General features: G+C 42.5%; 5 protein-coding genes across 7 annotated transcripts; 2 read left to right on the top strand and 3 right to left on the bottom strand.

Moving 5' to 3' along the window:
- Window positions 1–53,931: 53,931 nt before the first annotated feature.
- Window positions 53,932–60,875, top strand: clec11a (C-type lectin domain containing 11A; the record flags this gene model as incomplete). The annotated part of the gene is made up of 5 exons (XM_079526066.1): window positions 53,932–54,092; window positions 56,324–56,438; window positions 57,212–57,319; window positions 59,634–59,717; window positions 60,463–60,875. The coding sequence occupies exons 1-5, from the start codon at window positions 54,000–54,002 to the stop codon at window positions 60,873–60,875; spliced, it is 813 nt and encodes a 270-aa protein (XP_079382192.1). The 5' UTR covers window positions 53,932–53,999.
- A 4,089-nt stretch (window positions 60,876–64,964) lies between these two features.
- On the bottom strand, window positions 64,965–83,229 carry selenol (selenoprotein L). 2 transcript variants are annotated; one of them, XM_079526127.1, is made up of 11 exons: window positions 83,128–83,229; window positions 80,285–80,850; window positions 79,620–79,698; window positions 76,652–76,705; window positions 75,049–75,094; window positions 71,523–71,656; window positions 71,282–71,396; window positions 70,486–70,608; window positions 69,618–69,755; window positions 67,071–67,169; window positions 64,965–66,878 (listed from the first exon to the last, which is right to left on the bottom strand). In XM_079526127.1, exons 2-11 carry the CDS (start codon window positions 80,394–80,396, stop codon window positions 66,834–66,836), a joined length of 945 nt encoding a protein of 314 aa, XP_079382253.1. In that variant the 5' UTR covers window positions 80,397–80,850; window positions 83,128–83,229; the 3' UTR covers window positions 64,965–66,833. The 2 variants fall into 2 exon arrangements, with proteins under 2 accessions (XP_079382253.1, XP_079382254.1); XM_079526128.1 differs by having other exon boundaries at window positions 64,965–67,169.
- Window positions 83,230–84,725: 1,496 nt separating this feature from the next.
- Window positions 84,726–91,207, bottom strand: plgrkt (plasminogen receptor, C-terminal lysine transmembrane protein). Its single transcript, XM_079527052.1, has 5 exons — window positions 91,066–91,207; window positions 90,642–90,751; window positions 87,715–87,845; window positions 87,040–87,149; window positions 84,726–86,277 (listed from the first exon to the last, which is right to left on the bottom strand). Exons 2-5 carry the CDS (start codon window positions 90,720–90,722, stop codon window positions 86,150–86,152), a joined length of 450 nt encoding a protein of 149 aa, XP_079383178.1. The 5' UTR covers window positions 90,723–90,751; window positions 91,066–91,207; the 3' UTR covers window positions 84,726–86,149.
- A 4,498-nt stretch (window positions 91,208–95,705) lies between these two features.
- Window positions 95,706–130,211, bottom strand: ttc13 (tetratricopeptide repeat domain 13). 2 transcript variants are annotated; one of them, XM_079526201.1, is made up of 23 exons: window positions 130,030–130,211; window positions 128,132–128,226; window positions 126,154–126,229; window positions 125,927–125,997; window positions 124,709–124,774; window positions 123,786–123,878; window positions 119,169–119,285; window positions 118,581–118,691; window positions 117,714–117,796; window positions 117,193–117,334; window positions 115,320–115,494; window positions 112,873–113,029; window positions 111,512–111,642; window positions 109,794–109,926; window positions 109,135–109,227; window positions 106,727–106,810; window positions 106,341–106,425; window positions 105,437–105,546; window positions 104,015–104,150; window positions 100,986–101,065; window positions 99,749–99,827; window positions 99,353–99,432; window positions 95,706–97,437 (listed from the first exon to the last, which is right to left on the bottom strand). In XM_079526201.1, the coding sequence occupies exons 1-23, from the start codon at window positions 130,208–130,210 to the stop codon at window positions 97,323–97,325; spliced, it is 2,493 nt and encodes an 830-aa protein (XP_079382327.1). In that variant the 5' UTR covers window position 130,211; the 3' UTR covers window positions 95,706–97,322. The 2 variants fall into 2 exon arrangements, with proteins under 2 accessions (XP_079382327.1, XP_079382328.1); XM_079526202.1 differs by having other exon boundaries at window positions 105,437–105,543.
- A 248-nt stretch (window positions 130,212–130,459) lies between these two features.
- Window positions 130,460–134,815, top strand: arv1 (ARV1 homolog, fatty acid homeostasis modulator). The gene is made up of 5 exons (XM_079526208.1): window positions 130,460–130,594; window positions 130,952–131,071; window positions 132,183–132,336; window positions 133,198–133,422; window positions 134,586–134,815. The coding sequence occupies exons 1-5, from the start codon at window positions 130,493–130,495 to the stop codon at window positions 134,708–134,710; spliced, it is 726 nt and encodes a 241-aa protein (XP_079382334.1). The 5' UTR covers window positions 130,460–130,492; the 3' UTR covers window positions 134,711–134,815.
- Window positions 134,816–144,179: the final 9,364 nt, after the last annotated feature.

Genomic DNA, 144,179 nt, shown 5'->3' with positions numbered 1-144,179 from the left:
TGGAAAAAAGACCATGGGCTATAGCCCATGGTCTCGGAGTGATTTTCGTCTTTTCTCAAATCCTCCTTTTTCATCATTTTTGACCATGGGCTGTAGCCCATCTCAGACGGCATACTATAGCATGCCGTTTTTCATCATTTTTGAGGATTTGAAAAAAAGACGAAAATCACTCGAGACAATGGACTATAGCCCATGGTCTCGGAGTGATTTTCGTCTTTTCTCAAATCCACGTTTTTCATCATTTTTGACCATGGGCTGTAGCCCATCTCAGACGGCATACTATAGCACGCCGTTTTCATAATTTTTGAGGATTTGGAAAAAAGGCAAAAATCACTCCGAGACCATGGGCTATAGCCCATGGTCTCGGAGTGATTTTCGTCTTTTCTCAAATCCTCGTTTTTCATCATTTTTGACCATGGGCTGTAGCCCATCTCAGACGGCATACTATAGCATGCCGTTTTTCATCATTTTTGAGGATTTGAAAAAAAGACGAAAATCACTCGAGACAATGGACTATAGCCCATGGTCTCGGAGTGATTTTCGTCTTTTCTCAAATCCTCGTTTTTCATCATTTTTGACCATGGGCTGTAGCCCATCTCAGACGGCATACTATAGCACGCCGTTTTCATCATTTTTGAGGATTTGGAAAAAAGGCAAAAATTACTCGAGACAATGGACTATAGCCCTTGGTCTGGGAGTGATTTTCGTCTTTTCTCAAATCCTCGTTTTTCATCATTATTGACCATGGGCTGTAGCCCATCTCAGACGGCATACTATAGCATGCCGTTTTTCATCATTTTTGAGGATTTGAAAAAAAGACGAAAATCACTCGAGACAATGGACTATAGCCCATGGTCTCGGAGTGATTTTCGTCTTTTCTCAAATCCTCGTTTTTCATCATTTTTGACCATGGGCTGTAGCCCATCTCAGACGGCATACTATAGCATGCCGTTTTTCATCATTTTTGAGGATTTGAAAAAAAGACGAAAATCACTCGAGACAATGGACTATAGCCCATGGTCTCGGAGTGATTTTCGTCTTTTCTCCAATCCTCGTTTTTCATAATTTTTAACCATGGGCTGTAGCCCATCTCAGACGGCATACTATAGCACGCCGTTTTCATCATTTTTGAGGATTTGGAAAAAAGGCAAAAATTACTCGAGACAATGGACTATAGCCCATGGTCTCGGAGTGATTTTCGTCTTTTCTCAAATCCTCGTTTTTCATCATTTTTGACCATGGGCTGTAGCCCATCTCAGACGGCATACTATAGCATGCCGTTTTTCATCATTTTTGAGGATTTGAAAAAAAGACGAAAATCACTCCAGACAATGGACTATAGCCCATGGTCTCGGAGTGATTTTCGTCTTTTCTCAAATCCTCGTTTTTCATCATTTTTGACCATGGGCTGTAGCCCATCTCAGACGGCATACTATAGCATGCCGTTTTTCATAATTTTTGAGGATTTGAAAAAAAGACGAAAATCACTCGAGACAATGGACTATAGCCCATGGTCTCGGAGTGATTTTCATCTTTTTCTCAAATCCTCGTTTTTCATCATGTTTGACCATGGGCTGTAGCCCATCTCAGATGGCATACTATAGCACGCCGTTTTTCATCATTTTTGAGGATTTGAAAAAAAGACGAAAATCACTCGAGACAATGGACTATAGCCCATGGTCTCGGAGTGATTTTCATCTTTTTTTCAAATCCTCGTTTTTCATCATTTTTGACCATGGGCTGTAGCCCATCTCAGACGGCATACTATAGCATGCCGTTTTTCATCATTTTTGAGGATTTGAAAAAAAGACGAAAATCACGCGAGACAATGGACTATAGCCCATAGTCTCGGAGTGATTTTCATCTTTTTTTCAAACCCTCGTTTTTCATCATTTTTGACCATGGGCTGTAGCCCATCTCAGACGGCATACTATATCATGCCGTTTTTCATCATTTTTGAGGATTTGAAAAAAAGACGAAAATCACTCGAGACAATGGACTATAGCCCATGGTCTCGGAGTGATTTTCGTCTTTTCTCAAATCCTTGTTTTTCATCATTTTTGACAATGGGCTGTAGCCCATCTCAGACGGCATACTATAGCATGCCGTTTTTCATCATTTTTGAGGATTTGAAAAAAAGACCAAAATCACTCGAGACAATGGACTATAGCCCATGGTCTCGGATTGATTTTCGTCTTTTCTCAAATCCTTGTTTTTCATCATTTTTGACCATGGGCTGTAGCCCATCTCAGACGGCATACTATAGCATGCCGTTTTTCATCATTTTTGAGGATTTGAAAAAAAGGCGAAAATCACTCGAGACAATGGACTATAGCCCATGGTCTCGGAGTGATTTTCGTCTTTTCTCAAATCCTCGTTTTTCATCATTTTTGACCATGGGCTGTAGCCCATCTCAGACGGCATACTATAGCATGCCGTTTTTCATCATTTTTGAGGATTTGAAAAAAAGACGAAAATCACTCGAGACAATGGACTATAGCCCATGGTCTCGGAGTGATTTTCGTCTTTTCTCCAATCCTCGTTTTTCATCATTTTTGACCATGGGCTGTAGCCCATCTCAGACGGCATACTATAGCACGCCGTTTTCATCATTTTTGAGGATTTGGAAAAAAGGCAAAAATTACTCGAGACAATGGACTATAGCCCATGGTCTCGGAGTGATTTTCGTCTTTTCTCAAATCCTCGTTTTTCATCATTTTTGACCATGGGCTGTAGCCCATCTCAGACGGCATACTATAGCATGCCGTTTTTCATCATTTTTGAGGATTTGAAAAAAAGACGAAAATCACTCGAGACAATGGACTATAGCCCATGGTCTCGGAGTGATTTTCGTCTTTTCTCAAATCCTCGTTTTTCATAATTTTTAACCATGGGCTGTAGCCCATCTCAGACGGCATACTATAGCACGCCGTTTTCATCATTTTTGAGGATTTGGAAAAAAGGCAAAAATTACTCGAGACAATGGACTATAGCCCATGGTCTCGGAGTGATTTTCGTCTTTTCTCCAATCCTCGTTTTTCATAATTTTTAACCATGGGCTGTAGCCCATCTCAGACGGCATACTATAGCACGCCGTTTTCATCATTTTTGAGGATTTGGAAAAAAGGCAAAAATTACTCGAAACAATGGACTATAGCCCATGGTCTCGGAGTGATTTTCGTCTTTTCTCAAATCCTCGTTTTTCATCATTTTTGACCATGGGCTGTAGCCCATCTCAGACGGCATACTATAGCATGCCGTTTTTCATAATTTTTGAGGATTTGAAAAAAAGACGAAAATCACTCGAGACAATGGACTATAGCCCATGGTCTCGGAGTGATTTTCATCTTTTTCTCAAATCCTCGTTTTTCATCATGTTTGACCATGGGCTGTAGCCCATCTCAGATGGCATACTATAGCACGCCGTTTTTCATCATTTTTGAGGATTTGAAAAAAAGACGAAAATCACTCGAGACAATGGACTATAGCCCATGGTCTCGGAGTGATTTTCATCTTTTTTTCAAATCCTCGTTTTTCATCATTTTTGACCATGGGCTGTAGCCCATCTCAGACGGCATACTATAGCATGCCGTTTTTCATCATTTTTGAGGATTTGAAAAAAAGACGAAAATCACGCGAGACAATGGACTATAGCCCATAGTCTCGGAGTAATTTTCATCTTTTTTTCAAACCCTCGTTTTTCATCATTTTTGACCATGGGCTGTAGCCCATCTCAGACGGCATACTATATCATGCCGTTTTTCATCATTTTTGAGGATTTGAAAAAAAGACCAAAATCATTCGAGACAATGGACTATAGCCCATGGTCTCGGAGTGATTTTCGTCATTTTTTCAAATCCTCGTTTTTCATAATTTTTGACCATGGGCTGTAGCCCATCTCAGACGGCATACTATAGCACGCCGTTTTTTATCATTTTTGAGGATTTGGAAAAAAGGCGAAAATCACTCGAGACAATGGACTATAGCCCATGGTCTCGGAGTGATTTTCATCTTTTTCTCAAATCCTCGTTTTTCATCATTTTTGACCATGGGCTGTAGCCCATCTCAGATGGCATACTATATCATGCCGTTTTTCATCATTTTTGAGGATTTGAAAAAAAGACGAAAATCACTCGAGACAATGGACTATAGCCCATGGTCTCGGAGTGATTTTCGTCTTTTCTCAAATCCTTGTTTTTCATCATTTTTGACAATGGGCTGTAGCCCATCTCAGACGGCATACTATAGCATGCCGTTTTTCATCATTTTTGAGGATTTGAAAAAAAGACCAAAATCACTCGAGACAATGGACTATAGCCCATGGTCTCGGAGTGATTTTCGTCTTTTCTCAAATCCTTGTTTTTCATCATTTTTGACCATGGGCTGTAGCCCATCTCAGACGGCATACTATAGCATGCCGTTTTTCATCATTTTTGAGGATTTGAAAAAAAGGCGAAAATCACTCGAGACAATGGACTATAGCCCATGGTCTCGGAGTGATTTTCGTCTTTTCTCAAATCCTCGTTTTTCATCATTTTTGACCATGGGCTGTAGCCCATCTCAGACGGCATACTATAGCATGCCGTTTTTCATCATTTTTGAGGATTTGAAAAAAAGACGAAAATCACTCGAGACAATGGACTATAGCCCATGGTCTCGGAGTGATTTTCGTCTTTTCTCCAATCCTCGTTTTTCATCATTTTTGACCATGGGCTGTAGCCCATCTCAGACGGCATACTATAGCACGCCGTTTTCATCATTTTTGAGGATTTGGAAAAAAGGCAAAAATTACTCGAGACAATGGACTATAGCCCATGGTCTCGGAGTGATTTTCGTCTTTTCTCAAATCCTCGTTTTTCATCATTTTTGACCATGGGCTGTAGCCCATCTCAGACGGCATACTATAGCATGCCGTTTTTCATCATTTTTGAGGATTTGAAAAAAAGACGAAAATCACTCGAGACAATGGACTATAGCCCATGGTCTCGGAGTGTTTTTCGTCTTTTCTCAAATCCTCGTTTTTCATCATTTTTGACCATGGGCTGTAGCCCATCTCAGACGGCATACTATAGCATGCCGTTTTTCATAATTTTTGAGGATTTGAAAAAAAGACGAAAATCACTCGAGACAATGGACTATAGCCCATGGTCTCGGAGTGATTTTCATCTTTTTCTCAAATCCTCGTTTTTCATCATGTTTGACCATGGGCTGTAACCCATCTCAGACGGCATACTATAGCACGCCGTTTTTCATCATTTTTGAGGATTTGAAAAAAAGACGAAAATCACTCGAGACAATGGACTATAGCCCATGGTCTCGGAGTGATTTTCATCTTTTTTTCAAATCCTCGTTTTTCATCATTTTTGACCATGGGCTGTAGCCCATCTCAGACGGCATACTATAGCACGCCGTTTTTTTATCATTTTTGAGGATTTGGAAAAAAGGCGAAAATCACTCGAGACAATGGACTATAGCCCATGGTCTCGGAGTGATTTTCGTCATTTTTTCAAATCCTCGTTTTTCATAATTTTTGACCATGGGCTGTAGCCCATCTCAGACGGCATACTATAGCACGCCGTTTTTTATCATTTTTGAGGATTTGGAAAAAAGGCGAAAATCACTCGAGACAATGGACTATAGCCCATGGTCTCGGAGTGATTTTCATCTTTTTCTCAAATCCTCGTTTTCCATCATGTTTGACCATGGGCTGTAGCCCATCTCAGATGGCATACTATATCATGCCGTTTTTCATCATTTTTGAGGATTTGAAAAAAAGACGAAAATCACTCGAGACAATGGACTATAGCCCATGGTCTCGGAGTGATTTTCGTCTTTTCTCAAATCCTCGTTTTTCATCATTTTTGACAATGGGCTGTAGCCCATCTCAGACGGCATACTATAGCATGCCGTTTTTCATCATTTTTGAGGATTTGAAAAAAAGACGAAAATCACTCGAGACAATGGACTATAGCCCATGGTCTCGGAGTGATTTTCATCTTTTTCTCAAATCCTCGTTTTCCATCATGTTTGACCATGGGCTGTAGCCCATCTCAGACGGCATACTATAGCACGCCGTTTTTCATCATTTTTGAGGATTTGAAAAAAAGACGAAAATCACTCGAGACAATGGACTATAGCCCATGGCCTCGGAGTGATTTTCATCTTTTTCTCAAATCCTCGTTTTTCATCATGTTTGACCATGGGCTGTAGCCCATCTCAGACGTCATACTATAGCATGCCGTTTTTCATCATTTTTGAGGATTTGAAAAAAAGACGAAAATCACTCGAGACAATGGACTATAGCCCATGGTCTCGGAGTGATTTTCATCTTTTTCTCAAATCCTCGTTTTTCATCATGTTTGACCATGGGCTGTAGCCCATCTCAGACGGCATACTATAGCACGCCGTTTTTCATCATTTTTGAGGATTTGAAAAAAAGACGAAAATCACTCGAGACAATGGACTATAGCCCATGGTCTCGGAGTGATTTTCATCTTTTTCTCAAATCCTCGTTTTTCATCATGTTTGACCATGGGCTGTAGCCCATCTCAGACGGCATACTATAGCACGCCGTTTTTCATCATTTTTGAGGATTTGGAAAAAAGGCCATGGGCCTTTTCCATTTTTGAGGATTTGGAAAAAAGACCATGGGCTATAGCCCATGGTCTCGGAGTGATTTTCGTCTTTTCTCAAATCCTCCTTTTTCATCATTTTTGACCATGGGCTGTAGCCCATCTCAGACGGCATACTATAGCATGCCGTTTTTCATCATTTTTGAGGATTTGAAAAAAAGACGAAAATCACTCGAGACAATGGACTATAGCCCATGGTCTCGGAGTGATTTTCGTCTTTTCTCAAATCCTCGTTTTTCATCATTTTTGACCATGGGCTGTAGCCCATCTCAGACGGCATACTATAGCACGCCGTTTTCATCATTTTTGAGGATTTGGAAAAAAGGCAAAAATCACTCCGAGACCATGGGCTATAGCCCATGGTCTCGGAGTGATTTTCGTCTTTTCTCAAATCCTCGTTTTTCATCATTTTTGACCATGGGCTGTAGCCCATCTCAGACGGCATACTATAGCATGCCGTTTTTCATCATTTTTGAGGATTTGAAAAAAAGACGAAAATCACTCGAGACAATGGACTATAGCCCATGGTCTCGGAGTGATTTTCGTCTTTTCTCAAATCCTCGTTTTTCATCATTTTTGACCATGGGCTGTAGCCCATCTCAGACGGCATACTATAGCACGCCGTTTTCATCATTTTTGAGGATTTGGAAAAAAGGCAAAAATTACTCGAGACAATGGACTATAGCCCATGGTCTCGGAGTGATTTTCGTCTTTTCTCAAATCCTCGTTTTTCATCATTTTTGACCATGGGCTGTAGCCCATCTCAGACGGCATACTATAGCATGCCGTTTTTCATCATTTTTGAGGATTTGAAAAAAAGACGAAAATCACTCGAGACAATGGACTATAGCCCATGGTCTCGGAGTGATTTTCGTCTTTTCTCAAATCCTCGTTTTTCATCATTTTTGACCATGGGCTGTAGCCCATCTCAGACGGCATACTATAGCACGCCGTTTTCATCATTTTTGAGGATTTGGAAAAAAGGCAAAAATTACTCGAGACAATGGACTATAGCCCATGGTCTCGGAGTGATTTTCGTCTTTTCTCAAATCCTCGTTTTTCATCATTTTTGACCATGGGCTGTAGCCCATCTCAGACGGCATACTATAGCATGCCGTTTTTCATCATTTTTGAGGATTTGAAAAAAGACGAAAATCACTCGAGACAATGGACTATAGCCCATGGTCTCGGAGTGATTTTCATCTTTTTCTCAAATCCTCGTTTTTCATCATTTTTGACCATGGGCTGTAGCCCATCTCAGACGGCATACTATAGCATGCCGTTTTTCATCATTTTTGAGGATTTGAAAAAAAGACGAAAATCACTCGAGACAATGGACTATAGCCCATGGTCTCGGAGTGATTTTCGTCTTTTCTCAAATCCTCGTTTTTCATCATTTTTGACCATGGGCTGTAGCCCATCTCAGACGGCATACTATAGCATGCCGTTTTTCATCATTTTTGAGGATTTGAAAAAAAGACGAAAATCACTCGAGACAATGGACTATAGCCCATGGTCTCGGAGTGATTTTCATCTTTTTCTCAAATCCTCGTTTTTCATCATGTTTGACCATGGGCTGTAGCCCATCTCAGACGGCATACTATAGCACGCCGTTTTCATCATTTTTGAGGATTTGGAAAAAAGGCAAAAATTACTCGAGACAATGGACTATAGCCCTTGGTCTCGGAGTGATTTTCGTCTTTTCTCAAATCCTCGTTTTTCATCATTATTGACCATGGGCTGTAGCCCATCTCAGACGGCATACTATAGCATGCCGTTTTTCATCATTTTTGAGGATTTGAAAAAAAGACGAAAATCACTCGAGACAATGGACTATAGCCCATGGTCTCGGAGTGATTTTCGTCTTTTCTCAAATCCTCGTTTTTCATCATTTTTGACCATGGGCTGTAGCCCATCTCAGACGGCATACTATAGCATGCCGTTTTTCATCATTTTTGAGGATTTGAAAAAAAGACGAAAATCACTCGAGACAATGGACTATAGCCCATGGTCTCGGAGTGATTTTCGTCTTTTCTCCAATCCTCGTTTTTCATCATTTTTAACCATGGGCTGTAGCCCATCTCAGACGGCATACTATAGCACGCCGTTTTCATCATTTTTGAGGATTTGGAAAAAAGGCAAAAATTACTCGAGACAATGGACTATAGCCCATGGTCTCGGAGTGATTTTCGTCTTTTCTCAAATCCTCGTTTTTCATCATTTTTGACCATGGGCTGTAGCCCATCTCAGACGGCATACTATAGCATGCCGTTTTTCATCATTTTTGAGGATTTGAAAAAAAGACGAAAATCACTCCAGACAATGGACTATAGCCCATGGTCTCGGAGTGATTTTCGTCTTTTCTCAAATCCTCGTTTTTCATCATTTTTGACCATGGGCTGTAGCCCATCTCAGACGGCATACTATAGCATGCCGTTTTTCATAATTTTTGAGGATTTGAAAAAAAGACGAAAATCACTCGAGACAATGGACTATAGCCCATGGTCTCGGAGTGATTTTCATCTTTTTCTCAAATCCTCGTTTTTCATCATGTTTGACCATGGGCTGTAGCCCATCTCAGATGGCATACTATAGCACGCCGTTTTTCATCATTTTTGAGGATTTGAAAAAAAGACGAAAATCACTCGAGACAATGGACTATAGCCCATGGTCTCGGAGTGATTTTCATCTTTTTTCAAATCCTCGTTTTTCATCATTTTTGACCATGGGCTGTAGCCCATCTCAGACGGCATACTATAGCATGCCGTTTTTCATCATTTTTGAGGATTTGAAAAAAAGACGAAAATCACGCGAGACAATGGACTATAGCCCATAGTCTCGGAGTGATTTTCATCTTTTTTTCAAACCCTCGTTTTTCATCATTTTTGACCATGGGCTGTAGCCCATCTCAGACGGCATACTATATCATGCCGTTTTTCATCATTTTTGAGGATTTGAAAAAAAGACGAAAATCACTCGAGACAATGGACTATAGCCCATGGTCTCGGAGTGATTTTCGTCATTTTTTCAAATCCTCGTTTTTCATAGTTTTTGACCATGGGCTGTAGCCCATCTCAGACGGCATACTATAGCACGCCGTTTTTTATCATTTTTGAGGATTTGGAAAAAAGGCGAAAATCACTCGAGACAATGGACTATAGCCCATGGTCTCGGAGTGATTTTCATCTTTTTCTCAAATCCTCGTTTTTCATCATTTTTGACCATGGGCTGTAGCCCATCTCAGATGGCATACTATATCATGCCGTTTTTCATCATTTTTGAGGATTTGAAAAAAAGACGAAAATCACTCGAGACAATGGACTATAGCCCATGGTCTCGGAGTGATTTTCGTCTTTTCTCAAATCCTTGTTTTTCATCATTTTTGACAATGGGCTGTAGCCCATCTCAGACGGCATACTATAGCATGCCGTTTTTCATCATTTTTGAGGATTTGAAAAAAAGACCAAAATCACTCGAGACAATGGACTATAGCCCATGGTCTCGGAGTGATTTTCGTCTTTTCTCAAATCCTCGTTTTTCATCATTTTTGACAATGGGCTGTAGCCCATCTCAGACGGCATACTATATCATGCCGTTTTTCATCATTTTTGAGGATTTGAAAAAAAGACGAAAATCACTCGAGACAATGGACTATAGCCCATGGTCTCGGAGTGATTTTCGTCTTTTCTCAAATCCTTGTTTTTCATCATTTTTGACAATGGGCTGTAGCCCATCTCAGACGGCATACTATAGCATGCCGTTTTTCATCATTTTTGAGGATTTGAAAAAAAGACCAAAATCACTCGAGACAATGGACTATAGCCCATGGTCTCGGAGTGATTTTCGTCTTTTCTCAAATCCTCGTTTTTCATCATTTTTGACAATGGGCTGTAGCCCATCTCAGACGGCATACTATAGCATGCCGTTTTTCATCATTTTTGAGGATTTGAAAAAAAGACCAAAATCACTCGAGACAATGGACTATAGCCCATGGTCTCGGAGTGATTTTCGTCTTTTCTCAAATCCTTGTTTTTCATCATTTTTGACCATGGGCTGTAGCCCATCTCAGACGGCATACTATAGCATGCCGTTTTTCATCATTTTTGAGGATTTGAAAAAAAGACCAAAATCACTCGAGACAATGGACTATAGCCCATGGTCTCGGAGTGATTTTCGTCTTTTCTCAAATCCTTGTTTTTCATCATTTTTGACCATGGGCTGTAGCCCATCTCAGACGGCATACTATAGCATGCCGTTTTTCATCATTTTTGAGGATTTGAAAAAAAGGCGAAAATCACTCGAGACAATGGACTATAGCCCATGGTCTCGGAGTGATTTTCGTCTTTTCTCAAATCCTAGTTTTTCATCATTTTTGACCATGGGCTGTAGCCCATCTCAGACGGCATACTATAGCACGCCGTTTTTCATCATTTTTGAGGATTTGAAAAAAAGACGAAAATCACGCGAGACAATGGACTATAGCCCATGGTCTCGGAGTGATTTTCGTCTTTTCTCAAATCCTCGTTTTTCATCATTTTTGACCATGGGCTGTAGCCCATCTCAGACGGCATACTATAGCACGCCGTTTTTCATCATTTTTGAGGATTTGAAAAAAAGACGAAAATCACTCGAGACAATGGACTATAGCCCATGGTCTCGGAGTGATTTTCATCTTTTTTTCAAATCCTCGTTTTTCATCATTTTTGACCATGGGCTGTAGCCCATCTCAGACGGCATACTATAGCATGCCGTTTTTCATCATTTTTGAGGATTTGAAAAAAAGACGAAAATCACGCGAGACAATGGACTATAGCCCATAGTCTCGGAGTGATTTTCATCTTTTTCTCAAATCCTTGTTTTTCATCATTTTTGACAATGGGCTGTAGCCCATCTCAGACGGCATACTATAGCATGCCGTTTTTCATCATTTTTGAGGATTTGAAAAAAATACCAAAATCACTCGAGACAATGGACTATAGCCCATGGTCTCGGAGTGATTTTCGTCTTTTCTCAAATCCTTGTTTTTCATCATTTTTGACCATGGGCTGTAGCCCATCTCAGACGGCATACTATAGCATGCCGTTTTTCATCATTTTTGAGGATTTGAAAAAAAGGCGAAAATCACTCGAGACAATGGACTATAGCCCATGGTCTCGGAGTGATTTTCGTCTTTTCTCAAATCCTCGTTTTTCATCATTTTTGACCATGGGCTGTAGCCCATCTCAGACGGCATACTATAGCATGCCATTTTTCATCATTTTTGAGGATTTGAAAAAAAGACGAAAATCACTCGAGACAATGGACTATAGCCCATGGTCTCGGAGTGATTTTCGTCTTTTCTCCAATCCTCGTTTTTCATCATTTTTGACCATGGGCTGTAGCCCATCTCAGACGGCATACTATAGCACGCCGTTTTCATCATTTTTGAGGATTTGGAAAAAAGGCAAAAATTACTCGAGACAATGGACTATAGCCCATGGTCTCGGAGTGATTTTCGTCTTTTCTCAAATCCTCGTTTTTCATCATTTTTGACCATGGGCTGTAGCCCATCTCAGACGGCATACTATAGCATGCCGTTTTTCATCATTTTTGAGGATTTGAAAAAAAGACGAAAATCACTCGAGACAATGGACTATAGCCCATGGTCTCGGAGTGATTTTCGTCTTTTCTCAAATCCTCGTTTTTCATCATTTTTGACCATGGGCTGTAGCCCATCTCAGACGGCATACTATAGCATGCCGTTTTTCATAATTTTTGAGGATTTGAAAAAAAGACGAAAATCACTCGAGACAATGGACTATAGCCCATGGTCTCGGAGTGATTTTCATCTTTTTCTCAAATCCTCGTTTTTCATCATTTTTGACCATGGGCTGTAGCCCATCTCAGACGGCATACTATAGCATGCCGTTTTTCATCATTTTTGAGGATTTGAAAAAAAGACGAAAATCACGCGAGACAATGGACTATAGCCCATAGTCTCGGAGTGATTTTCATCTTTTTTTCAAACCCTCGTTTTTCATCATTTTTGACCATGGGCTGTAGCCCATCTCAGACGGCATACTATATCATGCCGTTTTTCATCATTTTTGAGGATTTGAAAAAAAGACCAAAATCACTCGAGACAATGGACTATAGCCCATGGTCTCGGAGTGATTTTCCTCATTTTTTCAAATCCTCGTTTTTCATAATTTTTGACCATGGGCTGTAGCCCATCTCAGACGGCATACTATAGCACGCCGTTTTTTATCATTTTTGAGGATTTGGAAAAAAGGCGAAAATCACTCGAGACAATGGACTATAGCCCATGGTCTCGGAGTGATTTTCATCTTTTTCTCAAATCCTCGTTTTTCATCATTTTTGACCATGGGCTGTAGCCCATCTCAGATGGCATACTATATCATGCCGTTTTTCATCATTTTTGAGGATTTGAAAAAAAGACGAAAATCACTCGAGACAATGGACTATAGCCCATGGTCTCGGAGTGATTTTCGTCTTTTCTCAAATCCTCGTTTTTCATCATTTTTGACAATGGGCTGTAGCCCATCTCAGACGGCATACTATAGCATGCCGTTTTTCATCATTTTTGAGGATTTGAAAAAAAGACGAAAATCACTCGAGACAATGGACTATAGCCCATGGTCTCGGAGTGATTTTCGTCTTTTCTCAAATCCTTGTTTTTCATCATTTTTGACCATGGGCTGTAGCCCATCTCAGACGGCATACTATAGCATGCCGTTTTTCATCATTTTTGAGGATTTGAAAAAAAGGCGAAAATCACTCGAGACAATGGACTATAGCCCATGGTCTCGGAGTGATTTTCGTCTTTTCTCAAATCCTAGTTTTTCATCATTTTTGACCATGGGCTGTAGCCCATCTCAGACGGCATACTATAGCACGCCGTTTTTCATCATTTTTGAGGATTTGAAAAAAAGACGAAAATCACGCGAGACAATGGACTATAGCCCATGGTCTCGGAGTGATTTTCGTCTTTTCTCAAATCCTCGTTTTTCATCATTTTTGACCATGGGCTGTAGCCCATCTCAGACGGCATACTATAGCACGCCGTTTTTCATCATTTTTGAGGATTTGAAAAAAAGACGAAAATCACTCGAGACAATGGACTATAGCCCATGGTCTCGGAGTGATTTTCATCTTTTTTTCAAATCCTCGTTTTTCATCATTTTTGACCATGGGCTGTAGCCCATCTCAGACGGCATACTATAGCATGCCGTTTTTCATCATTTTTGAGGATTTGAAAAAAAGACGAAAATCACGCGAGACAATGGACTATAGCCCATAGTCTCGGAGTGATTTTCATCTTTTTTTCAAACCCTCGTTTTTCATCATTTTTGACCATGGGCTGTAGCCCATCTCAGACGGCATACTATATCATGCCGTTTTTCATCATTTTTGAGGATTTGAAAAAAAGACCAAAATCACTCGAGACAATGGACTATAGCCCATGGTCTCGGAGTGATTTTCGTCATTTTTTCAAATCCTCGTTTTTCATAATTTTTGACCATGGGCTGTAGCCCATCTCAGACGGCATACTATAGCACGCCGTTTTTTATCATTTTTGAGGATTTGGAAAAAAGGCGAAAATCACTCGAGACAATGGACTATAGCCCATGGTCTCGGAGTGATTTTCATCTTTTTCTCAAATCCTCGTTTTTCATCATTTTTGACCATGGGCTGTAGCCCATCTCAGACGGCATACTATAGCATGCCGTTTTTCATCATTTTTGAGGATTTGAAAAAAAGACCAAAATCACTCGAGACAATGGACTATAGCCCATGGTCTCGGAGTGATTTTCGTCTTTTCTCAAATCCTTGTTTTTCATCATTTTTGACCATGGGCTGTAGCCCATCTCAGACGGCATACTATAGCATGCCGTTTTTCATCATTTTTGAGGATTTGAAAAAAAGGCGAAAATCACTCGAGACAATGGACTATAGCCCATGGTCTCGGAGTGATTTTCGTCTTTTCTCAAATCCTAGTTTTTCATCATTTTTGACCATGGGCTGTAGCCCATCTCAGACGGCATACTATAGCACGCCGTTTTTCATCATTTTTGAGGATTTGAAAAAAAGACGAAAATCACGCGAGACAATGGACTATAGCCCATGGTCTCGGGGTGATTTTCATCTTTTTTTCAAATCCTCGTTTTTCATCATTTTTGACCATGGGCTGTAGCCCATCTCAGACGGCATACTATAGCACGCCGTTTTCATCATTTTTGAGGATTTGGAAAAAAGGCAAAAATTACTCGAGACAATGGACTATAGCCCATGGTCTCGGAGTGATTTTCGTCTTTTCTCAAATCCTCGTTTTTCATCATTTTTGACCATGGGCTGTAGCCCATCTCAGACGGCATACTATATCATGCCATTTTTCATCATTTTTGAGGATTTGAAAAAAAGACCAACATCACTCGAGACAATGGACTATAGCCCATGGTCTCGGAGTGATTTTCATCTTTTTTTCAAATCCTCGTTTTTCATCATTTTTGACCATGGGCTGTAGCCCATCTCAGACGGCATACTATAGCATGCCGTTTTTCATCATTTTTGAGGATTTGAAAAAAAGACCAAAATCACTCGAGACAATGGACTATAGCCCATGGTCTCGGAGTGATTTTCGTCATTTTTTCAAATCCTCGTTTTTCATAATTTTTTACCATGGGCTGTAGCCCATCTCAGACGGCATACTATAGCACGCCGTTTTTTATCATTTTTGAGGATTTGAAAAAAAGACGAAAATCACTCGAGACAATGGACTATAGCCCATGGTCTCGGAGTGATTTTCATCTTTTTTTCAAATCCTCGTTTTTCATCATTTTTGACCATGGGCTGTAGCCCATCTCAGACGGCATACTATAGCATGCCGTTTTTCATCATTTTTGAGGATTTGAAAAAAAGACGAAAATCACGCGAGACAATGGACTATAGCCCATAGTCTCGGAGTGATTTTCATCTTTTTTTCAAACCCTCGTTTTTCATCATTTTTGACCATGGGCTGTAGCCCATCTCAGACGGCATACTATATCATGCCGTTTTTCATCATTTTTGAGGATTTGAAAAAAAGACCAAAATCACTCGAGACAATGGACTATAGCCCATGGTCTCGGAGTGATTTTCGTCATTTTTTCAAATCCTCGTTTTTCATAATTTTTGACCATGGGCTGTAGCCCATCTCAGACGGCATACTATAGCACGCCGTTTTTTATCATTTTTGAGGATTTGGAAAAAAGGCGAAAATCACTCGAGACAATGGACTATAGCCCATGGTCTCGGAGTGATTTTCATCTTTTTCTCAAATCCTCGTTTTTCATCATTTTTGACCATGGGCTGTAGCCCATCTCAGATGGCATACTATATCATGCCGTTTTTCATCATTTTTGAGGATTTGAAAAAAAGACGAAAATCACTCGAGACAATGGACTATAGCCCATGGTCTCGGAGTGATTTTCGTCTTTTCTCAAATCCTCGTTTTTCATCATTTTTGACCATGGGCTGTAGCCCATCTCAGACGGCATACTATAGCATGCCGTTTTTCATCATTTTTGAGGATTTGAAAAAAAGACCAAAATCACTCGAGACAATGGACTATAGCCCATGGTCTCGGAGTGATTTTCGTCTTTTCTCAAATCCTTGTTTTTCATCATTTTTGACCATGGGCTGTAGCCCATCTCAGACGGCATACTATAGCATGCCGTTTTTCATCATTTTTGAGGATTTGAAAAAAAGGCGAAAATCACTCGAGACAATGGACTATAGCCCATGGTCTCGGAGTGATTTTCGTCTTTTCTCAAATCCTCGTTTTTCATCATTTTTGACCATGGGCTGTAGCCCATCTCAGACGGCATACTATATCATGCCATTTTTCATCATTTTTGAGGATTTGAAAAAAAGACCAACATCACTCGAGACAATGGACTATAGCCCATGGTCTCGGAGTGATTTTCATCTTTTTTTCAAATCCTCGTTTTTCATCATTTTTGACCATGGGCTGTAGCCCATCTCAGACGGCATACTATAGCACGCCGTTTTCATCATTTTTGAGGATTTGAAAAAAAGACGAAAATCACGCGAGACAATGGACTATAGCCCATGGTCTCGGAGTGATTTTCATCTTTTTTTCAAATCCTCGTTTTTCATCATTTTTGACCATGGGCTGTAGCCCATCTCAGACGGCATACTATAGCACGCCGTTTTCATCATTTTTGAGGATTTGGAAAAAAGGCAAAAATTACTCGAGACAATGGACTATAGCCCATGGTCTCGGAGTGATTTTCGTCTTTTCTCAAATCCTCGTTTTTCATCATTTTTGACCATGGGCTGTAGCCCATCTCAGACGGCATACTATATCATGCCATTTTTCATCATTTTTGAGGATTTGAAAAAAAGACCAACATCACTCGAGACAATGGACTATAGCCCATGGTCTCGGAGTGATTTTCATCTTTTTTTCAAATCCTCGTTTTTCATCATTTTTGACCATGGGCTGTAGCCCATCTCAGACGGCATACTATAGCACGCCGTTTTCATCATTTTTGAGGATTTGGAAAAAAGGCGAAAATCACTCGAGACAATGGACTATAGCCCATGGTCTCGGAGTGATTTTCGTCTTTTCTCAAATCCTCGTTTTTCATCATTTTTGACCATGGGCTGTAGCCCATCTCAGACGGCATACTATAGCATGCCGTTTTTCATCATTTTTGAGGATTTGAAAAAAAGACCAAAATCACTCGAGACAATGGACTATAGCCCATGGTCTCGGAGTGATTTTCATCTTTTTTTCAAATCCTCGTTTTTCATAATTTTTGACCATGGGCTGTAGCCCATCTCAGACGGCATACTATAGCACGCCGTTTTTCATCATTTTTGAGGATTTGGAAAAAAGGCGAAAATCACTCGAGACAATGGACTATAGCCCATGGTCTCGGAGTGATTTTCGTCTTTTCTCAAATCCTCGTTTTTCATCATTTTTGACCATGGGCTGTAGCCCATCTCAGACGGCATACTATAGCACGCCGTTTTCATCATTTTTGAGGATTTGGAAAAAAGGCAAAAATTACTCGAGACAATGGACTATAGCCCATGGTCTCGGAGTGATTTTCGTCTTTTCTCAAATCCTCGTTTTTCATCATTTTTGACCATGGGCTGTAGCCCATCTCAGACGGCATACTATAGCATGCCGTTTTTCATCATTTTTGAGGATTTGAAAAAAAGACGAAAATCACTCGAGACAATGGACTATAGCCCTTGGTCTCGGAGTGATTTTCATCTTTTTCTCAAATCCTCGTTTTTCATCATTTTTGACCATGGGCTGTAGCCCATCTCAGACGGCATACTATAGCATGCCGTTTTTCATCATTTTTGAGGATTTGGAAAAAAGGCGAAAATCACTCGAGACAATGGACTATAGCCCATGGTCTCGTAGTTATTTTCGTCTTTTCTCAAATCCTCGTTTTTCATAATTTTTGACCATGGGCTGTAGCCCATCTCAGACGGCATACTATAGCACGCCGTTTTCATCATTTTTGAGGATTTGGAAAAAAGGCAAAAATTACTCGAGACAATGGACTATAGCCCATGGTCTCGGAGTGATTTTCGTCTTTTCTCAAATCCTCGTTTTTCATCATTTTTGACCATGGGCTGTAGCCCATCTCAGACGGCATACTATAGCATGCCGTTTTTCATCATTTTTGAGGATTTGAAAAAAAGACGAAAATCACTCGAGACAATGGACTATAGCCCATGGTCTCGGAGTGATTTTCATCTTTTTCTCAAATCCTCGTTTTTCATCATTTTTGACCATGGGCTGTAGCCCATCTCAGACGGCATACTATAGCATGCCGTTTTTCATAATTTTTGAGGATTTGAAAAAAAGACGAAAATCACTCGAGACAATGGACTATAGCCCATGGTCTCGGAGTGATTTTCATCTTTTTCTCAAATCCTCGTTTTTCATCATGTTTGACCATGGGCTGTAGCCCATCTCAGACGGCATACTATAGCACGCCGTTTTTCATCATTTTTGAGGATTTGAAAAAAAGACGAAAATCACTCGAGACAATGGACTATAGCCCATGGTCTCGGAGTGATTTTCATCTTTTTTTCAAATCCTCGTTTTTCATCATTTTTGACCATGGGCTGTAGCCCATCTCAGACGGCATACTATAGCATGCCGTTTTTCATCATTTTTGAGGATTTGAAAAAAAGGCGAAAATCACTCGAGACCATTGACTATAGCCCATGGTCTCGGAGTGATTTTCGTCTTTTCTCAAATCCTCGTTTTTCATCATTTTTGACCATGGGCTGTAGCCCATCTCAGACGGCATACTATAGCATGCCGTTTTTCATCATTTTTGAGGATTTGAAAAAAAGACCAAAATCACTCGAGACAATGGACTATAGCCCATGGTCTCGGAGTGATTTTCATCTTTTTTTCAAATCCTCGTTTTTCATCATTTTTGACCATGGGCTGTAGCCCATCTCAGACGGCATACTATAGCACGCCGTTTTTCATCATTTTTGAGGATTTGGAAAAAAGGCGAAAATCACTCGAGACAATGGACTATAGCCCATGGTCTCGGAGTGATTTTCGTCTTTTCTCAAATCCTCGTTTTTCATCATTTTTGACCATGGGCTGTAGCCCATCTCAGACGGCATACTATAGCATGCCGTTTTTCATCATTTTTGAGGATTTGAAAAAAAGACGAAAATCACTCGAGACAATGGACTATAGCCCATGGTCTCGGAGTGATTTTCGTCTTTTCTCAAATCCTCGTTTTTCATCATTTTTGACCATGGGCTGTAGCCCATCTCAGACGGCATACTATAGCACGCCGTTTTCATCATTTTTGAGGATTTGGAAAAAAGGCAAAAATTACTCGAGACAATGGACTATAGCCCATGGTCTCGGAGTGATTTTCGTCTTTTCTCAAATCCTCGTTTTTCATCATTTTTGACCATGGGCTGTAGCCCATCTCAGACGGCATACTATAGCATGCCGTTTTTCATCATTTTTGAGGATTTGAAAAAAAGACGAAAATCACTCGAGACAATGGACTATAGCCCATGGTCTCGGAGTGATTTTCATCTTTTTCTCAAATCCTCGTTTTTCATCATTTTTGACCATGGGCTGTAGCCCATCTCAGACGGCATACTATAGCATGCCGTTTTTCATCATTTTTGAGGATTTGAAAAAAAGGCGAAAATCACTCGAGACAATGGACTTTAGCCCATGGTCTCGGAGTGATTTTCGTCTTTTCTCAAATCCTCGTTTTTCATCATTTTTGACCATGGGCTGTAGCCCATCTCAGACGGCATACTATAGCATGCCGTTTTTCATCATTTTTGAGGATTTGAAAAAAAGACCAAAATCACTCGAGACAATGGACTATAGCCCATGGTCTCGGAGTGATTTTCATCTTTTTTTCAAATCCTCGTTTTTCATCATTTTTGACCATGGGCTGTAGCCCATCTCAGACGGCATACTATAGCACGCCGTTTTTCATCATTTTTGAGGATTTGGAAAAAAGGCGAAAATCACTCGAGACAATGGACTATAGCCCATGGTCTCGGAGTGATTTTCGTCTTTTCTCAAATCCTCGTTTTTCATCATTTTTGACCATGGGCTGTAGCCCATCTCAGACGGCATACTATAGCACGCCGTTTTCATCATTTTTGAGGATTTGGAAAAAAGGCAAAAATTACTCGAGACAATGGACTATAGCCCATGGTCTCGGAGTGATTTTCATCTTTTTCTCAAATCCTCGTTTTTCATCATTTTTGACCATGGGCTGTAGCCCATCTCAGACGGCATACTATAGCATGCCGTTTTTCATCATTTTTGAGGATTTGGAAAAAAGGCGAAAATCACTCGAGACAATGGACTATAGCCCATGGTCTCGGAGTGATTTTCGTCTTTTCTCAAATCCTAGTTTTTCATCATTTTTGACCATGGGCTGTAGCCCATCTCAGACGGCATACTACAGCACGCCGTTTTTCATCATTTTTGAGGATTTGAAAAAAAGACGAAAATCACGCGAGACAATGGACTATAGCCCATGGTCTCGGAGTGATTTTCATCTTTTTTTCAAATCCTCGTTTTTCATCATTTTTGACCATGGGCTGTAGCCCATCTCAGACGGCATACTATAGCACGTCGTTTTCATCATTTTTGAGGATTTGGAAAAAAGGCGAAAATCACTCGAGACAATGGACTATAGCCCATGGTCTCGGAGTGATTTTCGTCTTTTCTCAAATCCTCGTTTTTCATCATTTTTGACCATGGGCTGTAGCCCATCTCAGACGGCATACTATAGCATGCCGTTTTTCATCATTTTTGAGGATTTGAAAAAAAGACGAAAATCACTCGAGACAATGGACTATAGCCCATGGTCTCGGAGTGATTTTCGTCTTTTCTCAAATCCACGTTTTTCATCATTTTTGACCATGGGCTGTAGCCCATCTCAGACGGCATACTATATCATGCCGTTTTTCATCATTTTTGAGGATTTGAAAAAAAGACGAAAATCACTCGAGACAATGGACTATAGCCCATGGTCTCGGAGTGATTTTCGTCTTTTCTCAAATCCTCGTTTTTCATCATTTTTGACCATGGGCTGTAGCCCATCTCAGACGGCATACTATAGCACGCCGTTTTTCATCATTTTTGAGGATTTGGAAAAAAGGCGAAAATCACTCGAGACAATGGACTATAGCCCATGGTCTCGGAGTGATTTTCGTCTTTTCTCAAATCCTCGTTTTTCATCATTTTTGACCATGGGCTGTAGCCCATCTCAGACGGCATACTATAGCACGCCGTTTTCATCATTTTTGAGGATTTGGAAAAAAGGCAAAAATTACTCGAGACAATGGACTATAGCCCATGGTCTCGGAGTGATTTTCATCTTTTTCTCAAATCCTCGTTTTTCATCATTTTTGACCATGGGCTGTAGCCCATCTCAGACGGGATACTATAGCATGCCGTTTTTCATCATTTTTGAGGATTTGGAAAAAAGGCGAAAATCACTCGAGACAATGGACTATAGCCCATGGTCTCGGAGTGATTTTCGTCTTTTCTCAAATCCTAGTTTTTCATCATTTTTGACCATGGGCTGTAGCCCATCTCAGACGGCATACTATAGCACGCCGTTTTTCATCATTTTTGAGGATTTGAAAAAAAGACGAAAATCACGCGAGACAATGGACTATAGCCCATGGTCTCGGAGTGATTTTCATCTTTTTTTCAAATCCTCGTTTTTCATCATTTTTGACCATGGGCTGTAGCCCATCTCAGACGGCATACTATAGCACGTCGTTTTCATCATTTTTGAGGATTTGGAAAAAAGGCGAAAATCACTCGAGACAATGGACTATAGCCCATGGTCTCGGAGGGATTTTCATCTTTTTTTCAAATCCTCGTTTTTCATCATTTTTGACCATGGGCTGTAGCCCATCTCAGACGGCATACTATAGCATGCCGTTTTTCATCATTTTTGAGGATTTGAAAAAAAGACGAAAATCACTCGAGACAATGGACTATAGCCCATGGTCTCGGAGTGATTTTCGTCTTTTCTCAAATCCTCGTTTTTCATCATTTTTGACCATGGGCTGTAGCCCATCTCAGACGGCATACTATAGCATGCCGTTTTTCATCATTTTTGAGGATTTGAAAAAAAGACCAAAATCACTCGAGACAATGGACTATAGCCCATGGTCTCGGAGTGATTTTCATCTTTTTCTCAAATCCTCGTTTTTCATCATTTTTGACCATGGGCTGTAGCCCATCTCAGACGGCATACTATAGCATGCCGTTTTTCATCATTTTTGAGGATTTGAAAAAAAGACGAAAATCACTCGAGACAATGGACTATAGCCCATGGTCTCGGAGTGATTTTCGACTTTTCTCAAATCCTCGTTTTTCATCATTTTTGACCATGGGCTGTAGCCCATCTCAGACGGCATACTATAGCATGCCGTTTTTCATAATTTTTGAGGATTTGAAAAAAAGACGAAAATCACTCGAGACAATGGACTATAGCCCATGGTCTCGGAGTGATTTTCATCTTTTTCTCAAATCCTCGTTTTTCATCATGTTTGACCATGGGCTGTAGCCCATCTCAGACGGCATACTATAGCACGCCGTTTTTCATCATTTTTGAGGATTTGAAAAAAAGACGAAAATCACTCGAGACAATGGACTATAGCCCATGGTCTCGGAGTGATTTTCATCTTTTTTTCAAATCCTCGTTTTTCATCATTTTTGACCATGGGCTGTAGCCCATCTCAGACGGCATACTATAGCATGCCGTTTTTCATCATTTTTGAGGATTTGAAAAAAAGGCGAAAATCACTCGAGACAATGGACTTTAGCCCATGGTCTCGGAGTGATTTTCGTCTTTTCTCAAATCCTCGTTTTTCATCATTTTTGACCATGGGCTGTAGCCCATCTCAGACTGCATACTATAGCATGCCGTTTTTCATCATTTTTGAGGATTTGAAAAAAAGACCAAAATCACTCGAGACAATGGACTATAGCCCATGGTCTCGGAGTGATTTTCATCTTTTTTTCAAATCCTCGTTTTTCATCATTTTTGACCATGGGCTGTAGCCCATCTCAGACGGCATACTATAGCACGCCGTTTTTCATCATTTTTGAGGATTTGAAAAAAAGGCGAAAATCACTCGAGACAATGGACTATAGCCCATGGTCTCGGAGTGATTTTCATCTTTTTCTCAAATCCTAGTTTTTCATCATTTTTGACCATGGGCTGTAGCCCATCTCAGACGGCATACTATAGCATGCCGTTTTTCATCATTTTTGAGGATTTGAAAAAAAGACGAAAATCACTCGAGACAATGGACTATAGCCCATGGTCTCGGAGTGATTTTCGTCTTTTCTCAAATCCACGTTTTTCATCATTTTTGACCATGGGCTGTAGCCCATCTCAGACGGCATACTATATCATGCCGTTTTTCATCATTTTTGAGGATTTGAAAAAAAGACGAAAATCACTCGAGACAATGGACTATAGCCCATGGTCTCGGAGTGATTTTCGTCTTTTCTCAAATCCTCGTTTTTCATCATTTTTGACCATGGGCTGTAGCCCATCTCAGACGGCATACTATATCATGCCGTTTTTCATAATTTTTGAGGATTTGAAAAAAAGACGAAAATCACTCGAGACAATGGACTATAGCCCAAGGTCTCGGAGGGATTTTCATCTTTTTTTCAAATCCTCGTTTTTCATCATTTTTGACCATGGGCTGTAGCCCATCTCAGACGGCATACTATAGCATGCCGTTTTTCATCATTTTTGAGGATTTGAAAAAAAGACGAAAATCACTCGAGACAATGGACTATATAGCCCATGGTCTCGGAGTGATTTTCGTCTTTTCTCAAATCCTCGTTTTTCATCATTTTTGACCATGGGCTGTAGCCCATCTCAGACGGCATACTATAGCATGCCGTTTTTCATCATTTTTGAGGATTTGAAAAAAAGACCAAAATCACTCGAGACAATGGACTATAGCCCATGGTCTCGGAGTGATTTTCATCTTTTTTTCAAATCCTCGTTTTTCATCATTTTTGACCATGGGCTGTAGCCCATCTCAGACGGCATACTATAGCACGCCGTTTTTCATCATTTTTGAGGATTTGGAAAAAAGGCGAAAATCACTCGAGACAATGGACTATAGCCCATGGTCTCGGAGTGATTTTCGTCTTTTCTCAAATCCTCGTTTTTCATCATTTTTGACCATGGGCTGTAGCCCATCTCAGACGGCATACTATAGCACGCTGTTTTTCATCATTTTTGAGGATTTGGAAAAAAGGCGAAAATCACTCGAGACAATGGACTATAGCCCATGGTCTCGGAGTGATTTTCGTCTTTTCTCAAATCCTTGTTTTTCATCATTTTTGACCATGGGCTGTAGCCCATCTCAGACGGCATACTATAGCATGCCGTTTTTCATCATTTTTGAGGATTTGAAAAAAAGACCAAAATCACTCGAGACAATGGACTATAGCCCATGGTCTCGGAGTGATTTTCATCTTTTTTTCAAATCCTCGTTTTTCATCATTTTTGACCATGGGCTGTAGCCCATCTCAGACGGCATACTATAGCACGCCGTTTTTCATCATTTTTGAGGATTTGGAAAAAAGGCGAAAATCACTCGAGACAATGGACTATAGCCCATGGTCTCGGAGTGATTTTCGTCTTTTCTCAAATCCTCGTTTTTCATCATTTTTTACCATGGGCTGTAGCCCATCTCAGACGGCATACTATAGCACGCCGTTTTTCATCATTTTTGAGGATTTGGAAAAAAGGCGAAAATCACTCGAGACAATGGACTATAGCCCATGGTCTCGGAGTGATTTTCGTCTTTTCTCAAATCCTTGTTTTTCATCATTTTTGACCATGGGCTGTAGCCCATCTCAGACGGCATACTATAGCATGCCGTTTTTCATCATTTTTGAGGATTGGAAAAAAAGACGAAAATCACTCGAGACAATGGACTATAGCCCATGGTCTCGGAGTGATTTTCGTCTTTTCACAAATCCTTGTTTTTCATCATTTTTGACCATGGGCTGTAGCCCATCTCAGACGGCATACTATAGCATGCCGTTTTTCATCATTTTTGAGGATTTGAAAAAAAGACGAAAATCACTCGAGACAATGGACTATAGCCCATGGTCTCGGAGTGATTTTCGTCTTTTCTCAAATCCTCGTTTTTCATCATTTTTGACCATGGGCTGTAGCCCATCTCAGACGGCATACTATAGCATGCCGTTTTATATCATTTTTGAGGATTTGAAAAAAAGACGAAAATCACTCGAGACAATGGACTATAGCCCATGGTCTCGGAGTGATTTTCGTCTTTTCTCAAATCCTCGTTTTTCATCATTTTTGACCATGGGCTGTAGCCCATCTCAGACGGCATACTACATCATGCCGTTTTTCATCATTTTTGAGGATTTGAAAAAAAGACGAAAATCACTCGAGACAATGGACTATAGCCCATGGTCTCGGAGTGATTTTCGTCTTTTCTCAAATCCTCGTTTTTCATCATTTTTGACCATGGGCTGTAGCCCATCTCAGACGGCATACTATAGCATGCCGTTTTTCATCATTTTTGAGGATTTGGAAAAAAAGGCGAAAATCACTCGAGACAATGGACTATAGCCCATGGTCTCGGAGTGATTTTTGTCTTTTCTCAAATCCTCGTTTTTCATCATTTTTGACCATGGGCTGTAGCCCATCTCAGACGGCATACTATAGCACGCCGTTTTCATCATTTTTGAGGATTTGGAAAAAAAGCAAAAATTACTCGAGACAATGGACTATAGCCCATGGTCTTGGAGTGATTTTCGTCTTTTCTCAAATCCTCGTTTTTCATCATTTTTGACCATGGGCTGTAGCCCATCTCAGACGGCATACTATAGCATGCCGTTTTTCATCATTTTTGAGGATTTGAAAAAAAGACGAAAATCACTCGAGACAATGGACTATAGCCCATGGTCTCGGAGTGATTTTCATCTTTTTCTCAAATCCTCGTTTTTCATCATTTTTGACCATGGGCTGTAGCCCATCTCAGACGGCATACTATAGCATGCCGTTTTTCATCATTTTTGAGGATTTGAAAAAAAGACGAAAATCACTCGAGACAATGGACTATAGCCCATGGTCTCGGAGTGATTTTCGTCTTTTCTCAAATCCTCGTTTTTCATCATTTTTGACCATGGGCTGTAGCCCATCTCAGACGGCATACTATAGCATGCCGTTTTTCATAATTTTTTAGGATTTGAAAAAAAGACGAAAATCACTCGAGACAATGGACTATAGCCCATGGTCTCGGAGTGATTTTCATCTTTTTCTCAAATCCTCGTTTTTCATCATGTTTGACCATGGGCTGTAGCCCATCTCAGACGGCATACTATAGCACGCCGTTTTTCATCATTTTTGAGGATTTGAAAAAAAGACGAAAATAACTCGAGACAATGGACTATAGCCCATGGTCTCGGAGTGATTTTCATCTTTTTTTCAAATCCTCGTTTTTCATCATTTTTGACCATGGGCTGTAGCCCATCTCAGACGGCATACTATAGCATGCCGTTTTTCATCATTTTTGAGGATTTGAAAAAAAGGCGAAAATCACTCGAGACAATGGACTATAGCCCATGGTCTCGGAGTGATTTTCGTCTTTTCTCAAATCCTCGTTTTTCATCATTTTTGACCATGGGCTGTAGCCCATCTCAGACGGCATACTATAGCATGCCGTTTTTCATCATTTTTGAGGATTTGAAAAAAAGACCAAAATCACTCGAGACAATGGACTATAGCCCATGGTCTCGGAGTGATTTTCATCTTTTTTTCAAATCCTCGTTTTTCATCATTTTTGACCATGCATGGGCTGTAGCCCATCTCAGACGGCATACTATAGCACGCCGTTTTTCATCATTTTTGAGGATTTGGAAAAAAGGCGAAAATCACTCGAGACAATGGACTATAGCCCATGGTCTCGGAGTGATTTTCGTCTTTTCTCAAATCCTCGTTTTTCATCATTTTTGACCATGGGCTGTAGCCTATCTCAGACGGCATACTATAGCACGCCGTTTTCATCATTTTTGAGGATTTGGAAAAAAGGCAAAAATTACTCGAGACAATGGACTATAGCCCATGGTCTCGGAGTGATTTTCGTCTTTTCTCAAATCCTCGTTTTTCATCATTTTTGACCATGGGCTGTAGCCCATCTCAGACGGCATACTATAGCATGCCGTTTTTCATCATTTTTGAGGATTTGAAAAAAAGACGAAAATCACTCGAGACAATGGACTATAGCCCATGGTCTCGGAGTGATTTTCATCTTTTTCTCAAATCCTCGTTTTTCATCATTTTTGACCATGGGCTGTAGCCCATCTCAGATGGCATACTATATCATGACGTTTTTCATAATTTTTGAGGATTGGAAAAAAAGACGAAAATCACTCGAGACAATGGACTATAGCCCATGGTCTCGGAGTGATTTTCGTCTTTTCACAAATCCTTGTTTTTCATCATTTTTTACCATGGGCTGTAGCCCATCTCAGACGGCATACTATAGCATGCCGTTTTTCATCATTTTTGAGGATTTGAAAAAAAGACGAAAATCACTCGAGACAATGGACTATAGCCCATGGTCTCGGAGTGATTTTCGTCTTTTCTCAAATCCTCGTTTTTCATCATTTTTGACCATGGGCTGTAGCCCATCTCAGACGGCATACTATAGCATGCCGTTTTATATCATTTTTGAGGATTTGAAAAAAAGACGAAAATCACTCGAGACAATGGACTATAGCCCATGGTCTCGGAGTGATTTTCGTCTTTTCTCAAATCTCGTTTTTCATCATTTTTGACCATGGGCTGTAGCCCATCTCAGACGGCATACTACATCATGCCGTTTTTCATCATTTTTGAGGATTTGAAAAAAAGACGAAAATCACTCGAGACAATGGACTATAGCCCATGGTCTCGGAGTGATTTTCGTCTTTTCTCAAATCCTCGTTTTTCATCATTTTTGACCATGGGCTGTAGCCCATCTCAGACGGCATACTATAGCATGCCGTTTTTCATCATTTTTGAGGATTTGGAAAAAAAGGCGAAAATCACTCGAGACAATGGACTATAGCCCATGGTCTCGGAGTGATTTTTGTCTTTTCTCAAATCCTCGTTTTTCATCATTTTTGACCATGGGCTGTAGCCCATCTCAGACGGCATACTATAGCACGCCGTTTTCATCATTTTTGAGGATTTGGAAAAAAAGCAAAAATTACTCGAGACAATGGACTATAGCCCATGGTCTTGGAGTGATTTTCGTCTTTTCTCAAATCCTCGTTTTTCATCATTTTTGACCATGGGCTGTAGCCCATCTCAGACGGCATACTATAGCATGCCGTTTTTCATCATTTTTGAGGATTTGAAAAAAAGACGAAAATCACTCGAGACAATGGACTATAGCCCATGGTCTCGGAGTGATTTTCATCTTTTTCTCAAATCCTCGTTTTTCATCATTTTTGACCATGGGCTGTAGCCCATCTCAGACGGCATACTATAGCATGCCGTTTTTCATCATTTTTGAGGATTTGAAAAAAAGACGAAAATCACTCGAGACAATGGACTATAGCCCATGGTCTCGGAGTGATTTTCGTCTTTTCTCAAATCCTCGTTTTTCATCATTTTTGACCATGGGCTGTAGCCCATCTCAGACGGCATACTATAGCATGCCGTTTTTCATAATTTTTTAGGATTTGAAAAAAAGACGAAAATCACTCGAGACAATGGACTATAGCCCATGGTCTCGGAGTGATTTTCATCTTTTTCTCAAATCCTCGTTTTTCATCATGTTTGACCATGGGCTGTAGCCCATCTCAGACGGCATACTATAGCACGCCGTTTTTCATCATTTTTGAGGATTTGAAAAAAAGACGAAAATAACTCGAGACAATGGACTATAGCCCATGGTCTCGGAGTGATTTTCATCTTTTTTTCAAATCCTCGTTTTTCATCATTTTTGACCATGGGCTGTAGCCCATCTCAGACGGCATACTATAGCATGCCGTTTTTCATCATTTTTGAGGATTTGAAAAAAAGGCGAAAATCACTCGAGACAATGGACTATAGCCCATGGTCTCGGAGTGATTTTCGTCTTTTCTCAAATCCTCGTTTTTCATCATTTTTGACCATGGGCTGTAGCCCATCTCAGACGGCATACTATAGCATGCCGTTTTTCATCATTTTTGAGGATTTGAAAAAAAGACCAAAATCACTCGAGACAATGGACTATAGCCCATGGTCTCGGAGTGATTTTCATCTTTTTTTCAAATCCTCGTTTTTCATCATTTTTGACCATGCATGGGCTGTAGCCCATCTCAGACGGCATACTATAGCACGCCGTTTTTCATCATTTTTGAGGATTTGGAAAAAAGGCGAAAATCACTCGAGACAATGGACTATAGCCCATGGTCTCGGAGTGATTTTCGTCTTTTCTCAAATCCTCGTTTTTCATCATTTTTGACCATGGGCTGTAGCCTATCTCAGACGGCATACTATAGCACGCCGTTTTCATCATTTTTGAGGATTTGGAAAAAAGGCAAAAATTACTCGAGACAATGGACTATAGCCCATGGTCTCGGAGTGATTTTCGTCTTTTCTCAAATCCTCGTTTTTCATCATTTTTGACCATGGGCTGTAGCCCATCTCAGACGGCATACTATAGCATGCCGTTTTTCATCATTTTTGAGGATTTGAAAAAAAGACGAAAATCACTCGAGACAATGGACTATAGCCCATGGTCTCGGAGTGATTTTCATCTTTTTCTCAAATCCTCGTTTTTCATCATTTTTGACCATGGGCTGTAGCCCATCTCAGATGGCATACTATATCATGACGTTTTTCATAATTTTTGAGGATTTGAAAAAAAGACGAAAATCACTCGAGACAATGGACTATAGCCCATGGTCTCGGAGTGATTTTCGTCTTTTCTCAAATCCTCGTTTTTCATCATTTTTGACCATGGGCTGTAGCCCATCTCAGACGGCATACTATAGCATGCCGTTTTTCATCATTTTTGAGGATTTGAAAAAAAGGCGAAAATCACTCGAGACAATGGACTATAGCCCATGGTCTCGGAGTGATTTTCGTCTTTTCTCAAATCCTTGTTTTTCATCATTTTTGACCATGGGCTGTAGCCCATCTCAGACGGCATACTATAGCATGCCGTTTTTCATCATTTTTGAGGATTTGAAAAAAAGGCGAAAATCACTCGAGACAATGGACTATAGCCCATGGTCTCGGAGTGATTTTCGTCTTTTCTCAAATCCTAGTTTTTCATCATTTTTGACCATGGGCTGTAGCCCATCTCAGACGGCATACTATAGCACGCCGTTTTCATCATTTTTGAGGATTTGGAAAAAAGGCGAAAATCACTCGAGACAATGGACTATAGCCCATGGTCTCGGAGTGATTTTCGTCTTTTCTCAAATCCTCGTTTTTCATCATTTTTGACCATGGGCTGTAGCCCATCTCAGACGGCATACTATAGCATGCCGTTTTTCATCATTTTTGAGGATTTGAAAAAAAGACCAAAATCACTCGAGACAATGGACTATAGCCCATGGTCTCGGAGTGATTTTCGTCTTTTCTCCAATCCTCGTTTTTCATCATTTTTGACCATGGGCTGTAGCCCATCTCAGACGGCATACTATAGCATGCCGTTTTTCATCATTTTTGAGGATTTGAAAAAAAGACGAAAATCACTCGAGACAATGGACTATAGCCCATGGTCTCGGAGTGATTTTCGTCTTTTCTCAAATCCTCGTTTTTCATCATTTTTGACCATGGGCTGTAGCCCATCTCAGACGGCATACTATATCATGCCGTTTTTCATCATTTTTGAGGATTTGAAAAAAAGACGAAAATCACTCGAGACAATGGACTATAGCCCATGGTCTCGGAGTGATTTTCATCTTTTTTTCAAATCCTCGTTTTTCATCATTTTTGACCATGGGCTGTAGCCCATCTCAGACGGCATACTATAGCATGCCGTTTTCATAATTTTTGAGGATTTGGAAAAAAGGCGAAAATCACTCGAGACAATGGACCATGGTCTCGGAGTGATTTTCGTCTTTTCTCAAATCCTCGTTTTTCATCATTTTTGACCATGGGCTGTAGCCCATCTCAGACGGCATACTATAGCATGCCGTTTTTCATCATTTTTGAGGATTTGAAAAAAAGACCAAAATCACTCGAGACAATGGACTATAGCCCATGGTCTCGGAGTGATTTTCATATTTTTTTCAAATCCTCGTTTTTCATCATTTTTGACCATGGGCTGTAGCCCATCTCAGACGGCATACTATAGCATAAAAAGTTTAAAAGAACTCAGATCAGTATACAAGGCCGTAATACCATGATAATGTTCAATGTTCATTTAGGCTTGTTAAGCAGTCTTACAGCCTGGGGGAGAAAACTGTTCTTCAGTCTGCTTGTGTTGGCTTTGATACCCTGGTACCACTTCCCTGAGGGCAGCAGCCTGAAAAAAACTGTTCTTCAGTCTGCTTGTGTTGGCTTTGAAACCCTGGTACCTCTTCCCCGAGGGCAGCAGCCTGACAAACTGTATAGGGGTGTGTGGGGGAAAGCGTGACGAAAAAGCGTGACGAAATGTTTTCAAATCCTCGTTTTTCATCATTTTTGACCATGGGCTGTAGCCCATCTCAGACGGCATACTATAGCATGCCGTTTTTCATCATTTTTGAGGATTTGAAAAAAAGGCGAAAATCACTCGAGACAATGGACTATAGCCCATGGTCTCGGAGTGATTTTCGTCTTTTCTCAAATCCTCGTTTTTCATCATTTTTGACCATGGGCTGTAGCCCATCTCAGACGGCATACTATAGCATGCCGTTTTTCATCATTTTTGAGGATTTGGAAAAAAGACGAAAATCACTCGAGACAATGGACTATAGCCCATGGTCTCGGAGTGATTTTCATCTTTTTCTCAAATCCTCGTTTTTCATCATTTTTGACCATGGGCTGTAGCCCATCTCAGATGGCATACTATATCATGACGTTTTTCATCATTTTTGAGGATTTGAAAAAAAGACGAAAATCACTCGAGACAATGGACTATAGCCCATGGTCTCGGAGTGATTTTCGTCTTTTCTCAAATCCTCGTTTTTCATCATTTTTGACCATGGGCTGTAGCCCATCTCAGACGGCATACTATAGCATGCCGTTTTTCATCATTTTTGAGGATTTGAAAAAAAGACCAAAATCACTCGAGACAATGGACTATAGCCCATGGTCTCGGAGTGATTTTCGTCTTTTCTCAAATCCTTGTTTTTCATCATTTTTGACCATGGGCTGTAGCCCATCTCAGACGGCATACTATAGCATGCCGTTTTTCATCATTTTTGAGGATTTGAAAAAAAGGCGAAAATCACTCGAGACAATGGACTATAGCCCATGGTCTCGGAGTGATTTTCGTCTTTTCTCAAATCCTAGTTTTTCATCATTTTTGACCATGGGCTGTAGCCCATCTCAGACGGCATACTATAGCACGCCGTTTTCATCATTTTTGAGGATTTGGAAAAAAGGCGAAAATCACTCGAGACAATGGACTATAGCCCATGGTCTCGGAGTGATTTTCGTCTTTTCTCAAATCCTCGTTTTTCATCATTTTTGACCATGGGCTGTAGCCCATCTCAGACGGCATACTATAGCATGCCGTTTTTCATCATTTTTGAGGATTTGAAAAAAAGACCAAAATCACTCGAGACAATGGACTATAGCCCATGGTCTCGGAGTGATTTTCGTCTTTTCTCCAATCCTCGTTTTTCATCATTTTTGACCATGGGCTGTAGCCCATCTCAGACGGCATACTATAGCATGCCGTTTTTCATCATTTTTGAGGATTTGAAAAAAAGACGAAAATCACTCGAGACAATGGACTATAGCCCATGGTCTCGGAGTGATTTTCGTCTTTTCTCAAATCCTCGTTTTTCATCATTTTTGACCATGGGCTGTAGCCCATCTCAGACGGCATACTATATCATGCCGTTTTTCATCATTTTTGAGGATTTGAAAAAAAGACGAAAATCACTCGAGACAATGGACTATAGCCCATGGTCTCGGAGTGATTTTCATCTTTTTTTCAAATCCTCGTTTTTCATCATTTTTGACCATGGGCTGTAGCCCATCTCAGACGGCATACTATAGCATGCCGTTTTCATAATTTTTGAGGATTTTGAAAAAAGGCGAAAATCACTCGAGACAATGGACCATGGTCTCGGAGTGATTTTCGTCTTTTCTCAAATCCTCGTTTTTCATCATTTTTGACCATGGGCTGTAGCCCATCTCAGACGGCATACTATAGCATGCCGTTTTTCATCATTTTTGAGGATTTGAAAAAAAGACCAAAATCACTCGAGACAATGGACTATAGCCCATGGTCTCGGAGTGATTTTCATATTTTTTTCAAATCCTCGTTTTTCATCATTTTTGACCATGGGCTGTAGCCCATCTCAGACGGCATACTATAGCATAAAAAGTTTAAAAGAACTCAGATCAGTATACAAGGCCGTAATACCATGATAATGTTCAATGTTCATTTAGGCTTGTTAAGCAGTCTTACAGCCTGGGGGAGAAAACTGTTCTTCAGTCTGCTTGTGTTGGCTTTGATACCCTGGTACCACTTCCCTGAGGGCAGCAGCCTGAAAAAAACTGTTCTTCAGTCTGCTTGTGTTGGCTTTGAAACCCTGGTACCTCTTCCCCGAGGGCAGCAGCCTGACAAACTGTATAGGGGTGTGTGGGGGAAAGCGTGACGAAAAAGCGTGACGAAATGTTTTCAAATCCTCGTTTTTCATCATTTTTGACCATGGGCTGTAGCCCATCTCAGACGGCATACTATAGCATGCCGTTTTTCATCATTTTTGAGGATTTGAAAAAAAGACGAAAATCACTCGAGACAATGGACTATAGCCCATGGTCTCGGAGTGATTTTCGTCTTTTCTCAAATCCTTGTTTTTCATCATTTTTGACCATGGGCTGTAGCCCATCTCAGACGGCATACTATAGCATGCCGTTTTTCATCATTTTTGAGGATTTGAAAAAAAGACGAAAATCACTTGAGACAATGGACTATAGCCCATGGTCTCGGAGTGATTTTCGTCTTTTCTCAAATCCTCGTTTTTCATCATTTTTGACCATGGGCTGTAGCCCATCTCAGACGGCATACTATAGCACGCCGTTTTTCATCATTTTTGAGGATTTGGAAAAAAGGCGAAAATCACTCGAGACAATGGACTATATATAGCCCATGGTCTCGGAGTGCCTTTCGCTTTTGTAATATTCATATTTTTTTTGAATCCTCCGAAATCGGGAAAAACGACATGCCCTCCGAGATGCCAAATCCTCAACAATGAAGAATCGCGCACTATAGGTGCGCCACTCAATGACCTTGAACAGTATAAATGACCTTGAGCAGTATAAATTGCCTTCATAAGACTGGTAAATGACCTTCACCAGTATCAATGACCTTGACCAGTATAGATGACCTTGACCAGTATAGATGACCTTCATAAGACTATAGTATGCCCTCCGAGACCATGGACTATATATAGCCTTTTGCTTTTCCGTGATTTTCGTTTTTTTTTCAAATCCTCCGATATCGTGAAAAACGACATGCTATAGTATGCCCTCCCAGACCATGGACTATAGCTGTATTTGGGTAAAGTGGTGATAAGATAAGAACACATTGAGCTGTATTTGGGTAAAGTGATAATATAAGAACCCATTCAAGTATCTCACAATGTATAAAGTTCCCAAACCAACTTCAGTGTTGTGTTGCTCATAAAACATCACTTCATCACCAATTTTTGCAGAAGAAATATGTGAGAACTTTCTCAAACAAAAATAAGAGACGTTCTCATACTTTGTTCTGGGTCTAGTGAACAGAATATCATATGTATAGCCCATGGTCTCGGAGTGATTTTCATCTTTTTTTCAAATCCTCGTTTTTCATCATTTTTGACCATGGGCTGTAGCCCATCTCAGACGGCATACTATAGCATGCCGTTTTCATAATTTTTGAGGATTTGGAAAAAAGGCGAAAATCACTCGAGACAATGGACCATGGTCTCGGAGTGATTTTCGTCTTTTCTCAAATCCTCGTTTTTCATCATTTTTGACCATGGGCTGTAGCCCATCTCAGACGGCATACTATAGCATGCCGTTTTTCATCATTTTTGAGGATTTGAAAAAAAGACCAAAATCACTCGAGACAATGGACTATAGCCCATGGTCTCGGAGTGATTTTCATATTTTTTTCAAATCCTCGTTTTTCATCATTTTTGACCATGGGCTGTAGCCCATCTCAGACGGCATACTATAGCATAAAAAGTTTAAAAGAACTCAGATCAGTATACAAGGCCGTAATACCATGATAATGTTCAATGTTCATTTAGGCTTGTTAAGCAGTCTTACAGCCTGGGGGAGAAAACTGTTCTTCAGTCTGCTTGTGTTGGCTTTGATACCCTGGTACCACTTCCCTGAGGGCAGCAGCCTGAAAAAAACTGTTCTTCAGTCTGCTTGTGTTGGCTTTGAAACCCTGGTACCTCTTCCCCGAGGGCAGCAGCCTGACAAACTGTATAGGGGTGTGTGGGGGAAAGCGTGACGAAAAAGCGTGACGAAATGTTTTCAAATCCTCGTTTTTCATCATTTTTGACCATGGGCTGTAGCCCATCTCAGACGGCATACTATAGCATGCCGTTTTTCATCATTTTTGAGGATTTGAAAAAAAGACGAAAATCACTCGAGACAATGGACTATAGCCCATGGTCTCGGAGTGATTTTCGTCTTTTCTCAAATCCTTGTTTTTCATCATTTTTGACCATGGGCTGTAGCCCATCTCAGACGGCATACTATAGCATGCCGTTTTTCATCATTTTTGAGGATTTGAAAAAAAGACGAAAATCACTTGAGACAATGGACTATAGCCCATGGTCTCGGAGTGATTTTCGTCTTTTCTCAAATCCTCGTTTTTCATCATTTTTGACCATGGGCTGTAGCCCATCTCAGACGGCATACTATAGCATGCCGTTTTTCATCATTTTTGAGGATTTGGAAAAAAGGCGAAAATCACTCGAGACAATGGACTATATATAGCCCATGGTCTCGGAGTGCCTTTCGCTTTTGTAATATTCATATTTTTTTTGAATCCTCCGAAATCGGGAAAAACGACATGCCCTCCGAGATGCCAAATCCTCAACAATGAAGAATCGCGCACTATAGGTGCGCCACTCAATGACCTTGAACAGTATAAATGACCTTGAGCAGTATAAATTGCCTTCATAAGACTGGTAAATGACCTTCACCAGTATCAATGACCTTGACCAGTATAGATGACCTTGACCAGTATAGATGACCTTCATAAGACTATAGTATGCCCTCCGAGACCATGGACTATATATAGCCTTTTGCTTTTCCGTGATTTTCGTTTTTTTTTCAAATCCTCCGATATCGTGAAAAACGACATGCTATAGTATGCCCTCCCAGACCATGGACTATAGCTGTATTTGGGTAAAGTGGTGATAAGATAAGAACACATTGAGCTGTATTTGGGTAAAGTGATAATATAAGAACCCATTCAAGTATCTCACAATGTATAAAGTTCCCAAACCAACTTCAGTGTTGTGTTGCTCATAAAACATCACTTCATCACCAATTTTTGCAGAAGAAATATGTGAGAACTTTCTCAAACAAAAATAAGAGACGTTCTCATACTTTGTTCTGGGTCTAGTGAACAGAATATCATATGTAATAAATAGACTTGGTAACCTAACTGTAGGGAGTACAAACACAGTAGAGAACCTGAGGGTTATCATCTATGAAAAGGATGAACAATGAGCAGAACATTTAAATAAACCATGTAAATACAACAAATTGAGCAGAGCACTGCAGGGACTTGAACCCCGTTCTGGAAAACCAGGAGTACCACACCAGTGCCTTAGTTTGTTTTGTTGTAATTTACAGGTCCATTATTTTCATCTTGTTCTCAAATCCTGCAAAATCATGAAAACGTCATGCAGTCCGAAACCATGGACTATAGTATGCCCTTCTTTTTTCTTTTATCTTTTAACTCCGTTGGGTTGCACCACGGCATACTATAGAGCGTCGCAGTCCCGCCCCCTCGAGAGACCTGGAAAATAAATCCCCGTTCATTTTCCTCATAGACTTCAGAAAGTATTTATTTAAAGCCCTCCGAGACCTTGGACTATAGCCTTTCGTAATTCCGGGATTTTCACCTTTTTTTCAAATCCTCAACAATGATGAAGACTCGCGCACTATAGTGCGTCGCTCAATGACCTTGACCAATATCAATGACCTTGAGTATAAATGACCTTGCCTAGTATAAATAACATTCATAAGACCAGTATAAATTACCTTGACCAGTATAGATGACCTTGACCGACCTTGACCAGTATAGATGACCTTGACCAGTATAAATGACCTTCATAAGACTAGTAAATGACCTCCACCAGTATAAATGAAAGGATTTTCACCTTTTTTTTTTAAATCCTCCAAAATCGTGAAAAACAACATACTATAGCATGCCCTCCGAGGCCATGGACTATAGCCTGTCGCTTTTCTGTGATTTTCACCTTTTTTTCAAATCCTCCGAAATCGTGAAAAATGACATATTATATAGATGGGTCCAAATTCGTTATAATCGTGCACTTGGTGACAAGTTTTTGATTTTTGGCATGGTGTTAGGTATGGTTATAAGGTTTTCAAAAAGCATCGCAAAAAAGTTGGGCTCGCACCCTAGTGGTTCGTTTGCAATGAATCTAATATTAAATGGGCCAGTATATGGTTAAAAACCATAATAATGGATAAAGAAAAAATCCAATGGATTCTATTAGTATTGGGTATGCTAAATAACATATTCAAAATGTAGGAAAAAATAACTTCTGGAAAGTCATCATTTTCAAGATGGCGTCCATGGTGGCCCCAGTGAGCTTAAAATGCCTATAAACTGGGATTTCATACATAACAAATCATAACAATTATGCACTTGGTGACAGGTTTTAGATATTTGGCATGATGTTAGGTATGGGCATAATGTTTTCAAAAACCATCGCAAACAAGTTGGGCTCGCCCCCTAGTGGTCTGTTTGCAATGAATCCAATGCTGGCCTATTTAACATTGGATTCATTGCAAACGGACCACTAGGGGACGAGCCCAACTCGTTTGCGATGGTTTTTGAAAACCTTATGCCCATACCTAACACCATGCCAAAAATCCAAAAACTTGTCACCAAGTGCATAATTGTTATGATTTTGTATGTATTAAATCCCAGTTTATAGGCATTTTAAGCTCACTGAGGCCACCGTGGACGCCATCTCGAAAATTATGCCTTTCCAGAAGTTATTTTCACCCACATCTTTTATATGTTATTTAGCATACCCAATACTAATATAATCCATAATAATCTCTGACTTTCTACACTGGCTGACTGGCGGGGCTGGCTGGCTGCGTTGGCTGACTGAGCGGGCTTGCTGGCTAGAGCCTTCCAACGGTGTCTACCTTGATCTCCGTCCTAAGAAAGAAAGACAGAAAAAGAAACACACATAAATTCAGAACGACTTAAACCCTCTATATTTAATAAAACAATTCTGGACAGGAATCCTGTATTGCAGGGGTGCCCAAAAGGTACATCGTGATCTACCAGTAGATCACAAAGGCTGTGCAGGTAGACCACATGGCATGCCCCTGTATATAATCGATCACTTGAATTAAGGTGACTTGATTGATTGACATAAAAAAGGCCTGTCAGCTCAAATGTTGCACACAAACATCAGTAGCATTACAAAGTTATTGTGACAGTAATAATTGCTATAGTGTGTGTTCAGTAACAGTGTTAAATAGATATTGTGACAGTAATCATTGCTATAGACTAGAGTGTGTTCAGTAACAGGAATATTCCTGTCTCTCCAGCTCTTTAATAAATAGTAAAGGGTTAAAAAAAAATCAGGTAGGTGACAAAACCTCAGCCAATCAGGAGCAAGTAGCTATTTATGAGCTTAATGTTCCAGTTCTCATTTTGTCTGTTACATTACAATTCCACTTGTTTAATCTGTATCCTGACTGCGTTCCTGATGCAATGATTATGGTCACACTATAGAGCTATTTAACACTGTTACTGAACACACACTATAGCAATGATTACTGTCACAATACAGAGCAATTTAATTTAGGTAACCAAATGGACCCCAATAGTAGATCTTTACACTCTCAATAGTTTAATTGTCGTTAAGCATCTGCTTAATTTCCAAAAAACTAGAGAATGTAGAAGATTGCTACTTATGATCTTTTATTTGTACAATGCTGATAATATTTATAACAGTTATATAACAGTTATATTACTGAGCAGAGTGGTTAGTGACTGCACCGCGTTAACATGAGGCCCTGGGTTCGGTTCCTGCCAATTTCACAGAATGTGTCTTTTTACCAAACAAACAAACAATACTCAGCATTTGAGCCACGGACCACCATTTGGTGACATTTAGCCTCTCAGACCCATTTGAGCCACTGGCCACCATTGTGAGAGTCTATGAATATCATAAAATGGTGGTCGTGGCTCAAATGCTGAATAAATAATGGACCTCGACTAGATGTGAATAAATGTCGTTTGTTTGGTTGGTAAATAGGTATAAGACTCCTGCCTCGACGGGGACGAGAAGCCGGGCCCTGATGTCAACAAAACGCCGGACTCTAACCACACGGCTATACCACCACAATGCAACATCATAGCAGTAACATAACATATAAATAACATATCAAGTAACGTGTTGATAGTACTTATATATTACTGTAGCCGAAAGGTTAGTCTAGGCACCTTGTAAACATGAGTGCCCGGTTTCGATTCCCACTAGTTCCAAACAATGTTTGTGGCTTCCCGCCAATTTCACAGAATGTTGTCCTTTAAACAAACAAATAGTACTCTTTTCACATCCTAGTCGATTATTTAGTCAGCATTTGAGCCACGGACCACCATTTGAGACCATTTAGCCTCGCAGGCCCATTTGAGCCAATGGTGGTCGTGGCTCAAATGCTGAATAAATAATGGACCTCGACTAGATGTGAATAAATGTCGTTTGTTTGGTTGCTAAATAGGTATAAGACTCCTGCCTCGACGGGGACGAGAAGCCGGGCCCTGATGTTAAAGGGATAGTTCAGATTTTTTTAACTTAAGTTGTATGAAATACTTGCCATTAATATAGTGGTTGCAACTGTATTAATTGATTGCCCGAGTCCTGTGGTGGGAGTTCTGCTCTGGTTTTGGTGAAATATCAAGTAGTTCCGGTCATTTTGTGGGGGGCACTGGGGGCCACGCAGTAAAAATAAATTAATCCACAAAACTAACGTAATTTGTATTGTTGACCTATTTCTAAAATATTAGTGCAACTTCCGTTCTTTTTTTACCCCTCTATCACACAGAACTATGTTTTTTGTGTCCATATCACTACGCCCAAAAAATAGTTCCATGTGATAGAGGGGTCAAAGTTGAACGAAAGTCACGCTAATATTTTAGAAATAGGTCAACAATACAAATTACGTTCGTTTTGTGGATTCATTTACTTTTACTGCGTGGCCCCAGTGCCCCCCACAAAATGACCGGAACTACTTAATATTGACCAAAACCAGAGCAGAACTCCCACCATGGGACTCGGGCAATCAATTAATACAGTTGCAACCACTATATTAATGGCAAGTATTTCATACAACTTAAGTTAAAAAAATCTGAACTATCCCTTTAACAAAAAAAACGCCGGACTCCACACGGCTACACCACCACAATGCATCATAACACTAACATATAAATAACATATAAAGTAACGTGGTGATGGTACGAATATATCACTGTAGCCGAATGGTTAGTCTCGGCACCTTGTAAACATGAGTGCCCGGGTTCGATTCCCACTAGTTCCAAAATATGTTTGTTGCTCCCCGCCAATTCCACAACAACAAACACACAACAAAAACAGCGTTAAGTATTAAAGAACATTAATTTACCTGCAGAGCACGATGTGGTGACGTGGCACTCTCAACAAACTGTGGATCAAACCCACATCAATGCGTCTGCGCCCTATTTGAGGGGGCGTCACTTCCTTCCGGTGTGAGGCTCCGCCCACGAGTTCTTCCCGCGAGTAGAACATTGTAGTCATTTGTAGTCCTACTGTCTACGATACGTCCGGGTCCTAGTCCTCACCAGCTCCCGTCCGCTTCTCATTGTAAATACTAGCAACGCGTGAATCTTTTTACAATGACGTTATTTTTCAGAAAGGAAGCCATTGAGGGTTAAAATGGGTCTTAATGCTTCCAACTCGAACTAGAATTATTAATGTAACTGTACAAGAAAATATATGACGGAAGTTTCCTCGAGTAAGACCCGGATGTGGCTGTGGAAGAGCGGCTGACGTCATGGCTTAAATAGTCAATACAGGGCCTGATCTCCATACTGGCAGCATCCTCAGTGGTCTAGTGGACTCCATGTCGGTCTTTCAGTCCAATCTTCACATCATCGCAAGTTCAAGGCCCATCCGATACTTTTCCAACATCCACGGATTACTTGTTTTTGTAAGGGTTAGTTTGACCTGCATTAGGCTACGGACCCCCATTTAATGGCATTTCTATCTCGGGGACCCCCAATTTATATTGTAAAATCAAGGTTAATGTAACTGAGAAACTAGAAATGTGTAATAAACGGAATGACATTTCTGGCCACAACGTGGGTGTCAATGGGCTGTGGCGCTGCCAACTGACTTGTGTTTATTTTTCTTCCCTCTGCTGTTCTTCATGATCACCTTTTAGTTTAGTTCCTTTATCACAGCGAACAATCAAATCAAGGTCTGTGAAATACTTCTGTAATTAATGATTTTGGCCTGGATTTAGTGTTTACGCCACAACTAGGCTATACATGAAGACCCGAGCAGCAGCAGCAGCACTGACAGGTAAAATGCTTTTTTTGAACACAGAAAAGGTACGTAACATTAAACATAGTGTGTATAAATTGGCTGATTTTATTTTTTATTTTGCACGTCTAATAGATCACTTTCTGACTTTCCAAAGGAAACGTTTTAATGCTTTGCAGTCTTGGTGATTTGGTGAACGATTAATAATAACTCATAGGATTAGGATCACTGTTTAGTGTTCTAAAGACCCGATGTTGTATTTCATTTTCATATGATTTGAAATGTAGGCCTATTGACTGATTTGTTGAACATATGGTTGATCAACAAGCTCGTAGATCGGCTAGTGTCAAATAGCCGATGCGTAGGCCTATAGGGTTTATAGTGGAGCTACAGCTGATGTTGATGCTATATTAAAAAATCACACCCGTGTGAACTGAGTGGTGTAAGGTATTATATAGCCTGATCAGCTGTGGTCTGACGTAATGTCTGACGTAATGATTGAAATCACACCCGTGTGAACTGAGTGACCATAGCAACCATGCTCATTTTTGAGTGGTGTAAACCACTCCTACAACTGGCTTTGTTAGTCTGTCTGTCTGTGCTCAAAAAATGAGCATGGTTGATGCTGATTGGTTGATGCTGATTTCATTATGTCAGACATTGTCAGACCACAGCTGATCAGGCTATATAATACCTTACACCACTCAGTTCACATGGGTGTGATTTTTTTGGTACGAACAAACACGTGGACACGTAAACTAACAAAGCCAGTTGTTGGAGTGGTTTACACCACTCAAAAAACAAAACAAGAAATCTGGGGACTCCTGGGGGTCCCCGGACGGACCCTGCAGTCTGAGACTCACTGTGCTATTATATATTGTTGATTGATTGATTGAAATATTTATTAACAGTTTGCAGAATTGGGGGGGGATTCAGATTTTACGGGGGCCAGTTTCGAATTGCAGCCATCCGTAGGTGCCCTTTGAGAGCGGTTTTGAATGAGTCAAGGGATTCGCATGTCTTAATGACTGTTGGTAGGGCGTTCCACATTTTGGTGGCATAGGAGCGAAAATAATTTAGTCCCTTGTTTGTGCCGAATCTGGTACTCTGTCGTCGACCCTAAGCCATTCCAGTGGATTCATATTTATATCATGGAGGTGTAGTCAGCACAGTGGATTCATATTGATATCATGGAGGTGTAGTCAGCACAGTGGATTCATATTGATATCATGGAGGTGTAGTCAGCACAGTGGATTCATATTGATCTCATGGAGGTGTAGTCAGCACAGTGGATTCATATTGATATCATGGAGGTGTAGTCAGCACAGTGGATTCATATTTATATCATGGAGGTGTAGTCAGCACAGTGGATTCATATTTATATCATGGAGGTGTAGTCAGCACAGTGGATTCATATTGATATCATGGAGGTGTAGTCAGCACAGTGGATTCATATTGATATCATGGAGGTGTAGTCAGCACAGTGGATTCATATTTATATCATGGAGGTGTAGTCAGCACAGTGGATTCATATTTATATCATGGAGGTGTAGTCAGCACAGTGGATTCATATTGATATCATGGAGGTGTAGTCAGCACAGTGGATTCATATTTATATCATGGAGGTGTAGTCAGCACAGTGGATTCATATTTATATCATGGAGGTGTAGTCAGCACAGTGGATTCATATTTATATCATGGAGGTGTAGTCAGCACAGTGGATTCATATTTATTGCGAACGCAGTGAGCATTTACTATGAGACCCAGCAGATCATGTCTGTGTGTGTGTCTGTCTGTCCCGCTGTAACACCACCCGCCCACCACCAGAGGGCGCAGCTGTATCACACACAAAAACACACACACACATGCACGCACACACACACACACACACTCACGCACGCACGCACGCACACACACACACACACACACACAAAACTTAACTTAAAAAAAACTTAACTTAAAAAAAAAACTTAAAAAGGAAAAACTTTAAAAGGAAAGAAAAACACACACACTCACGCACGCACGCATGCACACACACACACACACAAAACTTACCTTAAAAAAACTTAACTTAAAAAAAAACTTAACTTAAAAAAAAAACTTAAAAAGGAAAAACTTTAAAAGGAAAGAAAAACTTTAAAAAAACTTAACTTAAAAAAAAACTTAACTTAAAGAAAAAACTTAAAAAGAAAAAACTTTAAAAGGAAAGAAAAACTTAAAAAAAACTTAAACTTAAAAAAAAAACTTAAAAAAGAAAAACTTTAAAAGGAAAGAAAAACTTAAAAAAAACTTAACTTAAAAAAAATACTTAAACACAAAAAAATTACGTAATTTATTCTAATTGTTGTTTTTGCAATTTACGAGCTGCGTTCGCTTCCCGCGTTCGCGCGTCTTACTTGTATCATGGAGGTGTAGTCAGCACAGTGGATTCATATTTATATCGATCTGGGATGTTAAAACTGTGCAAAACTGTGTTCAATGAATTGCCTCTTCTGCTACATTAATTAAACAGCAGTTATACTTATAACTGTTATTGAGACTCCTGGAGGGTAACAGGTTAATTAATGGGTTTACTTTGATTGATTGATTAAATGTTATAGCCTATTTTATTTAGACAAAAATATAGAACCTACAAGTACCGCCAAAACAAAATAATTCACATGCAAGTAAAGGCATGGTGTTGCAGAGCAAAAACTGCACTGGTAGTCATTAGTACTATCCAAGCTTCTGCTGGATATAGGGTTGGAACCCCTACAAAGCTGTGACCTGCTGACTGCCTCACCGTAGTCCTGGTTGGAAGCCCTACAGTGCTGTGACCTGCTGACTGCCTCACTTTAGTCCTGGTTGGAAGCCCTACAGCGCTGTGACCTGCTGACTGCCTCACCGTAGTCCTGTTGTATGTTTACATTCAATATGAAATGAACTATTTCACTAGAGTGTAAAGACGCTGCGTTCAGATTACCACACTTGAAACCCACTTTTAATATATTGTCTACCATACACAACAGTAATACAACAACAATTTTAATTGTCATATGAATATTTATAGCACCCAGAAAGCTCTGTAATTACACCGTTTACACACAAAAAAAATAGAAAATTATAACATAGCAGCTCTTCCTTTTTTTGTCTAACCCCCTCCTGTTTTCTACTGTATTGGAATAGCCAGCATTTAAAACAATCTGTTTCCCTCCCTTCTATTTGGGAGACACTTTGATCTAATGCAGTGTTTTCTAAACTGTGGGTCTCACTCAACAGTAAAACAGTAAACAAACCAACACACAGTTTAAGTGTACACTTGAGTTATGATGACTGTACTTTTCAAGGTGTAGGCCTAGGCCTATAGCTTGCTGAAAGCAGATCACTGTCTCTCAGCATAGTTGCCAACTCTTGTGAGAGAAATAAGCCAACCCACCTCCAAAAACAAGACCAAAACAAGCCAACTCTTAGCGACATAAATAATAATGCCCAAGTACCATATATGACTTGTTCTCAATGAAACCACTCTCTTACACATCCAGTTGGCATTCATAGTCTAGTCAGCTGATTCGGAGTTGCTTGTCAGTTTGTCCTCTGAAACCATGCAGTGCACACTGCACAGTCATGGTGGCTGGAGAGTATAGCTATGCTGCAGCGTGTATGTCCACTCCACAGTTGGCCCTAGTTGACATTGTATTCCCTCTGACTGTCATGGAAAGAAACATCGCTTTTGCCAGCATTCGTTGACAAACCTCGGCCAAGTCTGATGTCTTCTTTAAACACGGGTGCCAAAACAAGGAGGAGCGATTGCATCTGCCATGCAGCATTTTTTCCATGACCTTGAGGAATGATGGAATTCAAATTGCTAAATTATCTAGGGACTGTCCAGGGCCCATGCATGAAGCACTTGTTTTCAGAATACCATGTATTGCATATTTCTCAAGTCTCTCCTCGCTTGTGGAAGACACCCTCAGTTGATGTTTTGGTTAGGAGGCAACTGTGAACTGAAGCAAGGGTATATGTTATCAAGCTGCTGTTTGTAATAAACCGTCCGATTCCCCTTTTATAACCCATTTTGACCTGAGATCAGATTCTAAAAATGTCTTCTACATCCTGACAGTTTTCTGAAAAAGCTATGTTTCTATGTCAGTCGTATATGTCAGCAGACCTACAAGCTGCTATGAGCTTGTAGATCTGCTATTTTTCAATAGCTAAAGCATAACATAATGCTAACACCAAAAGGGTTTCCCGCCCAAAATGGGATAAACATGTGTTTTACCAGTTGCTTAGGGCAATGGTTTTCAACCCTTTTCACACCAGACCCATTATTTATTCGACATTTGATCAAAGTTTCTTTATACATTTTTCAAGTCACGTATGAGTCAAAAGTAGCATACAAAAATTGTTGAGATTTTTACCCCTCCCTCCCCCCAGAGTTCCCGCTCTGAAAGAGCCACAACCCCCGGTATCTTGTACCATTAACAAAGATACATTGAAATAAAAGGCACATACAAATATACATATTAAAAAATCACACCTGTGTGAAGTGAGTGGTGCAACTCCGTGAGGGGGTTCACGGGGGGGGGGGGGGGGGGGGGGGGGGGGGGGACATAGCTCCGTAAGGGAGTGGTTGCACCACTCAAAAATAATAACATTTTTTATTTTTTATAAAAAAAAGATATATATAAAAATATCAAATAGGCCTATACAGTAGGCCTATATGTTTTTATGTAGGCTAGTAGTATTAGCAAGCACAACTCAGTAAGAAATACTAATAGTGGGCAACAGTGGATTTAACATAGCTTAATATACCAACCAAAAGTTGTTTGCAGTTGCAATTATTGTACTTTGCCAAAATGCAAATAGGCTTGCCATTGTGGATGTAAAATAATTTCTTTGGAAAAGTGGAACTTAGAAGTCACTTTGTACACACGCATACACACAAGACAAGAGACAAAAGAGAAGCGTTTATACAGCTGCCATTAATAGTGCCGTTGATTGCCAAGTCAAGTCAAGTCAGGGACCAGGGTCAGGGTCAACGAGGCTCGTTAACCAGCTGATTCATATTTGCGTTGAAAGCGCATCCACCGAACTCAAAGCAAGTTGGAGTGACAAGCGAGCGGAGCAACACACTAAAATCGGTCGTGGATTTATTTTGGCCGGTCAATTTGAGATGAAAAGGTTAGTATTAGCAGACCTGTATATGTATAACGATCAATATTATTCCAGAGTGGTCCAAGAAATACGTTTAAGACGATCGAGGGCTCATCATGTCGTATCTCTCTCTCTCTCTCTCTCTCTCGTGTGTGTGTGGGGGGAACACGAAACAGTGTGTGACCGAAAGAGTGCTAGACTTCCACGTAGAACAGTGTGTGACCGAGAGAGTTCCATAGTCTTCAGTGCAGCCAGGATAAAGTTGCGTCCTATGGACACAGAGGCTGTTGGTGTATTGCGTCCCATAACTATAAAGTGCGTTTTGGGACGCAAAACGCACCCTATTTACATCACTGCTATATAGAGTCTGGACCTACAGCCCCATGAGCTGAGTAAGGAATGCTATATAGAGTCTGGAACTATAGCCCCCATGAGCTGAGTAAGGAATACTATATAGAGTCTGGAACTATAGCCCCCATGAGCTGAGTAAGGAATGCTATATAGAGTCTGGAACTATAGCCCCATGAGCTGAGTAAGGAATGCTATATAGAGTCTGGAACTATAGCCCCCATGAGCTGAGTAAGGAATGCTATATAGAGTCTGGAACTATAGCCCCCATGAGCTGAGTAAGGAATGCTATATAGAGTCTGGAACTATAGCCCCATGAGCTGAGTAACAGAATGCTATATAGAGTCTGGAACTATAGCCCCATGAGCTGAGTAAGGAATGCTATATAGAGTCTGGAACTATAGCCCCATGAGCTGAGTAAGGAATGCTATATAGAGTCTGGAACTATAGCCCCATGAGCTGAGTAAGGAATGCTATATAGAGTCTGGAACTATAGCCCCCATGAGCTGAGTAAGGAATGCTATATAGAGTCTGGAACTATAGCCCCATGAGCTGAGTAAGGAATGCTATATAGAGTCTGGAACTATAGCCCCATGAGCTGAGTAAGGAATTCTATATAGAGTCTGGAACTATAGCCCCATGAGCTGAGTAAGGAATTCTATATAGAGTCTGGAACTATAGCCCCATGAGCTGAGTAAGGAATGCTATATAGAGTCTGGAACTATAGCCCCATGAGCTATGAACTATAGCCCCATGAGCTATGAACTATAGCCCCATGAGCTATGAACTATAGCCCCATGAGCTATGAACTATAGCCCCCATGAGCTGAGTAAGGAATGCTATATAGAGTTTGGAAGTATAGCCCCATGAGCTATGAACTATAGCCCCCATGAGCTGAGCAAGGAATGCTATATAGAGTTTGGAACTATAGCTCCATGAGCTATGAACTATAGCCCCATGAGCTATGAACTATAGCCCCCATGAGCTGAGTAAGGAATGCTATATAGAGTTTGGAAGTATAGCCCCATGAGCTATGAACTATAGCCCCCATGAGCTGAGTAAGGAATGCTATATAGAGTTTGGAAGTATAGCCCCATGAGCTGAGTAAGGAATGCTATATAGAGTCTGGAACTATAGCCCCATGAGCTGAGTAAGGAAGCTGCCATTTCCGTTCACGAAAATAGACTGTATGATGAAGAGTTTGGAAATCGCGGAGGCAACAGTCTGGTAACGCAAGACTAAGTTAACGCTGACGTGACGCTGATGGACGCCCGATGGCTGCAGTGGAGGATCGGCGTAAGGCTACATGTTGCTCAGGTCATCAGCAGGTCAACAGGTCATCAGGTCATCGGCATTGCACCTTTGATTAATTTCTTTGGAGTGTCTTTTTCAGATTATTATAATTCCACTTGACGTGGAGCTACTATGTAGTGGAGACCAAAGTAGTCTACTCAACCCCAGAACCTCAGTCAGTATAATAATAGTCCTGGTCAAATATTACTCAGCTATAAGTGAAAGTTCTGCTCCGTGTTAGCAGTATTTAAACACAATATTTCTGGAGTGCCTGATTCTTTAATGAAAAATGTGAAAAGTCGCCACCATAACCCTGATGTGAATTCCCAGAGCTGCTGTAACCTGAGTTTATGTTTTACAGGGTATTTTACGATAGGTAGACAGTCAGCAGAATATTAACTCTGAACATTCACTCTGTAAAGAAAATATACAGCCATAAAGGAATAATAAAATCACGCTTCTGTTGAAAATGACCCTGTAAAACTAGCCCCACCTGAACAGGGCTGAAGACTTCCCTCAGTACCAAGTAAGATTCTAAATCTCTACTGTCAAAATGTTGCTTGTAAATAAGAAATCACACCCGTGTGAACTGGGTGACCATAGCAACCATGCTCATTTTTTGGTACGAACAGACACCACTCAAAAATAGAAGGAATTAATCAAATATTGGACACAAAATTAAAAAAAAAAAATAATAATAACAGTAGTGTCAGTGTTATGAGTTATTAAGGATTGTTGATGTCAGCCGCATTCATCCTCTCAATATGTGTTAAAAAAGGTTGCCAAATGGTGTAACATTTTAAAGCACCAGCGTACATTTATTCGACATTTGAGCCACGGACCACCGTTTCATGAAATTTGGCCTCGGACCCAAAACGTCGAATATTGTTACTGTCGGATAAGATTTTGTCCACAATTCCACGTTGTATTGATGTCGGTACCATTAGGAGAGATAACAGGCAAACCATCAAAATAACAATTCTTGCACCCTCGCCCTGGTAAACGGTTTCTTAGCATCCCAAGTACCACCAATAGGACACTAAACAGCTTTTTCCCCACGGTAGTGAGACTGCTAAATAAGCAGTAGTGTAGGACTGGCTGTACACTCTGGACACACTGGACTTAATTATCATTGTTTTATCTTTATCTATTTATTAATATGAGTGTCGTTAGGTTTTTAATCAAACGTTCTTAAGGTTTTTTGCACTTTTTTGCACTCTCAACTGCTGTTGTTGTTTCAAGCTGCACTACACTATGTTATGTACTATGTTTTTCACCCACTGTTTTACTTGTAATTCATGTGATGTGACAATAAAGTTCTATTCTATTCTATTCTTGTATACATTCACTAATAATTGTGTAGACCTCATGTAAATTAAGTAATGCAGATGTTTAACAATTATTTAACTCTTGAGAGCGTAACATGAAACCAAATGGACCCATACGGGTCCATTTGGTTTCATTTTAAGCTCTCAAGAGTTAAAGATCTGTAGCCTATTCAATTCTACAAGGGTCTATTTGGTTACAAACTTCTCATCATTTAGCTGGGGACCACCTGGAACAGTGGAACACCCTGGGACCACTGGTTGAAAACCATTGGCTTAGGGCAGGGGTTTTCAACTGATTGTGAACCCTGACTTAGAATCAACATGGGGACCACTGTTGTGTTGAGTGGGGATATGGGGTAAGGGCTAAGATTAATGCTTTTGTAACACTTGCTATGCATCCCATGTGTATACATTCCACAGTTTCTCAACCAATTGTCCACTGACTAAGTATAATTTCCTAATAATAATGACTCGACCAGACAATCCGCTGCACTTCCCGCTCTTGAGATGATAACTCCCTTTTTCTGTTGAATTTCTTGACCTCCAACTTGTCAGTAAATGACTACATGGACAGTCATCATAGGTCACCAGGTCATCCAGTTCACTGTTTCTCAACTAGTGGAAAGAACATTTAAAAAAAATCAACAAATCCTACATTACTAAATGAATGGTCAGGGACCACATGCAATACTTCCAGGGACCACCAGTGGTTTTTTTCTGCTTCCATTGGACATTTACTAGGGGTGTGCTGAAATATCGATATGGCGATATATATCGATACGTCCTCCCGCGATAAATAATCGATATTGATTATTAAAATATCGATATCGGGGGGGAAAAAAACTTTTTTTTTTTAGAAATTTGAAATGTTGTTCATAATGAAGTGATGAACAACATGTTTAGAAAAGGAGGAAATGACAGCTAAAATAAAGCAAATCCCACTCAGATTCCACAGCAACCAGAAGTACTGAATTACTGGATGGTGATTTGTCCAAAGTCTCCAAACTGCTTTGTGGGAATACAAAATGCTGCATTTTTTCAGTTCCAAGTATTTTGTAGTTGCAGATATCGTGATATATCGTTGATGAAATTTCATACAATATATCGATATATCGCAAATATCGCAATATATCGAATATCGTGATATTATCGTTATCGAGGGCCTAATATTGCGATATATATCGTATCGTGAGGAACCCATATCGTCCCACCCCTAACATTTACAGGTAGTAGCATGTGGTTTTAGTTTCAGCAACCTCAGTAGGTCCTTACGGTCAGAGACATGTGAGTCAGTGACAACATATATTTATATATATTATCAGAAGAAAAGATGAGGTTACCTATTTGGGTTGTATCTTAGGTAGCAAACTTTCCGGTGGAAAAATGGCATCAAAAGCCGCCCTTACAGTTGTTCACGCTTGTTAACACGCGTTTCTCACAACAGCATTCTCAAAACTGCACACACAAAACTGAAGTGTGTGCAACAACTGAACATTGTGTAGTGTTTGGACAACAAGGTAATGTGTAATTGACATCAGAGTGTAAAGAAAGAAAGTCAGAGTCTAATGGTAAATGGTAAATGGTGCATTTATATAGCGCCTTTATCCAAGGCGCTTTACATAGATTGTGCATTACATTCACCCATTCACACACACATTCATACACCGATTGCAGCGGAAGCCATGCAAGGTACCAACCAGCACATCAGGAGCAATTTGGGGTTCAGTGTCTTGCCCAAGGACACTTCGACATGTAGCCAGGAGGAGTCGGGATTCGAACCGCCGACCCATGGATCGTTGGACGACCTGCTCTACCTCTTGAGCCACAGTCGCCCTCGCCCTAATGCAGATAAGGGAGTGTGATGTAGTGCAAATTGTGTCGAGCGATTAGGTACACGAAGTGAAGGTTGTGCAAATTGTGCCACGTTTTCGATTTTTCTATCGTGAAAAACTGTAATTCTAGGAGATGTGAAATCATGTAGAATTAAGGTTGTGTCCAGCAGATTCAGGTGGTTATGCTGGGGTTAAAGGTTTAAACATCCACACGTACACTTGGTTAAAGCTCCCAAATAATTGTATTAATGGCGTAACGTTTCAACCAGATATAGGTCTTCATCTTCTTCTGCACAGAGTAACAACTAACAGGTGACTTATCACTACACTTACAATCCAAAATAAATTACGTCCCTGAGGGGAATAACAGGAAACTAAATAACCCAACAACATGAAAGGTTTTAGCTCAGTCCCAATATGCAAACCTGCGAGGAACAGTCTTAAGCCAGAGTGACATTATGTTGTCTGCTACCATCATCACACATCTTAGTAAAGATTAATACAAAATCCCCTCTCCCATTAATAAATTAGAGTGTGGAAAAAGGTTTGGTATTTTAAAAATGGAAAAGTGTTGGAACTCTGTATTCCACAGATGGGACTAAAAATGTAGTCTGGCACCCTTCGTTCCCTGCTGGCCCCACCCAGTTCTCGCTAAACTCTGTCCACATCTTAAGGTCCCTTAAGGTGTGTGCGTGTGCAGTGCTATAGCTCTGGAAAACTCTGGATTCTTGCGGCGGTTTTAACTGGCATACCTCCTGTCCTGGCTGCCTCCTGTTAGCAGATGATCACACACACACACACACACACACACACACACACACACACACACACACACACACACACACACACACACACACACACACACACACACACACACACACACACACACACACACACACACACACACACACACACACACACACACACACACACACACACACACACACACACACACACACACACACTCTCTCTCTAGCTGTGCCCCCAAAGACCCCCGCCCGCCTGTACACACCACAGACCATGCCTTCATTTACAGTGATTTATAAATGTATTCCCACAGGAAAAGGCAAAGCCTGGCATGACAAGTCTAATATGGCCGGGTTATGTGTGAAGTGTGAGTGAGTGAGAGAGAGAGAGAGAGAGAGCGAGAGCGAGAGAGAGAGAGAGAGAGAGAGAGAGAGAGAGAGAGAGAGAGAGAGACAGACATGCTCTGCATGCCTGCTGGCTGCCACCATATAGGCTGGCACCCTGGTGTTAACACAAAGAGTGGAAGTAGGAGGTCATTAGAAGAAAAACAACATGCTTTCCTGTTGTTGGCTTCTGGGGGGGCGGGGGGGGGGGGGGGGGGGCAGAGAGAGAGAGAGAGAGAGAGAGAGAGAGAGAGAGAAGCTGAGAATGTAGTGAATAAAGAAACACTGTGCCAAAGATTCAGGGATGTGCTTTTTTTCAAACTGTTTTCAAGTATTTTCTTTTCCCTCTTTTTTTTTGAGGATGCATGGGTGGGTGAGTGGGTGGCAGGAGGGGGGTGTTGCACTGCAGTGCACAGCTCCCATTTATGTCTAACGTGGTAGATGATGCGACATCCTGCTTCTCTCTCCTTTCTGTGTTTCTGACTCAGACTGTGCTCTAGTCTCTCTCTGGATTGCAAACCAACCTCTGCAAGTGAATGAGAGAGAGAGAGAGACGTACCGGTGGTGTGTGAAAGGAAAGGGGAAAAGAGTGGAGGCCGGAGGGGGTAAGGAGAGGAGGACAGGACAGGAGAGGGACGGAAAAACACACACACAGAGAGAGAGAGGGAGAGAGGGAGGGAGAGAGAGAGACGAGAGAGAGAGAGGGAGAGAGGGAGAGAGAGAGAGGGAGAGAGAGAGAACAGACACAGAATTAAGAGGCAACTGCTATTTGGGAGAAAATGGAAACAGCCGTCAGTCTCATTTCTACTTTGTGCCTGTGTTCTCTGGTTCTCTGCGTCCCCACAGGGACCAACACAGCCACGCCGACACAGGTGAGGACTGTATACGTGTGTCTCTGTGTGTGTGAGTGTTTGTGTGCAATGCATGTGGAAGTGTAGGCCTACAAGTTATAGATATAGCTGCATACTACGCAGTCAACTACTACTTTGTAAGACTTAGGTTACAGAAAATTACACATTACAAAATACTTCACTCATTGTATAGGCCTAAGTGAAGTATATATTTTCAATAAATAAACATGTGCTTTCTCTTTTTCCCTCCAATAATATATTGTCATTGTTTTTTTATCTCAATTGCATCTTGCTTGGCACAGATGAAGATGTAAGTGTCGATGTGATAATGATTACAATAGCACACATCCATCATTTCTGTTACTTTCGTCATGCTTTCAAATTGTTTGCACATCCTGTTTGTGTGTGTGTGTGCGTGCGTGCGTGCGTGCGTGCGTGCGTGCGTGCCTACTGATTCAGTATCTCTTGACAAATGTCCCTGTTATGCTATGAATGTAAAAATCCATCCAAGCAGCATTTGCTGCAGTTCTGAGTGAGTCCTCCTGCATCTGGAAAGACTCACTGTTCTCAGCACTGTATGTGTCAATGTGTCAGATTTGAAGGAAAACTCAACCGTAAAAATGAAATACAGTAGCTTAACACATTAAGACATGCGGCCGATTCTACAAACGTTTTCAAAATCCCAACAGTTTTATGAAAAACCTATGTTTGTATATCAGTGGTGTTCAAAAGCTTTTCATGTCAAGGACCCTCACAATTATGTGTTTATGACCACCAACCTCCCATCTCAAAATATTTTGTTCCAGGGACCTCCAGAAGCAAAGATATGAGTTACAAATGTCCTCTTCAACGCTTAAAAAGAATATATATAAATTTCAAAGATTTGCACAAATTTTTGTTTTTCAAAAATATCAGATCTACCAGCTCGGCTAATTTTCAATAGCTTAAGTATAAGCTATTGAAAATTATACTTTTTACGCTGTAATCTGGACCCCATGACATGATAACACACTGGATATCTGTCTATATTTCTGGTGGGAGAAAAAAGATGGCTCTACCAAATGGACCCTTGTAGAATTGAATAGGCTACAGAGGGTCCATTTGGTTTCAATTTACGCTCTGTTTCACAGTTGTTTCACAACTGTGTCTCACACTGTGAAACGCCTCAAGTATGTTTCACCCCTTGCCTATCTGTGTCTATAAACCTGCACGATTCTCAGCCTTCTATATCCAGTGTTATCATAATTATCTTGCTGTACTGCAGAACATGATGCCACACTAATATTTCACTGTACAACTACTATGAGTGAGTGAATGAGACAAATAAACCCATCTTTAATCTTTCGTTCCGACCAGCTGCCATCTGTTACTATAATGTGGTGGAGAGTTGGTTCTCTAAAATGGATGGTGAGATGATTTAATGTTAGATGTGGGGTTTTTTCTTTCTTTTGAGAAGCTTTGACTCCCTAAAAATGTTTTGTGAGATGTGTTACTTTAATGTAGTTGAGCAGATTTGAATTTTAATGTAGGTTTTGGCAGATTTTGTTGATCTTTTTGTTGAGGCTTTTTAGTCACATGTGTAATTTGTAACTACGTAGGTTTAGGTTATTCGTGTGTTCTCAATCATCGTGATTGTTTTCTCTCCCATGTGTTGCTGCATGACAACCATATTTACCTTAGGCTATAAATAAAGTATATCTACATGTTCCTAGTCCTATACCCAAACCTCTCACCGCTATTAAGGGCCTTTCAAACGGGAAGCGAGGAACGCACACGTTGTTGCCTGGACCAACGAGAGGTCTGCTACAGGTATTCTTCTCAAGAGGGGCGCGACAACGCAAGCGTAAAAAAAAAAGCTAAACAGAATCCAGGTCTGGTGAGTCGCGGGGGCCGTGTGCACGAAACGAGCACCCGCGCAACAATTTCACGGGACCGCGCTCACGTAAATACGCTTGCGTTGTCGCACCGTGACTGCTCCGCACACAAAAACACAGGTCTCATTGAAAATGAACTATAGGCACGTTATATCGCTTCACGTTTGAAAGGCCCTTTAGGCAAACCTCTCATCGCTAGTAGGCATCAGTTTTGTTGCCATGGTAAAGATGATACAGTGGTGGTGGTGATGTTTTTAGATACTACAGCACGAGTACAGTACAGTAGGCTACAGCACCACTCAGTTCAGACAGGTTTGATTTTTAAATGTGTGTGCGTCCTTGTGCGTGCGTGCTTGTGCGTGTGTGCGTGTGCTATAGGCATCTATGGCGGGGATAAAGAAGGCCAGAGGAGACGTTCCAGATGACCTTGCAGAGCCTGAACCTGAACCCACCAGTCCTGTGTCAGACTTTGAGAATACATACAACTACATCTGTAAGTACAACTGTCCCACTTATTACCCACAACAACGGTGGTTTTTAAACTTTTTTTTTTTAATAGTGTGTGCTTATAGAGCTTCGCAGTCCCGCCCCCTTTCATGACGACGCCAGGCCCAGGAAATAATTCCCAATGCATTTTCCCCATAGACATTTCAAAAAGTATTTATTTAAAGACCTTTTAAGCGCCGTACGAAGCCAACTCGAGTCGAGACAACAAACACAATATTTTGGATCAAACAAATAATTACAAAGAAGAAAAACAACAAAAAAAGTGTTGTAACCTGCCGTTTTTTTCTTCTTTCTAATTATTTGTTCAGCCCAAAACATTGTGTTTATTGTCATGATTTGTCACGACAAGAGTTGGCTTTGTCCGCGGCGTAAACGTCTTTAAATAAATACTTTTTGAAAAGTCTATGAGGAAAATGAAGGGGGAAGTATTTTCCGGGTCTCAAGGGGGCGGGACTGCGACGCTCTATTGATCGGTAAACTATGACTTTGATTCCATTTTAACACATTTTTGGGGTACGCCCTGGAACCCCCTCATATCACCCGAGGGTCCCAGCGGGACCACACTTTGATAAACACTGCACGACTCTGTCTACTTCACTCATGTTCTCTCTCTCTCTCTCTCTCTCTCTCTCTCTCTCTCTCTCTCTCTCTCTCTCTCTCTCTCTCTCTCTCTCTCTCTCTCTCTCTCTCTCTCTCTCTCTCTCTCTCTCTCTCTCTCTCTCTCTCTCTCTCTCTCTCTCTCTCTCTCTCTCTCCATAGTGTCCAGACTAGCCAGCATGGACCAAGCCATCCACAAACTGAATGTTGGTCACTACACCTTGGATGTTAAAGTCAGCCAGTTGCTGGACCGCGTCACCCGGATGGACAGTGAGATGATCCCTTCTTTTTTTTACCCTAAAGCTAATAATTCATGTTTCCTTTAGCCAGGAATATTTGTGTTGCTAGTTCTTCCTCCAACAGGTCAGATATTGGTCATGTCAGAACAGTCTCATGACCCATCCTTCCTACGTCATCAACTCCAGCAACGGGAGGGAGAGAAAATCTCAGACAAGCCTCTGATTGGCTGCATGGGCTGTAATGGGAGTCTGTGGTTGGTCACTTCTTATGTCTGTCATGGGCGTTCCTTTAGCACTTTAAAAAAGTTGTGCACCAGGCGTAATCCTTCGACTACTACCAGATTAGCAGCCTAGCCTAGGTGCCCGGACGGCCGGACAAATTTAAAGGGATAGTTCAGATTTTTTTAACTTAAGTTGTATGAAATACTTGCCATTAATATAGTGGTTGCAACTGTATTAATTGATTGCCCGAGTCCCATGGTGGGAGTTCTGCTCTGGTTTTGGTCAATATTAAGTAGTTCCGGTCATTTTGTGGGGGGCACTGTGACTGGGGCCACGCAGTAAAAGTAAATGAATCCACAAAACGAACGTAATTTGTATTGTTGACCTATTTCTAAAATATTAGCGCGACTTTCTTTCAACTTTGACCCCTCTATCACATGGAACTATTTTTTGGGCGTAGTGATATGGACACAAAAAACATAGTTCTGTGTGATAGAGGGGTAAAAAACGGAAGTTGCACTAATATTTTAGAAATAGGTCAACAATACAAATTACGTTAGTTTTGTGGATTAATTTACTTTTACTGCGTGGCCCCCAGTGCCCCCCACAAAATGACCGGAACTACTTGATATTTCACCAAAACCAGAGCAGCACTCCCACCACAGGACTCGGGCAATCAATTAATACAGTTGCAACCACTATATTAATGGCAAGTATTTCATACAACTTAAGTTCAAAAAATCTGAACTATCCCTTTAAGTCCTATAAACTCCTATAGGCTGTAATGTAAACGGAACACCATATGGCAAAAAATCCACACATACTGTAACTAACAAACACAGAAACAAAGTGCTGGTGTGTTTGGAGACTGGTGTCGTATCTGAACGAACAGACACCACTAAACTAGAGTACAGTATACTTCTGATGACCAGTGAGTGACGGCCATGTTTTTATAGTCCACATCCTGTACACAAGAGCCAATCAACAGCAGGGTCCACCTAGTAGTTAGCCACTCACATTCAGACACCACTTTCAGTCAATCAGCCACCCAAGGAACTACACATGATGCATCTCCTGTAGAATTTAAAGATGTGCTACTATCCCTCATAGTCATCAGTGTTATTAGTTGAACGGTGAATAGCTTAACACTATTGTAATGTGTTTGAGTACAGAATGAACAAGTAAGCTGTCTGTCTAGATAAAAAAGGGGTCCAAGGCACTCTGTTCCAGTCAAGTGAAAAAGCCTTTATTTTATGTCATGGCAAAGATCATTAAAAATGGACCAAATGCGTAAACTAAGAACGTAACAGTGGAGTATCTATGTTAACTATACATACTATACTATATAATATATTATACATGTGCACTATAAAGAGCTATGACTACATAAAGTGCAATTCTAGAGCTGTCTACGTAACAAGCTATAAGTCTGTTTAAAATACTATCTAAGTCTACATAATGTGCTATCTAAGGGGCTATCTGTCTGTCCCCCTGTCTGTCTGTCCCCCTGTCCCCCTGTCTGTCCCTCTGTCTGTCCCCCTGTCTGTCTGTCTGTCTGTCCCCGTCTGTCTGTCCCCCTGTCTGTCCCCCTGTCTGTCCGTCCGTCCCCCTGTCTGTCCCCCTGTCTGTCTGTCCCCCTGTCTGTCCCCCTGTCTGTCTGTCCCTCTGTCTGTCCCCCTGTCTGTCTGTCCCCCTGTCTGTCCCCCTGTCTGTCCCCCTGTCTGTCTGTCCCCCTGCCTGTCTGCCCCCCTGCCCCCCTGTCTGTCTGCCCCCCTGTCTGTCTGCCCCCCTGTCTGTCCATCCCCCTGTCTGTCCGTCCCCCTGTCTGTCCGTCCCCCTGTCTGTCTGTCCCCCTGTCTGTCCGTCCCCCTGTCTGTCCCCCTGTCCGTCCCCCTGTCTGTCTGTCCCCCTGTCTGTCTGTCCGTCCCCCTGTCTGTCCGTCCCCCTGTCTGTCCCCCTGTCTGTCTGTCCCCCTGTCTGTCTGTCCCCCTGTCTGTCCGTCTGTCTGTAAGAAACATGACTCAATTATGAACACCTCTAGATTGCTAGGGACATTCAGGAAAATTCCTGATGAAATCCTCATCCTTCTCTCTTTCTGTCACTCCCTGTCACTGCATGTCCAGCTAAAGTGGGGGAGTTGGAGGACAACATCCATGACGTGGAACAGTACAGCAGGGATAATCGCAAGGAACTCGGGAGACTGGAAGGTACCTGAACAGAACTAGTGTCGTCGACTGTTCATTTCCCTGTATTATCCAGGTTGCCTTTTATAGTGTGGAATTGTATTTTGAGGATTATTTTCCTCATACAGTACTGTATGTTTCCTTGTAAGGATTCAGTTATATTAAAAATAAATGTCCGAAGCAGTAAGGTGCCAGTGTAAAAACTAAGAAACGTATTAACCCATTTCGGGGCGGGAACCCCTTTTGGTGTTTTAAGCATTATGTTATACTTTAGCTATTGAAAAATAGCAGATCTACAAGCTCATAGCGCGGCACCGAGTGCCGCGCTATGAGCTTGTAGATCTGCTATTTTTGGAAAAACGTTAAAATGTGGCGCAAATCAGAGCGAACGTTTTGAACTCAAATCTTTGCTTATGGGGGAGTCCCTGGAACAAGATATTTTCAGTTGGGGGTCGGCGGCCAAATACAGATAATTATGGGGGTCCTTGACATGAAAAAGGTTGAGCACCACTGACATAGAAACATAGGGTTTTCAGAAAACTGTGAGGATTTAGAAGCCTTTTTGAGTGGTGCAACCACTCCAAGGATCAGCAATGTCCTAACCTATGTCTGTCCCTCTGTCCCTATGTTTAGAGTACCAACAGGGGGTGCTGTTGCACCACTCACTTCAGACTGACTGTTCTGATTTTTTTCTTTTTAATCGGCCTCAGGTCTAATCGTATTTAATATAACATTTCTCCTCATCTTTCTTCTTCCCCTCCTCCTCCAGGTTGCCAGAAGGGCCACAGGGTCGGCTACAAATGCTACCTGGTTTACCGCGCCTACAAGGACTACGCGGGAGCGTCCCGGAAGTGCCTGGAGCGCGGCGGCCGCATGGCCATGCCCCGCGACCGCCGGGAGCAGGAGGCGCTGGCCGACTACGTCAAGTCCTTCTTCCACCCGGGGAACTGGCCCGTGTGGCTGGGCGTCAACGACCTGCGCTCCGAGGGCCTGTACCTCTTCGATGACGGCACGCGCGTCTCCTACTTCCAGTGGCGCAAGCACTTCCTGTCCAGCCAGCCGGACGGCGGGAAGCGCGAGAACTGCGTGGCGATGTCGTCGGACGACGGCGACTGGTGGGACCACTACTGTGACCGGACCATGAACTACGTCTGCGAGTTTGACGACAGGGTGGCGCTCTAAAAAAATGACTCTCTGAATTTGTTTTTTTTATATGCCTCACAGTGCTCAATCTAAAGGGCCTTTCAAACGTGAAGCGATATAACGCGCCTATAGTTCATTTTCAATGAGACCTGCGTTTTTTGAGCAGAGCACTGGGGAGCTGTCGCGGTGCGACAACGCAAGCGTATTTACGTGAGCGCGGTCCCGTGAATTTGACTCACCAGACCTGGATACTGTTTAGCTTTTTGTTTACGCTTGCGTTGTCGCGCCCCTCTTGAGCAGACCTGGAGGAGACCTGTCGTTGATCCAGGCAACAACGCCTGCGATCCTCGCTTCCCGTTTGAAAGGCTCTTAAGTCTGTTTTTATAGCTCTATGTTAAGATCAAAATGCCTCGGGCCCATTTCCTTCTCCTCAGATGTTGATGTTGATTGTACTTCTGAATATTTATGGCTTTAGCAGCGTATACTTCCCTTTTAAATATTTAAAAATGAGTGGAAATCTTCATACTGAAAGGGAAAGTCATCACCGTGGCTCCCTGGTGGTTCTGTTCAAAGTCTTAACATCTCCCTGGTGGTTGTGTTCAAAGTCTTAACATCTCCCTGGTGGTTCTGTTCAAAGTCTTAACATCTCCCTGGTGGTTCTGTTCAAAGTCTTAACATCTCCCTGGTGGTTCTGTTCAGAGTCTTAACATCTCCCTGGTGGTTCTGTTCAAAGTCTTAACATCTCCCTGGTGGTTCTGTTCAGAGTCTTAACATCTCCCTGGTGGTTCTGTTCAGAGTCTTAACATCTCCCTGGTGGTTCTGTTCAAAGTCTTAACATCTCCCTGGTGGTTCTGTTCAAAGTCTTAACATCTCCCTGGTGGTTCTGTTCAAAGTCTTAACATCTCCCTGGTGGTTCTGTTCAAAGTCTTAACATCTCCCTGGTGGTTCTGTTCAAAGTCTTAACATCTCCCTGGTAAAATTCACTGTAAAGAAATATAGTCCCTAAATGTCTATTCTATTTTTGTTTATTTACTTGGATGGCTTAACGACTACTTTCTGTTCAATTAAGTTTAAAATCCTGTGTCCTTGGAAGAATAATCGTGTTCTTACGGGACAGTGATATGTTCTTAATGTGTATGTATGGTATGTTCTAAAATAACATATTATTGTTAATAATATGTTATTAAATAATATAAGATTGATATCTTAACTATAAATGCAAGTCTCTGTACATCTGTACGTATGTCTATAATCCACGTAACTCGAGAACCGTTCGCCCCACCGACTTCAAATCCGACACACGCGTTCCACACCACCACACAGGGTGTGCAGAGCCCGGTGTCGAGTCGGTCGGACCCACGGTTGTCCAGAACCGCTACAAAAGGCCTGATCTACCCGGGCTCTGGACAGTGTCCATATATATGGAGCTGGCCTGTTCTGACATCATTCCGACGTCTGCATAGACTCCATATTTGGGCATGCCTGACAAAGAACTCCATATATGGGGCATAAAAGGGACACATACATAATATCTGGGTGGGGCATTCATTTCCAACTTGCATCGTTCCAAGTAGGCCAGTGCCCAACGGGCACCGCTCTAGTTCTGTAATCATTTTACTTTAATGAATAACAAGGTAATATTATAATAACATGTTACTATTACACTTTATTACAGTAGTAACTATGAAGCTTACAATCAACTCAAGCACACCAATTATGAAAATGCAGATTGTCTATCATACTGTGTACTGGTAGAGGGCGCTGCAGCTTCTCGTGTTGCTTGTGTTTATTTGTGACATTTTGGCTGCTAAAATAAAAACAAATTGTGGCATTATTCCATAAAATCTCCTCCTTTTGTGCTTCATTATAGGTTGTTTTCTGAAAGTAATAGTAGTTATTCACTTATTTGGCACAGAAAATAATATTGTTATATACTTCATTTGATCTAATATAAATGCATTTTCTTTTAAATGATAACTTTCCACACTGTAGCCTATACACACTGTTGGTATCCTACAAACTAAACACTAAACACTGTAGCCTATATACACTGTTGGTATCCTACAAACTGAACACTAAACACTGTAGCCTATATACACTGTTGGTATCCTACAAACTGAAACACTGTAGCCTATACACACTGTAGCCTATACACACTGTTGGTATCCTACACACTGTAGCCTATACACACTGTTGGTATCCTACAAACTAAACACTGTAGCCTATACACACTGTTGGTATCCTACAAACTGTAGCCTATACACACTGTTGGTATCCTACAAACTGAAAGCATCTACCTTTTGGGCGCCCCTGGTTTAAACGGATCGTAACATCCGGTCCCATTCAGGTATGCGGTTAGGTGCAAGCTTGGCTCAGGGAGAAGGACGCCCCTGCCATGCAGAGTCCAAGGCACTTTGGATAATCCTAAAAGCTTGACATTATTCTTCCGTCAGCACATAGCTCTGTGCCAGACACAACTGAGACAGCAGCAGCACACATACAGTAGCTCTGTGCCAGACACAACTGAGATAGCCTGGCTAATAAGCCAGACTCAAAACGGCTGATTCGGTCTGGCTTATTAGCCAGGCTACAACTGAGACATAGCAGCAGCACATAGTTCTGTGCCAGAGTCCAGACACAACTGAGACAGCAGCACACATACAGTAGCTCTGTGCCAGAGTGTGTTAGAGTGGCAGGGGCTGAAATCCCGTTAAGAGTGCACTTTTGGTCAAAAATAGCAGATCTACAAGCTCACAACGCGTCGCAGCGATCAGCTATTTTCGGGGCGCAAACCAGCACTCTTTAGCTAGTGGAGATACGGTGTGTAACGACATGGATTTCTAAACACATTTTTTCAACGCAAAATACTGTGTTCAAGTTCCTGAATGCTGCCTTCCGGCATGGCATGGAAAGAAAGGAAAGGAGTGGCATTTGTATTTCTTCCACCATAGTACATGCTGCATTCGTGGTCTGGAGAGGGCAGTTGTTTTATAGACGGGTAAAAGGGCAGGGGCTGAAGCCCCCTTTGATGTCTATGTGTGCACGTCCCTGGTCCAGACACAACTGAGACAGTGGTTTCATAGAAAGCAAACATCTGTCAGTCAGCCAATTAAGGACAGTCTCCAGGGAATTTGGGTGTACAGTACACTAGTTCTCAACCCGTGGGTCGCGACCCCTCGGGGGGTCGCCAAATTATTTTAGGGGGTCGCCAAATTATTTTCAAAAAAATATATATATATATATTTTTTTTAAATTTATTTTCACGATTTTTCAAAAATATCAGACCTACAAGCTCGTAGCGCGCCACTCGGTGGCGCTCTATGAGCTTGTAGATCTGCTATTTTTCAATAGCTAAATTATAACAATGCTTAAAACACCAAAAGGGGTTCCCGCCCAAAATGGTTTAAGGTTATTGTAGCAGTCAATTTATATTGGGGGTCGGGAGGGGGCGGGGCGGGGGTCCCGAGACGTTGCCAAAGCATTTTCGGGGGTCCCCGGCCAAAAACGTTGAGAACCCCTGCACTAGTATGTGGACTTATCGCGTTTCACGGTTTCAGGCACTTATACTCTTCTCTAAAACATCTAGCTGTCAGTCAATGGAAGCTCATTATTTTATACTTAAGGTTTCAGGGGATATCATTTTATTAACCTAACTTCCTTATTACCCAACCTTGTCGCTCAATGAACAGACTTTCAACTGAAAGACATGACAAGAATCAGTTATTTCATTGAGCATCTTTTGGGGACTAATATGGCTCCATTTTCGTCACGGCTAAACCCCTTACCCCTAAACTTCTTTGCCTTTTTTTTTTTTACTATTTTGCAAAACATTTTTGAATAGTTAAAATGGCCAGTCTACAAGCTCACAACGTGTCAATGTAGATTGGCTAGTTGAACTATTCAAAAATGTTTTTCAAAATAGTAAAAAAGGCAAATAAGTTTAGGGATAAGGGGTTTAGCGGTGACATGCTAAATGGTTAAAAGTCTGTTCCATAAATCTCATGTTAATAGCAGAGAAGGTTTAGTAGCAAGATCTGCAATATGCAAATCAACTTCTCCAACATTCAGTCAAATATATAAAAACACTAATGGAGAAAATATCATTTATTCAACACAATCACCTTTCATTAAACGGCTCGACGCATTTTAGCCAAGTCTCATTCCACTCAAGGCCAGAGATGATCCTTACAATTTGCATTCTAACAAAAGCTCATCAAATATAACAGTAAATGTTTACAGAAACAACATTAATTTCCCTGCGTATCCCTAAGTGATAGCGGTGATTGACATAATTATGTCATTAAAAGAATCGTCTATTCTATTGTACTGTACCTGAATGGGCATTTTGTGTACAATTTATTAGGGATGTCCCGATCACATTTTTTTGCTCCCGATCCGATTCCGATCATTCGATTTTGAGCATCTGCCGATACCGATTTTTCCCGATCCGATTAATATTTTATAGAACACGTTTATGCCACGTCACAATAGTACAATATCCCAAATCACAGACAATATCCAGTCTAATAACATGATATGGATATAATATTGATACTAAGGGATGTCCCGATCACGTTTTTTGGCTCCCGATCCGATTCCGATCATTTGAAAATGACGTGATCGGCCCCCGATTTCCGATCACCCGATCCGATCGGGACAACCCTATAATTTATGTATAGGGTTAGAGCTGAATTGTTTTTTATTTATCTAAAGAAAAGAAAAACATTCAAACTGTTATTTAAAACCAATTCAAGTAACGCAGTCTCGCTATACCTCCTACTGAGCCCTTCAAATAGTGCTTAAAATGTATTATAAAGAAATCACACCCGTGTGAAGTGAGGGGCGCTCTTATCATCGTACATCATCATGACACATGTCACGTTTGCTCCGATACATATGATGTAAATTCTCCATTAATTGTCAATGAATTCTCCAATTCCTTGACAATTAATTCTTCATGTATAGGATGAAAATAGCCAATTTGCTCGTCTACATATGACTTAAAATTCTCTATTCATTGTCAATGGAATGTAATGTTTGCGTTAGGACAAAGATCTACACTATAGCTGAATATAGGAGGGGCTAGCGCCCCTCAAAAACCAAGTGTTCGTTTGGTTTAGCTCAACAGCGCTGTTGCAAAGCCCACAAAAAGCCTGCACATCTTCAGAGCAACATGTTTCTATCAGTCACCTCTCTTCATGACGTCATGAGTGCGAGACGTGACGTCATCAATGTGCACCAAAGAGTCACTATTTTTTTGTGTGCCGCGTCAGCGCTGCCGCTGCAGTGTCAGAAAAGAACACACTTTGTTCCCAAAACTCAACCCCCTGTCCTGGTCTGTGGGGCAGCTAAACTCAACCCCCTGTCCTGGTCTGTGGGGCAGCTAGGCTATTTCTATGTCTGTCTGTCTGGATTCACAGAGAAGATTGTGTCACATCTCAATGCCTAATATATTTAGGCCAGGTGCTGGAAGTCAGGCATCAAGGCAAACATCAAGGAAGAGGAAGAGGAAGTAACTTACTTTATTTAGAGGCAACAAATTTGTTGCCTCTAAAAAATAAAGTAAGGGCCGATTCATACTCCTATTTTAGAGCCGAATAAAAGTCGCTTCGGCTCTGTAGAGCCTACAATGTGACGTCATTTGAGGTTCGGGGGGGAGGGGCGGGTATACCGTCCTAAAGTCGGCTCTTCGGTGCTACTGAAATTTTCTGACGAGCCGAAATCATTTCGGCACTACAGCTCCGAAACAGCGGTAAAATAGGAGTATGAATCAGCCCTAAGTCTGGGAGCTCTAGCATGTCTGCTAGCTAGAGGGCCTGTTCATACAGGGTTCTTACACAACCTGCAGCACGTCTGCTATAGAGTCGGCCTGTCCATGGGGTTCTTAGATTGATGTTTCTATGGGGAGCAGCTGGCAGAGACGCCGCCGTCACTGGGCACAACCTGCAGCATCTCTGCTACAGTCGGCCTGTCCATGGGGTCCTTAGACGGATGTTTCTATTGGGAGCAGCTGGCAGAGACGCCGCCGTCACTGGGCACAACCTGCAGCATGTCTGCTACAGTCGGCCTGTCCATGGGGTTCTTAGATTGATGTTTCTATGGGGAGCAGCTGGCAGAGCAGCCGTCACTGGGCACAACCTGCAGCATGTCTGCTAGAGTCGGCCTGTCCATGGGGTCCTTAGATGGATGTTTCTATTGGGAGCAGCTGGCAGAGCAGCCGTCACTGGGCACAACCTGCAGCATGTCTGCTAGAGTCGGCCTGTCCATGGGGTCCTTAGACGGATGCGCTAGCAAAACCCTTCCTGTCTCGTCCAAAACGACGTTCCCTCCCAGCTGGAAGAGAGAAATGTAGCAACACACAACAACAACAACAACAACACAGATTAGTGACACAAAGAAAATCAACCTGCAGGTGCTCGATGGAGATGCAAAATAATAACAATGTAAAGTAGGTTCTGGTGCTTCAAGGATCCGTGGGACTGGAATACTAAAGGAAAGGGGGCGATCCGAGCACTCAAAAGGTCAAAACATGAGGAGAGGGTGGATAAAAAGAAATGTACTTTATTGGTTAACCCACTTAGGCCTGACACTTAGACCCTCCCAGAAGCAAAGATTTGAGTAAAAACGTTCGCTCTGAAAGAATATATATTCAAAGATTTGAGCCACATTTTCACGATTTTTCAAAAATAGCAGATCTACAAGCTCGTAGCGCGGCACTCGGTGCCGCGCTATGAGCTTGTAGATCTGCTATTTTTCAATAGCTAAAGTAGAACAGAATGCTTAAAACACCAAAAGGGGTTCCCGCCCGAAATGGGTTCAAATAAGTCAACATGTTTCGACTCAAAAAGAGTCTTCATCAGTATAGGCTTATACTTGCCCTGATGAAGACTCTTTTTGAGTGCTCGTATCGCCGCCTTTTCATTAGTAACACAGATTAGTGATGTGAACGAGAGCGTTTAGCTAAAGATGTATTTAATTATGTATGATTTCATGGAAGAATCCGAGCGCCAACGTGACAAACAGCCTCTGTTCTAGAGCTATAATCAGACTATGCATCTAAATAAACCCATGTGGTCTTTATTGGAGTACGTGAACTATAATTTTGTGTACCGAATGCAGGCGAAACACATTGGTTATAACTTATGTGAAAACAGAGACTGCACATTGGGGATGGAATTGGTTCCCATGACAAAACAATATTTTTATCACTTGTTGAAACGAACTTGCAAAGCGCACATAATGTATAATTCAATAAAATAATCTAGTTCTGGTTTTGCTTGTGGCCTGTATAAGTAGTATATGCCACTGGTTCTCAACGTGCGGTCCCGGAGACCACAAGGGGTCCAATTGGACCCTTATAAGGGGTCTAAAACGGTGGGCGTACACATGGTTTCATAAACCCTCAGAGTCAGGGACTAGAGGGGCAGGGGCTGAAATCCGTAAGAGGGCACTTTTGGACGCAAATAGCAGATCTACAAGCTCACAACGCGTCGCGCTGCGACGCGTTGAGAGCTTGTAGATCAGCTATTTTCGGGGCGCAACCCAGCACTCTTTAGCTAGTGGAGATGCGGTGTGTAACGACATGGATTTCTAAACAAATTTGTTCAACACAAAATGCTGCGTTCAAGTTCAGGAGACTTTGGAAAGAAGCAATGATCCTGAATGCAGACTTTGGGTATGGCATGGAAAGGAAAGGAGAGGCATGTGCATTTCTTTCACCAGAGTAAATCCTGTCTAGAGAGGGCAGTTGTTTTACAGACGGATAAAAGGGCAGGAGCCCCCTTTGATGTCTATGTGTGGACGTCCCTGCTTAAATTACCACTGAGCATCGACTACAGTGTAAATTGGGGTGTCATAGTAATAAAAGATTGTGTGAAATGGGCGGCCTAGGGCATATAAAACTGGGGTCTTTGAAATTAAACACATTTACTGCCAGAGCTTCTCTAGAACAGCTTTTAAAGTGTTTTTTTTTACTAATCTTTCAAGACCCAACGAATATTTTGTTCTATGACGATGTAAATACCAAATATCGCAAAAGACAGACGAGAGCCTCGGCTTTCATTGGAGGGTAAAAGTGTGTGTCGCCACGATGTTCCATAGGCTAGTTATTGGAGGTTAAATATAGCCTGTTTTCACCCAAAACACTGTCCGGGAAAAGAAAGCAGAGAATGTTTTATTCTTTATAAATCCTAGAATGAGCTAAAAGGTTGAACATTGGTGTTCTACTCCCTCTCTCATCTCTTTATAGGGTTAGGGTTATATACTGTATATATTTTCTTTTTGGCTTTTTCTGTCTTGATATTGATAGGATGACAGGAAATGGGGAGAGAGATGGGGGGGGGGGAGAGATGGGGGGGGAAGACACGCGGCAAAGGCCGTTGGGATCGGGAGTCGAACCCGCGACACGCCATCAGGCTGGTTGGTCCCGGGCCCCCCTGGACGGTTAGCAGATAGAAAAGCTTCTAGATAGTAGATCTACAAGCTCGTAGGTCTGCTATTTTTTGAAAAATCGTGAAAATGTGCCTCAAATCTTTGAATATATATTCTTTCAGAGCCAACGTTTTTAACTCAAAATCTTTGCTTCTGGGGGGGGGGGGGGGTCCTTGGAATAAGGTATTTTCAGATGGGGTCGGCAGCCAATTACATATATTTTTGGGGGTCCTTGACATGAAAACGTTTGAGCACCACTGACATTAGAAACATAGGGTTTTTCAGAAAACTGTCAGGATTTAGAAGACATTTGTAGAATCGACCCAGCCCCAGATCTAAATGGTCCAGTACCTGGTAGATGTCTTCCAGCAGGCGGTTGGGGACGTCGGGGAAGCTCCGGTCGGCAGCGATGTATTCAGAGTACTGCAGAAGGCACCTGAACTTCATCACCTTGGCGTATGACGAGCCCAGGCCAAAACTCCTGTAGATCTGCAGCACCACATGTTGGACGTTTACATCGTTAGAATTAGAGATCACCTGATCCGATCCGATCGGGACCACCCTATAAACAGGGCCGGATCTACCATATGGGCACTTTGGGCACGTGAAATATATATTTTATTTTTATTTTTAGTTCCACAGAAAAAATCCCTGCTAATCCGAATGAAATAAATGGTGTCTAAAAAGATTAGTGTTTTATTGTTGATGAGAAGGGCAGCTGAAAAGTGCAATTGTGTGTAAAGCAGCAACAATGCGCTAGATTGGCTGTCACTCTGGGGGGGGGGGGTAGGCGACTGGAAATAGGCCAATATAACGGCATAAAACTTCCCCAAAACGGATCCAAAACAGCAACAATGTTGCGAGCGTGTGAAGGGGGCCCTTGGGGCTTCAATGCCCAGGGGCCCTCAGAGGTGTTAATCCGGCCCTGAACATTCCACAGGGGATAGAAGGCCTGTTTCCCAGGCTTAGATTGGCTTAGATTGAGATACATTTAGGAGTTAAAACTAAAGAACATTCCACAGGGGATAGAAGGCCTGTTTCCCAGGCTTAGATTGGCTTAGATTGAGATACATTTAGGAGTTAAAACTAAAGCAGTCATAATCAATTCTCTGTGCTGTGGTTTTTAGCTGGGGATTAGATTGCACTCACGCATCCACACGGACACGCATCCACACGCACACACACGCACGCATACGCACATGCACACGCACACACGCACCTTTCTGTGTGGGTCCAACAGCATGTGGTATGTGCATCCAGTCTGCTCCAGCCAGAGTCTGGCTCCCTCCACACCGCCAAACGAGACCACCAACACCTGCACAGACCGAGCTTCTAAGAGCTCCTACACAGCAAAACATGTTCATTTCACTCAGACAGCATTGCCTGGGTCTTTTCACACACACTCCATGGTTCCATTTGTACACTCTCAGAGTTACAGACCCATAAGGGTCCATTTGGTCGTCCCAAACCATCATTTAGCTGGGGGGGACCCCCTGGAACTCCCTCAAGGACCCCCGGGGGGTCCCCGGACCCCACTTAGGGAACCACTGAACTAGGAGCCAGTGAAGACAGGATGTGGATATGGACTCATTTCTCATTTCCTACATTTTTTTTTTAGTAGTACGGTATTTCAAAAGATGTTGTATTTTTTTAATAGATATATAATAATAATAAAACTTTATTTGTATAGCACCTTTCATGACATGAAATGCAGCTCAAAGTGCTTTACAGAGCAATGGAGAAAAAAAAGAAAAGAAAAGTAAGGCATAAACATTAAAAAAACAAGAGCAGTAATGCAATACAGTGAGGACATGAATAACAAAAAATGTAAAGATCAATTAAAAGCAAGAGTGTAGAAGTGGGTCTTGAGCTGCACTTTAAAAATGTCTACAGAGGCTGCCTGTCGAAGGTACAGTGGGAGTTTGTTCCACGACATTAAGACATTAATGTCTGACATTTTTTGGCACATTTGGCACATCATGAAGATTCATGAGAACACGTAAAGTTAAACCAACCTTGTTGGCCAGTAGCTCGGTCACGTGGTCTCGTCACGGAAGTCACCCAAAGTGTCTGATGAGAACCAGCATGAGACTCTGGCCTTTGCCGAAGTACTGTCCCAGAGTCACACCCCTAAGGACACACACAACTACAGTGATGCCAGAGACACACCCCTAAAGGACACAAAACTACTGTGATGCCAACGTTGAAGCCACCAACTGCGTGCGTGCGTGCGTGCGTGCGTGCGTATAGACTCACTCTCCACTGCGAGCGTCGGTCAGTGCCACATCAGCACTGAGGCTGTCTGTGGTGGAGCCTCGATCTGCCAACTGTCTGTCTGACGTCTGCAGCTTCTCGTCCACATCATGCTCCAGAAACATGTCCCACTCACTCTGCGGACGCACACGCGCACAAACACGCACACACAAATAATGAAGTGATTGCAAATCACATTTCCAAAGTAAGACAAAAATCATCCGCCTTAACCCATTTAGACCCGAGTTAAAAACATTCACTTTGGAAGAATATATGTTCAAAGATTTGCGCCACATTTTTACGATTTAAAAAAAATAGCAGATCTACAAGCTCGTAGCGTGCCACTCGGTGGCGCGCTATGAGCTTGTAGATCTGCTATTTTTCAATAGCTAAATTATAACATAATGTTTAAAACACCTTATCAGCTGGACAGTCCGTCACGACACTCACTTAGAAATAGACACTAATTCAATTGGAGCCGTATTAGACTGTTAGCGTCTTGTCAGGCCTGACAAAGTAAAAAAAAAGTTCATATGATCTGGTCTTGGCTCAAAGGTCTGAGGAACACTGTCAACAGCTGTTGAATGAATGTAGCTGAATTTCATCACCCCCTAAACACGCAATTTTAATGGAATTAGAGACGGGGGTGGCGGAGGAGCGGGGGGGTGCGCAGGCTGCCCGGTATGGTGTAGAAACGACTGCTTGGCGCCGGACCAGATGGGTGATTATTACCTACGCGACTCCACATATAACACATTTGAAAAGATGTTGTACCCCCTTTTAAGAGAAGATTTGTCAAGATTTTTTGTTAGAAAGGTGTGTTGCATTGCAGCTCATAGACCGGCAGTTATTTGGGAATATCCAAAGAATAAACTGTCCCTCAATTGTACTGGGGACCCCCAGAACACCCTCCTCAAGGGCCCCTGGGGGTCCCAGGACAACCTCCTCAAGGGCCCCTGGGGGTCCCAGGACAACCTCCTCAAGGGCCCCTGGGGGTCCCAGGACACCCTCCTCAAGGGCCCCTGGGGGTCCCAGGACACCCTCCTCAAGGGCCCCTGGGGGTCCCAGGACGCCCTCCTCAAGGGCCCCTGGTGGGACCCAGGACACCCTCCTCAAGGGCCCCTGGGGGTCCCAGGACGCCCTCCTCAAGGGCCCCTGGTGGGACCCAGGACACCCTCCTCAAGGGCCCCTGGGGGGTCCCAGGACACCCTCCTCAAGGGCCCCTGGGGGGTCCCAGGACACCCTCCTCAAGGGCCCCTGGGGGTCCCAGGACACCACTTTGAGAAGCACTGCTCTCAGGGAGGCATAAATCCCCTCAATACCACTAAGAGATTAACATAGTGAAAACCTGTGACCACAGAAGAAGCACAATGGACCACTGTGTCGCAACCACAAAGTCAAAGGGCAGCCTGGAGAATTTTACAATATAATCCTTGACACGGAGATCAGCCAAGTGGAATGTCAGCTTAAAGGAAAATTCCATGCTAGAAGGCTTTCTTACCTTTATTTGTAGTTGTTACATCCCCACCAAAGAGGTCCATGTGTTATTTTGTGCAAAAGTGCATTATTGGCTATTTCCCCTACCATAAGCCCTCAATGAGTTGCATTGAATTGGGATATGGGGTGTTGTGCTAATTCGCTTATTTCCATCACTCAAGAATAAAATAAAATTGTATATATCCTCTCTTCATAATGTAAATAGTATCCCAAGCGGCACACTTTACTACTTATTTCGATGGAAATAAGCGAATTAGCACAAAACCCCAACCCCCATTGAGGGCTTATATTAGGGGAAATAGCCAATGCACTTTAGCACAAAATAACACCTGGACCTCTTTGTTGGGGACGTAACAACTACAAAGTAGAAAAAGTGCCCTTCTGGGCACAGGTCTCCACCAGGTGTGTGTGTGTGTGTGTGTGTGTGTGTGTGTGTGTGTGACACGGCTTGGCCTGTTGTAGCGCCACCATGAGGCTTATTTGAAAACTGGCATTTCTTCCTCAGCCTATTGGGAATATGCATGCACAGTTTCACCGCAATCGGACGCTGCGTTGAGTAGTTGTGGCGATTTGTACAAAACGGGTACATAGCGGGCTACTCCTGAAAAGTTTAGAAGCCAATCGTAGGCAATGAAGGTGGATTATGAGAAATCAAACAAACCCGTCTTGATCACATGACTATGGAGAGCATGTGTACTGATTTGTGTGAAATTTGGATAACATCTGAAGGAGTAATATTAGAAAATGAGTTTTACATATGTCGGCCTCCTGGTGGCGCTATAAAGAGCAGATGTGAAAAATTCCAGGCAAAGGTTTTTCCTTGGCCTCTAGGGAGTTGGCATACAAAGTTATCCACAAATCCGTGCAGTTGGAGGTAAAACACTTTTCGGCCAGTTATAGCGCCACCATGAGGCTGAGTTGAAAATGTTCACATGGCATTTCTTCCTCGGCCTAGTGGGAATGTGCGCAATTTCACGGAAATCACACGATGTGTTCATGATTTGCAGCATTTTTTTGAAACTGAGCACTCCTGCCAACTTTGGAAGCCAATCTTAGCCAATCAGGATGGAGTCTGAGAAATGTGAAAGACCCGTTTCGTTGAATGGCTCTAGAGAGACTGTGTACCAATTTGCGTGATGTTTGGACAAAATCTGTAGGTCTACTGTCCAAAAACTTGTTTTGCACAAAGCGGCCTCCTGGTGGCGCTATAACAGGCCGTTCTGGACATTTTGGGGCAGAGGTTCATCGTTGGCATCCAGGGAGTGTGTGTGCGAAATTTGGCATCGACCGGGTTAACGATGCCGGAGATTAGCTGTTCACAGACGGACACACGGACGGACGGACGGACACACGGACACACGGACGGACGGAGTGCAAAACATACTCTCTCCCCATGCCTTCGGCCTGGTGGAGACAAACATACTCTCTCCCCATGCCTTCGGCCTGGTGGAGACAATAACACCTGGACCTCTTTGTTGGGGACGTAACAACTACAAATAACACCTGGACCTCTTTGTTGGGGACGTAACAACTACAAATAAAGGTAAGAAAGCCTTCTAGCATGGAATTCTCCTTGTTGATCGTACAATTTAGGCATTTAGCAGACGCTCGATCTTAATCTAGAGCGAGTTACATGTGTAATGTAATGTATTAATGGCAAATACTTTGTTTGGGTTAGTCTTTATTTATAACATTTTTAATTCTGTACATGAACTGAAGACCAAAATAAAACATTGAAAGTGAAAGTGAAGTGAATGTTTCAATTTAAAGGCCTAAATCATCCACGTCCGGCTGGGGAAACTCCCCCCAGTCAGGTGAAAAGAAGCAGCTTGGACTCCTCATGCATAGAAGAAGCATGAGGTCAGTCTGCTGCCCCCCCTCCCCCCCCGGTTAGCAGAGGAGTCTTGATTACATTAGATAATTGACACTGGGTGAAAAAAATGGGTTGCAAATTCGTGGGATAAAGATTATTTAAAATAATACTAATAATAATAATAGGCCTAAAGAGGCGACAGAAAAAGCAATAACAAACCTCCAACTGCAGGAGGTCGTCCACTTGTTCTTTGACATCTGCAATGCTGGAAAACACAACAGGGAAAGTGTGGGCAATCAACATAATATATAGTAGAGATGTCCCGATACTGTATCGGTATCTGAAAAGGATCGGTATCGGCCCTTTTCGGTCATATCGGGTCATATCAGTATCGGCGAATATGCCAGTCTCTAGGCTAAGTGGTTGACACTATGGCAGGTAAATAAAATGTTGGGGCATGTGGAGTTTGCTTTGGAGTTGCCCAAACTGCAAGTGCACATTTGAGTGAGGAGTCTGCTATAAACACAACACGATATAAAATAAGTAATTATATATTTTTTAAATTATTATTATTATAAATATTATTCTCTGGTATCGGTATTCGGTACCGGACCTACCGGTATCGGCTAACACAGAAATTGTGGTATCGGGATTGGAAACGAAACGAAAAAAGGGACAAATCGGGACATCCCTAATATATAGTATACCTAATTGGCCAAAATACTAGGGAAAAATATACCGTAAATACTTTGAAATGCTAGTATAGGCTGACCTTGGTACAACGTGGCCGTGGCGTACTGTTTAAGCAACACAGCTGTAGATGTGTTCAGTCAGGACCGTGTATGCACACTCGTCAAAGTTTTATTTTATTGTATTTAAATTTCAATATTGCAACACGTTGACGCACAGTCGCACACATTATATATTTTCTGTGCAATAATGCGATTGAAGACAGTCCTACTACACCACATACCCTATAATGGTAATCTTATTGAAATTAATACATTAATCTCATTCATGTGTTTGAAATAAAGTGCATCGTTCTACCTCACTCAAACAATTGACTTGAATTCAGGACGGGAACCCCCTTTTGGTGTTTTAAGCATTATGTTATACTTTAGCTTTTGAAGAATAGCAGATCTACAAGCTCATAGCGCGGCACCGAGTGACGCGCTACCAGCTTGTAGATCTTCTATTTTTAAAAAATCGGGAAAATGTGCCGCAAATCTTTGAATATATATTCTTTTAGAGCGAACGTTTTTAACTCAAATCTTTGCTGCTGGGGGGGGGGGGGGGGGGGGTCCCTGGTCGGTGGACAATTACATTTTGGAAAAACACTGACATAGAAACATAGGTTTTTCAGAAAACTGTCATGATTTAGAAGACATTTGTAGAATCTGGTCTCAGTCCTAATTAATTACTAATTATTAATTGGTTGTGTTGCTTACACAACATGGCTTATAGCTCACCTCTCCCTATATCAATTATCTGCATCCATTACCGCCAGCAAACTCTTTGTACTAAAGTGGCCAAGGAGTTAATATGGCTATGAATAAAACATAGGAAAAAAAAGTGTGAAAGGGTCTGAGAAATGTTCATCTTTCATGGCTGTGATCCCCAAGAAATCCTGTCCTGATCCTGTCCCAGTCCAGTCAGCACTTCTCCAAATCTTACCAGGAAAGGGAAGCCAATCAATATTATTTCGACTTTGGGACCACTTTTCACCAAAGTCTAGCTTAGCTAAGTGCGTATACTTGCAACATGGTTCAGGCTGTTATCAATGCTTTTGTTTTGTTAAACTATTAGTTAACGTATTACTTACTGATAAGACGCCTGCCATATCGCCTCCGCTTCACTCCTCTTCTTCACTCCAAGGCTGGTGAAATAAACATAAAATATTGTTAGTAGTGATGGGAGATTAATCGGCAAACACATCGGTATCGGCCGATTCTAGTTGTTTTTAGATTAATCGGCATCGGTTCGATTAATCAATCAGACCGATTAATTAATCGGTCCGATTAATCGGTCTGTCTTTACAGATAAACAAGCCCAAAGTAACAGCTTGAACAGATCTACAAGCTCACAATATTAAATATTAAAGGTATTATAGTTAAATCTGACTTGCCTAAGCCTGCAGTGCAGACACATGCTTTTTTCAGAATGGACAAAATTATTATAATTATTTTAATACCGAATGAGATCATATCGACATCGGTAATATCGGTTATCGGCCATAACAGTAATTAATTATATCGGATATCGATATCGGCACATCCCTAATTTGTTAGTGTTCAACATGGTGGTTACTATAATGCCTTGTATGGCATATGGTAGCATGCTAATAACCACAACAACAGCACACATCACAACTAAAGGTACTGCTCATTTAAAACCCATTTAAGGCCCGACGTCGAAATAAAAAAAAACTTCGCTCTGGAAGAATATCTATATTCAAAGATTTGTGACGCATTTTTACGATTTAAAAAAAATAGCAGACCTACAAGCTCGTAGCGCGCCACCGAGTGGCGCGCTATGAGCTTGTAGATCTGCTATTTTTCAATAGCTAAAGTATAACATAATTCCCGCCCAAAATGGGTTATCTCATTTAGCTGCATTGCATCGTCTCTTCATTATGTCCATCAAAACTGTCACTTTTCAGGATTCGAATCCAAAAAGTTGCAGCTCAAAATGTGGTGCGTTTGGAGCTCGTGGATCTGCTGCTTTTGATGCTATTGTGTGACGCTGTACTATGATCAACTAGGGTGATAATTTACAAAATAAATACATTAACACATTTTGGGCGGGAACCCCTTTTGGTGTTTTAACTAAGCATTATGTAATACTTTAGCTATTGAAAAATAGCAGATCTACAAGCTCATAGCGCACCACCGAGTGGCGCGCTACGAGCTTGTGAAAAAATCGTGAAAATGCGGCACAAATCTTTGAATATATATTCTTTCAGAAGACGTCAGGCCTAAAAGTTAAAATCTGGAGATAAGAGAATTTCTGCCTAATAGCAACGATATATTAGCAACATTTGTTTTTCAGAAAACTGTTTTAGACGACATTTGTAGAATCTGCCTAAGAAGGTCTTAATGGGTTATAAACTGAAGCAATATGCTTTGACTACTTTCTTCCTTGGGTTATGGTTTAACTGTAAAAACCTTTTTTGTATTATTTTATCTGCTTTTCACTTGTATTACATACTGTAGGCCCTGCTGATCATTTGGAGCTAGTGTACTCTGGGTTAATTGTCTTGCTCACTTTTGACAGGAGCCAGGAGGACCAACCAACCACCAAGAATGCTGCTCTACCTCCTCCTCCAGCCACTACTACCCCCTAGTGGTAAATCTCTGTTCCTCCCTTCCTCTCCTACTGATTCTGTCCACTGCTGGTCTCTGTGGTTCCACCAGCGACAGTATGATATAGAGGCCAGAGTGCAATCATTTTAGAATTAGTCCAATAATTAAATGGCAGAGGTTGGACAAAATTGGATTATTTTGTTTCTCACCTGATTCTGACAGGATATTAGGTCTACTAGTCAGGATAAAAAAAATCTACCCTAATCTGCTCACTAGAGCAGATTAGTAGACCTAATGTCCTGTCAGAATCAGTTGAGAAACAAAATAATCCAATTTTGTCCAACCTGATAGGAATTCATTACTTTATTTACTGGACTAAATGGGGAAATGTGCTGTTGGCCAAAATTACCTATCTCCGATGCAGTCCCCACACATTTGGCATTGGAGCGACGCGTCGGGTTTATCCTTAAACGAGGAGATTGCACATATACCGCAACTCCAGAAAGACATGGGCCTGCATGCTGTAGATTAGGCTACATACAGTAGGGCGTAGGCAACCCACGTTGGGAGACTTGACTCCAGCTGCAGCAGTTAAACACTGTTTAAATGGCTTAAGCGTCTAACTTGCAACATTGTTTTTAATTGCACGATTTTAATTGCTTGTAGGCTACACTTGGAAATATCCTACCAATCCCATATGACATGCCTTTACAAAATATATTTTTTTCACATGTATAATATGTATTAGTTTTATATACATTTTAGAAGTGAAAACGTATGTTTAGATGCCTGTGACAGCCTGTCAGCTGGTCAGACAATGCTGCTCCGCTTTTCTACGACAGAAAAACAGGTGAGGACAAAACCTATGACAGCTCCCAGCCTGACGTGATATTTGTCCGGGCACACGTTCAAGTTCAAGTTCATGCGGGAATGATAAATGCCGGCAATAGCGGTGATTCCGGACGGTGTACGCCCATAATTTGGGCGTACGTACGCCGCGTTGATAAATGAGGGCCTTAGTGAATACATTATGCAATGGTACGAAACACAAGCAGGTGAGAACCACAAATGTATTTTAACCCATTTTGGACTGAGGTCGATAAAAAAAGGCTTCTAAATCCTAAATTTTTTCTGAAAAACCTATGTTTCTATGTCAGTGGTGCTCAACCTTTTTCATGTCAAGGACCCCCAGAATTATCTCTATTGGGCCACGGACCCCCATCTCAAAATATGTAGTTCCAGGGACCCCGAAGCAAATATTTTAGTAAAACATTTTCGCTCTGAAATATATATTCAATGATTTGCGCCAACGATTTTTCAAAAATAGCAGACCTACCAGCTCGTAGCGCGCCACTCGGTGGCGCGCTATGAGCTTGTAGATCTGCTATTTTTCAATAGCTAAATCATAACATAATGTTTAAAACACCAAAAAGCGTTATTTTCACTCAATATTCACAGAATTCACACATAGGAAGATATAAAGAGCACCTTGTGTAGAAGTCGGCCCCTGCGGTCATGAGGCCAAATAAAGTGCTGATCTTATTGGGAACAAACTCTTCCAGGGAGGCTGTAATGAGAACAAGGAGGCATTGGTGTCGTTGGAATGATTTTGCAATAATGTCTTTAGAGCAAAGAGCATGACAAGGATTACAGCGCCTTGCTCGATTTTACATTTCACTGGGTCTGTAATCCTATATGCTCCCTCTGTGTTTAGGGTTAAGGTGGCCTTACACTAGCCGATAATCGGGCATTTTTTGACGCTCGGGGGGTGCCCGACTCAATCAATCTGCTCGGGGCGCGATCGGGATCGACCCGATCAACATCAAGCATGTTTGATATTTGCTCTGCCCCGCTCCGATTATCCTGTAGTGTGTGGTGCTATCAGATTTCAGATTGAAAAGAATCGGCTAGTGTAAGGCCACCTTTACTGTGTTACTCTGCCAACAAGCACATTCGGCATATTAATTCTTGAAACAAGCATGAGGTCTTATTTTGCAATAAATAATCATAATAATAAGTAACAACAAATTGATTTGCGGCTTAGCATCACGTCCTCTCATCATATCTCATGCCTCTTCCATCAAGTCCATTCTACATAATTTATACAGTATATGAATGTCTTGTGCTAAATAAAATACTAAACAGATTCTCACCTTCTGCCTCTTGCTTGGCGTTCTGTAACATGAGCTTGCCCAGGTTGACCAACAGGGTCAGACCGCTGATTAGGGTGTCGTCGTCGTCTGCAGCACTCACATCCTCGGCCATGCCTGCCACCTGATTCCCCCTGGCTTCACGGACGGTCAAATGGGTAGTGGGTGCCACCTGATTCCCCCTGGCTTCACGGACGGTCAAATGGGTAGTGGGTGCCACCTGATTCCCCCTGGCTTCACGGACGGTCAAATGGGTAGTGGGTGCCACCTGATTCCCCCTGGCTTCACGGACGGTCAAATGGGTAGTGGGTGCCACCTGATTCCCCCTGGCTTCACGGACGGTCAAATGGGTAGTGGGTGCCACCTGATTCCCCCTGGCTTCACGGACGGTCAAATGGGTAGTGGGTGCCACCTGATTCCCCCTGGATCCACGGTCGCTCAAATGGGTAGTGGGTGCCAACTGATTCCCCCTGGATCCACGGTCGCTCAAATGGGTAGTGGGTGCCACCTGATTCCCCCTGGCTCCACGCTCAAATGGGTAGTGGGTGCCACTTGATTCCAAATGGCTCCTGCACGGTCAAATGGTTAGTGGGTGGGCTCCTTTCCCTACAGCCAATAAGGCACCTCCTGGTGAGAAGCTATGACAAACGGCAAGGGAGGAGCATAGTCTGTGCTGTCTGGGAGAGAAACCACCTAAGTCTAAAATGTTCATTTTTCAGGAAATGAAAAATATACAGTTTTCAGAAAACCTTGTATATTTTTTAAAACAGAGCAATACTGCCTCATCAAAACTTGGTGTTGTGACTTTATATATTGTCAATTACTTGCATGAGAAGGGGAGAGGTGGTGGAGTTATAGCTGCTTTAGCAGACAGTTTTGGAGTTAAGAGGTTTTGTCAGAACTCAGAAGCGCTTTTTAATTGGTTTAATTTTCATTGGTTCAATATTTTTTTAACCCAACACACAGACGCAAAGGGTGTTCAATAGGCAGCATTGATTTATGATAATAATAATAATCAAAAACTTCAATCAAAAAATGGAGTTGGGTGGTTTCCCCCGCGGACAGCAGCGATGTTAAATGCTCAGGTTACATTTTCCCGCAGCAATAGACAAATGGCCAAGCGTAGCATATACGTATCTGTCAGAATGCAAAAGTGAATTATTGTGTGATTATAATCACTGACTTTTTAGTGCCAAGTAGGCTACAAACAAACAGTAATCCTCTGCTGGTAGCTCAATCAATCAATAGGGATTGATTGATTGAAATATTTTTACAGTTTTCAGAATTACAGTACATTTCAAGCACAAACTCAATACAAAGACTGTTAACTGTGAGTGGACGACCCAATTAAGCATTACACTTGTTTACAAGTGTAATGCTTGTTCAATTCATCAAAACATTTAGAGACGTACAAATAGACACTTCTATATAGTCAAAGAACAGAACAGGAATTCATCATAAAGGAGGTAAAAAGGGAAAAGAAACATATACAGTGAGGGGAAAAAGGGGTGGGCGGTGGGGCTGGGATTCAGATTTTACGGGGGCCAGTTTCGAATTGCAGCCGTCCGTAGGTGCCCTTTGAGAGCGGTTTTGAAGGAGTCAAGGGATTCGCATGTCTTAATGACTGTTGGTAGGGCGTTCCACATTTTGGTGGCATAGGAGCGAAAATAATTTAGTCCCTTGCTATACTGTTGTCCTAAAGCCCCAAAGTGTTTTCACAATGGGACCCTCAGCAGACTTCAAATGGTTTTAATAGGATATAGGACTTACAATATGATGCCAAAAATAAGCCAAGGCCTGTGGTTAACAATTAACATAAGCCAGAGTTACACATTTTGTTCAATGACATAAATTACATTTTGAAATTTGCAATACTATGCTTGTGATTCTGCATGTTCTTTTCTGTTCTTGGATTGCTGACTCCTGCTTGACTAGTCTACGCAGTACGCAAGTGTCAACCGGTCAAACTGTAATTAGCCAGCGGACCCCCATTTGAAAATATATGCCAGGGACCCCCATGAGAGAATTTTTTTACGGCTCTAGCAGAGATTGTCAACCTGTTTAATTTCAAGGACCCCCAGTTTGACATGCATTAGTCTACGGACCCCCCATTTAATGGCATTTCTATCTCTGGGACCTCCAATTTATGTAAAATCAATGTTAATTTAACTCTGAGAGTGTACAAATGATTTGGTTCCATTTGTACACTCTCAGAGTTACAGACGCATAAGGGTCCATTTGGTTCCATTTGTACACTCTCAGAGTTACAGACCCATAAGGGTCCATTTGGTTCCAAACTATAATTTAGCTGGGGACCCCCTGGAACTCCCTCAATGACCCCTGGGGGGGTCCCCGGACCCCACTTTGGGAACCAATGAGCTATAGCACTAAGCGTACCACCACGTGATCACCATGGGTTCCACAGACAGAAGTCATGCAAAGAGTATTAAGGACTGCTCAGCCAGCCTCCAACTAATAAACTATGATCACAGCTGTGAGTTAACGCCATCATCAATATAAGATTCATGAAAACAAGTTTTAACGTGAGCATTGTAAACTTGAACATCTAAAAGAGCTAGCCCAAACATTTAGACTCTCGTAGAGGTTTTTTTCGATTCTGACGAATCTCTCGTTGAGAGATTCGTCAGAATCGAAAAAAACCTCTACGAGAGTCTAAATGTTTGGGCTATAAAAGAGCAGTATAGCCTGCTAGACATACCCATAGTTATGAGTTTAACGTTATAGTAGGAAATACACAAACCTGTGGTAGTGTACAAATAATGGTAGCCTACATATGGGATGGTAGATTTGTCAAGAAATTAGAAAAATAATAAACACGTTCAAACCTGGTCAAGTTCAAGGGCTACTAACTAGCATGACTCATCACAACCAGGACTGATCGTCTCTAGCCTCGCGTTGCGATACTCCACTGCGCCGGGCTATTAATCCGCCTCGGGGCAGGGGGCGGGTGAAGTCTGAAGTGTGGCTGCGCCAGGCTAGATCGTCTCCAGCCTGCTTGTTGTTTGGAACTAGTCTGACACCTAGTGGTGAAAAGTATATTCAGGGACATCCGGATCTGTAAATGCGTTATTATTCTGACCAACTAAAACAAATAATAAATTACGTATTTTATGTGAAAATGAATGTACATTCAAAACATAAAATAGGCAAATATTAAAATATATATATATATATTACATATAAAAACTAAATGAAGATATTACTTCTTTTTTTTTTAACCGTAGGCCTAATACGAAAATATAAAAATAATAAAACTTGAAGTGGTCAAGTATGAAGTTATTTTTCAATCGGTCGTAATAATGGAAACTATTGTTTTCCCCGATCGTCACATACTGTATGTTAGGGGGAAAGATCGACATATTTATGTAGGCTACTGTATTATATGATATAAATGTAAGGTTCTATAAAGTAAGTAATAATGTAATTCAGGGGTGCAGTTATTGATAGGGGTGACCTGAGACTGGTTCCCAAAGTGGGGTCTGGGGACCCCTAGGGGTCCTTGAGGGAGTTACAGGGGGTCCCCAGCCAAATGATAGTTAGGAACCAAATGGACTCTTATGGGTTTGTACCTCAGAGTGTACAAATGGAACCAAATGGACCCATTTGGTTTGATTTGTACACTCTGAGTTAAATTAATTTTAACATACAATATATGAATTGGGGTCCAAGAGATAGAAATGCCATTAAATGGGGGACCGTAGCCGATTTCAGGTCAAACCGGGGGTCCTTGAAATGAAAATGGTTGAAATCACTGCTAGAGCCGTAAAAAAAACAAAAATAATCTTTGGCATATATTTTCTAATGGTGGTCCACAGGCTAATGAGTGTCAATTTGGGAGTCCTGGACATGAAAAGGTTTGGGAACCTCTGACCTGAGACAAAAGGTTTTGTAGGATGGCTGTGTGGGTTGGTTGGATGATCAGTTCAACACCTGCATCAAGGCCATGCATGGCCTTTCCTAATGGCAATGATTTCCACTTGCACACAGACTTTGAATCTCATGCTACAACAGAGAAAATGGTGCATTTATATAGCACCTTTTATCCAAGGCGCTTTACATAAATTGTGCATTACATTCACACACATTCATACACCGATTGTGGCGGAAGCCAAGGCACCAACCAGCACATCGGGAGCAATTAGGGGTTCAGTGTCTTGCCCAAGGACACTTCGACATGTAGACAGGAGGAGCCGGGATTCGAACTGCCGACCCATGGATCATTGGACGACCTGCTCTACCTCCTGAGCCACAGTCGCCCCAGGAGAAGGAAGCGTACTGCTTTTGGTCAGATTTGGTCTGCTTTGGCCTAATTCCTCTAAAGCAGACGGGCACTCCTCCATCGTCGCTTCCAGTCATCCCGGCTCCAAAACCTTCAGTTGCACACAATGTAGGCTACTGTATCTCAAAATGTAATAATAGAAGGTTAAAGATAAAGAATACTTTATTATCCATTAAATTACATAACATGAAATTTTGCCTTTGGCAACATGGCATACAAAATACAACAGACAATGAAACAAGTAATAAACCGCACCCACCCACACACACACACTTAACCAATTCTAGGCACTAATGAAAATCTTATTTTTTGTTTTCCAGGCCCTCTAGTGAACGCACAAGGCACAACCGCCAATGTTGGATGATTCAAACCACATTGGTGGTGAGGTTGTTAAGACCCTAAGGGCTCCATTTTCGCCACCCCTTATCCGTAAACGTCTTTGCCTTTTTTACTATTTTGCTAAACATTTTTGAATAGTTAAAATGGCCAGTATACAAGCTCACAACGTGTCAATGTAGATTGGCTAGTTGAACTATTCAAAAATGTTTTTCAAAATAGTAAAAAAAATGTAAAGAAGTTTAGGGATAAGGGGTTTAGTGGTGACGAAAATGGAGCCCTAAATATACTCACTGGATGTAATGCTCCACTGAACATTACAATCATAGAACTAGCAACCACAAAAGCAAATAGTATCTAATAACCATGACGTGACTGCCGAGGTTTGGAAGAATGCTTTGACTTAGCACAAAACTTAAAAAACTGTTTGTTTTCCCTATGAAATAAATAAATAATGAAATGATAAGCTTCAGAATATTTTCTATAGTATCTTGGGGCCGATTCAAACTCCTATTTTACCGCTGTAGTGCCGAAATGATTTCGGCTCGTCAGAAATTTTCAGTAGCACCGAAGAGCCGACTTTAGGACGGTACCCGCCCCACCGAACCTCAAATTACGTCATATTGTAGGCTCTACAGAGCCGAACCGACTTTTATTCGTCTCTAAAATAGGAGTATGAATCTCGCCTTAGTCTAGCACTTCTGTGTGCACTATGGGCTACGTGCAATAATGACTACTATGTGCAATATGGATCTGACAATATTGAATGTCTATTCTTTATTTATCGCCTAAGCCATTATCCTTAATTTAATGTCTACTGCTCTTACTGCATTTACTGACCTGCACACTGGATGTATCACTTTTTACTGACATGTTTGCACTCTGGTGAGATGCGAAAATACCTTTCGCTGTGCTGTACTGTACTGTACTGTACTGTACTGTACTGTACTGTACTGTACTGTACTGTACTGTACTGTACATTGTCAATACATTTAATCTCATCTCATAAATTGAATCTCTCATTTTCAGTTCCAGTTCCCGGCAGATCAATACGTTTGATATTTTTGCTTACGATGGTATAGTGAGGTCAGGTCCATGCATAAAACTCCACTTGGACGGATGACTGAAAGCTACGATGGCTGATTTTATACTCTTACATACTCATACGATGTTGTCCCACGACAGGAATCAACGAGCTCGTGTCACGGTGCGATGTGCTGTGAGCTTGTCGCTCATTTATCAAAGAGGGAGCTCAGGTTGCTTTTGACTCTGCGTTCCTTCTCAATGCTCTCGAAGGTCGGTGTCCCGTGCGGCAGGGCCAAGCGGTCACTCTCCGACACCATGATTCCTTCAGCCTCCCCTAGACAGACACAACGGAAAATAAATACATATCTAAATATTAGCCCTTCTATTCCTGATTGACAAATAGCAAGTCTGTGAAGCAAAATGATTATGGTTTTTGTGTAAATAATGTATTCTCATTAATAATAGACCAGTTGTGATTAATCTTTGGTTTCTTGTTTCTTTAGGAGACAGCCCATAGTATGCTCATGACAGTAATATGGGGCATTGCCATAGGCATAGAGCACCGACGTCTGACGTCAATATCGGTAGAGGGCGCAAAACCACAGGTTCATGTACTTTTTATTTGCATTGTAATCCCCATACTGGGATTTTAGATCGCCTCATATAAGAACTGTGTTTCAAAAATAAAAATGTCATCCCGGCCTTTTCACTCATATGGATATGAAGAATCAACTGACTGAGAGAAAACGCTATTTTCGCTAGAAACAGACTGTATCATATATGAGTGACTGACTGTCGCAAACGATACAGAGACACCTCCCTGACAATAACGCCGAGACAGTTTCTTTATGTGTGGACCACAATGCTTATATGAAACGATTGATGACCCCATGTTATTGTCCATAGAGAAATTACTTCCGTGAACCAGGGGATGAGCGAGTGACGTCAGGACTTCGGCGCTCTAATGGCTGCACTTTAGCCAGAGTTTGAGTAAAAATGAATCATGAATGAATCATGTTGACCATGATTCCCATTTGCAGTTAAAATCTGGAGAAGCATTTGTCTGAGATGAGGGGGGGGGGGGGGGGGGTCTTACCTCTCATGCGGTAGATCAAAGTTCCATAGGCCATGTCTATCTGATAAGCCAATACAAAACTAAGAGGGACTATGGGGGCAAACAGACCCGGTCTCCTCCTCTTAATGGCACTAATGGAAGGGAAAGAAAATAAATCACTTCTCATCACCATGCCTTCAAAATGACTATGCATCCATCATACAAATACATTACAATAAATAAATTCAGAAAAGCAAGATGTTAAGTGTACGATTTTGTGCAACATGCTTAACATTTTTGTTACGCATACTCACAAGTACTCTAATCTTGTGCCACCCCTTAAGCCTTATCCCTAAACTTATTTGCCATTTTTTACTATTTAAAAAAAAAACCTTTTGAAATAGTTCAAATAGCTGTATCTACAAGCTGTATCTACAATGTAGATCGGCTAGTTGATTTATTTTTAAATGATTTTCAAAATAGTAAAACAGGGCAAACAGGTTTAGGGATAAGGGATAAGGTGGCGCAAGATGGAGCCCTATGTGTGCATGCGCATGAATGAGGGCTAATGTGGAATGTGTCACATTAATAAAAAAACACAACAAATGAACATACTGTATTAATTATATTTGGTGATTGCTTGTGCGTATGTGGTATATGAACAGGCCTATCCGTTTGTATTCGTTTAAAAAAAAAAGTGTGTTAATAAAGACGCACCCCGCAGTGAGTCCCAGAGTGGCCAATGCGAAGAAAGTGCCAAAGTAATTGAGGAACTCTCTGGACCAGGCGATCTGCATGGCCATCTGCCTCACTCTCATCTGGTTCTGCATCAAGATCTGGCGTTCCATCTACACACACACCACACGGATGGAAGAATAGTATAGACGCCTTATCAGACGACGTAACACTGATAAGAAACGGCATGCGCGCGCATAAAGGCAGCAGAAGAACACCACCTCTCATAAGATGCAATGAAAAGTTCTAACTGCACTCACGTGTAAAAAATGCCCCATCAAACTTTCAGGTGCTGTTTTTCTCCCAGTGTGGAGGAAGAATGATTAGGATTTTTATTGTGATCTCTCGCCCTTGAAATATATAGTCCTTGGTTTCTGTTGTGTTTGAACAATAATAGCAATTCAAAACAGTTGTCCTCAAAACCACACCTCCAGTCGCTGTCATAAGAACGGGAGGTGCGCTCAGAGCCGGACTTACCGTTGGGCTAGGGTGGGCTGGGACACGCGGCTCTGCCGCGCGCCCCAAGGGGGGCCCTCAAATTTGCTCCAGCCCGGGGGCCCTCAGCAAGGTAAATCCGGCTCTGGGTGCGCTCATGATCACGGCATGGTGTCGCGATGGTGTCGCGCACGCAGACCTCTACGCTCACAACAGTCGCATCTGCGATGCGATGTGAGCTTGTATATCAGCTGTTCTCTGTGCGCAACACTATTGGGCTTTGAAGTATAAATGTCTCCTAGGGTGCATCTCACTAGCCAACTCACAAGAGGAGGTTGAATGGACTGAAACCAGCGCTCCCCAAAACAACAGGTTTGGAGATCTGTTGGGAATTGATTACATGAAACAGTCACCCGTGCGCCCAGTCCCAATGTTTGTAAACAAATAATTGGTCTATACGTACTGAAAGTAATATGGCATAACAGGTGGGCCCAATACAAACTAATACAGTACAGTACAGGCCATAACAGCATCTGCTGAGGAACACTTAAAACGATCATCAATCCTACCTGGCAAACAAAGTCCTACAAACCAAGTGCTGACAATAGAAAATGTGTGTCACACACGTGCACGTGTACACACACACGTACACACACACACACACACACGTACACACACACACACACACACACACACACACACACACACACACACACACACACACACACACACACACACACACACACACACACACACACACACACACACACACACACACACACACACACACACACACACACACACACACACACACACACACACACACACACACACACACATGCACGTGTATGCACGTGCGGTTTGAGTCAGTTTCATTCAAAATGGATTTATTTGCATTAAATGTAGAATATTCTTTGACAAAGATTTTTATGTTAAAAAAAATTATATATACGGTATATATATCAGAATGGATTATATAATAATTCATATTATATTTACGGCTCTAGCAGTGATTCTCAACCCGTTTAATTTCAAGGACCCCCAGTTTGACATGCATTAGTCTACGGACCCCCATTTAATGGCATTTCTATCTCTGAGGCCCCCAATTTATATTGTAAAATCTATGTTAATGTAACTCTGAGAGTGTACAAATGGAACCAAACATTTGGTTCCATTTGTACACTCTCAGAGTTACAGACCCATAAGGGTCTACTTGGTTCCAAACTATCAATTAGCTGGGGACCCCCTGGAACTCCCTCAAGGACCCCTGGGGGTCCCCGGACCCCACTTTGGGAACCACTGAGCTAAACTATTTTATACAAGTCTATGAATAGACTGTGAAATGTAGGCTCACGTCAGAACCTCCATGTATTAACCAAATTGTAGTCAAAAGGAGCGAGGTATGATCTTATGCACATAATAACAAGTAAGACGCGCGAACGCGGGAAGCGAACGCAGCTCGTAAATTGCAAAAAACAACAATTAGAATAAATTACGTAATTTTTTAGGGGTTTTTTTAAGTTATTTTTTTTGTGTTTAAGATTTTTTTTAAGTTAAGTTTTTTTTAAGTTTTTCCTTTTAAAGTTTTTCCTTTTTAAGTTTTTTTTTTAAGTTAAGTTTTGTGTGTGTGTGTGTGCGGGTGCGTGTGTGTGTGCGTGCATGCATGTGTGTGTTTTTGTGTGTGATACAGCTGCGCCCTCTGGTGGTGGGCGGGTGGTGTTACAGCGTGACACACACACACACACACACAGACAGGATCTGCTGGGTCTCATAGTAAATTAATTGCATTTTTGTAGCGCTTTTCAATGGTTCATTCATTCATACATTGGGAGGTGAAGCGGCGAACAGTTGGTGTGTGAATATGGGAAGTGAGGACGCTGGCACACCAACGGTGGCGAGCTCACACCGACCAGCTCATTGGAGGCAATGAAGGGTTCAGTGCCTTGCCCAAGGACACTTCGACATGTGGGACAGGAGGAGGAGCCGGGATTCGAACCGCCGACCCAGGGATCATTGGACGACCTGCTCCACCTCCTGAGCCACAGCCGCCCATAACATTAGAGTTTTTATTTCCAGCATGAAGACCGTGTGTCACAGATAGGCTGTTGTGACCCCCTGGCCAGCATGCAGTGGCGTGCACAGATAGACACTAGGGGGTGCTAGAGCACCCCCTGCCCTTTTGGCAATGTGCCCTGTTTTTTTATTATTATTTTTCAAAAATAGCAGACCTACAAGCTCGTAGCGCGCCACTCGGTGGCGCGCTATGAGCTTGTAGATCTGCTATTTTTCAATAGCTAAAGCATAACATAATGCTAACACCAAAAGGGGTTCCCGCACAAAATAGATTAAGGCAACCGGCCGGTTCCACACGCTGCACAAGGTGCCCTTTTTTAACTTGAGCACCTGCCCCTCTAAATGTCTGTGCACGCCACTGCCAGCATGTCAATCACAGCTTCTCTCTCTCTCTCACTCACCTGCAGCCTTGCATTGTGAAGCATGAACTCCTGCTGCTTCTTGAAGTTAGCATCCATGGATTTAGACACCATGAACCCCATCGTGATGGTTTATTTATGTTGCTGTTGGACTGAAAGAAGACACAGCACAGAAAAACACAAGTATTTAAATTTTTGTACAGTCACTATCAGGCCAGCCAGCATTCATTCACAGATCAGATATCAACCCTCCTGTTAGTTTTCTAGGGATTCTCAAAAAAACATTCCCGTAAATATCCCGCATTTTAAAACCTTTCTGCTAAAGAAAGGATTGGCGATAAGAAAGTGTCAACTCATGTATGTTGACACTGACAGATGTGCTACAACCAGGCAGGCAGGAAGGCAGCCCACAACTGTTAAATAAAAACCGTTTCTGTCACTTAACGAACGAAGTGTCTATACGTACCTAATGTTGTAGATAAGTATAGCTATCTCTCATGTACAATAAGACTGTAGTTCTATTATATTATATTGCTCAAGCTAACAGGCTTAGCTGCCAAAGTTCCACCAAGGACAACATGCTTCTGGATCAAAACACGCACACAAATACACAAGCACCGCCCAATTAAAGGCAAAACGCAGTCTCATTGGCCGAGCACTCTGACAGAGGACAGGCCAGCGTCCAATCAGCGTTCAACTAACCTTGGCGTCACCAGGCCGGAAAGCCTGCTCTGTGAGATCCGGTCGCACGCACGCGCACACACAGACACACACACGCACACACAGTTTCCGTATCTGCTCTAACCCAGACCGGATCAGCAACCTGCAGAGCGAATTGACCCCCCAGTCTAGCGAATAACACACAAACTTGCTATTAAATAACCTCATTTTTAATTTTCAACCAAACGTCTTTCCAGAACACTTATTTTATATAAATGAAATGAAATGAAATCTATATTTACCCAGGGTAAATATAGGGCTAAGCTCAAGAACTTGTTTCCAGCCAGGCCCTGCTCATAGAACACATTTCATCGTAGTGGTTGATGCCTTGTTCAAGGGCATTTCAGCGGTGGTAATTTTAACGTGTCGGACGGCTGATTCGAACTGGGAACCTTCCGGTATCTAGACCGCGCCGCTATCCGTTCGGCCACCGCTGCCACTATGTTCTAAATGCTCCCAATGTCTGTGTACTAGCTTAAACCTGCCCCCCACACACACACACACACACACACACACACACACACACACACACACACACACACACACACACACACACACACACACACACACACACACACACACACACACACACACACACACACACACACACACACACACACACACACACACACACACACACACACACACACACACACACACACACACACACACGGCAGCGGTGGCCGAACGGATAGCGGCGCGGTCTAGATACCGGAAGGTTCCCAGTTCGAATCAGCCGTCCGACACGTTAAAATTACCACCGCTGAAGTGCCCTTGAACAAGGCATCAACCACTACGATGAAATGTGTTCTCTGAGCAGGGCCTGGCTGGAAACAAGTTCTTGAGCTTAGCCCAGATACCCTGGGTAAATATAGATTTCATTTCATTTCACACACACACACACACACACACACACACACACACACACTCTTAAATTCACCAGTTTTATTGACTGCTTTACATTCCCATTAAAAAAAAATCTTCCTTCAAGTTTTAGACTTCAAGATGGGAGGTCGACTCCTCGTTTTAAAAGGCCCAACTTGACCCAGTGCAACAAAAAAAAACTGTGAAAACAGTGAAAAATACAAAGTGAAAGTGAATTACAGCAGGTCTTCCCAAAGAGATCAAAGTTGTCACGGTAATACTAATAGTATAGTAAGAGTTTTTCTTCTAAAGCAGTGGGAGCGGTGGCCGAAAGGATTGCGGAGCGGTCGCCAGTTCGTATCCCCGGACCGGCACGTTAAAATTACCACCGCTGAAGTGCCCTTGAGCAAGGCATTGAACCACTACCATGAAATGTTCTATGAGCAGGGCCTGTAAACAAGTATCTGATGCTTAGTCCAGTTACCCTGGGTAAATATAGTAACTTTGCTTTGTTCACAAAGTCCTGGGGGTCCTTGAAGGAGTTCCAGGGGGGCCCCAGCTAAATGATAGTTTGGAACCAAATGGAACCCTTATATGGGTCTGTAACTCTGAGTGTACAAATGGAACCAAATGGAACCATCATACTTAAATTAACATTGATTTTACAATATAAATTGGGGTCCGTCCCAGAGATAGAAATGCCATTCAATGGGGGGTCCGTAGATAATTTATGTCAAACAGGGGGTCCTTGAAATTAAAATGGTTGAGAATCACTGCTAGAGCCATACAATGTTCTCTTATGGGGGAGGGGTCCCTGACATGTTTTTAAATGGGGGTCCGCAGGCTAATTTGGGGGTCCTCGACATGAAAAAGTTTGGGAACCACGGTCGTAATATTTTAAACAAGCATATTAACTATTCAGACCATAAATATGTGCTTTTAAAATTTTAGCCATTGCTTTTAATGCATGAGAGAAAATTCTGGGCAAGATCATATGAACTCTAAATATCTCTTAACACATTTTGGGCGGGAACCCCTTTTGGTGTTTTAAAGCATTGTTATACTTTAGCTATTGAAAAATAGCAGAACTACAAGTTCATAGCGCGGCACTCGGTGCCGGGCTATGAACTTGTAGTTCTGCTATTTTTTAAAAATCGTGAAAATGTGCCTTAAATCTTTTCGAGTGAACATTTTAACTCAAATCTTTGCTTCTGGGAAGGTCCCTGGAACAACATATTTTCAGATGGGGAGGCCAAATACATATAATTTTTGGGTTCCTTGACATGAAATATTGAATATTAAATTTCGACGTCAGGCCTAAATGGGTTAATGCAGGGGTTCTCAACGTTTTTGGCCGGGGACCCCCGAAAATGCTTTGGCAACGTCTCGGGACCCCCGCCCCGCCCCCTCCCGACCCCCAATATAAATTGACTGCTACAATAACCTTAAACCATTTTGGGCGGGAACCCCTTTTGGTGTTTTAAGCATTGTTATAATTTAGCTATTGAAAAATAGCAGATCTACAAGCTCATAGCGCGCCACCGAGTGGCGCGCTACGAGCTTGTAGGTCTGCTATTTTTGAAAAATCGTGAAAATAAAATTTAAAAAAAAATCATTTTTTTCTCTTTTTTGAAAATAATTTGGGGACCCCCTAAAATAATTTGGCGACCCCCCGAGGGGTCGCGACCCACGGGTTGAGAACCCCTGGGTTAATGGACCAGAACAAGTAGTCTACTTTCTTTGAACTTTTTGGTGGATTATATCCACACAAAAAAAGAAAAAAAAAGGAAAAACGTTCTATGTATTCATTGGTTTAATCATAACCATGCCTGTAGCTCAACCTGAAAGGCTGCAACGCTCTTTAACATTAAAGTTGTAACAATTTAAAAACATTAAATTGTTAAATTTTAACAAACAGGTGAAGTGAGTGTTCCTCTCTCTGTTTCACTATGAAACAGATGGGAGGGGGAAAACAAGTTCTAAAAACCTCAATTGGGTTAGATCATTTTAAAAACAGAAATGTGAAAATCCAAAAGGGATAAAAAAAAAAAAAAAAAGAGGGAAAGCAAATAATGTAAAAGTCACAGTTCGATGCCACTGGCACAGCAGTGTGCTTCTCTCAATAAATAAACCACAAAGAATCCTCTCCAACAGTCAACCACACAGAGATTTCGATGGACGCCGAATTTGTTACACCCGATTAGCAACTCTTAAAACACACAGAACTACTGTGAGAGAAAGCTGCGGAAAACTATTTACTAGCAACATAGAAATGGGTTAAATTTGCATCTTTTAGGACTGACGCAGTGGTCAGGTGACCTTTATAATCCAAATTGATTTAAGAAACTTGAAACTTTATGACTTGATGTCATAAAATCTCATCTCCATAATCTTTCCAAAATCATGTTGATATATTTGTTTAAGAGGGAAATTAAAATAGAACTGAGGCGAGGGAGTAGACAGTTTAAATCAAGGATTTCCTGGCTCATTAGAAGTTTAACCCTAATACCACAGAGGTCTGTCTCAATGGAGTTTCTTGCATCAGCCTTGGGCTGATTCATGTACACACAAACCCAAATTTTTCCATACCTCGTCTCCGGCAACTAAGCCATGCAGTCCTTAACCCATTTTTGGGCGGGAACCCCTTTTGGTGTTAAAATTATGTTATGCTTTAGCTATTGAAAAATAGCAGATCTACAAAAATAGCAGATCTCATAGCGCGCCACCGAGTGGCGCGCTACGAGCTTGTAGGTCTGCTATTTATGAAAAATCGAAGAACCACTGACATAGAAACATAGCTTTTTTAGAAAACGGTCAGGATGTAGAAGACATTTTTAGAATCTGATCTCAGGTCAAAATGGGTTAAGGCAGACTAATGCCTGATTTATACACAAAAGCACACACAAAATGGCAGGTCTTCATACTCACAACGTTGTGGTGTGATGTACTGTATCGTAGACTGCATTGTAGATCTGCCATTGTTTTGATGTATGACACCCATGTACAACCAAGTACAATTCAGGCTTAACCCATTCTGACCTGAGATCAGATTCTATAAATGTCTTCTACATCCTGACAGTTTTCTGAAAAAGCTATGTTTCTATGTCAGTCGTTCTTTGATTTTTCAAAAATAGCAGACCTACTAGATCTGCTAGTTTTCAATAGCTAAAGCATAACATAATGTTAACACCAAAAGGGGTTCCCGCCCAAAATGGGTTAAGCATATATTCTCTATAAAACATCACTTTGCTGAAATCTCTGAGGTCAGTTCTTCAAGAAGATTCCTTGTTAAAAGGAGTTTTAATAAGCAGCCAAACCATCTTTATAACAACCTGCAATTCGTCAATTTAAAACTGTGAGGGTCAAACGCCCTTAGAGGGCAGAAGACTGCTTGTTTTTTGTTGTTCTTTATATTGTTCAAGTAATCCAAGTGGAATAGAGTAGCCCTGAAGTTTATTTTCTTTATTTCCATCTATTCTATAGCATTAAAATCATGTCCCTTTTCTCTGCTGATAGACTGGATTGTGTGTGTGTGTGTGTGTGTGTGTGTGTGTGTGTGTGTGTGTGTGTGTGTGTGTGTGTGTGTGTGTGTGTGTGTGTGTGTGTGTGTGTGTGTAAATTACACGTTGAGGGGGTAAAGTGCCAATTAGAATTATGGAATATTCACAAGATATACACCACCAAAGGCTCAGTTTATCTTAGTGGCAAAGGGCTGTGAGATCCATATCCTAAACGCCTGGTTTGTTGCCCTGATGAGTGAAACTAAACCCAGATATATATAATTAAAAGGTAGGATTCAGGTCAGTGCGATTTGAGATTGTTTATGCTAATATTTTAAGGGATGAAAGTTGTGCTTTGGAGTGTGGCCTATGGGCAGAGAAAGAGAGACAACAGGGTGATGGGATCCCTTCTGCATCCCAAGCCAACCTAGCAGCCAGTTTCAACACACATTGTGTGTGTCCACTAGTGCACACACAGTGGATATACAAGCATAGCGTCGCTCGAAACGTCAAGTGTTTTTCAAAAATAGCAGACCTACAAGCTCGTAGCGCGCCACTCGGTGGCGCGCTATGAGCTTGTAGGTCTGCTATTTTTCAATAGCTAAAGTATAGCATAATGCTTAGTTAAAACACCAAAAGGGGTTCCTGTCCAGAATGGGTTAACTCGTGAAGATTGGATTGTGCTATATGCCCATCCAGCTAAGCTCCACAGCGGTTTTGGCAAATCAAATAGATCACACCCTTATACCTCTTAAAAAGGTCCAATAGAAATAATTATTTTAATTTGCCTCGAAAGAATGGTGTATATTGTATGGTAGTCAAAACCATAGACATATATATAAAGGCTAGATGGCTCAAGGCGGGAGTCTCTGACGTAGTTCACCCGGCGGCCATCTTGCTTCGGGGCTACAGTACAGTATGTTCAATGGCAGCTCAAACAAAAATAGTCATAACTCGCTCAAATCTTGACGGATTTACAAATGGGTTGGTTTATTACAAACGTCTATGGTTATGATTCGGGACGATTATCTGCTTAATTTAGTTTTTTATATGAACGCCGTACAAAAGCATACAGTATAAGTATGCGGACGTCTCTGACGTTTATAACAAACCAAACCGTTTGAAAATCGGTTGAAAAGTGAGCAAGTTATGGTTATTTAAAAAGTACTGCCCCATAGACACAATGTTATGCTGCCCCGAGGTAAGATGGCCGCCACGTAGCAACGTCGCTCTCCATTGGCCAGAGCACGGGTGAGCCATCTAGCTTTCTTATATAAATATATCTATGGTCAAAACTACTAATGTGCCAACGTGATATTCTATGTATGTCCCAGGGTCTAGGAAGACTCCCCGGCCCCCAAAGTGGCACCAAGACGATCTAGGGTTCATTGAAAAGGTTTTTTTTTGGGGGGTAAACCGGTCCAGACTGGTTTTGGGCTGCAGAAGGAGGGGCGTCTCTCGTCGATTCTGTCCAGTGTTAAAGAAGCTCCTTTTTAAAAGACATCCCGTGGACAGACCCTGTCCCACACGAGGACATCCCATGGACAGACTCTGTCCCACACGAGGACATCCCGTGGACAGACTCTGTCCCACACGAGGACATCCCGTGGACAGACTCTGTCCCACACCAGGGTTTCTGTTAGGACTGCTTGGGACAATGCGAGGTGGAGTCTGTGTTGAGGACCTCTATCATGGTTCTGGTCGAAGGGAAGGTCTCTGCTACAGATGGAAGACTCTGGTACCAGCTTGGTAAACTGCAGAGGGAGAAAACGAGAAAGATGCTTAACGAACAACCTTAACCTAACATTAACCCATTTAAGCCTGACATCGACATTTAAAAAATGTCTTCTAAATCCTCCAGTTTTCTGAAATACCTGTTTCTATATCATTGGTGCTCAATATTTCATGTCAAGGACCCCAAATATTATATGTAATTGGCCTCCGACCCCTATCTAAAAATAATGTTGTTCCAGGGACCTCCCAGAAGCAAAGATTTGAGATAAAAACGTTCGTTCTGAAAAAATATATATTCCAAATTTGCGGCACATTTTCACGATTTTTCAAAAATCTTGTAGATCTGCTATTTTTCAATAGCTAAAGTATAACAATGTTTAAAACACCAAAAGGGGTTCCCGCCCAAAATGGGTTAAAACCACTTTGTTGAGTTGGTAAATGACATACTTCAGAATTTAGAGAATTGAATATACTTCATAATTGGAGTAATTGATTCGGGGTCCCACAATCTTGAGTGTTTATCGCAAAGGTGGATGTCTCCCCATTTATGGCATACCGTCCTGCACACACTATTCCAAAACCATAAAGTCTTGTCCATCAATAGATGGACTTGTTGCCCCAGACAAATATTGCCATAATCACGGGCGCCGCCAACTCAGCGTATGCGTGGCAGGCATTGGGTGTGGCAAGTTGTGTGGCAAGTACTGGGAGCTGATGGTAGATGTTGGACTACCACCTCAGCAATCCATCTCCCGGGGGTCTAGCGCAGGGGTTCTCAACCCGTGGGTCGCAACAAATTATTTTGGGGGGGTCCACAAATAAGTCAATTTTTTTTCTTTGCAACTGAATGGCTGGAAAATGGAAATGAAGAGTTTACATAGTACACATAGTGCATCATGCATAAACATTCCTTAATGATATCTGGTTTCAGTATTGATTTATGATATTTTCTCTATTAAGGTTATTTTTGCAGTCAGTTTGTATTGGTTGTGGGGGGGGGGGTGCAGGGGTCGCGAGACATGGCCAAAGCATTTCCGGGGGTCCCCAACCAAAAACGTTGAGAACCCCTGGTCTAGCGCATTGAGAAACAGGGATAAATTCCCGCATAAGCCTCTCCAACCTACTGAGGGCGGATTCACACAGAGTTCGTTTGATTCAAAGTGTTCCGAGATATGATTGCCTGGTCCGTCCCCGCTGGCCATGATTCACATTGGCCTTGATTCTACCGCACCCGGGTACACTTCATTCAACTGTAATGGTACTGATGCGCCATACACCGCATTCACGCGACCACAACATCTGCCAAGTGGCCCCGAGTGCTCCACCCGGGACCATAGTGTGAATCTGCCCTTTACTAAAGCACTACTACCACCATCAGAACTACGAGGAGTCCATTATTAACACGGAGTACGCCAGAAACCAGGAACACGAAGGTTTAAATTAGTACCCTAGCCCGGCCAAACTTGAATCCATTTTTTGATCAGATCGTATCGCTAGCTGATGTTGCTAACCGCATCAACACAGAGTGGGAAACTGGCCGCGACCATTTTGAACATGCGCGCGCATCCACTTCCAGTCTAAGCCCACCATTCACAGCTCTGTATCTCAGAAAGGACATTGAGGGGGCCGTTTCTGGTGAATACAAGGGTTTTCAACGGGCTGTAGCAGGCGGGCTGACACTCGCTGTCGGCTTTTTCCACCACCGACCGACACAACAACATCCGGGCATGACACCACACACACAGCAGTTTGTCATTGTAACATTCGGTTACGGATATTTGGCTCTTCAAAGTAAGTGTTACGCGCGATAAAACCTTGGCAATACGCTATCGAGGGATTAATTAATGCTGGCGCGAATTGAGTTAAACCCAGAAATAATCATTATAAAACGTTTAAAAACACAACCTAAACCTAAATGTCCCCAGTTGTCCTCACCTCTTGAGGTTCATCCAGCTCTTGGCTGTTTTACTGAAGCCATCTGGACTGGGTGTGGTCATGGCTTCAAAGTCCACAAGCTGAAACCCAGGGCAAAAGAATGTCTTGTAGTCACACACACAATCGCACATCTTAACCCATTTTGACCTGAGATCAGATTCTAAAAATGTCTTCTACATCCTGACAGTTTTCTGAAAAAGCTATGTTTCTATGTCAGTCGTTCTTGGATTTTCCAAAAATAGCAGACCTACAAGCTCGTAGCGCGCCACTCGGTGGCGCGCTACGAGCTTGTAGATCTGCTATTTTTCAATAGCTAAAGCATAACATAATGCTAACACCAAAAGGGGTTCCCTCCCAAAACATTTGTATTGATTTAAAAAAAAAAATGAATTTTACCTTTCCTTTGGGGATCCTGCCAATGACCTCCTTGCCACTGGCCATTAGCGCCCCCATCACGACAGAGTATGCCACCACACTGGAGAGAAACACAGGAGGAGGAGGGGAAGCGCAATTTTCAGGACAATAGCGCACCGGAGCGCACTGTGCAATGCAAACTAATAGCGGAGAGTGCGCTCCGGTGCGGATATTTCCGAACGCTCCCCTGATTTCATCTCTTTACAATCATGCCAAGATCATATTGTCGCTGTCAGCAGAAACCTTGCATCTACAAAAACAAAAATACTTTTCAATAAACAGATACAAGAACCTTGGAGGTTCCAGGATAGTTACATTTACCGACTTTTGGGCGTGTCACTATAGGCCAAATTTCAATGTCTGAATAGGCTCCATAGTATTTAGAGTAAAAGCTGCAGGCCATTTGAACTTGTCCTTACCTGGACCCCCTGGAGAGAAGCATCAGGTTGACCTTTGAACTTGTCCTTACCTGGACCCTCTGGAGAGAGGCATCAGGGTGACCTTTGAACTTGTCCTTACCTGGACCCTCTGGAGAGACGCATCAGGTTGACCTTTGAACTTGTCCTTACCTGGACCCTCTGGAGAGAGGCATCAGGGTGACCTTTGAACTTGTCCTTACCTGGACCCTCTGGAGAGACGCATCAGGTTGACCTTTGAACTTGTCCTTACCTGGACCCTCTGGAGAGAGGCATCAGGGTGACCTTTGAACTTGTCCTTACCTGGACCCTCTGGAGAGAGGCATCAGGGTGACCTTTGAACTTGTCCTTACCTGGACCCTCTGGAGAGAGGCATCAGGGTGACCTTTGAACTTGTCCTTACCTGGACCCTCTGGAGAGAGGCATCAGGGTGACCTTTGAACTTGTCCTTACCTGGATCCTCTGGAGAGAGGCATCAGGGTGACCTTTTAACTTGTCCTTACCTGGACCCTCTGGAGAGAGGCATCAGGGTGACCTTTGAACTTGTCCTTACCTGGACCCTCTGGAGAGAGGCATCAGGGTGACCTTTGAACTTGTCCTTACCTGGACCCTCTGGAGAGAGGCATCAGGTTGACCTTTGAACTTGTCCTTACCTGGACCCTCTGGAGAGAGGCATCGGGTTGACCTTTGAACTTGTCCTTACCTGGACCCTCTGGAGAGAGGCATCAGGTTGACCTTTGAACTTGTCCTTACCTGGACCCTCTGGAGAGAGGCATCGGGTTGACCTTTGAACTTGTCCTTACCTGGACCCTCTGGAGAGAGGCATCAGGTTGCAGAAGTAGTAAACCAGCGAGAGGATCAGGTTACACACAGCGTCTGCATCCTGAAGGACAAGAAAAGACGTGTGGCGTTTGGTTATTTTGTACCCTGTATGACTGTAGGGGAGCAACAGTGAATTCATGAATTATTAAAACATAGAATAGAACAAGTAAGACGTGTGAACGCGGGAAGCGAGCGCAGCTGTTGTGGCAGTCTGAGTCAGTCAGTCAGTCAGTCAGTCAGTCAGTCAGTCAGTCAGTCAGTCAGTCAGTCAGTCAGTCAGTCAGTCAGTCAGACACACAGACACACAGACACACAGACACACACACACACACACACACATACACACACACACACACACACACACAGCTTTTTTAAGTTAATTGTTTTTGTTCTCTTTTTATGACACATGCCATGTAGAGCAGGGGTGGGCAACTTTGACAATGGAGAGGGCCACTATAGTTCCATATGGAGAGGGCCACTATAGTTCCATATGGAGAGGGCCACTATAGTTCCATATGGAGAGGGCCACTATAGTTCCATATGGAGAGGGCCACTATAGTTCCACACTCACTCCAGAGGGCCACTATAGTTCCACACTCACTCCAGAGGGCCACTATAGTTCCACACTCACTCCAGAGGGCCACTATAGTTCCACACTCACTCCAGAGGGCCACTATAGTTCCACACTCACTCCAGAGGGCCACTATAGTTCCACACTCACTCCAGAGGGCCACTATAGTTCCACACTCACTCCAGAGGGCCACTATAGTTCCACACTCACTCCAGAGGGCCACTATAGTTCCACACTCACTCCAGAGGGCCACTATAGTTCCACACTCACTCCAGAGGGCCACTATAGTTCCACACTCACTCCAGAGGGCCACTATAGTTCCACACTCACTCCAGAGGGCCACTATAGTTCCACACTCACTCCAGAGGGCCACTATAGTTCCACACTCACTCCAGAGGACCACTATAGTTCCACACTCACTCCAGAGGGCCACTATAGTTCCACACTCACTCCAGAGGGCCACTATAGTTCCACACTCACTCCAGAGGGCCACTATAGTTCCACACTCACTCCAGAGGGCCACTATAGTTCCACACTCACTCCAGAGGGCCACTATAGTTCCACACTCACTCCAGAGGGCCACATTGCATATTTCTGTCGTAGCAAAAATAGCCGATCTACAAGCTAAAAACGCGTTGCAGTGCGCCACGTTTTGAGCTTGCAGATCGGCTATTTTTTGCTATATTTGAATTCAAATGAAAAGTAAGCTTTTTATTTAATTTTGCTAGGCCTACATATATAGACTTAAAGTGTAATTAAAGCGTGTCATGTTTGCATGTTTGGAATTACAACAGCTGAAATAATATCAGTATTCTGATATTAACCTGTGGGCCGCATTATGTGATGGTGGGGGCCCCCGGCCCCCTGATGTAGATGTTTCAGGTCACTTTGCTAATTCACAGTGCCACTAATAACGTAAAGACATGAGGATACAAGGGAGCGGGGACTGGCTGTGTATGGACTATTACTGTATAAATTATAGGCAGGTCATGTGGGTCTATATGGTGTATATAATTAATGAGTTTCATGATGGCCTTATGAAATCCGAATATTTGGCTGATTCTGACACACACAAAGTGATCATCAAGTAACCGTCAATTCCAACCCCAAATTAAGGGCGGTTGTGGCTCAGGAGGTAGAGCAGGTCGTCCAATGATACCTGGGTCGGCGGTTCGAATCCCGGCTCCTCCTGCCTGTGTGAGCTCGCCACCGTTGGTGTGTGAATGTGGGAAGTGAGGACGCTGGCGTCGACTGTTCGCCGCTTCACCTCCCAATGTATGAATGAATGAACCATTGTAAAGCACTTTGAAAAGCGCTATAAAATGCAAAAAAATGCAATTAATTATAAATTATTTTGGGAGCGTTTACAACGGCGTGCGGATCTCCTCTCTCCTTTCTGATACAAGGGAGCTCTCAGGACTTTAAATGACACTGAAGCCAAACAGAGGGACATGATGAATACTTCTACTTTGCATATCCCCCCCCCTCCCCAACGTGACAGAAACGTAATGTATTGTTCCACTGCCAGAGGAAGGCATATTATAATGTCTGGTCGTGATGATAACAGAGGTTATTGTTCACTGCAGAGATTGAATGACACTGTAAATATATACAGCTGAACAATGGAACCAAAGAACACAGTAGCTTGGTTGACAATACCCGCACAGTTAACAAACAATGAAGAGACCTGGTGGAAATACAGAAAAGAGGAGAGCAAGAAAGAAAGAAGCAGAGAGAGGACAAGGACGGAGGAAAGAAGGAAAGAAAGAAAGAAAGAAAGAAAGACGGCCTGGCTAAAGAAATAAATTGCAGGAGCAAAAGAAAAGTGCTATTGGTAAATGGTGCATTTATATAGCGCCTTTATCCAAGGCGCTTTACATAGATTGTAATAATGAATTGCATTTTTATAGCGCTTTTCCAAGTGCTCAAAGCACTTTACAATGGTTCATTCATTCATACATTGGGAGGTGAAGCGGCGAACAGTCGACGCCAGCGTCCTCACTTCCCACATTCACACACCGACGGTGGCGAGCTCACACCGACCGACTCATTGGAGGCAATGTAGGGTTCAGTGTCTTGCCCAAGGACACTTCGACATGTGGACAGGAGGAGAGCCGGGATTCGAACCGCCGACCCAGGGATCATTGGACGACCTGCTCTACCTCCTGAGCCACAGCCGCCACAGCCGCCCATTGTGCATTACATTCACCCATTCACACACACACACATTCACACACCGATGGCAGCGGAAACCATGCAAGGCACCAACCAGCACATCAGGAGCAATCAGGGGTTCAGAGTCTTGCTCAAGGAGGCTCTGGGGGAGCCCGGGTTCGAACTGGCAACCTTGCGGTTACCATCCAGCCACTCTACTCACCCTGAGCCACCGCCGCCGAAACAAAGCGAAAGAAAAGACCATTCTAAGCAAGCGGTTCATACCCCTAGTTCGGTGGACAGCATGAGAGCCTTTCCCTTGGCAGTGAGGTCTTTGTAGATGGCTTCTATCTCTGACTGATACTGCTGGGTCCTCTCCTCTGTGGTCTGGGTCTCCACTGAGAACAGCATGTTCCCCACCCTAACACACACAAATAGTTCCATGATTTAGTTTGTGGTTTCCAGCATGGTTAGACATGGGTTAAAGGACAACTTTAGTTTTTTTCAACCAAGGTTCATGTTTTAGGTTGTTATTAGAGAACCTAGGTTTAGGTGTGCTGCCCCGTGGGAGGTTAGGTTTAGGGTGAGGGTTTGAGATTGTAGTTGGTTGTAGTTGTAGGACTAATGACTGGTCTAACCAATGACTAGTCTAAAGTTAAACCAATAACTGTCTAAACTAAGTACTGCACCCGCAAGAGGGTACACAGCATGTTATATCAGTGGTTTTCAACCAGTGGTCCGGGGACCACTCAGTGGGCCTTGAGGGGGTTCCAGGTGGTCCCCAGCTTATATAGATCTTTAACTCTTGAGAGCGTAAAATGAAACCCTCCTGGATCCTCCCGGGTCCATTTGGTTTCATTTTACGCTTTCAAGACTTACATTATTGTTGAACATCTGCATTACTTAATTTACAAGAAGTCTACAGAAGTCAATGTTAGCCTGTTATGTCTCCTATGGTTGGACAAAATCTTGTCCAATAACAAAAAAGTTTTGGGTCTGAGAGGCTAAACGTCACAACAAATGGTGGTCCGTGGCTCAAATACCCAATAAATAATGGGCCTTTGACATTAACCCATTTTGGGCGGGAACCCCTTTTGGTATTTTAAGCATTATATTATACTTTAGCTATTGGAAAATAGCAGATCTACGAGCAGAGCTCGTAGCACGGCACCGAGTGCCGCGCTACGAGCTTGAAGGTCTGCTATTTTAGAAAAATTGTGAAAATGTGGCGCATTCGCGAATGCACACTTGAGGAATTGAAAACACAACACAACAACACAATGGAAACAAGCCCTTAGCATTATTGTATAACTGTACCACTAGGGCCTCACTCACACGGTCACAAGAGATTGTTGTATAACTGATGCATGAGACTTGTTTACTGATGCAAGCTCACAATTCATTTCCAATGGGAGTCACATGGTTTGACACAACATTTTTGTTGTATGAGGGGGAGGGGGGGCAGTCGAAACACAGCCGAAAGCCGTACAACAAAAATATTGTGTCAAACCATGTGACTTCCATTGGAAATGCATTGGGGCGGCCATGACACTTACCCTTTGTTTACATCTAGCATCCAACAATGTTGTACGCTAGATGTAAAGGTGTGAGCTCAGCCTAAGGCAGCATGGATTGTATGGCTATCGGTAGCTAATTTCCTGCACTACAGTAGAAAGCGTGTGGAGGAGAGCAGAGCAGAGAGCACACCTGTCTCCAGTGATGGTGATGGTGAAACCGTCGTACTCTTTCCCGGGATCCTTCAGGCTGGGCACCTTGGAGTTGACCGTGAAGCCGTCCCTGGTTTTACTGTTGAACTGCTTCAAGAAACAACGCATGCAAGACACACAACACAGCTCATGGGTTTTCACTGGTGCTGCACTGCAGGAGATGTGTGAGAAGTTACACAATGAATGCTACTTCAACGCAACACTTTCACCTCTCGTTATAACCTGAACTGCATCGTTACCCCCCACCCCTACCTTCAGTCAACGTTACCCCCCACCCCTACCTTCAGTCAACGTTACCCCCCCACCCCTACCTTCAGTCAACGTTACCCCCCACCCCTACCTTCAGTCAACGTTACCCCCCACCCCTACCTTCAGTCAACGTTACCCCCCACCCCTACCTTCAGTCAACGTTACCCCCCACCCCTACCTTCAGTCAACGTTACCCCCCACCCCTACCTTCAGTCAACGTTACCCCCCACCCCTACCTTCAGTCAACGTTACCCCCCACCCCTACCTTCAGTCAACGTTACCCCCCACCCCACCCCTACCTTCAGTCAACGTTACCCCCCACCCCTACCTTCAGTCAACGTTACCCCCCACCCCTACCTTCAGTCAACGTTACCCCCCACCCCTACCTTCAGTCAACGTTACCCCCCACCCCTACCTTCAGTCAACGTTACCCCCCACCCCACACCTACCTTCAGTCAACGTTACCCCCCACCCCACCCCTACCTTCAGTCATCATTACCCCCCACCCCTACCTTCAGTCAACGTTACCCCCCCACCCCTACCTTCAGTCAACGTTACCCCCCCACCCCTACCTTCAGTCAACGTTACCCCCCACCCCACCCCTACCTTCAGTCAACGTTACCCCCCACCCCTACCTTCATTATAGGAAGCAGATCTTCAACTTTGTTAACATTCTCTAGAGCCTGCCGCACCTCCAGCAGACCTCTGGGATTGTATGCTCTGAGAGAGAGAGCGAGAGCGAGAGCGAGAGCGAGAGCGAGAGCGAGAGCGAGAGCGAGAGCGAGAGAGCGAGAGCGAGAGCGAGAGCGAGAGAGAGAGAGAGAGAGAGAGAGAGAGAGAGAGGACGAGAAACCAATTAACAAACAGGAGTGAGTAAGCGAGAACACTGGTTAAAAAAATACATTTTACATTCTGTATACCTTACATACACTCTCGTGCATGGTGCCCATGGGTTAAACATGCAATCAAAAACATTAAGGAGGTGTGTTTCAAACATGACGTGTTCTTGCGTGTAACCCACCCGTGGTACACCAGTATCCTGTCTTTGATGAAGTTGAGGATATTGTCGAAGTAGGCCAGGTACCGGATGTTTATGATCTGTCCTCTGAACACAGAAACAAAACGCACACTGATGACCTGCTCTTTACAGTATATATGCACTGTAAACGTCTGATGCAAGCTTCATGGAGAGTCATAACATAACATGCCAAATCACACTTTAAACAAAATGTCAGAATGGACACATTTTCATTGTGGTTCGTTGTGAAACTAATTTCAACTTTACCTCATCCACTTCTAAATGGCAGTAGCAATAGTTCAGCACAGGTCACCATAGATTTGTTCTATCTTTTAGAACGAGAGTTGTAAGATTTGTCTTAAATCATGATCATAATGTTATCAATTCAAGCCCCTTTAAAAAATAAGTTAAAAACGTCTTTGGCCTGGAGGCACTTAGGCCGGCTTTAGACTGCAGTCACATAAAGTCAGATCAGATTCAAATCCGATTTTTTTCTCAAATCCGATCTTTTGGCCGGGTCATTCACACTACCGTTTGCAAGTGACCAGATCCGATCTGTGCATTCAGACTGATTTTAACAACTCAACGCAAAGCCGTCCTGCATCGACATATCTGCTTTGGTTACCGTGGTAACCGAGTTGTTTTTTTCCGGTTTGCAATGCCGTCAGCCCGTTGATCAATATCACTCACACACACAAACACACGAGAGTCATTACTGTATTTTTTTGGACCCACATTAATGAATGAAATTAAAAAAAGAACACCTCCCCTGCAGTACAATTGCACAAATGAACCTCAGCTGCGTGGATCTCAGCTGATTTCATTCCACAGTGGCGAGGCGCACAAACTGATACCTTTCATCATAACATTTAAATATTAAAACGGCGGAAGTAAACACATATGTTTAGCGGTACATTAGCTACGCAACTTCATTTAACTTTGCCATTGTTTAATATGTTGATAAGAGCATGGGATTGTCTGTGAGGGAAGGTTTTTGAAACATCGGGTTTCATGGATCATGTGCGCTGCGGCTGCTGCGGCCTCGTTAAACACTACGTAATTAATGTTCACTGCATTAACATCAAGTTCCATATGTTGTCCACCATGTCCACGTAATGTTACAGTAGGCTACCTAGCTACAGGCTTATTTGGTCACAAACATGTTTAGTTGTAGGCTTGTAGCCTATATTCCATTGCGCGCCGTGCATCATTGATTATGTTGTCCAAAAGAACAGATCTGCAAGCTATCAACACGCCATGAAACAGCGTGTCGACAGCTTGTATGTCTGTTTTTTGGGGGGTAGCCGACCCGACGCACGTTACGCATTGGAACAATGCGTAACAACAATCTCACATTGCAGATAGGACCGCGTGTAGCTGTTCTCTACCATTCCGCGAGAAATATCCTAATAAACGGCCTTGTTTCTGTAGCCTACATTTTGAGAAGTTTAGAATATTGTACGGAGGCATCCTCCAGTGCAACATTTTCGCTAGAAATGAGTGACTGACTGTTGTAACGATACAGAGACACCTCCCCGACATATCGTTTTGACAGTTTATTTATTTTTGAACCAGAATGCTTATATGAGACTATTAAAAATGAAACTTCTGTGACCCTGGTCTAGGGGATGAGCAAGTGACGTCAGGACTTTGGTAGCTTACACTACGGCTCCGCAGTATAGTGCTGACATAATGAAGAGATAATGAAGTTTGGTTGTTTTTCTCTGTCTCTTGTTTAATACTACTCGCGCTCTGTAATGAAGTCACGTCAGTAGCGCTCTGGTCGCGCTGCGGGTGACGTTTGGACAGCTTGATATGTGACTCAGGTCACTTCATGTGGTCGTTGCATTCAGACTGAGACAGATCTCCTCAGATCGGATTTAAATCGGATTTGAAACCACCTCTGGATGTGACTCAAGTCACATTTGAAAAAATCGGATTCCATGTGACCTGTCTGCATTTAGACTTATTTAAGCAAATCGGATTTCTATCTTGAAGTGACACAGATCTGATTCAGGCTAGATTCAGGCTAGATGTGGCTGCCAGTGTAAAGCAGGCCTTAGTGAAAAATAAGTCAAAAAAGTACTTGGCCAAGAATGTGTGAATTCACAAATCTGCTTTCAGAAAATAAACTGAAATTTTAGAGGAAACGTTAAACAATATCAACAACATTTTCATTTGCTGAGCTCTAAGCACAAACATAAATCCAGAGTTTAGATTTAGAGTTCAATGGAAAACGGGGTTTAGTCGAGTGTTGATGTGCTATTGATGTCATCACATCATAGATGTAAACCAGCAGAACCATTCAATACTGAACTGAGTACAATGTGTATTTTTGTTACCTTGCTAAACTGTCCTACAATACTGTAGATCGTAGTGAGTCTAGTCTGGAGGCTAAGTTCCAGTCTTACCTTATGAGGTTGATATGATTGTTAAAGCCTCGACTGAGACTCCTGGCAGGCATCTGGTCTAACCACAACACTGGCTGGTCAGGGTCCGCAATCCTAAAGAATAATACAAAAAAGAAAAGTAATACTGTCACTTTAGAGAAAGAGAGTCCCATGGGGAGCTGATCAGAATGAATCTCTCTCCTATCGGCATTCAGCACTTTGGGTGCGTTCGGAAATGCGCACCGGGAATGTGGTCAGTTTGTTGAGTGTGGTGGTAAATAACAAACATAATTCATGTTGGTGATTATATAAAAATGTATTATCATATTAATTTATCATTGTGAAGTTCACTCTGTATATCCACGGGCATAATAGCATGATGATGCCATTACAAAACATGGACTACATATGGAAGAAATGTGTTTAATAAAATGAAATTAACTGCTAGAAGGTCCTAAATTAACTTAATTAAGCAGTCACCGTCTCTGTGTCATGTTGTTCTTTCTTAATTTTACAGAGTATAGAGATCGACTACTATACAATTAAATAAATCTGTATACAAGACAGTTTCAGATAGGGAGGGAAATACTAAATTAACTGTTAACTACATCAACACATTTCGTGGGGGCGAGTTGGTAAAGGGGCGAGTCGTTTGGTATTCCTTTGTGAAACCTTCTCACCTTCTCCACTTGACGGCTATATCGAACATGTCTCTCCACTGCATCTGCCTGGTCTTGCCGTTCACTCTGACCTTGGAGTTGCTCCACGTCCGGTGCATGGCCTGCATCACCTCCAGGGTGGCCAGGCCCATGGCTGGGAGGGACATATGAATGTTACATTACTGTCATTACCATGGACCCATGGCTGGGAGGACAGGTCATATGAACAGGGAGGGAGGGAAGGGGCAATATGAATGGTACATTACTGTCATTACCATGGACCCATGGCTGGGAGGACAGGTCATATGAGCAGGGAGGGAAGGGGCAATATGAACGTTACATTACTGTCATTACCATGGACCCATGGCTGGGAGGACAGGTCATATGAGCAGGGAGGGAAGGGGCAATATGAACGTTACATTACTGTCATTACCATGGACCCATGGCTGGGAGGGACAGGTCATATGAATGGTACATTACTGTCATTACCATGGACCCATGGCTGGGAGGGACAGGTCATATGAATGGTACATTACTGTCATTACCATGGACCCATGGCTGGGAGGGACAGGTCATATGAATGGTACATTACTGTCATTAACATGGACCCATGGCTGGGAGGACAGGTCATATGAATGGTACATTACTGTCATTACCATGGACCCATGGCTGGGAGGGACAGGTCATATGAATGTTACATTACTGTCATTAACATGGACCCATGGCTGGGAGGGACAGGTCATATGAATGGTACATTACTGTCATTACCATGGACCCATGGCTGGGAGGGACAGGTCATATGAATGGTACATTACTGTCATTACCATGGACCCATGGCTGGGAGGGACAGGTCATATGAGCAGGGAGGGAAGGGACAATATGAACGTTACATTACTGTCATTACCATGGACCCATGGCTGGGAGGGACAGGACATATGAGCAGGGAGGGAAGGGACAATATGAATGGTACATTACTGTCATTACCATGGACCCATGGCTGGGAGGGACAGGTCATATGAGCAGGGAAGGATGGGGCAATATGAATGGTACATTACTGTCATTACCATGGACCCATGGCTGGGAGGGACAGGTCAGATGAGCAGGGAAGGAAGGGGCAATATGAACGTTACATTACTGTCATTACCATGGACCCATGGCTGGGAGGGACAGGTCATATGAATGGTACATTACTGTCATTACCATGGACCCATGGCTGGGAGGGACAGGTCAGATGAGCAGGGAAGGAAGGGGCAATATGAATGGTACATTACTGTCATTACCATGGACCCATGGCTGGGAGGACAGGTCATATGAATGGTACATTACTGTCATTACCATGGACCCATGGCTGGGACAGGTCATATGAACAGGGAGGGAGGGAAGGGGCAATATGAATATTACATTACTGTCATTACCATGGACCCATGGCTGGGAGGACAGGTCATATGAGCAGGGAGGGAAGGGACAATATGAATGGTACATTATTGTCGCAAAAAAGTATTTTTCTTTGCAGATGTGACTGTTGAGGGATTATTGCCCGTTTTCATTGCAGCTCAAAAGGCTTCAGAACACACAAAGTAAACCCCAGAACACAGAAAATCCACTGAATGTTCAAAGTTCAGGTTGTGTGGGTGTAATTGAGGTCATAAAACCTAAAAGAAAAAAAAATGAAAAATGAAAATGACATAAGCGAAGTGTGCAGGATTCACATTGATGACTGGGTGTGGTTACTGTCGTACCTCTATGTATTCTCCTGTTGGGCAGGAAGCCTGGTGTGTTGTATTGCATTAGCGCCCCCAGGTGGTCTGCCGTGCAGATGAGCTTCTGCACCTCGCTGCTGTAGCTGTCAAAGTTCTGAGGTAGCACGTCTCTGCAAATGGACAGGAGAGGACATGCTACTGTACTGTACTGTATGTAGAAGGCTAGCTTTTGGTATTTTTTACCCCCACTGGCTGAGAGTTTAACATTAACATGCAATATTTGTAGTCATTCTGTGGGGGAAAAACAAGCCATGAAGCTTTATAGTCACTGCTCAAATCTGCTAATTTACGAGTTTAGTGTGGTCACCTCGGCAACATCTTATCTTTTTGAGTGGTGTAAACCACTCCTACAACTGGCTTTGTTGAGTGGTGTAAACCAGGGGTTCTCAACGTTTTTGGCCGGGGACCCCCGGAAATGCTTTGGCAATGTCTCGGGACCCCTGCCCCGCCCCCTCCCGACCCCCAATATAAATTGACTGCTATAATAACCTTAAACCATTTTGGGCGGGAACCCCTTTTGGTGTTTTAAGCATTGTTATAATTTAGCTATTGAAAAATAGCAGATCTACAAGCTCATAGCGCGCCACCGAGTGGCGCGCTACGAGCTTGTAGGTCTGCTATTTTTGAAAAATCGTGAAAATAAAAATTTTAAATTTTTCTTTTTTTTTAAATAATTTGGGGACCCCCTAAAATAATTTGGCGACCCCCCGAGGGGTCGCAACCCACGGGTTGAGAACCCCTGGTGTAAACCACTCCTACAACTGGCTTTGTTGAGTGGTGTAAACCACTCCTACAACTGGCTTTGTTGAGTGGTGTAAACCACTCCTACAACTGGCTTTGTTAGTTTACGTGTCTGTCTGTCTGTCTGTCTGTTCGTACCAAAAAATGAGCATGGTTGCTATGGTCACCCAGTTCACACAGGTGTGATTTCATTACGTCAGACATTACGTCAGACCAAAGTTGATCAGTCTATATAAGACCTTACACCACTCAGTTCACACGGGTGTGATTTTTAGTTTACGTGTCTGTCTGTCTGTCTGTCTGTTCGTACCAAAAAATGAGCATGGTTGCTATGGTCACCCAGTTCACACAGGTGTGATTTCATTACGTCAGACATTACGTCAGACCACAGCTGATCATTCTATATAAGACCTTACACCACTCAGTTCACACGGGTGTGATCTTTTTGCTCATGTGCAGTATTACAGATGTATAAGTACAATTATACGATTGCATGCCATGCACTTCCTTCCATATAGTCATTATAAATTCATCACCCAGGCATTTGCCACAGCCTGAAGATAAGTAGCTGGCAACAATATACATCCCTCTCAACGTACTTGATGTGCGGCTGCAGGCCTGGCTGTTCCTCGTAGTCTTCGATAAGAAAAGGCAGGTTCTTGGCCCAGTGGTTCTTGAAGTTTCCTGGCAGATCCTGGTCCACGTTGTACTCTGCTACCGGTATGTCCAAGTGGGAGTGCAGATAGCGAGAGTACTCTGGGAGAGGGAACACGTCAAGGACAAATGAGAGGCGTAGAGTAGGCCACCCAGAGACATCTAATCATTAAGACATGCGAATCCCTAGACTCCTTCAAAACCGCTCTCAAAGGGCACCTGCGGACGGCTGCAATTCGAAACTGGCCCTGGTAAAATCTGAATCGCCAACCAATAGAAGTCTATGTAGAAGAGGCGCCATTGGACTGGCCCCGTGAAGTGAACGGAGTTTGCGTAACTCTGTCTTAAGGTGGTTGCACACTGGACGCGTTTTTCGGAAAACCGACGGAAAATGTTTTTATTCATTTTTAAAGATTTATTTGATGGCATATTCATGCCATTTGGATAGTCATAGTGAAGAGACAGGAAATGCACCCCAACTATTCGGCTATTGGGTCGCCCCAACAGGTCTAATGTTTACAATAAAACCACATTCTATTAAGCTTATGTTGAGCACACACCTTGTTTCCCATCTTAAATGAAACCCCTGTGGGCAAACGGGTTGAGTTCACTCACTCAGAACTGGGTTTCAGGACATTCCACATCGTTCTAGTGTGGTCTAATCAAGCCCGTGGGGCTCAGCGCTGGCAGCACCAGAGTAGCTGAAGAACCGCAACTTTAATTTTAACCCATTCTGGAAGGGAACCCCTTTTGGTGTTTTAAGCATTATGTTATACTTTAGCTATTGAAAAATAGCAGGTCTGCTATTTTTGAAAAATCGTGAAAATGTAGTGCAAATCTTTGAATATAGGTTCTTTCAGAGCCAACGTTTTTTTTTAACTCAAATCATTGCTTCTGGGGTGTCCCTGGAACAACATATTTTCAGGTGGGGGTCGGCTGAAAATTACATATATTTTTGGGGGTCCTTGACATGAAAATGTTTGAGAACCACTGACATAGAAACATAGGGTTTTCAGAAAACTTTAGACTTTAGATTTAGAAGATTTGTTTAGAATCATCCTCAGGTCTAAATGGGTTAATCCATTGAGACCTGGAACGCATCCATGTCACGTTAGCGTTTAACCACATTAACCATTAAACCGGGAACCCCTTTTGGTGTTTTAAACATTATGTTATAATTTAGCTATTGAAAAATAGCAGATCTACAAGCTCATAGCGCGCCAACGAGTGGCGCGCTATGAACTTGTAGGTCTGCTATTTTTGAAAAATCGTTAAAATGTGCCTCAAATCTTTCTGAAAATTGTCATGATTTAGAAAACTTTTTTTTTTTTAATTTCGACGTCAGGCCTGAATGGGTTAATAGAGGAAGTATATCAGTGATCAATAGGTGTACACTGTGTTGCACAGACAGTACCTCTGAGGTACCTCTGAGGTACCTCTGAGGTGTACACTGTGTTGCACAGACAGTACCTCTGAGGTACCTCTGAGGTGTACACTGTGTTGCACAGACAGTACCTCTGAGGTATTAACATATCAGTGATCAATAGGTGTACACTGTGTTGCACAGACAGACCTCTGAGGTATTTAACATATCAGTGATCAATAGGTGTACACTGTGTTGCACAGACAGACCTCTGAGGTATTTAACATATCAGTGATCAATAGGTGTACACTGTGTTGCACAGACAGACCTCTGAGGTATTTGATCAGTGATCAATAGGTGTACACTGTGTTGCACAGACAGTACCTCTGAGGTATTAACATATCAGTGATCAATAGGTGTACACTGTGTTGCACAGACAGACCTCTGAGGTATTTAACATATCAGTGATCAATAGGTGTACACTGTGTTGCACAGACAGACCTCTGAGGTATTTAACATATCAGTGATCAATAGGTGTACACTGTGTTGCACAGACAGACCTCTGAGGTATTTAACATATCAGTGATCAATAGGTGTACACTGTGTTGCACAGACAGTACCTCTAAGGTATTAACATATCAGTGATCAATAGGTGTACACTGTGTTGCACAGACAGTACCTCTAAGGTATTAACATATCAGTGATCAATAGGTGTACACTGTGTTGCACAGACAGTACCTCTAAGGTATTAACATATCAGTGATCAATAGGTGTACACTGTGTTGCACAGACAGTACCTCTGAGGTATTAACATATCAGTGATCAATAGGTGTACACTGTGTTGCACAGACAGTACCTCTGAGGTACCTCTGAGGTACCTCTGAGGTGTACACTGTGTTGCACAGACAGACCTCTGAGGTATTAACATATCAGTGATCAATAGGTGTACACTGCGTTGCACAGACAGTACCTCTGAGGTATTAACATATCAGTGATCAATAGGTGTACACTGCGTTGCACAGACGGTACCTCTGAGGTATTTGACTTTGAGGTATTCCGAGCTGGCTTTCTGCCCCAGCAGGGGGTCGTTCAGCATGACCTTGGTCTGGGCTTTGATACCCTCGTAGAACTGGCCCATGGCCACGTGGCTCAGCCCCTTCATGTACTGACACACCTCGTTGTAGGGCTCTAGCTGGAGACACCTCTGGAAGGAAGATGGGGAAAGAGAAAGGAGATAATGAAAGGGTCAGTGAATGTGAGCGGTGATGGGAGGCAACACAGCAGTAAAAGTCAAGGGAGTGTGAGTTAGGGCTTTAAGCAACTAGTCGACTAGTAAATCCACTAGTCGACCTTGTTGGTACTAGTTGACTAGTTAAGAAAAGAAAAAGGGGGGTTTTTCCCCCCGTTTTTGTAGGCCTCAAGATCAGCTGCTAGATCATAGTTATAGTCACCAATGTACAGTTTTTAAATGCACAACTATTATTACATGATAGTTAGGCCTAGTTAAACAACTAGTCGACTAGTAAACTAGGCAACTAGTAAAAAAAAAATCACACCCGTGTGAACTGAGTGGTGTAATATAGCCTGTCTGACGTAATGAAATCATGTCTGACGTAATGAAATCACACCCGGGTGAACAGGGTGAACATAGCAACCATGCTCATTTTTTCTGCACTAACAAAGCCAGTTGTAGGAGTGGTTTACACCACTCAAACATCACTAGAAGTGAAAGCCCTAGTGTGAGTGCCTCAGAGAGAGAGGGAGGAGACAGAGTAGCGACTAGTAGAGTAAGCCGAGAAGCCGTTATGGAAATCATGAAATCTCATATACCAAGTAGCCTTTTTCACTCTGGGTGAATGAGGAAGAAAACATCATTAACTTCAGCGTACTGATACTTTAACTTTAACTGTAAATGCACCGTGTTGGCAAGCTAGCATTGTGCTATGCATGTCTGTGGTGGAAGGAGTCACTAACTAACCAGGATTAATTCATGTATCTATCGCGCATTGCCAATGTTTTATCGCGCACAACCCTTATTTTGAAGAGCCAAATATCCGTAACCGGATCTTACAATGACGTAATGCTGTGTGTGTGGTGTCTTGACCGGTTGTTGTGGTGAAAAAACCCGACCGCGAGTATCACAGCGCCTGCTGTCGGCCGCTGAAAAGCCTTGTTTTCACCAGAAGACATTCATTGCGCCGATTTGGAGATACAGGCCATTGAAAGCAGCACATAGAGTGTGAGTGGATGCGTGCGCATCTTCAAAATGGCCACGGCCACTGTCCCACTTTGACTGTTATGCTAGCGAGCGGCAGCTAACAATCCGATCAAAACATGGATTAACCCATTCTGGGCGGGAACCCCTTTTGGTGTTAGCATTATGTTATGCTTTAGCTATTGAAAAATAGCAGATCTACAAGCTCGTAGCGCGCCACCAAGTGGCGCGCTACGAGCTTGTAGGTCTGCTATTTTTGAAAAATCGAAGAATGACTGACAGAAACATAGCTTTTTCAGAAAACTGTCAGGATGTAGAATGCATTTTTTGAATCTGATCACAGGTCAAAATGGGTTAAAGAACATAAACCCTAGAAAACGTAGTCTACGGTTCTGGTGGGCTTCGCGGTTAATTTAATCCTACGGTTACTACGGTTCTGGCAGGCTCCGTTTAATACATGGTGGCAAGACCTAACCGCATTCTCCACAAACATGTCAAGGAGCATCACTAGAAGTGTTCTACATGCTCGGCAAGAGGAGAAATGTAGAAAAGAGATGGAGGAGAACAAGAGAACAGAGAGGAAAAAAGTGGACAAAAAATGGGAAAGGACATTTAACATTTAATGTTTAAATCCATTATTCACAGCGTGTGTGCAGGGTTTTTGTGGTTTTGTGTCTCTGTACGTACCTTGAAGTTGCCTATAGCCTCCTGCAGTGAGCCGTGGTGGTACAGCATCATGCCTCGGAGCTGGAGGGACTGGATGTGGTTCTGATTCAACATCAGGGCTTTCTGAAAACTCTCCATCGCTGCCTCGAAATCACCCAACTCCCTGAGAGAGAGAGAGAGAGAGAGAGAGAGAGAGAGAGAGAGAGAGAGAGAGAGAGAGAGAGAGAGAGAGAGAGAGACAGAGAGACAGAGACAGAGAGACACAGACAGAGAGAGAGAGAGAGAGAGGTTTTCCCACAAAATACATGGACACCAAATCAGAGAGAAGTAGAGAAGAATACAGAAGTAAAATAAATGTATTAGTATTGGACTACTACTTGGTAATTAAATATAATACGGATGGTTCATAGCCCATGAACGATTTGAAACTAGTTTGCAATACACATTGTGGACTGCATTCATCCTGTTACTGGGAAAAAAAATCGGGTAAAAAGAAACACAAAATTGAAACATTGAAAGAAGTTGATTCAAGTCGTCTGTACCTGTAGGCCTGCCCAAGGCTTTTATATGCATCGATGAAGTCAGCCTTCAACTTCAGAGCCTCTTTGAATGTCTCGATGGCTTCCTAGGAGAGAGGAAGGGTGAGAATGTTTGTACGCATTGAAACAACTAAAAAGTAACTTTTTAGTAGCCAGCGGTCCTTTTGACGAATGACTGTGAGCTTCAGTTCTTGACCGTTTCCCATGGCCCTCTACCAAATTGCCGAATTTCGTGGAAAAGCGTCAGCACAGAACTGCAAAAAGTGGCGAAAGAAAAGACTGTAGATGCAACATTAAAACCCATTAAGGCCTGATGTCGAAATAAATAAAAAGTCCTCTGAAAGAATATATATTCAAAGATTTGTGCAGCATTTTCACGATTTTTCAAAAAATAGCAGACCTACAAGCTCGTAGCGCGCCACTCGGTGGCGCGCTACGAGCTTGTAGGTCTGCTATTTTTCAATAGCTAAATCATAACATAATGTTTAAAACACCAAAAGGGGTTCCCGACCAGAATGGGTTAAAAGGAAAGGGCACTAACAAAACTAACCCCATTATATCCCCTATCTCACTATGTCATTGTTTTTTAACAGACTAGTTTTCTGCCACGGTTTTATTTTGTTGTTTCTGTGATTTATATATCTGTATATGTCTTAGTTGTTGTTGTGTGTAATCTCGACAGTTATCAGGGCTGTATTACAATCTATTACCATAGAAAAAAATCTAGCATTTTCTAGCAAAAACAAAATCTAGATTCTAGCAAATTCTAACTAAAAAGGCAATAAAATAATTTGACTCGCAAATTAGTTGAGATCAATTATTGTATTAAGATGAATATATTAGTTGTAGCAGAAACAGCAGCAATGGTACCTTGAGCATGCCTCTGTGGAAGAAGGTGAGTCCTTTGTACAGCATGGCAATAGGCTGGTTCTTCTTGAGGTCCAGAGACTGCTGGAAGTCCTCCATAGCAGCAACGTAGTCCTGAGGGGGACGGAAGGGTCAGACCGTGGTCAACACGGGGATGGACTCAAGTTCGTCCAGTTTAACCCATTTAGACCCGAGATCAGATTCTAGAAATGTCTTCTAAATCCTGACAGTTTTCTGAAAAACCCTATGTTTCTATGTCAGTGGTGCTCAACCCTTTTTCATGTCAAGGAACCCCAGAATGATCTGTATTTGGCCGCGGAACCCCATCTGAAAATATGTAGTTCCAGGCACCTCCCAGAAGCAAAGATTTGAGTTAAAAACGTTTATTCTGAAAGAATATATATATATATATATTCAAAGATTTGCACCACATTTTCACGATTTAAAAAAAATAGCAGATCTACAAGCTCGTAGCACGGCACTCGGTGCCGCGCTACCTATTTAATTAAGCATCAGTCACAAAGTGTCACTCAACAAAAACAACATCCAACCCTTTTTTTTTTTTAAACGTCATTTTGTCGTTCTTCAGACCTCTGATATGAAGAGGAGAGTTCCTCTGTGTCTGTAGAGGCGTGCCGAAGGCTGCAGCTGGATGGCTTTGGTCAGGTCCCCCAATGCCTCGCTGATACGACCCAGTGGGGATAAGATCTGGAGTGGTGGGCAATGGACATGCATACATACACGCAAACAGTTAGATGCAATCGAAAGGTCAGTATAAAGACATAAACCTGAGGATGATTCGACAAGCTCTTCTAAATCCTGACAGTTTTCTGCCAGTCCCCCAGAATTATATGTAATTGGCCCCGGACTCCAATCTCAAAATGTGTTGTTCCAGGTTTATATAGCGCCTTTATCCAAGGCGCTTTACATAGTGCATTACATTCACCCATTCACACACACATTCATACACCGATGGCGGCAGAAGCCATGCAAGGCACCAACCAGCACATCGGGAGCAATTTGGGGTTCAGTGTCTTGCCCAAGGACACTTTGACATGTAGACGGGAGGAGGAGCCGGGATTCGAACTGCCGACCCATGGATCGACCCATGGACAACCTGCTCTACCTCCTGAGCCAGTCAGACAACATTCCTCTCCGAAAGTTGTTTCTCTTCCCCCACCCTATATAAAACCTTCAGGTCACAATCACAACCCTCTGGTTCCATGTTGTAGCCCACTACACCTAGAGATGAAAGAGAAGAGATAAACCTCCAGGTCACAACCACAACCCTCTGGTTCCATGTTGTAGCCCACTACACCTAGAGATGAAAGAGAAGAGATAAACCTCCAGGTCACAACCACAACCCTCTGGTTCCATGTTGTAGCCCACTACACCTAGAGATGAAAGAGAAGAGATAAACCTCCAGGTCACAACCACAACCCTCTGGTTCCATGTTGTAGCCCACTACACCTAGAGATGAAAGAGAAGACCACAACCCTCTGGTTCCATGTTGTAGCCCACTACACCTAGAGATGAAAGAGAAGAGATAAACCTCCAGGTCACAACCACAACCCTCTGGTTCCATGTTGTAGCCCACTACACCTAGAGATGAAAGAGAAGAGATAAACCTCCAGGTCACAACCACAACCCTCTGGTTCCATGTTGTAGCCCACTACACCTAGAGATGAAAGAGAAGACCACAACCCTCTGGTTCCATGTTGTAGCCCACTACACCTAGAGATGAAAGAGAAGAGATAAACCTCCAGGTCACAACCACAACCCTCTGGTTCCATGTTGTAGCCCACTACACCTAGAGATGAAAGAGAAGAGATAAACCTCCAGGTCACAACCACAACCCTCTGGTTCCATGTTGTAGCCCACTACACCTAGAGATGAAAGAGAAGAGATAAACCTCCAGGTCACAACCACAACCCTCTGGTTCCATGTTGTAGCCCACTACACCTAGAGATGAAAGAGAAGAGATAAACCTCCAGGTCACAACCACAACCCTCTGGTTCCATGTTGTAGCCCACTACACCTAGAGATGAAAGAGAAGAGATAAACCTCCAGGTCACAACCACGACCCTCTGGTTCCATGTTGTAGCCCACTACACCTAGAGATGAAAGAGAAGACCACAACCCTCTGGTTCCATGTTGTAGCCCACTACACCTAGAGATGAAAGAGAGCCAATCCTGAACATTACTGTATCATTGCTGTACCTTGATTTAAATTTCTGTTAGGAATGATAGTAAATATGGTAAAAAAAATAATAATAATAATAAACTGGGAGAACAATCTGGGGGAATTTTCTGTAATGCTGTAATGTGTATTATGTGGTAACTAGATTATATTGTGTTCCATGTGAAAATCTGAAATAACTCCTCCCAATGTGTTCTGAATGTTGAAACCTCTCTTAAAAAGCCCTGGAAAATCAATGCCAGCATTTTATATTATATATAGAGCATTGGGAATCCTCACAACTCTTGACAGTACAAATGGAACCAAACGGAAGCGTACTAATTAACACAGAATTTACTGTGTAGTATTTCATCGACTTGTGACAGGAGCCGAGAATCTTCCCTTTCCCGTGGGGGATACACATCACAGACACATTCACATGGTCACTCAACACCGAGTACATCCTCAAGAAGGCGCAGCAGCGACTGTACTTTCTGAGGCGCCTTAAAACATTTGGCTTAAGTACAAAAGGACTAGTGAACTTTTATCGCTGTATAATTGAAAGTGTCTTAACTGGCTGTATCACAGTGTGGTACGGTAACACGACCGCTCAGGACTGCAACAGGTTGCAGAGGACCGTTAAAACAGCAGCTAAAATCATCGGCAGCACAGAACTACCCAGCCTCCACAACATCTACACCACTCGTCGTATGAAAAAAGCCCACAACATCATTAAAGACACCAGCCATCCCGCAAATACCCTGTTCAAACAACTCCCTTCCAAAAAACGCTACCAGAGCATCAAATCTCGCACCACCCGTCTCAGTAACAGTTTCTTCCCCCAGGCAGTCAGGCTGCTGAACAGCTGACCTTGAACTGTATTGCTGTATTGCACTGTATTGTCACTTCTTTGCACTATAGATGTTTGTTTATGTAAGACAGAGTGCTCTGAGCAAAATAAATTTCATTGTATTTATACACTGTATCTATACATATGACAAATAAACCTGAACCTGACAAAAGGATGAAATTATAGACTATATGCATTTCTTTATGGACCATCTTCCACAGAGCAGGAAGATACTAAGATATACTCTTCTTTCTTCCTCTCTCTCATCTCTGATCTGTTCATAGACCTCAGTCGTAACGACTGAGGGCTCCAAATGAGTCTCCACTCCCAGGAAGAGAAATTGGGTCTACTCCATTTGCAATATTGGCTAAATGGCTTGTTTACTCAATCATACAGTATTTGTCGTCTTATGACCGTAACTTGGAATGTCTGAATGTCAGGAAATCTCTGAACTTGAAAGCCAGAGAGCAGAGACTACTTTAAATTCATATGGCATCATTTCTGTAGCCTGGTATCCAGCCTGCTTCGCTACGTTCGGCGGATTTTTTTTTCTCTCTTCGCTTATCAGTCTGGAAAGCCTCCCATTGGGAGGTTTTGCAGAACTACACTAGAACTACATATGTTACGTAGTCAACGTCGTTGCTGATTGGATGTTGTTCCAACGAATGAGAGTAGCGTTAGGCAACCTACGTCATCAGCCAGCGCCACCCTCCATCCGCTCTGTCTGCAGTAGCTGCGCTTTGCTATGACGTCTCACTGGTGCTTTGTCCCGCCCCGCACCACAGACCAATCAGAAGCCACGTTAGGTTTCGAAGCTTTTGGCATGTCCCGCCTCCCTTGGAGATAGGAGGCTTTCCAGACTGATAAGCGAAGAGAGAAAAAAAAATCCGCCGAACGTAGCGAAGCAGGCTGGATACCAGGCTATCATTTCTGGGTCATACACTCTTGTCCTGACTGTGAAAAAAAAGCAGCTATTGCAGTTTTAAGGACCTTGGACATTTTTAGTCACATAACACTTTGGATAATTGGATCTGGCAGAGCTTTGATTGATTGATTGATTGAAGTATTTATTCAAGGTATGCAGAATTGCAGTACATTTCAAGCACAACTAAATACAAAAACTGTTAACCGTGGACGACACCATAATATTACACTTGTTTAAAATAGGGTCCACCGTTTTCATTTTTCAATTCATCATAACATTTAGAGACGTACAAATATACACTTCTGTATAACCAAATCATCATAGAGGAGGTAAAAAGGGAAAGAAAAAAAAACATATACAGTGAGGGGGGAAAAGGGGTGGGTGGGGGATGATTCAGATTTTACGGGGGGCCAGTTTCTAATTGCAGCCGTCCGTAGGTGCCCTTTGAGAGCGGTTTTGAAGGAGTCAAGGGATTCTATGTGGCTGTCACAGTGGAGAGCGGGTTTGAAGGAGTCAGGGGATTCTATGTGGCTGTCACAGTGGAGAGCGGGTTTGAAGGAGTCTGGGGATTCTATGTGGCTGTCACAGTGGAGAGCGGTTTTGAAGGAGTCAAGGGATTCTATGTGGCTGTCACAGTGATGAAGGAGTCAAGGGATTCTATGTGGCTGTCACAGTGATGAAGGAGTCAAGGGATTCTATGTGGCTGTCACAGTGGAGAGCGGTTTTGAAGGAGTCAATGGATTCTATGTGGCTGTTACAGTGGAGAGCGGTTTTGAAGGAGTCAATGGATTCTATGTGGCTGTTACAGTGGAGAGCGGTTTTGAAGGAGTCAAGGGATTCTATGTGGCTGTCACAGTGGAGAGCGGTTTTGAAGGAGTCAATGGATTCTATGTGGCTGTTACAGTGGAGAGCGGTTTTGAAGGAGTCAAGGGATTCTATGTGGCTGTCACAGTGGAGAGCGGTTTTGAAGGAGTCAAGGGATTCTATGTGGCTGTCACAGTGATGAAGGAGTCAAGGGATTCTATGTGGCTGTCACAGTGATGAAGGAGTCAAGGGATTCTATGTGGCTGTCACAGTGATGAAGGAGTCAAGGGATTCTATGTGGCTGTCACAGTGGAGAGCGGTTTTGAAGGAGTCAGGGGATTCTATGTGGCTGTCACAGTGGAGAGCGGTTTTGAAGGAGTCAAGGGATTCTATGTGGCTGTCACAGTGATTCTATGTGGCTGTCACAGTGATGCGCGTCGCTGTCCTCACCTCAGCTCTCTGCTCATACACCTCCGGTCTATTGGGCTCCAGGGTAATGACTCGGCTGAGCTCGTACAACGCCAAGTCAGCATTTTTTATATCCTGGTACAGAAACAGAGAGGGGGGGGGGGGGGAGAGGGGGGGGGATACACACAACTACTGAGAGGATGTACACAACAAATAGACAACTGCTGACAAGGGTCTTTAACCCATTTAGACCCGAGGATGATTCTACAAATGTCTTCTAAATCCTGACAGTTTTCAGAAAAACCTCATGTTTCTGTCAGTCGTTCTCAAACATTTTTGAGAGACAGACGCCCAAAGATTATATGTAATTGGCTGCTGACCTCCATCTCAAAATATGTTGTTCCAGTGACCCCCCCAGAAGCAAAGATTTGAGTTAAAAATGTTCGCTCTGAAAGAATATATATATTTGAAATTTGAGCCACATTTTCAGGATTTTTCAAAAATAGCAGATCTACAAGCTCATAGCAGTATAACATGCTTAAAACACCAAAAGGGGTTCCCGCCCAGAATGGGCTAGTAGTGATGGGAGATTAATCGGGTATCTAATAGTTTTTTAGATTAAAATCGGATTTTAGTTTTAGATTAATCGGCATCGGTTCGATTAATCAATCAGACCGATGAATTAATCGGTCCGATTAATCAGTCTGTCTTTACAGATAAACAAGCCCGAAGTAACAGCTTGAACAGATCTACAAGCTCACAATATTAAATATAAAAAGCCTGCAGTCCAGATACCCTGTTACATGTATTTTTTCAGAATGGACAAAATTATTATAATGTTTCAATACAGAATGAGATCACATCGACATCGGTAATATCGGTTATCGGCCATAACAGCAATTAATTATATCGGATATCGATATCGGCCAAAATGTCTCATCAGCACATCCCTAGTCAAAACTCACCTGAATGCTCTTCTTTCCATAAGCTATCCCTCTCCCGTAGATGGCACTGACCAGCTCTGGGTCGCTCTGCAACAATGACACAATACAAGAACTCAGGGGGAACATATTTTTTTGAATAAAAAGGCAAAGAACATTTCATTTTCACGATCGGAGACTGGATTTACCAAAAAAAAGCTATTCGTGGCTGCAGTGACAGTCCTAATAGGTGTATTGACAATAAATAATGATATCTCTTCTCCAATGGACATTGGTTTATTAAAAAGGACAATACCAGCAGTTGTTTGGCACATTAACTCTCAGTATACTTTACTACCAACCATTTTCTAAAGCATACAGTTATTCGTTTGATTTGAGGAAAACATTGAATAGAATAGAGGGTATGCGCATGCATAAAGTGAATGGCAAAATCGAGTGGCAAAGTGAGTGGCAAAGCGAATTTAACGTCGTTTAACATTGTTTAATGCAATCAGATACTAGGACTTTTCCGTTTGGATGTATGGGCTGTCGAGGACAAAACGTTTTTTTGCGACTCCCCACAAAACTTCCAGGTATGATGAGGAAGTCACACACATACAGTCTATATCCCATTACTTTCAGTAGGGTACTATGAATATCAATTACAGATCAGATATCATTACACGGTTATATCCACAATGACATGTATTGACCTATAGCCTAGTGGGGCGGCGGTGGCTCAGGGGTAGAGTGGCCGGATAGGAACTGCAAGGTTCCCAGTTCAAACCCGGGCTCCCCCAGAGTTAAGTGTCGAAGTGTCCTTGAGCAAGACACTGAAACCCTAATTGCTCCCGATGTACAGGCTGGTGCCTCGCATGGCTTCCTCTGTCATCGGTGTGTGAATGGGTGAATGTAATGCACAATCTATGTAAAGCGCCTTGGATAAAGTCGCTATATAAATGCACGGTGGCGGTGGCTGAGGGGTAGAGTGGCCGGATGGTAACCACAAGGTTGCCAGTTCGAACCCTGTGGGCTCCCCCAGAGTTAAGTGTCGAAGTGTCCTTGAGCAAGACACTGAACCCCTAATTGCTCCTGATGTGCAGGTTGGTGCCTTGCATGGTTTCCGCCGCCATCGGTGTATGAATGTGTGCATGAATGGGTGAATGTAATGTAATGCACAATCTATGTAAAGAGCCTTGGATAAAGGCGCTATATAAATGCACCATTTACAGCCTAGTTTAAGTGCATTGAATTCAGACTGACCTGTAGTAACAGAGAGAAGTGCTTGATGGCTTCATCGTACAGGCCATTACCTATCAGAACATACCCTATGGCTGCAACGACAGGAAACAAAGATGAGACATGCAACAGGGGAGCAGTGTTGTAGAGTAGACATTAAAGGCATGCCGTGCACAGTCAGGACAGCTCAATTCAGTGCACCGATCTTCAAAACGTCAAAAAGGCTTTCATCAAGCAAAGTGTCAACTTACCAAGTTCTTCATTTGTATTGTGGTTCTCTACAGGGAAAGGGAATTTCTTCTGTTCTATGAACAATTTTGCTTGGGTCTGTGAGAATAGAATAGGATAGAATTAGAATAGACTTTATTTGCCATTAGGACATGTTGGAGGTCAGCTCCCAGGGGCATTAAAAAGAGACAGATAAGACAGGGAAATGACATACAATCCTAGAATAAATAAGTACTTCATGATCAATCTAAAAACAGTGCAATTCATCTATCATACTATAGCGAGGGAGAAAGACACATGCAAGCACATACAAGAACAAATATGGACTCATTACAAAAGTCAGCATGCACGCGTCATTTTACATGCAAGCAAAAATAGATAGGCCTATTAGACATTAAGTGAGCAATGCATGTATGCATGCACACATTACGATGCAGAACAAGATTGCAACTAAGTTACTGCAGCATTCAGATTGTGGTTTCCTGTGTGAAGCCAACAGAGTAACGAATCAACCCCCGAGTGTAGAAAAATGGAACACACAAAACGTACATCTATGCCTAAAGATCGTCTTAACCCATTTTGGGCGGGAACCCCTTTTGGTGTTTTAACTAAGCATTATGTTATACTTTAGCTATTAATAAATAGCAGATCTACAAGCTCATAGCTATCTACAAGCTATGAACTTGTAGGTCTGCTATTTTTGAAAAATACCTACAGAGCGAACGTTTTTTTTATTTCGACGTCAGGCCTAAATGGGTTAAAAGACCACAAATTACAGACGTAATCACATAACATCACATACATTAGAGACCTAGTTACATAGTCCAGAGTCCACAGATAGTGACTCTAGATGACTACTGCAAAGGTTATAGTATTGTTGCACGTTTAACATAACCCATTTTGACCTGAGATCAGATTCTAAAAATGTATTCTACATCCTGACAGTTTTCTGAAAAAGCTATGTTTCTATGTCAGTGGTTCTTCGATTTAAAAAAAATAGCAGACCTACAAGCTCGTAGCGCGCCACTCGGTGGCGCGCTATGAGCTTGTAGATCTGCTATTTTTCAATAGCTAAAGCATAACATAATGCTAACACCAAAAGGGGTTCCCGCCCCAAAATGGGATAAACCTAAACATTAGTGTAACGCATGTGTGCAGTGCAGAATTTGAAACTAAAATGGGAGCATTGCGGTAGTTTAGGGGCTGGCAGGCACGGAAGTCAAACCTGTCCCATGCTCACCTCAAACAGTGAGTATACCCTCGCATATTATGTTTCCCCCCAGCTGTCATGTCAGTTTGTCGTTGAACAAACCACCATCACCTCCCCCAACTCTTCCTGTTGTGTTGTATCCTTTAGGTCTCTTCATTATGTTGCCCTGCCATTCGGTGTGGGTTCACATGTACTGCATTACTTTTCATTTTAGTACAGAGTATCTTTAGGCACTGCTGGTCTGACGGGTTTTACGTCTATGTAATAACTATGTATCTTTAGGCTCTGTGAACATTCCATCCATTTATTTATATGGCATCATGGTTTTCTTACAGCTGAGGCCGTGATTAGACATAGGCCGTCACTGATTAAAGGCACTGTGTTGTACCATAATGACTCGTACCATCTTTGGTGTTTTCATTTACGCTCAAATGGTCTGTATGTTAATGTATCTTTCCTGACCTCGATAGGCTATAATGGAACATATTAAAAAGCTCATAATAATGTAGTTTAATAATAATTAGGTTAAGAAAAAGTGGCTCAAACTGACATAATGTGGTGCAGTGCTGTCATGATTAGATTCGGCTTTGTTTAGACTCGAGGAAAATTCAAACCACAGTGATCCTTCAAAAAGGAAATGGTTACTGACTATATCAGTGATCACTTGATCTATGTGACTGTGCGTGCGTGCGTTAGGCATACGTGCGTGTGTGCGTGCGTGCGTGCGTGCGTGTAATGTGTATGCATGCGTGTGTGCGGGCGTGTGCGTGTAAGAGAGGACAATATCTCACAAGAATCTTTTCAGCATTAAGTGAGAAGATAGACTCGCAGGGTGGGTTGCTTCCTTCTTCACAGTCTGGGTCTTCCAACTGCAAAATGGATGACTCTAAAGACAATGTGGGGAAAGAAATGAATTATCCGACCAAGATATTGACACACTGACTGCAGAGACAGTAGAAAGAATGGAGTATAAATCAATCATTATGACGGAATGACCACTGGCCAGAAGCAACTTTTAAGCCCGACGTCGAAATAAAAAAAACGTTCGCTATGAAAGAATATATATTCAAAGACTTGTGCCGCATTTTCACGATTTTTCAAAAATAGCAGACCTACAAGCTCGTAGCGTGCCACTCGGTGGCGCGCTATAAGCATAATGCTTTGTTAAAACACCAAAAGGGGTTCCCGCCCAAAATGGGTTAAGATGCTACACTATCTGGCAACCTGGCCAGCCCATTCATCAAAACAAAAAAGTCCTAGATGAGTGTATTAAACAGTTAAACTAACCCAAGATTGCACCTGTCAGGAAAGCATGGGTTATGCTTTTTGTATCTGTCCGTCCAGTCTTTGTTATTATTATTTTAAACAAGCTGTGTATTGTACATAATAGGCTATCTCAGTCAGATGTCAAAGTGACTCAACCCTGATGACTTCCAAAACAGCAAAGCGTGCTCATAGTGTGGTTTTGGACAACAGTAATTAATTCCACACAGCTCTACAACTCAGAACTCAGAAGTGTTCTTCTTCCAAAAGTATTCAATGAGGGACCACAGAAATGTCCTATTCAGCATTGGTGGTGGGCTGGAGTTGCTGTTTGACAACTTGGCAGTTCATACAATGTGAATAAGATAGTGTCCACTACTGCTAAATAACAGCAAATGAGGCAGCATGCACTTCTTCTTTCATTGGGGGTAATCAAAGAAGTGCAACCACCAATACACAGAAATATACTCAGTGCGTTTATATTTTTAAACCTTATTATAGCCGTCAGTTTTGAGATCTAAATCTGGCCTTTTGCACAAGAGCACACAGCTTCAGTTATATCTCACCTCCAGTCTGTCAAAGGGCACGGAAGTAAAGCAGTCTAGTTAGCATACATACACACACACACACCGACTTGTTACCGTTAATCTGCCGCACGAATGCTACACCGAGTTTGGTGACCTGTCGAAACAGTGACGCCAAAGAACAGGGCCGCTGTTACAAATATTATTGGCAAACAAATAAAATATGTAAAACACGCCAAGAGCAAAAAAAAAAATCAGTCGTTCCCAAAGTGGTCCTTGAGGGAGTTCCAGGGGGGTCCCCAGCTAAATGATAGTTAGGAACCAAATGGACCCTTATGGGTCGACTCTGAGAGTGTACAAATGGAACCATTTGTACACACCCAGAGTACGGACCCCATTAAATAGGGGTCCGTACTAGCCTATAATCCAGGTCAAACCTGGGGCCCCTAGAGCCGTAAAAAATCTTCTCTTATGGGGGTCCTCCTTGGCATGTATTTTCAAATGGGGGTCCGCAGTCTAAATAAATGTACAATAGATTTTGGGGTTCCTTGACATGAAAGTTTGGGAACCACTTAACTAAATAATTTCAAGTTATTTCATGTTTATGTTTGTGGGTTTGGACATTGTATTAACAAGAAAGCTATAACTGTAATGTTGTATATGATTGAAAAAAGTAAATAAATATATTGTTTAAAAAAAACATTTAAAAAAAAAGTAAATAAATAGTTTAATTATTTTTTTTATTTTTATTTTTAAGTTGACGTCTGTCGAGCTACCTTTCTTAGCCAGGGTCACGTAAATCGATAGGTAACCAACATGGATACAACGCGAGTCAGTTAGCTTCGGGTTCTACACACTACGGAGAGACAGAGAGGACGTGGCGAGAAGAAGCCCTTCCTTACCACAGTCCTGTGCATATTCCTCCCACTCGGACGGCGAGCTGCAGCCATGCTTGTTCAGCTCGCTGTTGAAGAAGGTGAGGGTGGAGAAGTACTCCGTGGAGAAGATGGCCCGGGAGGAGACGAGCAGCGACAGCGCTAGCACAACAACAGCGCGGCTGGCAGGTGCCATGTTGGCTTTCATTACAGTGTGACTGTGGAGGTGATGAGAGCGGAAGCGTCGCTATGAATGTTGTAGTTCCACGTCGTACACGCCCCCAGCCGCTGGAAACGACAAAGAACTACATTTCCCAAGGAGATTCACTCACTCGCCCCACCCACAGACAGATCCCGGAAGTCGCGACTAGTGGTGTCACAGCCAAAACTGTCAAACCCCAAACCGGCGGCTACTTATTTTTGTTATCAGATTATAATCATAAGGGTCCATAATTATTATTATAATCATAAGGGGGTCCATCCAGTCAGGATGGGTAAAGAGGAAGGTGTCTTTCGCTGTATTGAGTGCAACCAGAGCGCCACAGAGCTGCACAGAGATTATAGTAATGGCATCCTGAAGATAACCATATGTGTGAGTTATTTAATAATAACGGCTTCTTTAGTTGTACTGTTGTACATCATTCATTCATGGCCAAAACACAAAGCATTTCGTAATTTTCTCACCCCGTAGCAAGAAAAATTACCTGGCTGTAATGTAACACCTCTCTGTCTCTGTCTCTCTCTCTCTCTCTCCCTCCCCAGAGAGAGTGCACCTTGTAAATATTTGTGTCCTTGTTTTGTATCTCTTATGTGGACATAAATGTGTGTGTGTGTGTGTGTGTGTGTGTGTGTGTGTGTGTGTGTGTGTGTGTGTGTGTGTGTGTGTGTGTGTGTGTGTGTGTGTGTGTGTGTGTGTGTGTGTGTGTGTGTGTGTGTGTTGTGCCCCCAGGAATCTTGCCAAAAGCCAGTGGACAAGTACATAGAATACGACCCGGTGATCATCCTGATCGACGCCATTCTGTGCAAGACCCAGGCGTTCAAACACATTCTGTTCAACACATGTCTGAATGTAAGCAACCCAGAGCACACTAACCTACACTACACCTGAACTGGGACGTGCAGAGAGTGGTAGAGGGGCTGAAATCCCGTAAGAGGGCACTTTTGGACAAAAATAGCAGATCTACAAGCTCTCAAACACGTTGAGAGCTTGTAGATCAGCTATTTTCGGGGCGCAACCCAGCACTCTTTAGCTAGTGGAGATGCGGTGTGTAACGACATGGGTTTCTAAAACAAATTTGTTCAACGCAAAATACTGCGTTCAAGTTCAGAAGACTTCAGGGGGGAAAAAAGCAATTCTCCTGAATGCCGCCTTTCGGTATAATGGCATTGGAAAGCAGTGGCATTTTGCATTTCTTTCACCATATTATAGTACATGCTGCATTTGTGGTCTGGAAAGGGCAGTTGTTTTACAGACGGGTAAAGGGGCAGGGGCTGAAGCCCCCTTTGATGTGTATGTGTGCTCGTCCCTGGGTACATTACCAGTTTGTTTTATCTGTTCATTCATTGGTCTGATGCAGGGGTTCTCAACCAGTGGTCCAGGGACCACTTGAGGGGGTTCCAGGTGGTCCCTATAGCTAAATGATGGAGAGTTGGTAACCAAATGGACATCTTTAACTCTTGAGAGTGTAAAATGACACCAAATGGACCCTTCATTTTACACTCTCTCAAGAGTTAAATTATTGCTAAACATCTTCATTACTTAAATTACAATTAAAGTCTACACAATTAGAGAATGTAGAAGAATTGTTATTTTCATCAACGCATGTTATCTCTCCTAATGGTACCAACCAACATCAATACAGCATGGAAGTTGTAATTGATTGCATTAAATGGCGATAAACGACATTAAACTCACTTTGTCACTAATTTTGCCACTCACTTTCTGCATGTGCATAACCCCTCTATTCTTAGTCTTTGGTCTGAGAGGCTAAATCTCATCAAATGCTAAGTAAATAATGGGCCTTGAAATGAAAATGGGTGAAAACTACTGGTCTGATGCTCTCTCTCTCTCTCTCTCTCTCTCTCTCTCTCTCTCTCTCTCTCTCTCTCTCTCTCTCTCTCTCTCTCTCTCTCTCTCTCTCTCTCTCTCTCTCTCTCTCTCTCTCTCTCTCTCTCTGCAGATCCACTGGAAGTTGTGTGTCTTCTGCCTGCTGTGTGAAGCCTACCTCCGCTGGTCTCAGCTCCAGGGCTCGGGGCAGAGCAGTGACCCTGCAGACATCATCAGATACACCAAGGAATGGGACTTCTACAGCATGTTTGGACTGGCTGCCTTTGGTAAGCTTGAAAAACTAAAAATTCTGCCCGTCTGGCCTAAAATCTATGCTAATTAGTCGGGCCGGGCCTCAGGCCTGATCAGTTATAGGGCCCAGTTAGGGCCGGACCTTAATTTTCAGGCCTGTTGACTGAGAACTCTAGACCAGACCTACACTTTGAACTGCCTTGTTATTAAAATGTGCTATACCAATAAATGTGCCTCTCCTTGCCCTACTCATGTCATACAGTAAATGGTGCATTCATATAGCGCCTTTATCCAAGGCTCTTTACATAGACTGTGCCTTACATTCACCCATTCACACACACATTCATACACCGATGGCAGCGGAAACCATGCAAGGCACCAACCAGCACATCAGGAGCAATTAGGGGTTCATTGTCTTGCTCAAGGACACTTCAACGCTAACTCTGGGGGGCGACTGTGGCTCAAGAGGTAGAGCAGGTCGTCCAATGATCCATGGGTCGGCGGTTTGAATCCCGGCTCCTCCTGTCTACATGTCGAAGTGTCCTTGGGCAAGACACTGAACCCCAAATTGCTCCAGACGTGCTGGTTGGTACCTTGCATGTCTTCCGCCGCCATCGGTGTATGTGTGTGTGTGTGTGTGTGTGTGTGTGTGTGTGAATGGGTGAATGTAATGCAATGTAAAGCGTAATCTATGTAAAGCGCCTTGGATAAAGGCGCTATATATATTATAAATGCACCATTTAACTCTGGGGGAGCCCACAGGGTTCGAACTGGCGTCCAGCCACGGCGGCGAGCTAAACAGCTCTTGTTTGGCAGTTGCCGCAGCTAAACATGCATCTCTGCTGCACGAGGTAATTTGTACCCTGAATGATATATCCTTTTGCATTGTGTTGTAGAGTTGTCGGCGTTCTGCGGCGGCGTGCTGTGCTTCCTGTGGGGTCTGGTGGGCTGTCTGCAGGGTGGCGACGTGGAGCTGGGCCTGCTGCTCAGAGCTCTGCTGCTGTCCTGCTACGGTAAAATCCTGCTCATACCGGCCGTCATCTGGGAGCACGACTACTCCCCGCTCTGCCTGGGACTCATCAAGCTGTTTGTGCTCACCTCCAACTCACAGGCGATCAGAGGTAGGAGGAGAGCATACACTGTTGATTTTGACAGTACATTTAGAGTCTCTTGAATAGTTTTCATTTAGTTTTAGTCACCTGGAATGTTTTAGTGTTAGTCCAGTGTTAGTTGATTAAATATCATAAGATTTTAGTTGACAAAAACGACAGTTGAATTATTCGACTAAAATGTATTTTGGCGGGCCTTGATGCCGTCGTAATGGCTGATTTTACACTTGCTGAAAATAGCCGATCTACAAGCTCGCAGCGCGACGCGTTGTGAGCTTGTAGATCGGCTATTTTCAGCATGCAACCAAGTGTTAAATGACTTATACTGGATCTCTTGTCCACTAGTCCCTTCCTAACATTTTAGCCTATACTAGTTTTTATTTGTTGACGAAATTGCCAATACATTTAGTCTTAGTTTTAGTCTTTATAGCTTAGTTTTCATTTAGCTTCCATTTAGTTTTCGTCAGTGGAAAAAGGTAGTCGACGAAAATTTTTCGTCTTAGTTTTAGGCATGTCCGTTTGTGACAGTGATCAGTGCACTTGGCCAGTCCGTTTTAGATTGGTGGTTCATGCAGACATCACTGCTCACTACGTCACAGCCCATCATTTTTATCCCACGATTTTGTAAGCCATTTTTCACCCCTGTGTCAATTATCTAATGTGATCCTGGACTCTACACACCCTCCGCCAACCTGGGGAGAGCAACGGACTTGAACTCATGCTTCCTTCATGCATGAGTGTCCCAAGTCACTCCTTTACATCTGACAGAGGGGAGTTTCCCTGGTTGGACGTAGCGCGTGGAAGGAACACATTATTCCAACTAGTTCCTTTCCCCTCCATCAGCCGCCCCGGCTGGCCAGGGGGAGGCAGTTTAGAGATCAGGATTACTGCATGTTTTTTGTGAGGGTACCTACTACCTACCCTAGGGGACACGGGGAGAACATGCAAACTCCACACAGAAAGAGTTTGAAGTTTTCATAAGTAACCAGTAGAGGGCAGCTGTTCATTGAAATGTCTGGTACATGTTAGTTAGTCTTGCTAAGTGAGATACTCTGAGATCTCTCCTTCAATATATGCGTTAAACTGAGTGGAAAAACGATGGCACTGCTAAAAGATTATTTTTGTTCACTCTTGTCTTCTCCTTTTATCTTATCTCTCCTGCCTTTAAATTCCAGTCATTCTGAACAGCAGTCGACGTCTGTCCATGATGGCAGTGTGTGTGGGCCTGGTGTCGGAGACTTGTGCCGCCTGGGCCGTGGAGAGACTTCCGAGGACCTTTGAAGATATTTTTACCTTCTAAATGACCACTACTACGACCCCCCCCCCAACGCCACTGCTACAATTACAACTACTACTACAAATATGTATCTGTCAGACCGAGGAGAAGAACATTTAAGATCTACAAGCGCAGATCTACAAGCTCGTAGCGCGCCACCGAGTGGCGCGCTACGAGCTTGTAGGTCTGCTATTTTTGAAAAATCGTGAAAATGCGGCACAAATCTTTGAATATAATATATATTCTTTCAGAAGACTTTTCTTTATTTCGACGTCAGGCCTAATCAAGTTAATCATCCAGAACGAAGTGAAGTGAACTTTGCTGTTAGCAGCAGCGCTGGGTGTTTTTTCTTGTGTTCGTTTTGTAACATTTCCTTTTGTAGGGAGAGAGAGTTGGAACACAGCCTGGTTTTAGCTTTTTAGGCACTTGGAAGAGCTTCAAATGCTTTTTGTGAGCGGGTAACACAAAGCCCTGTACATCAACCCAAAGATACGGTTGTTTGTTTGAAGACACCGAGGATAGGAATGAGAACTGTCCTCTCATTATTTATTATGGATCTGGAATCTTTTCATTTTTTTTCCTTATTTAAAAATCATATATATTTTTTTACATATTGTTTGGAAGGTATTGTTGACATTCAGTGGTCACTATTGTATAGTGGGGAGAGACCGGAAATAGAGGTTTGTGAAAAGTTACTACATGCATCAGAGGTCATCTAGTGGGGTGAAAATGTTAATCGAACAAATTGATTATAAAAAAAATAATTGATCATCCATAATTTTAATAAAATAATCAATACCTATTTTGCACATTTCATTACAGGAAAGATTATAGCAAAAACCTTGAACGCATTGAAAATAGCTGATAGTTAACTCCTATTTTCACAGTTTGTGCACAAGTATAAAATAACACTTAAGTGGTTAATTGGTTTATTAATATATTAAAATAAATGTAAAACACACTACTCGATTATTCGATTAATAAAAAAAAAAAGTTATCCATTGAATAATCAATACGAAAGGCCTCGTCTTGCGGAATGAGGGCAAAGGGCAACACAATGAGGTTGTGATCGTCGGACAAACAGCAAAGCTCTGTGTTTGTCTGGGAGTTGGCCAGAACCTCCACGCATTCCTCAGTTCATTCATTTACCTGTTGTGGACGCACAGATATACACACAGGACCAGTTATCTGGGAAGGAACTGGGGAAGAGTTCTTTAACCCGCTTCGGGTGGGAACCCCTTTTGGTGTTTCAAGCATTCTCTTCTACTTTAGCTATTGAAAAATAGCAGATCTACAAGCTCATAGCGCGGCACCGAGTGCCGCGATACGAGCTTGTAGATCTGCTATTTCTTTTGTAAAATCGTGAAAATGTGGCTCAACGTTTTTAACTCAAATCGTTGCTTCTGGGGGATCCCTGGAACAACATATTTTCAGATGGGGGTCCGCGGCCAAATACAGATAATTCTGGGGGTCCTTGACATGAAAAGGGTTGAGCACCACTGATATAGAAACATGAGGTATTTCAGAAAACTGTCATGATTTAGAAGACATTTTCTAAATTTCGATGTCGGGCGGCTTAAATGGGTTAAATGCCAAATCCTTGTCAATGACAATATTCTGTTCATCAGTGAGAAATGCCAGGCCCTTTATGGGTAAGAAGAGGAGTCTTTAAAAGACTAGCGGTGAAATGCCAGGCCCTATGGGTAAGAAGAGGAGTGTTTAAAAGACTAGCGGTGAAATGCCAGGCCCTATGGGTAAGAAGAGGAGTCTTTAAAAGACTAGCGGTGAAATGCCAGGCCCTGCTATGGGTAAGAAGAGGAGTCTTTAAGGCCCTATGGGTAAGAAGAGGAGTCTTTAAAAGACTAGCGGTGAAATGCCAGGCCCTGCTATGGGTAAGAAGAGGAGTCTTTAAAAGACTAGCGGTGAAATGCCAGACCCTGCTATGGGTAAGAAGAGGAGTCTTTAAAAGACTAGCGGTGACCTGGCATGTTTAACACATTAACCATTCATTGGTATACTTGTTATTACTGCCAGTTCTGTTCCAAAGCATAGTGGTGTGGTGTGTTAGACTTTTAGAGGAAGCCATTGGATTCCATTCAGACTCGAAATCTACTTGGGAAAAAACAGTATGTAATGCAATGTTGATGCATTGATTTGAAAAGTCCAGCTGACAATAGTTCCTATGGGGCAATTCCATCCATCCATCCATCTTCAACCGCTTATCCGTAGTCGGGTCGCGGGGGCAACAGCTCCACCAGAGTGCTCCAGACTTCCCTCTCCAGAGCAACATTAGTGACTTCCTCCTGGGGGGATTCCGAGACGTTCCAAGGCCAGTGAGTCGATGTGTTTCCTCCAACTGCGCCTTGGTCTGCCCCCGGGGGTCTCTTCCCAGTGGGACGTGCGTCGAGGACCTCCCTAGGGAGGCGCCCGAGAGGCATCCTAACCAGATGCCCGAACCACCTCAGCTGACTCCTTTCCAGGCGAAGGAGCAGCGGTTCTACTCCGAGTCTCTCTCGTGTGACTGAACTTCTCACCCTATCTCTAAGGGAGATGCCAGCCAGTTTCCTGCTGAGAACCATGGCCTCGGATCTAAAAATCAATGCTAACAGGAAAAGTATCTATGTTTATTAATGTTTATGGTTAAAGTTGTGAATATACGATGACATGTACAGTAAAGTCCTTCATGTATGTTTACAGTACATCTAAAGCAGTGGTTTTCAACCTTTTTCATATCAATATCAAGGCATTATTCTGCATTTGATCCACGGACCACCATTTGATGACACAATTCCATGCTGTTGGCAAACGATCAAAATAACAATTCTTCTACATTCTCTAATTATGTAGATTTTCTTGTCAATTAAGTAATGCAGGTGTTTGTTTAACAATGATGTAACTCTTGAGAGCGTAAAATGAAACCAAATGGACCATTTGGTTTCATGTTACGCTCAGTCTCAAGAGTTAAAGATCTATAAGGGTCCATTCGGTTACCAACTCTCCATCATTTTAGTTGGGGACCACCTGGAACCCCCTCAAGGACCACTGGTGGTCCCCAGACCACTGGTTGATGAAAACCACCGATCTAAAGCTTCTGCTGAAATCCCGTTAAGAGGGCACTTTTGGACGAAAACAGCAGATCTACAAGTCCACAACGCGTCACGCTGCGCCGCGTTGAGAGCTTGTAGATCAGCTATCTTCGGGGCGCAACACAGCACTATCTAGCTAGTGGAGATACGGTGTGTAACGACATGGGTTTCTAAACAAGTTTGTTCAACACAAAATACTGCGTTCAAGTTCAGGAGACTTCAGGGGGAAAAAGAGCAATTCTCCTGAACGCTGCCTTCCGGCATGGCATGGAAAGGAGAGGAGTGGCATTTGCATTTCTTTCACCGTGTAGTAAATGCTGCATTCGTGGTCTGGACTCTCTGGAGAGGGCAGTTGTTTTACAGACGGGGTAAAAGGGCAGGGGCTGAAGCCCTCTTTGATGTCTATGTGTGCGCTTTCTTGGATAGGAACAGGGAGTTCCTATCCAAGAAAGCAACACCTCTTGGTACAAGCCAGCCATTATGTACAGCAGTGGGTTTTCAAACCTTTTGTGCCCAATCTGCCCCATATAGTCTAGTAGCCAGCCCATAGAGGCCCCATTGTGAACCCGGACAAAGTTTTATGTTAGAAATCTTTAGTATGGGTCCCCAGCATGTAGAAACTGCCAGATGCTAACTTGCATATGTTGAGCAATTTTCATAATTGGCATAATGTGTGACCATACCATTAACAACCTATAGAAGGCAAAATATTGGGCCTGGTGAGACGTAGGAGGGGCCCGGACAGGAGTCCTTCCACACGCCAGAATCCGCTTCTCCAAGTCCCGGCAGAGCAGTTCCGGAGCAACGGATTGTGTGGCCTTGCTCATTCCCTGATGGACTGATCGAGGGTAGCTACTGGGACGTAAGTCGGGATTTGATCAACCCCGGCTGGGTCGCCTGAGTGTTGGTAGACCCGAAACCTCGTTGACCTCAGGATACATGACTGAGGATACGTCCCAGGTGCATCCATGCGATGTATTTTTACTTTTTTAGTTATTTCAGAGTGAACATTTTTAACTCAAATGTTTGCTTCTGGGGGGTCCCTGGAACAACGTATTTTTATGTTAATTAATTTACACATAATATTTGGGGTCCTTGACATGAAATATTGAGCACCACTGATATAGAAAGATAGGTAGGCTATTTCAGAAAACTGTCATGATTTAGAAGGCATTTTTTTTAAATATCAGCTCCCCTCTATAGCAGGGGTTCTCAACGTTTTTGGCCGGGGACCCCCGGAAATGCTTTGGCAATGTCTCGGGACCCCCGCCCCGCCCCCTCCCGACCCCCAATATAAATTGACTGCTACAATAACCTTAAACCATTTTGGGCGGGAACCCCTTTTGGTGTTTTAAGCATTGTTATAATTTAGCTATTGAAAAATAGCAGATCTACAAGCTCATAGCGCGCCACCGAGTGGCGCGCTACGAGCTTGTAGGTCTGCTATTTTTGAAAAATCATGAAAAAAAAATATATATATTTTTGAAAATAATTTGGGGACCCCCTAAAATAATTTGGCGACCCCCCGAGGGGTCGCGACCCACGGGTTGAGAACCCCTGCTCTATAGTTTCATAGTATTCATTGCAACAATGTGATGGCGTTACAAAATTCCAATGCACAGCTGGATTTGTCCTGCGGCAACAGCGGTGTGCCTCGACATACCGCCTGGGTTACGAACGGTACAAGCTTAAACCTGCCAGTTTAATGCAGGAATCATGAATATGTGGCTGCAGGCATGTTCCTGGCACTCATACTTAGAGCTGCTATAAGCAATATGTCAAAGTTTTAATGACTTTGTTTTTCATTTATTTTTTTTGGTATTCACACAGCCAGCAATGTATTATTTATTTTCTATGTATACTGTGTATACACAGTAGGTACTTTTGTCATGTGACCGTTTAACCGGTCTAAGACTACCTTTTTCCACTGACGAAAACTAAATGGAAACAAAATGAAAACTAAACTATGATGACTAAAACTAAGACTAAATATACTGACGATTTCGTCAATAAAAACTAGACTAAAATGTTAGGAAGGGACTAGTGGACAAGGGATCCAGTATAAGTGGCTCAGGGCGGCTGTGGCTCAGGAGGTAGAGCAGGTCGTCCAATGATCCATGGGTCGGCGGTTCGAATCCCGGCTCCTCCTGTCTACATGTCGAAGTGTCCTTGGGCAAGACACTGAACCCCAAATTGCTCCCGATGTGCTGGTTGGTACCTTGCATGGCTTCCGCTGCAATCGGTGTATGAATGTGTGTATGAATGGGTGAATGTAATGCACAATCTATGTAAAGCACCTTGGATAAAGGCGCTATATAAATGCACCATTTACCATTTATAAGTCATTTTACAATTAGTTGCATGCCGATCTACAAGGTTGCAGCGCGACGCGTTGTGGGCTTGTAGATCGGCTATTTTCATTACGACGGCATCAAGGACGCGCCGAAATACATTTTGTTCGACTAAATCAACTGTAGATTTAGTGGACTAAAATCTTAGTCGACTAAAACTAGACTGTCTAACACTAAAATGTGACTAAAACTAAATTAAAACTATTCAAGAGACCATGACTAAAACTAAAATAGAAATTTGTTGCCTGTTTAACAGGCATATATATATTGTATATATGAGCCTCACTAAAACACCTTCTGCCAGTGGAATGTTGAGTGTTGGTTCTGTAAACGAAGCAAGTGGTTTCTCTCTCAGTAAAGCACACACACACACACACACACACACACACACACACAGTAAAGCACACAACTCTCAATTAAAGTGAACGTGAAGTCAAGGGCTGAGCTCACACCTTTCATGCAATTCTGGTGCTCGTTGGGTGCTCGTTGGGTAGTGTCATGGCCGCCCAATGTATTTCCAATGGAGGTCACATGGTTTGACCCAACATTGTGTTGTGTGAGGGGGAGGGGCGGACGACTGCGCCCCTCCCCCTCACACAACACAATGTTGGGTCAAACCATGTGACCTCCATTGGAAATGCATTGGGCCGCTGGGCGGCCATGACACAACACCCAACGAGCACAGAGAATTGCATGAACCGTGTGAGTGCACCCAAGGGCTGAGCTCACACCTTTCATGCAATTCTGTGCTCGTTGGATGCTCGTTGGGTGTTGTGTCATGGCCGCCCAGCGGCCCAATGCATTTCCAATGGAGGTCACATGGTTTGACCCAACATTGTGTTGTGTGAGGGGGAGGGGCGGACGACTGCGCCCCTCCCCCTCACACAACACAATGTTGGGTCAAACCATGTGACCTCCATTGGAAATACATTGGGCGGCCATGACACTACACAACATGCATCCAACGAGCACAGAATTGCATGAGAGGTGTGAGCTCAGCCAAGGAATGAGCAGTATTTATTTACCATGGTGGAAAAAGTACTCAATTGTTTTACTTAAGTAAAAGTACCAATACTGCAATTTAGAACTATACTTCCGTTAAGTGAAAGTACGGAATTGAAAATGTACTTGAGTAAAAGTACAAAAGTATCGGCATCAAAATGTACTTAAAGTACTAAAAGTAAAAGTACTCGTATTGCAAAAGGTATGCATTTCACAAGTTCAAAATGTGTACAAAGTCTATTGAAAATAGCAGATCTACAAGCTCACAATGCGTCGCGTTGCGACGCATTGTGAGCTCGTAGATCGGCTATTTTCAAATGGCCAAAATGTATAGGGTTGAAGTGGTTAATGTATGTTTTCTAATCAAAATTAAAATCTCCAAAGTAACTAGTAACTAAAGTTTTCAAATAATTATATAGTGGAGTAAAAGTAAAGAAAATTGGCTCTGAGATGTAGTGGAGTAGAAGTAAAAGTACTGGAAATTGGAAATACTCAAGTAAAGTACAAATACCTCAAATTAAATTGTACTTAAGTACAGTAAAGTACTTAGTTACTTTCCACGGCTGGTATTTACCACACATATAGATGGGTGGCTGAACGTGCCTGGGTCCCCCCCAGAGACCCTGCTGTGGAAGTGGGTTTACGAGATGCCACAATACCAGACGCCTCTGCTCTGCAGACAATATTATCATTCTGAACAAAACCAGCTGTCTGGGCAGCCCACAAGATGTTTTTTGTTTTTATTTTTTAAAAAATCAAGATTTGTATATTTGTCATGCCGACATCAAACTGCAAGATGCGCACTTTTATTGTAATCGCTCAGGGACAGGTTCAGTCAGGTGGGAGTTGAATGTAGAGAGAGTATACTTTGTTAATGTCAAACACATTAGATTCTATGCATCATATGTTTTTCCAAAGAATGTTTTAGGCCTCACTCACACCTTTCGATCTAGCATACAACATTGATGCATGCTAGATGTATACAAAGGGTTTGTTTACATCTTGCCCCAATGCATTTCCAATGGAAGTCACATGGTTTGACACAACATTTGTGTTGTACGGCTTTCGGCTGTGTTTCGACTGCCCCCCCCCCCCCCCCCCCCCACCCCCTCATACAACACAAATGTTGTGTCAAACCATGTGACTCCCATGTGACTCCCATTGGAAATGCATTGTGAGTCAATCAGTCAATACGTCTCATGCATCAGCTATACATCAATCTGTTGCGAAGGTGTGAGTCAGGCCTTAACCTTGTCTGTCCAGGTGCTCCAGATGTTAAGTAATAAAGTGTGGTGTCCTTAGTGTAGTTATTCGACATTTGAACCACGGGCCACCATTTGCTGACATTTAGCCGCTCTCACACCCAAAACTTAAATAGTTTGTTGTCGTTGGATAAGATTGTGTCCACAATTCCATGCTGTATTGATGTTTTTGAGGGGTGCTAGCCCCTCCTATATACAGGTTAAATGTTTGTTATTAGTTCAATGTTTGTTTTAAAAAACGCCATTGACAATGAAAAGAAATGAATGCTTGTTTAGTCCATAACACAAACATTAAATCCCATTAACAATAAAGAGAATTTAATTTTAGTTTGTTTTGACACTGTTTGTTTTACATCATCACCTAATCATATAGCTATACCGAATTCCCTCCTCAATGTTGTAAGATGATAAGAGCGCCCCTCACTTCACACGGGTGTGATTTTTACCATTAGGAGAGATAACAGGCAAACAGAAACAGGCAAACAACACAGGCAACCCAAACGTATACGTTTGGTTCCATGAGTACAGTCTGAGTTAAATGAGAATTGTACTTGCATTAAATGTGCACACCACACACGCATGCAGAAATATGCTCACAGGTTACCACAGGCCTGTTGTGGAGTGACAGACAACGCATTGTCTTGGAATGTTTTTCTACTAGTGTATGTGTCCTCGCCCTGCATGGGCTGGATTTACAGCTGTCTTCTGGACCGCATCTACCTTTATTCTTAACAGTTCACATGCATGTAGATCTGCCAGGAATTTCTGTTCAATACATACTAGGACCTAGTCTTTAAATAAACACACATCTGCTTTTATGAGAATAACAATTTAATCAAAAAGCTCCTATGCCTGTAGTTTGTAGTCAGCATATTCTTCCCATATTGTGTTTGATACACACATTATTAGCCACTGGATCATTTTGTATAACATTGAATAATACTTTTTGTATCTGGATTGGATGAGAGATTCATAGTATCAGCACCACTGGGACCACAGATACTGCACCACATACTGCAAGTAAAACAAAACAGAAGGAAGGCTGACTCATCATGCCTGATTTATGCCATGATGTTGAGCATCGGAAATAGATGATCTCGTACGAGTCGACAAACATGTTGTAGATCGACCATTTGCTGCAGAGAATTGCTAGATGTCAGCGTTTGCCATTAGAACTAATACATTAGTATTCCCTATATTGTGCATCATGGCATGCGCCCGCCCGCCAGCGCACGCACGCACTAATCGTGCGTGCGTATTTGACAAAAGCTCTAGACAGCACATGAGCTCATGTGCACTTTTCTGTGTTCACTGTTCATGCATCAGTGTGTGTGTGTGTGTGTGTGTGTGCGTGTGTGTGTATATATTTTATATATACACAAAATCTACTGAACTGTCGGTCGCTTTGTTGGAGAATCAACTCATTGCAAACTGTCTCGCTTCTCTCCCTCGCTGTGGCGAAAGAGAGTAACATCCACCCTGGATTATTTAGCACTCTCGCTCTCGAGATTATGTAATCTCATTTCTAATCTCCTAACAGGTGGCAGTCAGTCAGCACAGAACCAGAGACACAGAGAATAACAGCAAAAAGGCCAACGTGGGGTTTTGGTTCAAAAGATGGGTGATGCCCGCCCTCTGTCAGACAAACAACCACGAGTCCTTTGAAATGAGTGTTTCTTGTACAACTCTTATCTAAAGTCCTGCTACCAAGTCACTGGTAGACAGTGCATGTTGGAAAATGTGTGATTCGGAAAAGCTCTGTTGGATGTGAGACACGAGAGGTTTAATTTCT

The sequence above is a fragment of the Electrona antarctica genome, assembly GCF_951216825.1.
Source record: "Electrona antarctica genome assembly, chromosome: 17".
Lineage (NCBI taxonomy): Eukaryota > Metazoa > Chordata > Actinopteri > Myctophiformes > Myctophidae > Electrona > Electrona antarctica.
The sequence above is the reverse complement of the archived record's forward strand: the minus strand, read 5'-3'. Positions and strand labels throughout refer to the sequence as shown.

Coding starts and splice junctions, on each gene's coding strand:
- plgrkt (XM_079527052.1), bottom strand. CDS start 90,722: ATGGGGTTCATGGTGTCTAAATCCATGGATGCTAACTTCAAGAAGCAG. Junction 87,846..90,641: donor TTCACAATGCAAGGCTGCAG/GTGAGTGAGAGA, acceptor GTGTGTGTGTAG/ATGGAACGCCAGATCTTGAT. Junction 87,150..87,714: donor ACTCTGGGACTCACTGCGGG/GTGCGTCTTTAT, acceptor CCCTTCCATTAG/TGCCATTAAGAGGAGGAGAC.
- ttc13 (XM_079526201.1), bottom strand. CDS start 130,210: ATGAAAGCCAACATGGCACCTGCCAGCCGCGCTGTTGTTGTGCTAGCG. Junction 109,927..111,511: donor CAACAGGAGAATACATAGAG/GTACGACAGTAA, acceptor TGTCCCTCCCAG/CCATGGGCCTGGCCACCCTG. Junction 106,811..109,134: donor AATCATATCAACCTCATAAG/GTAAGACTGGAA, acceptor TTCTGTGTTCAG/AGGACAGATCATAAACATCC.
- arv1 (XM_079526208.1), top strand. CDS start 130,493: ATGGGTAAAGAGGAAGGTGTCTTTCGCTGTATTGAGTGCAACCAGAGC. Junction 130,595..130,951: donor TCCTGAAGATAACCATATGT/GTGAGTTATTTA, acceptor TTGTGCCCCCAG/GAATCTTGCCAAAAGCCAGT. Junction 133,423..134,585: donor CAACTCACAGGCGATCAGAG/GTAGGAGGAGAG, acceptor TTTAAATTCCAG/TCATTCTGAACAGCAGTCGA.